At 42.4% G+C, this 144,179-nt stretch overlaps 3 protein-coding genes across 4 annotated transcripts; 2 read left to right on the top strand and 1 right to left on the bottom strand.

Annotated features, from left to right (window-relative positions):
- The first annotated feature begins 40,681 nt into the window (after positions 1-40,681).
- B4GALT6 (beta-1,4-galactosyltransferase 6) lies at positions 40,682-110,451 on the top strand. 2 transcript variants are annotated; one of them, XM_005901044.3, is made up of 9 exons: positions 40,682-41,823; positions 63,116-63,232; positions 73,686-73,799; positions 89,566-89,690; positions 95,153-95,269; positions 102,638-102,825; positions 105,481-105,603; positions 105,845-105,946; positions 106,764-110,451. In XM_005901044.3, exons 1-9 carry the CDS (start codon positions 41,709-41,711, stop codon positions 106,909-106,911), a joined length of 1,149 nt encoding a protein of 382 aa, XP_005901106.1. In that variant the 5' UTR covers positions 40,682-41,708; the 3' UTR covers positions 106,912-110,451. The 2 variants fall into 2 exon arrangements, with proteins under 2 accessions (XP_005901106.1, XP_070218092.1); XM_070361991.1 differs by lacking the exons at positions 40,682-41,823; positions 63,116-63,232; positions 89,566-89,690 and having other exon boundaries at positions 73,720-73,799.
- Positions 110,452-111,430: 979 nt separating this feature from the next.
- LOC102269751 (histone H3.3A) lies at positions 111,431-112,277 on the top strand. The gene has a single exon (XM_005901052.2). The coding sequence runs from the start codon at positions 111,551-111,553 to the stop codon at positions 111,959-111,961; it is 411 nt and encodes a 136-aa protein (XP_005901114.2). The 5' UTR covers positions 111,431-111,550; the 3' UTR covers positions 111,962-112,277.
- A 14,350-nt stretch (positions 112,278-126,627) lies between these two features.
- On the bottom strand, positions 126,628-135,656 carry TTR (transthyretin). The gene is made up of 4 exons (XM_005901043.3): positions 135,451-135,656; positions 134,026-134,156; positions 130,555-130,690; positions 126,628-126,872 (listed from the first exon to the last, which is right to left on the bottom strand). The coding sequence occupies exons 1-4, from the start codon at positions 135,517-135,519 to the stop codon at positions 126,765-126,767; spliced, it is 444 nt and encodes a 147-aa protein (XP_005901105.1). The 5' UTR covers positions 135,520-135,656; the 3' UTR covers positions 126,628-126,764.
- Positions 135,657-144,179: the final 8,523 nt, after the last annotated feature.

Genomic DNA, 144,179 nt, shown 5'->3' on the forward strand with positions numbered 1-144,179 from the left:
TTAGTTGCTAACATTTAATAATTGGATTATTTCCAATGACAATTTGAATTTCTGGCTTCTTTGGAAAATGTCTGGCAACACTAAACCAACAGTCCTCCAAGGTACCCATTACCTTGACTTTATATGCAGTTGTTTTGCTTTTGATTTATTTTACACCCTGCCGGCTTTCCTCATTTATTTTATCTGCCTGGCTGCCATGGGCATTGATTTGGGGATCCCTGTTTAAGGAGCAACATTTTGGTTTCACCTTTATGAAACAAGTGAATTAAAGACTAACTTTGAGGTGCTTTTTATAAATATCAATTAGAAGCTGCCTCTCTCACACTGACTAAAAAAGGGGACCTATGTACAGGAAAGGAGCAGCAGCAAGCTCTGTCAGAGCAGGATAGAAAGCTGGATGACTCATGTCCCATGTGGACAACTTCGGAACAGTCCTTTTGCCTCTCAGAAACTCAGTTTCTCCACCTATAAAATGAAGCCAATAATGGTAGCTACCTCTTGGTGTTGTTACGAAGTTGTTCTACAGTGAGGCATATAAAGAACTTTATAGCCACGCTCAATAATAAGCTCAAAATTTAGAAAGTAACATTTTCATTTGTCATAGTTTTTATATTTCAATAACATCAATTTTGAAAGAAACTGGTGAGAACTAAGTGCCTGGAAAAAACTTTCTTCATTAATAAAGGAAGAAATAAAGTGCTGCAACCACATAGAGGAAATTTTTAGAAAAGGTTGTTTTCATATGTTTCCTGGGTTAAACTCACTGCCATAATCTAATATACCCCACAAAAAGTAACTGCATTTTGAGCCTGTCAAGATGAAATTAGCTCATGAACATACTTTTCCTTGCTTAGTGGCATTGCTAATTTTGGGATTTGAAGGAAACCAAAAGTTGAAAAAGAAATAAAATTCAGATGGAATTCAACATCACCAAAAGCCCTTAAACAGGGGGCAATAAATATAAATGTGAGCACAACAAAGCAAATTACAAAGGAAGGAGTAAAAACATTCTTCCTGAAAGATACTATGTGAGGAAAGCAAAATTAAAGACTATGTATCAATGGAGGAGCAAAAGGCAGTGGCAACCACAAACTGTTGCAGAAACCCAATGGTAAATAAGAAAAGGACTTTATGTTATAGACTTCTCATCACCAGGAGAAGGGATGGCAGGAAAACTTGTCAAGCTTGAAAAATGCCGAGAGTCTAAACTTGAGTGACTATAATCCTTCTAAGATATTTGGTAATGACAGAATATTCAGTAAACAAATATTTGAGCATAAACTAAGTGCAGGGAAATGGGAGCAACCAGTCAGGGCTCTGCTCTCAAAGAATTATCATCAAGCTGAGAGAGGTAGGAGTGAAGAGAGGATAATATGTAAAAGATAGATGATGACTGGTGAATTCAGAGAGGCATTGCCTAATCTTCACTTTTTATTCATCCCATTTCTTTCATTTATAAATGGGGTTTGAAAGATGAATAGGTAAATAAGAGTTGGTGGACAAGGGGAGAAAGTGATTCCAAGCATAGGAACCAGCATGTTCAAAGGCTCAGAGATGTAAAATAGTGAATAAAAGATGGAGAAAATTTTATCCTCCAGAGTATGGTGCACAGAGAAGATTGGTGGGATGGCTTATACTAGGAGCAGAAGTGTGTGTAAGGATTTTGGGCTTTTGAAAAGGAGAGGGTAACATGAGGGGAAAGCTGAGCACGATGTTGAAATTGTACGGCATGTGATTTGTTTTCCTCTATGCTACCCCCACCCAACTGGGTAATTCTAATAGTCTCAAGAGATGCTTGATGTTTGGGAATTATTTGTGGGTACCAGTCTTGGGAAAGAGCTAAGATCATGAGACCAGGGGCAAGAGGACAGACATAAAAACCACCAAGACCACGGCTGATGTTACGTCATTTTTGTACAAATTTTACAAAGAAACCTCTTTGGGACTGGGTGGCGGCTTTGTGCCAAAAAGAGGCATTTGCAGCCGTACAGTAAAGGCACAGCTTTGAGGGTAAAGTACTCTCACCCCACTGGCTGCACACCCTTCTGCAGTGCACAGCCTGAGCAACCCGATGTGGCAAACCCTCAATGGCGAGAAAGTATGTGCGGAGGAGGGTCTGGGACCATGAGAGGTCACGGAAGTGGCGTTTAGGCCAGCATCACTTATCCCTAAAGGACTCAGAGATTATATCTCATGTGCCTGTGTACAGTGTGTTCAGGGAACTCTGAGCAGATCAGTATTTTTGGAAACTATATTTCTAAGGGAGTGTGTTTGTTTCCTAGGGCTGCTGTGACATATTAGTACAGCCTGGATGGTTTAAAATAGCAAAAATGAATTCTGTCGCTGTTATGGAGGCCAGAAATCCAGAAGTCTGAAATCAAGGTTATCAGCAGGGTCGGTTACTCCTGTGGCTCTAGACGGGGTTTTCATCTTACATCTCTCTCCTGGCTCTGGTGGCCGTGGGCAATCCTTGGCTTCTAGACACCACTGAATCTCTGTCTCTGTCTTCACATCATCTCTTCCTCTTTTATGAGCACACTTATCACGGGATTTAGGGTGGCTCAGTGGTAAAGACGGAGAAGGCAATGGCACCCCACTCCAGTACTCTTGCCTGGAAAATCCCATGGGTGGAGGAGCCTGGTAGGCTGCAGCCCATGGGGTCGCTAAGAGTCGGACATGACTGAACAACTTCAGTTTCACTTCTCACTTTCATGCATTGGAGAAGGAAATGGCAACCCACTCCAGTGTTCTTGCCTGGAGAGTCCCAGTGACGGTGGAGCCTAGTGGGCTGCCATCTACGGGGTCGCACAGAGTCGTACACAACTGAAGCGACTTAGCAGTGGTAAAGAATCTGCCTGCAATGCAGGAGAAGTGGGTTTCATCCCTGGGTTGGGAAGATCCCCTGGAGAAGGAAATAGCAACCCACTCTGGTATTCTCACCTGGAAAGTCCCATGGACAGAGGAGCCTGGTGGGCTACATTCCATGGGGTCGCAAAGAGTTGGACACGACTGAATGACTGAGCACAGCACAGCAGCACATATTACATTTGCAAAGACCTTATAGCAAGTTAGTCCACCATAAGTCCTGGGTGGACATATCTTTTGGGGGTCACCATTCAGAAGAGATAAGAAAGCCTTCTTCAGCGATCAGTGCAAAGAAATAGAGAAAAACAAAAGAATGGGAAAGACTAGGGATCTCTTCAAGAAAATCAGAGATACCAAAGGAACATTTCATGCAAAGATGAGCTTGATAAAGGACAGAAATGGTATGGACCTAACAGAAGCAGAAGATATTAAGAAGAGATGGCAAGAATACACAGAAGAACTGTACAAAAAAGATCTTCATGACCCAGATAATCATGATGGTGTGATCACTGACCTAGAGCCAGACATCCTGGAATGTGAAGTCAAGTGGGCCTTGAAAAGCATCACTACGAACAAAGCTAGTGGAGGTGATGGAATTCCAGTTGAGCTATTCGAAATCCTGAAAGATGATGCTGTGAAAGTGCTGCACTCAATATGCAAATTTGGAAAACTCAGCAGTGGTCACAGGACTGGAAAAGGTCAGTTTTCATTCCAATCCCAAAGGAAGGCAATGCCAAAGAATGCTCAAACTACCGCACAACTGCACTCATCTCACACGCTAGTAAAGTAATGCTCAAAATTCTCCAAGCCAGGCTTCAGCAATATGTGAACCGTGAACTTCCTGATGTTCAAGCTGGTTTTAGAAAAGGCAGAGGAACCAGAGATCAAATTGCCAACATCCGCTGGATCATGGAAAAAGCAAGAGAGTTCCAGAAAAACATCTATTTCTGCTTTATTGACTATGTCAAAGTCTTTGACTGTGTGGATCACAATCAACTGTGGAAAATTCTGAAAGAGATGGGAATACCAGACCACCTGATCTGCCTCTTGAGAAATTTGTATGCAGGTCAGGAAGCAACAGTTAGAACTGGACCTGGAACAACAGACTGGTTCCAAATAGGAAAAGGAGTTCGTCAAGGCTGTATATTGTCACCCTGCTTATTTAACTTCTATGCAGAGTACATCATGAGAAACGCTGGACTAGAAGAAACACAAACTAGAATCAAGATTGCCGGGAGAAATATCAATAACCTCAGATATGCAGATGACACCACCCTTAAGGCAGAAAGTGAAGAGGAACTCAAAAGCCTCTTGATGAAAGTGAAAGAGGAGAGTGGAAAAGTTGGTTTAAAGCTCAACATTCAGAAAACGAAGATCATGGCATCTGGTCCCACCACTTCATGGGAAATAGATGGGAAACAGTGGAAACAGTGTCAGACTTTATTTTTCTGGGCTCCAAAATCACTACAGATGGTGACTGCAGCCATGAAATTAAAAGACGCTTACTCCTTGGAAGGAAAGTTATGACCAACCTAGATAGCATATTCAAAAGCAGAGACATCACTTTGCCAACAAAGGTTTGTCTAGTCAAGGCTATGGTTTTTCCTGTGGTCATGTATGGATGTGAGAGTTGGACTGTGAAGAAGGCTGAGTGCCGAAGAATTGATGCTTTTGAACTGTGGTGTTGGAGAAGACTGTTGAGAGTCCCTGGGACTGCAAGGAGATCAAACCAGTCCATTCTGAAGGAGATTGGCACTGGGATTTCTTTGGAGGGAATGATGCTAAAGCTGAAACTCCAGTACTTTGGCCACCTCATGCGAAGAGTTGACTCATTGGATAAGACTCTGATGCTGGGAGGGATTGGGGGCAGGAGGAGAAGGGGACGACAGAGGATGAGATGGCTGGATGGCATCACTGACTCAATGGACATGAGTCTGGGTGAACTCCAGGAGTTGGTGATGGACAGGGAGGCCTGGCGTGCTGTGATTCATGGGGTCGCAAAGAGTCAGACACCACTGAGCGACTGATCTGATCTGATTCAACCCACCACAAGAGGAGTCATGGTATCCATTGGGCCAACAAGCAAGCAGGAACCTCCAGTCTGATACTGTGTGATCAACATATGGTATTGGCTTATGGTTCACTGATGCTGAACTATTTGTCACTTACTTGGTGTTTATTTGAGCCTAAGCACTCTTTCTTCATTTTATACTGTGTAAATTTGGTCTTATCCTGACAAGGCAATTGCTTTAATCAGAAAAGTTCAGTTTTGGACTTCCCTAGTGGCTCAGTGGTAAAGAATCCATTTGGCAATGAAGGAGAAATGGGTTTGATTCCTGATCTGGGAAGATCCCATATGCTGTGGAGCAACTAAGCCCGTGCGCCACAACTATTGAGCTTGTGCTCTGGAGCCCAGGAGCCACAACTGCTGAGCCTGTGTGCCACAACTGCTCAAGCCTGAACACCATAGAGCCCATGCTCTACAACAAGTGAAGCCACCCCAACGAGAAGCCCTTACCCCACAACTAGAGCGTATCCCCAGCCCGCTGCAACTAGAGAAAAGCCCATGCAGCAATGAAGACCCAGCACAGCCCAAAATAATTACTTTTTTAAGAAAAGCACAGTTTTCATTGGTGCATTTCTTATTGCTGAAAGATGAAAAGTCCCAGAGTTGTCACTTGGTAATCTTCGAGTTTGAGCCTAAAGTTTCCATTTGCCTAGAATTTGTTTCAAATTGTTCCTGTCCTAGAGATCTCATTTCGCCACTTGTAACTCTTTGTGGATTGATTTCCACTGAACTATTAAAACCTTGCCACAGTCGAGGAGTTCTCTTTGGGCCTCTGTGTTGCAGAATAACGTACGGTATCTGATGCCTCTTGAATGAGAAAGGTTACAGAAGGATGTACCTTTATGGCTGCAGAATGTTCATAGTCACATACCCCAAGGCCCATGGGTTTTAAAATTAGAATAAAGAAAAGGAAAAGGCTCTTTTTCTTTCTCTTCTTAATTGGAGGGAAAGTGCTTTACAATGTTGTATTGGTTTCTGCCGTACAACAAGGCAAATCCGTCATAATTATACATATGTCACCTCCCTCTTGAGCCTCTCTCCCCTCGCTCCATCTCCATCTCCTGTAGGTCATTGCAGAGGGCCAGGCTGGCCTCCCTGTGCTATACACTAACTTCTCACCTGCTCCCTATTGTATGCATGGTAGTGTATATATGTCAGTGCTGCTTTCTTCATTCATCCCACGGTGTCAAGTCTGTTCTGTATATCTGCATCTCTATTAAGAAAAGGCTATTTTTTTCGGAAATGGGGTTAATTACAAAATAAAATAAATTGCTGTCTCATAGAATTAAAGAATATTGGAGGCAAATGATGCTTGTAGATTAATCTAGCTCACACATTTGACAGAGAAACTGATGCAAGAGAGATGGGCTTGCTGAACATTACACAGCTAGCAAGTGAAAGAGAACTCACTTGCTTTTACTGCTTACATTTGCAACAGTTGTGAAAATTAAATGCATGAGGTGGATGTCCTGATGAAACGAAAACTGGCTTGAAACGAGAATTTCTATTTCACAAGGAAACATCTAAAATAACCCACCTGGTCTCATGTTTCTTCAGTCACTTAATTCCAAAACCTGAGGATAGCCTCTCTCCCTCATTGCATCACCATTTTGCATCTTTCTATTTAAATGCGTCAGTTAAATTAATGAATGCTTTGCCTTTTTGACAACATTATTTTCTTCCCTTCTACCAGTATCTCCCACTATTATCTGTTGAACTCCTTTTTTGGTCCAAGCTTCCTTTAGCACTTTGTTTCTCCTAAATCTATCTAATCTTTCACTGTGGAGAAAGTGGGAAAGTCAGAGACAAGGGGTAGGGCAGAAACAAGGAGGAAAGCTGGAAAGGAATAAAGGGAGGGAGAGAGAAACTAGATTCTTCCTAACTTTCTACTTCCAAGCATATTAAAAAGCAGAGACATTACTTTGCCAACAAAAGTCCATCTAGTCAAAGCTGTGGTTTTTCCAGTAGTCATGTATGGATGTGAGAGTTGCACTGTGAAGAAGGCTAAGCACCAAAAAACTGATGCTTTAGAATTGTGGTGTTGGAGAAGACTCCTGAGAGTCCCTTGGACACCAAGGAGATCAAACCAGTCAATCCTAAAGGAAATCAATCCTGAATATTCACTGGAAGGACTGATGCTGAAACTGAAGCTCCAATATTTTGGCTACCTGATGTAAAGATCTGACTCACTAGAAACGACCCTGATGCTGGGAAAGATTGAGGGAAGGAGAAGGGGGCAACAGAGGATGAGATGGTTGGATGGCATCATTGACTCAATAGACATGCATTTGAGCAAGCTCTGGGAGATGGTAAAGGATAGGGAAGCCTGGTGTGCTGCAATGCTTGGGGTTACAAAGAGGGGTTACTGAAAAACAATTTTCTGCTTCTGTTTTCAGATGTCAATATTCTTACAGTATTGTAAATTTAAAAAAAAATAGAAACTAAATATCCACTAACAAGATAGTTGTTAACCAAGTGGTTCACAAATTTTGGCCTGTATTAGAATCTCTTCTGAACACTCTTAAAAATGTGGATATTTGAGCCAAACACTAGACCTTCTGAATCTAAATATGTGTAAGTTTGGACACTGGCAGCATGATAATCACCAAACCTCATAGGTGATCTAATGTAAATAGCAATTTATTAATTAGTACATTAAATTACTTCATGATACAGTCATACAAAGGAATATTATGCAGCCACCAAAAAGGACAGTGTAGATCCATATGAATTGACACTGATAAATGTCTATAGTGAGTGAAAAGATCAGGTTAAAGAATAATAGATTTAAGATGATTTCATTTATTTTTCGGAGAAGGCAATGGCACCCCACTCCAGTACTCTTGCCTGGAAAATCCCATGGACAGAGGAGCCGGGTAGGCTGCAGTCCATGGGGTCGCTAGAGTCGGACACGACTGAGCGACTTCACTTTCACTTTTCACTTTCACACATTGGAAAAGGAAATGGCAACCCACTCCAGCGTTCTTGCCTGGAGAATCCCAGGGACGGGGGAGCCTGGTGGGCTGCCCTCTATGGGGTCGCATAGAGTTGGACACAACTGAAGTGACTTTGCAGCAGCAGCATTTATTTTTGTAATATATATCATATGTATAATACATGCAATACATAGTATATTAGGTGATATTGTTGTGGCTCAGTGGTAAAGAATCTGCCTGCAATGCAGGAGGTGCGGGTTCAATTGGTGGGCTGGGAAGATCCCCTGGAGAAGGAAATGGCAACCCACTCTAGTATTCTTGCCTGGGAAATCCCGTGGACGGAGAGCCTGGCAGGCTACAGTCCAGGGGGTCACAAAAGAGTCAGTCACGACTTAGTGATTAAAACAACAACAAGAAGCATAATATAAAAAGAAAATACAGATAGATTCTATAGAGGTATTAATACAGTTTTGCTCTTGTTCAATATATCTCTGTTTTCACGTTTTTGTAATGTATAATTGGGGGGAAATATTAAAATCAGTAACTGCCTAGAAGCCATTGTCCTTAAACGACAATGCCAGGGAAGCTTCTTCAGAGGATTAAGTTAGTTAATACCATTTAAATACTTTACTACTGTGAAAAATGTTTTATTCATCTCTTTCCTGACCTTACTCTTTACAAATGTTCTAAATTACAGATAGCGCGTGTTTAACTTATCCTGTAAATTAACCTTTTCAACTAGAACAGGGAAGAATACAAAATTTCCCTCCCACCTTATTCATTGTGGTGAAAGTGAAAACTCTTAATGACGTCAGTTGATCAGCTTCCATGAGTGAAGAAGCAATAACATGATCATCTTTCAAGGCAGATACATTGGGTCACAGGCACTACTGAAATATTTTACCATGTACTAAGTCCATGGGGCTGCAAAGAGTCAGACAGGACTGAGCGACTGAACTGACCTGAACACTACAGAATCTTGGAATATAAGTGACTATTTAAAAATATTTTTTTTTAATTGGAGGATAATTGTTTTACAAGGTTGGGTTGGTTTCTGCCAGGCGACTACTTTATTGACGAGGGAGAAACAGATTCTGTTTTCCTCTTGTTGTTGTTGCTCACTCACCAGGTTGTGTCTAACTCTGCTGCTCCACGGACCCCTCCAGGCTCCCCCGTGCATGGAATCTCCCAGGCAAGAATACTGCGGTGTGTTGCCATATCCTTCTCCAGGGGATCTTCATGACCCAGGGATGGAACCCATGTCTCCTGCCTTGCAGGTGGATTCTTTACCACTGAGCCACCAGGGAAGCTCTCTGTTTCCCTAGGTGAGATTAAATGTCTAACAAATTTTTTAAAATAAATTGATTGTTTCTCATAGTTAGAGGTATAGTTAATCATTTTGGGTCCCTCCCTGAGTAAAAAGTTTTAGGATAAGTCTTCCTTCATGTTTTTATTTGCAAGGCACTGGGTTGGCCGAAATGTTCATTCAGTCCTAAGATGCTATGAGGACCCAAACGAGCTTTTTGGCCAACCCAATAAATAGTTTCCCAGACACTCTGTGGTCACTTTTACCAAGAGAGAAGTACAGACAAGTAGTGCTTATTTATCTTTTTTTGTGCTGTTTCCTCCTGCCTTTTACCCACCACCCCTACACACACCTTGGCCACATGAGTGTCTGTTCAAGATGGATGTTCATAAATGAGTGATTCTTGTGATTTAGGCATGTCACGTGGTTAGCATTTCTCAAGAAGTCTGTAACTGTAAGTCACTTCAGTTGTGTCCGACTCTGTGCGACCCCATAGATGGCAGCCCACTTGGCTCCCCCGTCCCTGGGATTCTCCAGGCAAGAACACTGGAGTGGGTTGCCATTTCCTTCTCCAGTGCATGAAAGTGAAAAGTGAAAGTGAAGTCGCTCAGTCGAGTCCGACTCTTAGCGACCTCATGGACTGCAGCCTACCAGGCTCCTCCGTCAATGGAGTTTTCCAGGCAAGAGTACTGGAGTGGGGTGCCATTGCCTTCTCCACAAGAAGTCTGTAAGTGCCTCTTATTGAATTAGTACAGTTCTCAGAGTTAACTTTATGGTACTGCTATTTTTTCTGCTTTGATCTGTTTAAGCACTTTCAGCTCAGAGATATAAAGCCAAAATCAGACTTGAGTGTATCAGTATGGTTATTAATATTAATATTTTCTATAAAATATTAAAGTCAATTGTAGGAATATGCAAATATGGAGGTTTCTTAGAAATTATCTAAGATTCCTATAGTAAATGTTTTATGTATATGATACCTATAACAGTATAATAGATATAGTATGTATGTATATATACATATTAAACAGTTTTATATACCATATGTTTATATATTTATTCCCTCTGTGAATAGTGTTACATTTTTCTTTTATAGAGCATGAAACTTAATAAAATCTAATATTGATTGAGCATTTACTATGTTCTAGGTATATTATTTTATATAACCATCATAACTACCTGTCTAAATAAAATTTTCAAGAAGCTAAAAACATGATTATCATTTCAAAATTGTATGAACACATGCTAAAATGTTTATTAACTCATTAGTGAGAGAATCAGCAGAATAAAAAAGCTGTTCAAGAAGTAGGTTTTTATAGGCATTGAAGAGGACATGCCTTAGTGACTAAATGTCAACAAGAGAGAAATGTTAATATAAGATTGATCAGTAGAGCAATTTTAAAAATTACTTTTGGGGCTATCTTTTCTACCCAACAGAAATTACTTGTGGTTCCACTGTAGCTACCTTCAAGTTAGCACTTATCTCCAAAGAGTCTAAGATCTTAATTCATGTACTCATACCAAAACTTCTGTACAAATGTCAAACAAAGGAAAGTTACACCAGATAATAAAATAATCCATGAGTGGGCTGATTAAACAGTGTCCCCGTATGACACTGAAAACTCACGCTGGGACTTCCGTAGTGGTAAGGCAGGGGACGTGGGTTTGATCCCTGGTCTGGGAACTAAGATCCCACATGCTGAGGGACAACTAAACCCGTGTTCCTTTGTTGCCTTATAGTCAAGTTTTAGATCATATCTTTTAACACACCCTGTCATGTAAGTGGGGGCCTCCTTGGTGTGACCCAGTGGTAGAGAATCCACCTGCTAATGCAGAAGATGTGGGTTTGATCCCTGAGTCAGGAAGACCACCTGGAGAAGGAAATGGTAACCCACTCCAGTATTCTTCAAAGGAAATCCCATGGACAGAGGAGTCTGGCCAGCTACAGTCTGTGGGGTTGCAAAAGAGCTGGACATGACTTAGCAACTAAAACAACAACAAAATTGTGTAAGTAATTTTATTATCCTCATTAATTTGGTAGAGATAAATCAGATTCAAATAAGCAAATTCACATATATTTTATAAGGTAATGAAATGATCTGAGTTAGAGCAGATCTATTCCACTCTACATTCCCATCTATAAATAGAAAATAGCTATTATTACCATTAGTATCTATAAATAGAGAATAACCAAATCCATAGAGTTTCATATTTATTACCTAGCTTTTGTCTTATTTGAGTGATTTGGCATTGTTGTATCTGTGATTTTTAAATGACAGGCTATGCCAAATTCTTTTGATGGGTAAACAGAATTTTAATATAGAGTTTTATCTATAAAGATTTAACTTTGTATGCCTATTGTAAATTAATTACTAATCACATGACGCTTTCCTCTTTGTCAAAACCCAGAGACACTTAGCCCAGCTGATTATTGTATGTATTGTCAGCAAATGAGGTCAATATGGGTTGCTTGACTCTAATATAAAAAACTCTTCAATAACCATTGTCTGCATTCCTAAACCAATTGGTTAATTCACAAATATGTATAAGTGGTGAGGAGAGAGCAAAAACCTACATATTATGTCCTCTAAAGATGCAATCCATCATCACTCTTAGAAAATTAAGTCCAAATACTTGATTTTATCAGATTTTATATATTTGGGACAAGTCATGTAAAAAACTTCAGTAAGGAAGGATGCAGGCCTTTTTTGATATGAAAAAGTTCTTTTATTCCCCTTTATAAGTTGTCTTGGTTTTGCTCATCCAGTTCTATTTTTTCTATGTATCTTAAAGTCCTCTAAGTTCTACGGATTATTAACTAATTGTAAAATTATTATTAATGTTTTGTATTTGATGTTCTGATTTATCATTTACTGCAAAACTTGTAGGGCTAGTTTTTCACATTCAGTTTTTGTCATTGTCATTAACATCATCATTTTTGTTGAAAATAAAGATAACAAAGAAGGATTAAAGTCCCAGGGCCTGAGTACATGATTTATTATGACAGAAAAGTTTTGGTAGTTCGTTATCTTGAGTCATGAAGCACTGACTCTCAGCCCCCAGAATAATATTTAAATCTCTTAACCCTACTGTTATGCAAAAAAAAAAGTGTATTAGTCTCTCAGTTATGTCTGACTCTTTGTGACCCCATGGACTGTAGCCCAGCAGGCTCCTCTGTCCGTGGATTTCTCTGGGCAAGAACACTGGAGTGGGGTTGCCATTCCCTTCTCCAGGGGAATCTTCCCGACCCAGGGATCAAGCTCAGGTCTCCTGCATTGCAGATGGATTCTTTACAGTCTGAGCCACCAGGGAAGCCCAATATGCAAAAGAGCCAGTGCAAATTAGCTGCTCAGAGCTTTACATATTTCTCCATATGGATTCTTAGACATTTACGAAATACACCCGAGTCAGGTCTGTCCTTGAATACACTTATTTGGCTCTCACCTGATTCTATTTATATCACACAGCTTCCCCAGGTGTTCTCAGAGCTCCAGCTGTATAGGCTCCCTCTTAATACTGGTGTGATCTCTGACCTTAAATGTGGTACTGATGAAGACTTTTTAGGGGCTTATGTTTTTCAAAGTCTCGTCCTGTATCTGGTTTAGGATGAAATTTGTTTTTACTGTCTATCCATATGTAATTCTTTTTCACTCTTATCCTAAAGCAGCCAGAACAGCAAACAGAATTCCCGTTCCTTTAATCTCTCCCACCTACCCTATCCACACAGCATAAACACAGGGTTTTTCTGAAGGATTGGGGTAACACAAAATGGCGTGTACAGACCCCGTTCTTTAATTCTGGTTCGTCCTGGTCTTCTTTCTCCTTGGGCTCAGCCACCCAGCGTTTTCTGGGCCCCTGTATTTCTCTTCGAATTTTTCACTTCTCCGTATTGTCTACCTATTTTTGGATTCCCTTGCCCTCTCCAAATGATTCTTATTTTGTTATGAAAATAATCTTTCTTTTGTTTTTAATTCTTTGTCTTTCTTTTTTGCCTTCCTGATACCCTTTTCTTCAGCCAAGATAACCTACCAACAGTTTTATATATATATACACACACACACATATATATGTATACATATAGTTACCAGAAATTCAACAATAAATAAATATAAAATTATAAATAAAATGAGTTTATAAATAAAAATAATAAATAAAAATAGAATACATGAAAATGAAAATAAAAAGAATGCAGAGAAAGTATGGTTTTCTTTTTTTTTAATTTTTTAATTGAAGGATAATTGCTTTATAGAATTTTGTGGTTTTCTGTCATATACCAATAAGAATTAGCCATCAGATCAGATCAGATCAGTTGCTCAGTTGTGTCCGACTCTTTTTGACCCCATGAATTGCAGGACACCAGGCCTCCCTGTCCATCACCAACTCCCGGAGTTCACTCAGACTCACGTTCATCGAGTCAGTGATGCCACCCAGCCATCTCATCTTCTGTCGTCCCCTTCTCCTCCTGCCCCCAATCCCTCCCAGCATCAGAGTCTTTTCCAATGAGTCAACTCTTCGCATGAGGTGGCCAAAGTACTGGAGTTTCAGCTTTAGCATCATTCCCTCCAAAGAAATCCCAGGGCTGATCTCCTTCAGAATGGACTGGTTGGATCTCCTTGCAGTCCAAGGGACTCTCAAGAGTCTTCTCCAACACCACAGTTCAAAAGCATCAATTCTTCAGTGCTCAGCCTTCTTCACAGTCCAACTCTCACATCCATACATGACCACAGGAAAAACCATAGCCTTGACCAGACGAACCTTTGTTGACAAAGTAATGTCTCTGCTTTTGAATATGCTATCTAGGTTGGTCATAACTTTCCTTCCAAGGAGTAAGCGTCTTTTAATTTCATGGCTGCAGTCACCATCTGTAGTGATTTTGGAGCCCAGAAAAATAAAGTCTGACACTGTTTCCACTGTTTCCCCATCTATTTGCCATGAAGTGATGGGACCAGATGCCATGATCTTCGTTTTCTGAATGTTGAGCTTTAAGCCAACTTTTTCACTCTCCACTTTCACTTTCATCAAGAGGCTTTTGAGTTCCTCTTCACTTTCTGCCATAAGGGTGGTGTCATCTGCATATCTGAGGTTATTGATATTTCTCCCGGCAATCTTGATTCCAGCTTGTGTTTCTCATGATGTACTCTGCATAGAAGTTAAATAAGCAGGGTGACAATATACAGCCTTGACGTACTCCTTTTCCTATTTGGAACCAGTCTGTTGTTCCAGGTCCAGTTCCAACTGTTGCTTCCTGACCTGCATACAAATTTCTCAAGAGGCAGATCAGGTGGTCTGGTATTCCCATCTCTTTCAGAATTTTCCACAGTTGATTGTGATCCACACAGTCAAAGACTTTGGCATAGTCAATAAAGCAGAAATAGATGTTTTTCTGGAACTCTCTTGCTTTTTCCATGATCCAGTGGATGTTGGCAATTTGATCTCTGGTTCCTCTGCTTTTTCTAAAACCCAGCTTGAACATCAGGAAGTTCACAGTTCACATATTGCTGAAGCCTGGCTTGGAGAATTTTGAGCATTACTTTACTAGCGTGTGAGATGAGTGCAATTGCCACGCCCAAGGCCAGTGGGGGCGACAAGAGGAGTTACCCGGAGCCGTGGCTGCGCGGGCGCAGGAGGGCCTAGAGGCGCTATCCCACATTGAAGGTCAGGAAGGGCGGCGGTGAGGAGATACCCCTCGTCCAAGGTAAGGAGCAATGGCTGCGCTTTGCTGGAGCAGCTGTGAAGAAATACCCGACGCCCAAGGTAAGAGAAACCCAAGTAAGATGGTAGGTGTTGCACGAGGGCATCAGAGGGCAGACACACTGAAACCATACTCACAGAAAACTAGTCAATCTAATCACACTAGGACCACAGCCTTGTCTAACTCAGTGAAACTAAGCCATGCCCGTGGGGCAACCCAAGATGGGCGGGTCATTGTGGAGAGATTTGACAGATTGTGGTCCACTGGAGAAGGGAATGGCAAACCACTTCAGTATTCTTGCCTTGAGAACCCCATGAACAGTATGCAAAGGCAAAATGATAGGATACTGAAAAAGAAACTCCCCAGGTCAGTAGGTGCCCAATATGCTACTGGAGATCAGTGGAGAAATAACTCCAGAAAGAATGAAGGGATGGAGCCAAAGCAAAAAGAATACCCAGCTGTGGATGTGACTGGTGATAGAAGCAAGGTCCGATGCTGTAAAGAGCAATATTGCATAGGAAGCTGGAATGTCAGGTCCATGAATCAAGGCAAATTGGCAGTGGTCAAACAAGAGATGGCAAGAGTGAATGTCGACATTCTAGGAATCAGCGAACTCAAATGGACTGGAATGGGTGAATTTAACTCAGATGACCATTATATCTACCACTGCGGGCAGGAATCCCTCAGAAGAAATGAAGTGGCCATCACGGTCAACAAAAGAGTCTGAAATGCAGTACTTGGATGCAATCTCAAAAACGACAGAATGATCTCTGTTCGTTTCCAAGGCAAACCATTCAATATCACAGTAATCCAGGTCTATGCCCCTACCAGTAACGCTGAAGAAGCTGAAGTTGAACGGTTCTATGAAGACCTACAAGACCTTTTAGAACTAACACCAAAAAAGATGTCCTTTTCATTATAGGGAACTGAAATGCCAAAGTAGGAAGTCAAGAAACACCTGGAGTAACAGGCAAATTTGGCCTTGGAATACAGAATGAAGCAGGGCAAAGACTAATAGAGTTTTGCCAAGAATTAGCCATAGGTACACCCATAAATAAAAAATACATAAAAATGAAAATAAGAATGCAGAAAAAGTATGATTTTCTTTTATACTTCAACAGCTCCTATTCTTTTTTAAATTTTTATTTGTTTATTTTTATGTTTGGCTGAGCTGGCACTCCGTAGCTGTTTGTAGGATTTCTCTAGTTGTGGTGCCAGGACTTCTCATTGCAGTGGCTTCTCTTGCTGTGGAGTACAGTCTCTAGGGTGTACAGGCTCAGTCGTTGTGATGAGCAGGCTTAGTTGCTCCTTGGCATGTGGGATCTTCCCAGACCAGGGATCAAACCTGTTCCCCTGTACTGGCAGGTGCCTTCTTAACCGCTCAACCACTAAGGAAGACCAAAGACTCTTATTTTTATATGATTCTCCTTCCCAAAGGCCCCTCATGCCAGATTTTTGGGTGCTTAAGTATGTGTATAACTCTACTTTCCAGAAAACAGAGCTCTGCGTATCTCCCATTTCCCCCTCCAGATCTACTCTGGACTTTTCGTTCACTCATTAGAGCTCTGTAATGGATTCATCCTCAGACTTCCTCACCTCTGGCTTCCGGCTGAAAGATCTAAGTGAGAGAGAGGAGAGAGAGACGGGGCCTTGGCCTGGCTTCCTAAGGTCCCCTGGTGGCTCTCTCCAACCACTTTCTCCTTCCAGTTCACGTAACTGGGCCTTTCCTTCCCCTCTTCAGGCCTATTTTGTGGTCATACTGTGCCTTGTAGTACTACCTCTAGGGGTTTCTAGAGAACCCCCCATCCAGAATGTATAAGCAGTTTCCTTTGAAAACTCCTTAGATATTCAGTTTGAGTGTTGCCTGCTAGAATCCTGAAGATGTAAATGGGAGCACCAAATGCATGAGTTTTAGGAGCTTTGATGTCAGGCTGTATTGACTCATATGAAATTGATCTTAGGCCTTTACAAGCGTAATTTTCAATTGCACTGATATAATTTGTCCACCCAATCCATTATTGTTGGCAGGTTATTTCCAGTCATCCTACGCTTATGACGTTGCTACAAATATATATCCTTGTGTTCATTTCTTTGCACATATGTACAAGTAGGATTGGAGGATACTTTTCAAAATTAGTAATTGCTGTACCAAAAACTATATGCATTTAAGACATTAATATAATGCTGACATTTGCCCTGTAGAGGTTTGCACTAGTTTATATTGCCACTTGCTAATACGGTTGATTCTTTCTCAAACTAGTAATTGGAATATGGTATCTCATTGCCATTTTAATTTGCACTTTTTAAATTTTGAGTAAAAGACAACAACTTTCTGGTTATTTAAAACTTTTTTTTTTCCCGTGAGAACTTCCTTTCCTTATATCGGTTATTGATATGTAAGTGATTTTTTAATACACTAATTAATACTTTATCTCTTTTATGTGTTTCAAATATTTATTTTCAGATTGTCCTTGAGTTTTAAAAATTCTTTATTTCATTTATTTCTCTTTGGCTGTGCCAGGTCTTCATTACTGTGAGCAAGGGGTGCTCTCTAGTTGCGGTGTGCAGGCTCCTCCTTGCAGTGGCTTCTCTTGTTGCAGAGCACAGGCTCTAGGGCTCGTGGGCTTCAGTAGCTGCGGCACATGAGCTCAGCAGTTGCAACTCCAGGGCTCCACAGCCCACAGGCTCAATGGTTGTGGTGCACAGGCTCAGTTGCTCCGAGGCATGTGGAATCATCCCAGATTGGGGATCAAACCTGTGTCTCCTGCACTGGCAGGCGAATTCTTTACCACTGAGCCACCAGGAAAGCCCTGTCCTTGATTTTTATCTTTGCTTAAGGGATATTTGAAATTTTGTTTAGTAGCACTTCTTAATCATCTCTTTTAATGTCTCAGTTACAAAGACCTTGCTCATTCTATAGCAAAGATTCACCTTTCTTTCTTCCAGTATTTTTACCATCTCACTTTTTATATTTTTGTGTTTAAAACTTTAAACTCTCTGGGTATAAAATTAGTGCACGGTATTTTCTTTCCCTGGTGACTTCTGAAAATTATTGAAGAGGTCAGTGTCCCTAAGGAGAAGCCTGGAATCATTCTTTGGACTCTTATTTCTTTCTCTATTTATATTCCAGATGTGTGTATGAACATTCTTTTTAATTAAAAAAAAATCTATACTGTTCTCATTCACAGTATAATCTTTTATGATATAATCTTGCACACTTCTGTTTTTTTTCCCCCCTTCCTGTTTTTCTTGTGTTTTATACTGGCCCATTCTTGATCAATCCTCTTTTGTCTGGAGTTACTCCAAGTCTGTGGAAGGCATGGCAACCCATTCCAGTAGTCTTTCCTGGAGAATCCCATGGACAGAGGAGCCTGGTGGGTTACAGTCCATACGATTGCAGAGAGCAGGACACGACTGAGGGGACTTAGTAGGCACACACTCTCAGCCTAGCAGGGGTGAGGGTCAAGGAGTGCACCTGAGGAGGAGCTACATGACCAGGTGTTCCCTACAAAAACTTTCATGAGGCATTTTGCCCTGTGGCATGATTCTAACCCAGGTTAGGAGATGTTGCATTGCTTTTTCATGAATTTCTGTATAATCTAAGTTCCTAGTATGCTTACGTGTAGCTTAGCGTTTACCAATCTTCAGATTACCTTTGACTTTGACTGTGTGGATCATAACAAACTGTGGAAAACTCTTCAAGAAATGGGAATACCAGACCACCTGACCTGCCTCCTGAGAAATCTGTATGCAGGTCAAGAAGCAACAGTTAGAACTGGATATGGAACAACAGACTGGTTCCAAATTGGGAAAGGAGTACGTCAAGGTTGTATATTGTCACTCTACTTATTTAACTTATATGTGGACTATATCATGTGAAATGCTGGGCTGGATGAAACACAAGCTGAACTCAAGATTGCCAGGAGAAATATCAACAACCTCAGATATGCAGATAACACCACTCTTATGGCAGAAAGTGAAGAAGAGCTAAAGAGCCTCTTGATGAAAGTGAAAGAGGAGAGTGAGAAAGTTGGCTTAAAACTCAGCATTCAGAAAATGAAGATCATGGCATCCAGTCCCATCAATTAATGGCAAATAGATGGGGAAACAATGGAAACAGTGACAGACTTTATTTTGGGGGGCTCCAAAATCACTGCAGATGGTGACTGCAGCCATGAAATTATAAGACACTTGCTCCTTGGAAGAAAAGCTATGACCAACCTAGACAGCATATTAAAAAGCAGAGATATTACAGCCAACAAATGTCCATCTAGTCAAAGCTATGTTTTTTCCAGTAGTCATGTATGGATGTGAAGGTTGGGCTATAAAGAAAGCTGAGCGCTGAAGAATTGATGCTTTTGAACTGTGGTGTTGGAGAAGACTCTTGAGAGTCCCTTGGACTTCAAGGAGATCATACAATTCAATCCTAAAGGAAATCAGAATATTCATTGGAAGGACTGATGCTGAAGCTGAAGCTCCAATAGTTTGGCCACCTGATGTGAAGAGCTGACCCACTGGAAAAGACCCTGATGCTAGGAAAGATTGAAGGCAGGAGGATAAGGGGATGACAGAGGATGAGATGGTTGGATGGCATGACCGACTTGATGGACATGAGTTTGAGTAGGCTCTGGGAGTTGGTGATGGACAGGAAAGCCTGGCGTGCTGCAGTCCATGGGGTTGCAAAGAGTCGGACACGACTGAGTGACTGAACTGAACTGAACTCTTCAGATTATAAAATATTGGCAGCTCAGGATGACAAGTCATCCAAGGTTTTGTCTCCACAGGCCACACCGACAGCCTGCTTCTTAGAGAAATGGTGTGGCTGTACTTTGCTGTTGAACACTTCCCCTGCCATGTTGTGAGAAGAGGTCAGAGAGACTGTGTCTGTGTCCTGGCACCAGCTTGCCTTCCACGGATGCAGTGTTGGTTTTGCCTCTCAGGGCTCCACGCCTCAGACAACTCCGAGCTCTGACACCTCTGTCTCAAACGTTCCAAGCAGGAAGCCTTTGCCAGCATTCTCTCTGATGGGGCATCGTCTTCCCAGACTTTCTTCCTATAGGCTTGTTCAGAGTTTTAGGTGTTTTTCCAGCATCAGTGAAGATTTTTCTTGTACTCCTTGTTATTTTTGGTTGATTTCAGGCTGGAGAGGTGGCAGACTGTTTTCATTTTATTGGTTTACACTGGAAACTTCTTTCTGCCAGCCTGGCCTTTAATAACAAGCTTTCTTTCTGCTACATGTATAATATTTTTATTGCTTCAGCCCCTTTTCTCTGTGGCAGTGGAGAAGGGTTGACCAGAATTTTTTTCTCAAAGATAGGAAAAAAGTCAAGGCCATCTTATTTTAATGAAATTTAAATTTCATGGTATTGATATTCCCTCTCCACATACTGCACGGTTCTTGAGACTTGCCGTACACAATAAAGGCTCCTAGGGGATTTTAATGTTATTTTAAATAGGATTGAGTCAGGAATTCAATGAGAGTGTTTAAAATTAAGTGTCTTTATTAACGGCCATGAAATTCATATTGATAAAATTCTTCTACCATTTACAGTTTAAAGATATGTGAGGTGTGGGGATGCCTGGATGTGAAATGTGGAAAGGTACATTTCAGTTCTTTCATGTCATCCTATCAGTTTCACAGTTCTGCATATTATTGTGGTAATGTGGGATTTGGGGTTAAGCCAAAATAGGGAGTTTTTCTTTCCACTGAAACAAGTTATTCTAAAAAAAAACTTATATCAGGACCAGAACCTAAATCAACAATAACTCAGTAATAATGGCCGGTTGTTGTGAATATCCATGTGAACAAAAACCCTGCAGATGATGACTTCCCTGGAAGTGCAATGGTTAAGACTTTGCCTTCCAATGCAGGGGGTGCAGGTTTGATCCCTGGTCAGGGAACTAAGATCCCACATGCCTCATGGCTAAAAAACCCAAAACATAAAACAGAAGTTATTTGGCAACAAATTCAATAAAGACTTTAAAAATGGGTCCACATCAAAAATATCTTAAAAAACAAAACAAAACGCTATGGATGCTTATTTGCCTAGGGAAGATCTTACAGTAAAGGACTCTGAACTCACGTAGGTACTTTCCTTGGTACTTTGTCTCTTTTAACCCACTGGAAAGTCTGGAGAGACTATGAGCAATCATTCTCTATCCTCTGGCCTCCTGAAAAGGTTGATGTGTTTAAAGATGTCCAGTCTTGCTGGGGATGTATCTGTGCTCTGGATAATGAGCAAAGGGGTATTATGTTTAGTGCAAGCAATAATGCTTCCACCTAGAAAGGCAAAGTGTTGTTTACAAGTGCTGACCTTCTCCATCTCAGACACCTGAGCTGATTAGCTGGGAAATGCTTCCTCTTCACCTTGTTGCTGCTAAGTCGCTTCAGTCGTGTCTGACTCTGTGCGACCCCATAGATGGCAGCCCACCAGGCTCCCCCGTCCCTGGGATTCTCCAGGCAAGAATACTGGAGTGGGTTGCCATTTCCTTTTCCAATGTATGAAAGTGAAAAGTGAAAGGGAAGTCGCTCAGTCGTGTCCAACTCTTAGTGACCCCATGGACTACAGCCTACCAGGCTCTGCTCTCCATGGGATTTTCCAGGCAAGAGTACTGGAGTGGGGTGCCATCGCCTTCTCCATCCTCTTCACCTTACAGCTTCCTGAAGGAGCAACTCCACTTATTTAAAGATAGATCAATCCTCTTTCTCACCCTCACAATAACCATATCATTCCTGTCTTGTCAGATGAATAATACAAGAAACATAATTGGTCGTGATTATGAATATTGTTGGGCTTCCCAGGTGGCGCTAGTGCTAAAGAACCCACCTACCAATGCAGCAGACAGAAGAGATGTGGGTTCAATCCCTGGGTCAGGAAAATCCCACGGAGGAGGGATGGCAACCCACTCCAGTATTCTTGCCTGGAGAATCCCATGGACAGAGGAGCCTGGTGGGCTGCAGTCCATGGGATTGCAAATAGTCGGACATGACTGAAGCAACTTAGCATGCTCGCATGCATGAACGCATGAATATTGTTACATTACATCTTGAGAGTTGTCTATTGATTTGGAGGCCTGCTTATTTCTGTGTGTCCTGTCTTAAAGCATCTATTTTGGGAGAAGTGGCTGTAACTCTCTAACCTGGTCATTCTCTAACATTCATTGTCACATTTAAGGAGATCCATATCTTTATCATATTGAATTTCCCACCCTTTCCATTTTCAAGCCTTATATTTGATCTCCATTTGGGGGGAAGCAAATTAACTTAAAAAAATCTGATTTCAACATGAATTAAACTTATTTTTATTTATTTGGCTGTGCCACTTCTTAGCTGTAGCATGAGGGATCTTTGACCTTCATTGCAGCACGTGGGCTCCAGTTCCCTGATCAGGGATCCCCTGCATTAGAAGTGCAAAGTCTCAGTCATGGGACCACCAGGGAAGTCCCTAAACTGATTTTTAAATTGGCCCCTTATTTTAAGAGATTGGCCTTTTTAAATTGCTTTTCAAGTGCAGTTTCAAGATTGCAGACAAGTTGAGAGGGAGGTACAAAGATTTCTCCATGTACTCTCAGCTTCCACTTATTCATGTCTCCCCAACCTCCTCCATCATCAACATCCTCCACCAGAAGTGGTGCATTTGCTACAATCGATGAACCTCCAATGACACATCATTATCACCCAAAGTCCATCGTTTATATTAGGGTTTACTCTTGGTGTTGTACAGTCTATTGGTTTGAACAAATGTATAATAACATGTGGGCTTCCCAGATGGCCCTAGTGGTAAAGAACCCACTTGCCAATGTAGAGACATAAAGAGACGCGGGTTCAATTTCTGGATTGGGAAGATCCCCTGGAGGAGGGCATGGCAACCCACTCCAGTATCTTGCCTGGAGAATCCCATGGACAGAGGAGCCTGGCATGCTACAGTCCTTAGGGTTGAAAAGAGTGGGACACGACTGAAGGAACTTAGCAGGCATGCATAATGACATATATTCATCATTACTGGAGAAGGAAATAGCAACCAAGTCCAGTATTCTTGCCTGGGAAATCCCATGGACAGAGGATTTGAGTGGGCTACAGTCCACGGGGTTCCAAAGAGTTGGACACGACTGAGCGAGCATGCACACACACACACTCATTCATCACTGCAGTATAATAGAGTATTTTTCACTGCCCTAAAAACCCTCTGTGCTCTGCCTATTCATTCATTCGCCTCTCTTCAACCCTGGCAAGCACTGGGCTTTTCACTGTCTTCAGAGTTTTGGAATCATACAGTATGTAGCCTTTTCAGATTGACTTCTTTCATCTAGTAATATGCACTTAAGTTTCTTCCATGCCTTTTCATGGTTTGATAACTCACTTCCTTTTAGCCTAGAATAATATTCCATTGTCTGGATGGATCACAGCTTATGTATCCATTCACCTACTGAAGGACATCTTGGTTGCCTCTAAGTTTTGACAGTTATAAATAGAAAGCTGCTGTAAGTAGCTGTGTGCTGATTTTTGTGTTGACCTAAGTTTTCAGCTTCTTTGGGTAAATATCAAGGAGTGTGATTGCTGTGTCATATGGTTAAAGTGTGTTTAGTTTTGCAAGAAACTGCCCAACTGCCTTCCAAAGAGGCTGGACCATTTTGCATTCTCACCAACAGTGAATTTGAGTTCCAGTTGCTCCATATCTTCATCAGCATTTGGCATTGTCAGTGTTCTGGATTTTGGACATTCTTATAGGTTTGTAGAGTTATGACCAACCTAGATAGCATATTCAGAAGCAGAGACATTACTTTGCCAACAAAAGTCCGTCTAGTCAAGGCTATGGTTTTTCCTGTGGTCATGAACGGATGTGAGAGTTGAACTGTGAAGAAGGCTGAGTGCCGAAGAATTGATGCTTTTGAACTGTGGTGTTGGAGAAGACTCCTGAGCTTGGACTGCAAGGAGATCCTACCAGTCCATTCTGAAGGAGATCAGTCCTGGGATTACTTTGGAAGGAATGATGCTAAGGCTGAAACTCCAGTACTTTGGCCACCTCATGTGAAGTGTTGACTCATTGGAAAAGACCCTGATGCTGGGAGGGATTGGGGGCAGGAGGAGAAGGGGATGACAGAGGATGAGATGGCTGGATGGCATCACTGACTTGATGGACGTGAGTCTGAGTGAACTCCGGGAGTTGGTGATGGACAGGGAGGCCTGGCGTGCTGCGATTCATGGGGTTGAGAAGAGTCGGACATGACTGAGCGACTGAACTGAACTGACTGATAGGTTTGTACTAGTATCTTGTTGCTTTTTGTTTTTCAATTTGCATTTCCTAATGATACCTGATGTAGAGCATCTTTGCATATCCTTATTTGCTATCTATAATCTTTGGAGAGATGTCCATTAAGGTCTTTGCCCTATTTTTAATTGAGTTGTTTGTTTTCTTAGCATTGAGCTCTAAGAGTCCCTTGTATATTCTGTTTTGTTTTCTTGGCTGCACTGTGTCTTGCTGCAGCTCACGGGCTTAGTTGCCCTGAAGCATGTGGGATCTCAGTTCCCTAACTAGGGATCAAACCCGTGTCCTCTGCATTGGAAATTGGATTCTCAGTCAAGGGACCACCAGGTAAGCACCAAGTGTTCCTTGCGTATTTTGTATAATGGTCATTATACATCTGATAGATGTATTTTTGGCAAATATTTCCTCACAGACTGTGGCTTGTTTTCTCATCCTTTTGACATTGTCTTTTGCAGAGAAGATTTTTTTTTTAAGTCTAGCTTATTATGTCTTTTATGGGTCATACTTTTGGTGTTGTATCTAAAAAGTCATCACCAAATTCAAGGGATTCTAGTTTTTCTCATATGTTTTCTTCTAGGAGTTTCATAGTTTTGCATATTACATTTAGGTCTCTGGTCCATTTTGAGTTAATTTTTGTGAAGAGTATAAGCTTAATTTTTTTTCATGTGGATGTCTAGTTATTCCAGTATCATTTGTTGGAAAGACTGTCTTTGCTTTATTTTATTGCTTTGCTCCTTTTCAAATTTCAGTTGATTAAATTTATGTGAGCCTACTTGTCTGTTCTTTGGCAATTTCAAACTAGCTTGATTATCACAGCTTTATAATAAGTTTTGAAGTAGGGGAGTATCAGTTCTCTAACTTTGTTCTTCTCCTTCCATATTGTGTTGGCAATTCTGGGTCTTTTGCCTTTTCATTTGAGAGTCAGTTTGTTGATATCTACAAAATAACCTGCTGGGATTTTAATTGGTGTTACATTGAGTCTGTATGTCAATTTGGGAATAACTGATATCTTCACGATATTGAGTTTTCCAATCCATGAAGAAGAAATATCTCTCCATTTAGCTTTTATATTTCATTCATCAGTGTTTTGTAGTTTTCCTCATATAGACCTTGTACGTTGTTTGTTAAATTTTATACCTAAGTATTTAAATTTTTGAGATGCTAATGTAAATGGTATTATGTATTTAATTGCAAATCCCACTTGCTCATTGTTGGTATACAGGAAAGTGATTTTAAAAAAGAATTTATTTTTATTTTTGGTTGTGTGAGTCTTTGTTGCTGTGCATGGACTTTCTCTAGTTGTGGTGAGCAAGGGTTATTCTTCACTGTGGTGCATGGGCTTTTCATTGTGGTGGCTTCTCTTGTAGCAGAGCACAAGGGCACACGGGCTTCGTAGTTGTAGCACACAGGTTCAGTAGTTGTGGCTCATGGGTTTTAGTTGCTCCATGGCAAGTGGAATCTTCCTGGAGCAGGGATCTAACCTGTGTCCTTTTCTTTGGCAGGCAGATTTACCGCCAGGAAAGTCCAGTAATTGGCTTTTTTATATGAACCCTGTACCTCATAAACTTGTTATAATTGCTGATTAGTTTCAAATGTTTGTTTGCTTGCTTTTTGTAGATTCTTTTGGATTTTTTTTACATTGATCATGTCATCTGTAAAAGACGGTTATATTTCTTCCTTCCCAATCTGTATATCGTTTATATCATTTTTTTCCACCTTGTTGCATTAGTTAGAACTTTCAGTATGATGCTGAAAATGCGTGGTGAGAAGGAACACCCTTGCCTTGCTTCTGATCTTAGTGGGAAGCTTTGAGTTTCTCAACATTAAATGTGATGCTAGATGTAGGGTTTTTGTTTTTTTTTTGTAGCTAACCTTTATCAAGTTGAGGAAGTTTTCCTCTATTCTTAGTTTACTGAGAGGTGTTTTTTTTTTTTTTTTTATTAATTTTTACCATTAGTGGGTGTTAGTGTTGGATTTTGTCAAATGTTTTTTCTGTATCTATTGATATAATCTGTAATTTTGATTTTTTAGCCCATTGATGTGATGGATTACATTAGTTATAAATATTGAACTAGTTTTGCATACCTGGGATAAATCTATCTTGGTCATAGCACATGATTCATTTTAGACATTGTTGGATTTGATTTGGTAATACTTTGTTGAGGATTTTTGCATCTATGGACATGAAAGATATTGGTCTGTAATTTTCTTGTCTTGTAATGTCTTTGGTTTTGGAGTTAGGATAATGCTGGGCACATTGTATGGATTAAGAAGTATTTCCTATGCTTCTACCTCTTGGACGAAAATGTACAAAATTGGTGCAATTTCTCCCTTGGAAGTTTGGCATAATTCACCAGTGAACCTATCTGGGCCTCATACTTTTTGTTTTGGAAGGTTATTAATTATTGATTTAATTTCTTTAATAGATATAAGCTTATTCAGATGCTCTATTTCTTCTTGTGTGTGTTTTGGTAGCTAGTATCTTTCAAGAACTATATCACTCCACTCTCTTCTTGATTTCTGAGCAGAAATCAAAGATGATTCTTATCTTTGTTCATCTGTAGTTAAGGTACTTTTTCCCTCTGGCTCTTTTAAGATTTTTTTCCTTTGATTTTCTGCAGTTTGAAAATGATATCTCTAGGTTAGTTTCCTTAGGCATTTATCTTGCTTGGTGTTTTCTGAGCTTCCTGGATCTGTGGTTTGATATCTGGCATTAATTTGGGAGAAATTCTCAGACACTATTGTTTCAAATATTTCTTCTTCTTTTCCTGGTTTTCTCATTATGTGTATGTTGTCCCACAGTCCTTGGATATTCTGTTTCGTTTTTTTTTTTTTTTTTCCAGTCTTAGTTTTCTTCACTTTTCAGTTTGGGGGGAAGGGTTTCTATTGATATATTTTCAAGACTATAGATTCTTTCCTCAGCTGTGTCTATTGTAGTAAAAAGACCATGAAAGACTTTCTTCATTTTTCTCAAAGTATTTTTTGTCACTAGCATTTCTGCTTACTTCTTAGGATTTGCATTGCCTATTTGTTCGTGCATGTTGTCTACTTTATTCATTAGAGCCCTTAGCCTATTAATTATAGTTGTTTTAAATTCCCTGTCTGATAATTCCAATATCCCGCCATGTCTGATTCTGATGCTTGCTCTGTCTCTTCAAGTTACATTTTTTAACTTTTAATATGCCTAGTGTTTTTTTCTTGATAGTTGGACATGATGTATTACATAAAAGGAACTACTATAAACAGGTCTGTAGTAATGCAGTGGTGTGGGGGAAGGGAAAGTGTTCTGTAGCCCTATGGTTAGGTCTCAGTCTTTTAGGGAGTCTATGGGAAATAGATGGGGAAACAGTGGAAACAGTGTCAGACTTTATTTTTCTGGGCTCCAAAATCACTACAGATGGTGACTGCAGCCATGAAATTAAAAGACGCTTACTCCTTGGAAGGAAAGTTATGACCAACCTAGATAGCATATTCAAAAGCAGAGACATTACTTCGCCAACAAAGGTTCGTCTAGTCAAGGCTATGGTTTTTCCTGTGGTCATGTATGGATGTGAGAGTTGAACTGTGAAGAAGGCCGAACACCGAAGAATTGATGCTTTTGAACTGTGGTGCTGGAGAAGACTCTTGAGAGTCCCTTGGACTGCAAGGAGATCCAACCAGTCCATTCTGAAGGAGATCAGCCCTGGGATTTCTTTGGAAGGAATGATTCTAAAGCTGAAACTCCAGTACTTTGGCCACCTCATGTGAAGAGTTGACTCATTGGAAAAGACTCTGATGCTGGGAGGGATTGGGGGCAGGAGGAGAAGGGGACGACAGAGGATGAGATGGCTGGATGGCATCACTGACTCGATGGACGTGAGTCTGAGTGAACTCCGGGAGTTGGTGATGGACAGGGAGGCCTGGGGTGCTGCGATTCATGGGGTCGCAAAGAGTTGGACACGACTGAGCAACTGATCTGATCTGATCTGATGCCTCTGGGCTGTGAACTTCACAAGTGTTTCTCAGCTTTTTTCCTCCCCTTTAGGTGGGACCAGATGACTGGAACTGATTGGAGTTGGACAGTTCCCTTTCCCAGGACAGTTAGGCTCTGATAATGCCTCAATCAGTCAGACTTCGGTTAGCTAGTTTCTCCTAGGGGCATGCCTTGTTAAGAACATAATGCCTTCCTGTAATCATGAGGAGATTTTTTGCTGATATTTATTATGGGAACATGTTTGAGCTCCTGGAGACAACAGTCACAAAAGTGTGGAGTCCTCCATGACTGGTCCCCTAGAGGTTTTAACCCTCAGGTTTGTTCATACTGAGCCTGTGTTTGTGTGTGTGTGTGTGTGTGTGAGCTAGTCGCTCAGTCCTGTCTGACTCTTTGTGACCCTCTGGATTGTAGCCCACTGTCAGGCTCCTCTGTCCATGGAATTCTCCAGGCAAGAATCCTGGAGTTGGTAGCCGTTCCCTTCTCCAGAGGATCTTCCTGACCCAGGGATTGAACCCAGGTCTCCTGCACTGCAGGCAGATTTCTTTACCATCTGAGACACCAGGGAAGCCCACAGAGCTGCTAGCAATTTGCTATTAATAGTTACCATCAGGTTTTCCTACACCAGCACTGATTCCCTTGATGGTTTCTGCTTATCACTTTCTGCCTCCGGAAGTCCTAACTCCCTGTATTTGCTTGTTTCTCCAAACTTGGGGATAGTAGCTTGTCGTGTATCCTCATCTCTCTTAAGAATCCAAGAAAAGTTGTTTATTTTTTTCAGTGCGTTCAGTGTTTTGCTCGTTGGTGGGACAGAATAGTGATTTCTAAGCTCTTTAAGTCTAGTCTCCATTTTTTTTCTTCATGTTAGTTTTATGCATTTCCTTTACAGTTTATTCATAAGTATTGTGTGTGTATGTGTGTTAGTTGCTCAGTCATGTTTGACTCTTTGCAACCTCATGGACTGTAGCCCGCCAGGCTCCTCTGTCCATGGATTTCTTCAGGCAAGAATACTGAAGTGGGTTGCCAGTTCCTTTTCCAGGCGATCTTCCTGCCCCAGGGATCAAACCCAGGTATCCTGCATTATAGGTGGATTCTTTACCACCTGAGCCACCAGGGAAGTCCATTTATAAATATTACTTACATGTATTTGCTGCTGTTCTTGAGTTCTTTTTGTTGTTGTGTATTTATTATATAATTTCAAAGGTTGATGTTTGTGCCAGGTAATTTGATTCAATTTTATCTATTTTGGTAATATAATCAGGTACTTTATAGCTTCCATTTGCTATTCATCTTTATATTTTTATTTATTTATTTGGCTGTGCCACATGCCTTGAGAAATCTTTGTTCCTCTACCAGGGATTGAGCCAGGGCCCTGGCAGTGAAAGCACTGAGTCCTAACCACTGGACCACCAGGGAATTAATTCCCTGTCTTTACATTTTAAAAGCATATGTTATACATAGGCTATATATATATACACAATGCATTTGGATATAGAATAATCCATCATATCATCCTGTTACTAAGGCTTTCTCTATGCTCTGAGTGCCGTCATATGTTAGCCCTATGAGGTACCAGCGGAATACACTGCTGCTAAACATAAACAGTGAGGGATGTCCTAGCTGTCTTGAGATGAATAATTCTATTGTATATGTTGTTTTCTCTGCTCTGTCCTCTCCAGGGATTTATTTTGAGTTCTGGTAAATAATTCTGACACGAATTGACTTCCAAATTTATGGGACCATAGTACTCTACGTACTAAAAAGGAAAAGGGTGAAGGACTAGGCATATGATGATTTAAGGAAATGCTTCAGGAAGCAGAGGATAAAGGTAATTAGGAGACTGGTAGAAATCTTTTGACATTTTGAAGGACATCCTAAACAAGCAAAGCTGAGATGACTGGGCAATTGCTTACATATAATGCTTAAAATACTTCTCCATAGGAACTACAGGACTCTGTATAATCAAGCCCAGTTAGAGCTCTAATATTTAGGGATGTATCCCCATGCTGAACTGTGTGTGTATATGTGTGTGTGTGTGTGTGTGTATGTGTGTGTGTGTGTGTGTATATATATATATATGTATATATATATGTATGTGGCTGTTTATTTTTTCAACTGTATTTTTAAAAAAAATTTTTAACGTTTATTTTTAATTGGAGGATATTGTTTTACAATATTGTGTCGGTTTCTGCGGCACAACAATGGGAATCGGCCATAGTTATACATATGTATCCTCTCCCTCTTGAGACTCCCTCTACCCCGCAATGTCAGCCCTCTAAGTCTCCGCAGAGCACCAAGCTGGGCTCTCTGTGCTACACTGTGGCTTTCCTCTAGCTCTCTGTTTTACACATGGTAAGGTATACATGTCAATGCTACTCTCCCCGTTTGTCCCGCCCTCTCCTTCCCCTGCCATGTCCAAAGTCTGTTCTCCAAGTCTGTATTGCTATTCTAGGCCTGCAAATCGGTTTATCAGTACCATTTTTCTAGATTCCATGTATATGCATTAATATATATTTGTTTTTCTCCTTCTGACTTACTTCTTGAGTGGCTCTTTGTTAATCTCTATTAGATCTAATATGTTTTCCAGTTAATGCTTTTTATGGTAATCATTAACCTATCAGATCAGATTAGTCGCTCAGTCATGTCCAACTCTTTTCGACCCCATGAACCGCAGCACGCCAGGCCTCCCTGTCCATCACCAACTCCCGGAGTTCACTCAGACTCATGTCCATCGAGTCAGTGATGCCATCCAGCCATCTCATCCTCTGTCGTCCCCTTCTCCTCCTGCCCCCAATCCCTCCCAGCATCAGAGTCTTTTCCAATGAGTCAACTCTTCGCATGAGGTGGCCAAAGTATTGGAGTTTCGGCTTTAGCATCATTCCTTCCAAAGAAATCCCAGGGCTGATCTCCTTCAGAATGGACTGGTTGGATCTCCTTGCAGTCCAAGGGACTCTCAAGAGTCTTCTCCAACACCACAGTTCAAAAGCATCAATTCTTCAGTGCTCAGCCTTCTTCACAGTCCAACTCTCACATCCATACATGACCACAGGAAAAACCAAAGCCTTGACTAGACGAACCTTTGTTGGCAAAGTAATGTCTCTGCTTTTGAACATGCTATCTAGGTTGGTCATAACTTTCCTTCCAAGGAGTAAGCATCTTTTAATTTCATGGCTGCAGTCACCATCTGTAGTGATTTTGGAGCCCAGAAAAATAAAGTCTGACATTGTTTCCACTGTTTCCCCATCTATTTCCCATGAAGTGGTGGGACTGGATGCCATGATCTTTGTTTTCTGAATGTTGAGCTTTAAGCCAACTTTTTCACTCTCCACTTTCACTTTCATCAAGAGGCTTTTGAGTTCCTCTTCACTTTCTGCCATAAGGGTGGTGTCATCTGCATATCTGAGGTTATTGATATTTCTCCCGGCAATCTTGATTCCAGCTTGTGTTTCTTCCAGTCCAGCGTTTCTCATGATGTACTCTGCATAGAAGTTAAATAAACAGGGTGACAATATACATCCTTGACGAACTCCTTTTCCTATTTGGAACCAGTCTGTTGTTCCAGGTCCAGTTCTAACTGTTGCTTTCTGACCTGCATACAAATTTCTCAAGAGGCAGATCAGGTGGTCTGGTATTCCCATCTCTTTCAGAATTTTCCACAGTTGATTGTGATCCACACAGTCAAAGGCTTTGGCATAGTCAATAAAGCAGAAATAGATGTTTTTCTGGAACTCTCTTGCTTTTTCCATGATCCAGCGGATGTTGGCAATTTGATCTCTGGTTCCTCTGCCTTTTCTAAAACCAGCTTGAACATCAGGAAGTTCACGGTTCATGTATTGCTGAAGCCTGGCTTGGAGAATTTAGAGCATTACTTTACTAGCGTGTGAGATGAGTGCAATTGTGTGGTAGTTTGAGCATTCTTTGGCATTTTCTTTCTTTGGGATTGGAATGAAAACTGACCTTTTCCAGTCCTGTGGCCACTGCTAAGTTTTCCAAATTTGCTGGCATATTGAGTGCAGCACTTTCACAGCATCATCTTTCAGGATTTGGAATAGCTCAACTGGAATGCCATCACCTCCACTAGCTTTGTTCGTAGTGATGCTTTCTAAGGCCCACTTGACTTCACATTCCAGGATGTCTGGCTCTAGGTCAGTGATCACACCATCATGATTATCTGGGTCATGAAGATCTTTTTTGTACAGTTCTTCTGTGTGTTCTTGCCATCTCTTCTTAATATCTTCTGCTTCTGTTAGGTCCATACCATTTCTGTCCTTTATCGAGCTCATCTTTGCATGAAATGTTCCTTTGGTATCTCTGATTTTCTTGAAGAGATCCCTAGTCTTTCCCATTCTGTTTTTTTCCTCTATTTCTTTGCATTGATCGCTGAAGAAGGCTTTCTTATCTCTTCTTGCTATTCTTTGGAACTCTGCATTCAGATGTGAATATCTTTCCTTTTAATTTTTATCACATTCTTTCTATTTTTAGCACTTGATTTTATTATCCAAGTGCACTGGATAATTCTTTCCAATCCAAATCTTTTTGTGACTCGAATGAGTATGATTCTACATTAATCATACTGATGCAATTTGCTTGCAATAGCTCTTTACAAACTAGAACATATCTTCATCCTTATTTTATGAAGAGTTTCAACATCAGAAATTGTTTCATTGTATCCAATGCTTTTCAAGCTTCAGGAGACATTGTACATCAATAAATTTCTGAAAAATTATTCAATCCCACTAGCCCTCAGGAAAAGTGCAAATTAAAACCAAAATGAGACACTCATCACATTCTACCTGAAATGCTAATGTTAATAGGGTTGAATATATTAAGTGTTGGTGAGGTGAGCAACCTGAACTCAAATGCTGCTGATAAGATTGTGAACTGGTGTAATCATCTTGGGAAATTGTCTGCCATTGTCTCTGAAATCTGATCATTCACATATCATAAAATCTAGAATTTTGACTACTAGGTATATAACCAAAATGAAATGCAATAGTATGTGTATATGTTAATATATTTTTATTCATAATTGAGTCAAACTGAAAAGCCATGTCCTTTAACAATTAATAGCCTTCCCTGGTAGTTCAGATGTAAAGAATCTGCCTGCAATGCAGGAAACCCGGGTTTTACCCCTGGGTCAGGAAGATCCCCTGGAGAAGGAAATGGCAACCCACTCCAGTATTCTTGCCTGGAGAATTCCATGGACAGAGGAGCCTGGCAGGCTACAGTCCATGGGGTCACAAAGTGACTAACACACAGGTAGGTAAATAAATTGTGCTATATTTATACATTCACCTATTGAAAAAAGACACTGTGTTTTTTTCTCTAACCTGTCAGTAATTTGTTTAATGTTGCCAGGTTGTTGCATTTCGGAGGCATTCCTTATTGGTCATGGTAAGCTAGTATTATTCATACTTTTTAGGATGAATATATTTTGGTTTCTTTCTTCCTTTTAGTAAGCTCTGATGTATCTCAAGTTCTTCCTTTTTCACGTCTTGTTACAATAACTTACATCAAGCATGTGAATATGAACTCAGGGATTTCAGCGTGCTAGGACCTCAGTATTCCAAAATTCCCTTTCCAGACTCAGAGACACAAATCCTCTGTTGAATTTACCTGAGACCTATTTATCACTTCAACATTTACCCAGTTAAGCTCTGAAACCAGTATTTTTCCCAGAATGATTTAGTCACAGACAGAAAATCCTGTGAGGCATATGTTAAACGTGAAAATAAATGGATAGAAAGTGGTCTATCACTGTCCTTCATTAAAAGCTATTCTATGTCATAATTTCATTTTTTAAAAAGCTTTCGTCTGCCATAGCTATTAAGATTGTTGATATGATAGAACACCTTCATAGCATACATCTTGCACCTATTTATTTTATCCTCTACTTTTCTTGGTCATTCACCTATAAAGATGGCTCTTTTGACAAAAAACCTCTGGAAGAGACAAGGTGAACTAACTTGTACTCCTTGTTATGCTAAACTGAAAAGAATGTACATAACTGTGTAAAAGTTAAGACTGTGTTAATTAATTCATTCACTAATTATCTACTGCCTTGCTTTTGTACTGAGTCCTGGGAAATAACTATAAATCATCAAAATAGAATCGTGTTCAGGAAGTGACTTTTTACAAAAATCAAGTGACTGAGGGTAGGCTCTTTTGACTCTAATGAGCACATTCTTTTAACTGCATCAAGCAATAGGCTTGTTTTTTCCTTCTTTATATTATGAAGTGAAGTGAAAGTCGCTCAGTCATGTCCGACTCTTTGCAACCCCGTGGACTATACAGGCCATGGAATTCTCCAGGCCAGAATACTGGCGTGGGCAGCTGTTCTCTTCTCCAGGGGATCTTCCCAACCCAGGGATCAAACCCAGATCTCCTGCGCTGCAGGCAGATTCTTTACCAGCTGAGCTACCAGGGAAGCCTTTATATTATGGATATGTATATTAACAAGAAAGGTCTTTCTCAGAGTTACCCAGGACTAACTGCTGTTCAGAATTCTAGGCTGTCCTAGGAATGTGTATATTTGTTCTGTCAGGTAGCCAAGTTTATGGGTCTTCTCTCTAGGGATGAGTTGCCCAGCTGGTGTACACAGCACCAGAGGTGCCTGTGTATCTGGGTTACACGTGTGCCAGGACTCTGATTTTCCTCAGCTTTCAGAGGAAGCTGCCGAGGTCCAGCCTCGGCTGATCCAGGAGTTCGAAGCGGGGACGGCGTCGGCGAGGGTCAGGATATGATAGCTTCAATTAGATATTAGTAATAGAATAAGGATAGCTCAGTAGGAAAATTCAGTGGAGAAAAGAGGCTGAGTGGCTTGGTTTACGCGGGGGACCAATAAAACTTCAAGACAAGAAGCTTGCACCACTTACGTAGGCCGCAGGCGTCCTTCCGTTCTCCCGAAGGAGAGGAGACACTGAGGCCTCCCCGGTCGGATCTTAGAAGCCCAGGCAAAATTAGTAAGCATGGTGGGTTCCGCGCTCCAGATGGAGACTCAACCAGAGTGAGAGAGAGAGCGACATGGGGAGACCAGTATTTCGAGAAACTGATCCCAATTCTTTATTTTCCAGAGTCTGTTTTTATACACTAAGATGTTATACAAAAGTCACGTGGGGACAGCAGTCCTGACTTTTATTAAAGTCAGGTGCTTCACACAAATGTATACAGAGGTCTTAGGGGTGTTACATCATCTTCTGGCCAGGGGGGCCTGCTGACAATTTACCCTCTCCTTGTGACAGCGGTCAGTCAATCAGGACACTTATTTCTCCAGGGCTGATTATTCTCAAAACAGACGCCACCAAGTAAAGTTACACTCCTACAGGGTGAGGGTGTAGTGGGTTTTAGTTAAGGAAAGAATTTACTTAGCCTAAGGTCTAACGTGATTAATATCAAAGGTTAATTCTATATATTCATTAATGTGTGTAAGGGCAGGGGATGTGGAGACTTAGCAACAAACATTGGCTCAACAAATGAAAAACCCTTCACCAACACAATTTCTAATCAGCCCATTATACTTATACTAATAGTTTTCTAACTTCTCTAAAGAACCTGTTTTTAGAGGGTTTAAAGCATCTTGTGCCTCTCACGGTTGGGAGGCTGTGAGCAATTACATGTGGCCGGAGAGCCTGTCAGGCAGGCTAGAGAACCTTCAGAGGAGTTTGTAGGTTAAAACACTCTTATCACGCCCAGGAATTATTATTAACTGGAGCTCTAGGTTAACTCCTTCTCCGAAAGAGGTGGTGGGGGACAGCCCCCCGTAAAGTCAGAGGTGTAGGTAAGAGCACAAAGTAGTAAAGTAGGCAGGCTCTGGTTATGGGGGTAGACGCTCGGGGATTTCCAGGGGGACTCCTGAGGCTCGATCCCGCCTTTGCGTATGTCGAGCCTCCTTCCTCATGACCTTTGCCATGGGCGGAGTACCTCACTCTGGCCCCCAACAGGAAGCCTCAAGCAGGTCCAGAGACAGCCTCTGTGTTTACCCTGGAAGAAGCCAGAATAGTGTCCTCTCCACGTAAGGCGCAGGGCACTGCCTGGTATGTGACTTGCCTACTTTTTCAATCTCCTATCTTTGCTTTTTGTTTTCTGTCATCTGTCTCTACCCTCCAAGTTTTCCAAACAGACTCTAATCCCATTGCCGTTGGTAGGCTTCTTTCTCAGGGGGCAAATCAGTGGCTGCTCAGATTCCCTTTAAGGCAAAACTAGCCATCTGTGGCAGAGAAGGCAATGGCACCCCACTCCAGTACTCTTGCCTGGAAAATCCCATGGATGGAGGAGCCTGGTAGGCTGCAGTCCATGCGGTCGCTAAGAGTCGGATACGACTGAGCGACTTCACTTTCACTTTTCATGTTCATGCATTGGAGAAGGAAATGGCACCCCACTCCAGTGTTCTTGCCTGGAGCATCCCAGGGATGGGGGAGCCTGGTGGGCTGCCGTCTGTGGGGTCGCAGAGTCGGATACGACTGAAGCGACTTAGCAGCAGCAGTAGCAGCAGCCATCTGTGGACTAAGCCTAGCATGAAACTGAGAAGAAGAATGGATGGAGCCAACAGGATCAATTCGTTTTCTCATTCTGACTTAACAACTGACGACAGGCAAGCACTAAACGATTGGGCCCTAACTTTATGCACCATCTTGTTATGCTCAGACACTCAGTTGTGTCTGACTCTTTGAGAGCCCATGGGTTGTAGCGTCTCAGACTGCTCTGTCCATGGGATTCTCTTGCCAAGAATACTAGAGTGGGTTCCAATCCAATGAATATAGTTCCTGAAACAGATGTCTGAGACAAAATTGGTAGAGAAAGTTTGAAAAAAATGGATTGCATATATTCATATCTAGAAAAATTGAAAATATGCACCAAATCAAACATTTGCCCAGATAGGCAAAGAAATATGTGTGAAAATGCGAGCCAGTGTAGTTTGTGGAAAGGGCACTGAATGAAGCTGTTAACATTCTGGCTCTCTCCTCAGTTCTGTTACCACTGATCACCACGTGACCCAAGGCCAGATATTGTACCTCACTGAGCTTTAGTTTTCCCATGCCCAAATGACATACTAATAATACTTGCCATGCCCACCCCAAAGGGATGTTATGAAAATGATAGGAGAGTGATTTGAATACTTGAAAATGCTACAGGGCATTCTTATGATGTGGAAAAATGATCTTGGATTCAGGATGAAAAGATTAAGGCAATGTAAGGTGAGTACGAAATTTGGATCAAATGCTGAATTACGGATTGTTGCCACTATGGTGGTTTTCTTTTTCAAATTTAAGTACAATATAATGTAATAATAAAATTATATACACAACTTTTAAAATTTGGCTTTAAGGGGATTATGTTTGATCTCAAATGTAACATAACTTAAAGATAGGGACTAATATTTTTTTCTCAGCAGAACTCTGACTACATTTATAATGGAAATCAGTGGGAAAATGGGCTTTATTTAAGGGAACTTTCTGTAATAATATTTTGGAATATGTACTCCATTTTATAAATCAAGCCAATATCTAACTCATACAATCTACATTCCAATTATGTAAGTAAAAAAATTCAAGTGTCTAAGCACACTTTATCAACCTAACAATTTTCTTGAACTGAATCTTAGATGCTGAGACCATGTACTTAAACATATAAAATTACTATACTTAATCAGTGATTGTAATATGGGGGTCTGAACCCTAAGCAATCAGAAGTGAGATTCTATGTGCTCTTTCATTCTCTTTTTCCCCCAATTCACAAGAAAAAAAAACTTACTGATTTTTACTTAACCAAGGTTATGAGCAAGGCCAAAACACTTAATGGATATTATTTATCCTAGCACAAACCAAGTGAAATGTCACCCATCTCATTAAACAAGTACATTTTCCCTTTTTTCATGGTAATTACAACCTCAGTAACATATTTTTGATTAATATAAATAGAAAACCATTAGTTATAACTTAATTAAGTTGGTTCTCTCCTCAGCTCAGTATCTCAGCTGGTAAAGAATCTGCCTGCAACACAGGAGACCCTGGTTCAATTTCTGGGTCGGGAAGAGCCGCTGCAAAAAGGATAGGCTATCCACTCCAATATTCTTGGGCTTCCCTGGTGGCTCAGCTGGTAAAGAAGCCGCCTGCAATGCAGGAGACCTGGTTTCGATCCCTGGGTTGGGAAGATCTCCTGGAGAAGGGAACAGCTACCCACTCCAGTATTCTGGCCTGGAGAATTCCAAGGACTGTATAGTCCATAGGGTTGCAAAGAGTCAGACACAACTGAGCGACTTTCATTTCACTTCAGCTCAAAACAGCTAACATGAAATTTACTGGGTCTTGCTACTATGTCTTACCACCTTAAGTTTAAGGTCTCTTTGGTATCATAAAATGAAACTGAGTAGCTCACTCTTCTGCTGTGGGCCTTAAGGGGCTCCTGAGAAAGGATCTGGTGATAATCTGGGCTGAAAAGATTTGGTTCTGAGTATTTCATTGCTCTTTGCTTTATAAATAAGCTGAGACCTTGAGGCATACTTCAGACTATTAGAGACTGAGACTTCAAGGCTGACTCAGTAGGTGTTTTTAAACAGGAATAGACCAGCACAACTTGTAACTGTTGGGACAGAGTGATCTAAAGGAAAGACTAAAAAAAATTTTTTTAAACAAATATTCAAATAGTGCTTACTAGGTACCAGGTTCTCTCAAGCTTTTTAAAGCACTGACTCACTCAATTTAATCCTCACGACAATCCTAACAGGTACTATGGTTATTTTCTTTAGCTGATGAGAAAGTGGAAGCACAGGGAGTTTTAAGTAACCTTTGAGGTCACTTGACCAGAATGACTGAGATTCAACCCCAGGCTGCTTGGCAAGAGGCATGGTTACCTCTCTGTGTGGCTGGTGACCAAAGGTGCTAAAGAGCACACCGACTAAACTGGTTTTCTAGTACTTGCTCAAATCCAGGGAAGAGCTAATCAGTTCTAACAAGTACTGCGATGAACCTGGGAGAGATAGCAATGGCAGTAGTCTATGCCAGCCAAGCCCATCTGTACAGAGACTTCAGAGTTCTTAAAATAAGATTAATCATTAATTTCTAAGATGTTAATCTTCTCATTCAGTTTTATAGTAAACTTCCCTTTCAAAAACCCAATCTTCCCTGAGAATTATCCATGGCCAAACCAGCTGGTTTTAGTGGTATTAAGCACTGTAAACAGTAGTTGACCTGGTGAAAATAAAGACAGATAAAAGTCAGCAGAGTGAGAGAGGCAAACAAGACAATTTTGCTTTCTCACTAATCATGGATTTCTTTCTCACTTGTATAGGTAATTTTTTTACAAGAGATTTTAATCTATTTTATATATTGCTCCATTTTGTATTTCAGATGTTACAAAATGTTACAAAACTGTTACAAACGTCATTTACTTTTACATTAAATATCAAATTAGCCAGAGAAGTTGAATAACTTGTAAGTACTCCAAAAAGCAAAATGAAGATGAATTTGCTGATTTATCCAGCCGACCTTCTAAAGAGATGTAAGGAAAGCCCTTAGGTGCCAGAACTCATGTTTAGCTTTTTGCACAGTTATCAGGTTTAATCCCATAACCTGCAAGCTGGTATCACACCCACCATTTGAAGACTGAGAAGAGAGGCTTGGAGAGGGTAGTGGCTTAGCATAAGTTTTACAGTTAATAAAAGGCCTTGGCAGAATTATAAACTCAGGTGTTTTGGGCTCCACAGAGCATAGAGCTATATCAGAGTCGATGGAAGGCATGGGCCTCTTGCTAAGAAGGTACTAAATCTGCTGGCAATCAAGTGGTAATTCAATACCACTGCATCTAGAAATACTGAGCAAGTAATGGCAGCAGGGGGCATCCAGCCACCTCCTACGTGACTAGTCGCAAAAGAAACACCCACAAACACACTTTGGAAAAATCTGATATAGCTAAGGACGAGCTAGTAGGAAAAAAGTAGCTTTTGAACAAAAGGTAGACCACGACCTTGGAGGTGCAGTAAAGCAGTTTGCCCATTGAAGCTGGCTGGTGCTGCAGCATTTAAGGGCATATTGGTTGCACAGAAGTCTTTTCTGTGCCGCCTGTACGGATACAGCTAAAGCAGGGCTACCCAGGGCTCACCTTCAGAGCAGAAGGCAAGTTCTATTATGAGAGATATAAGTAGATCGTTATCACATCCCGACGATAATATTTCTATAGTTAGTGCGGGATGGGAGGTTTCATTAATCCAGGATCAGAAAACACCTTGTTTCCGGAGAGTATATTTCGGGAGGAACGCACATCACTGAAGCCTCCGCGTTGAGATACAAGCACAGCATCGTTCATTATCGATCCCCAGGGTGGAACGTATCCGAGGCTCAACAGCGGTCCCTCAGGCCCCGGGAGCGCGGCGAGCGCCGGGGACCCCGCGCGCGGGCGGGGGCCGCGGTGACGCAGGACGCGGTCTGGGCGCGGGTCCTCGCGCGGGGAGCGGGGGTGGCGGCGTGGGCCAATCAGGAGGCGCGGTGTTTCGGGCGAGGGGAGGGGCAGGGTGGGCGGGGGCCGCCAGGTTTCCTCGCGGCCGGCGCAGCGCCGCCTGCAGTTCCGAGCGAGCGCGCGGAGCCCCCAGGGGTCTCCGGACGGGTCGCCGGGCCCGATTTCCTCCGCGGCTCCCCCCGCCCTCTGGAGTTCGCCTCTTCAGCGACCCGGACGCGGCTCCGACGGCTCCGGCCCCCCAGTCTCTTTGGGCTCCTCGGCCCTGTCTGCAGCGCAAGTCGCCCCGCGGCTCTCCGACTGGTGTCCGCGGGCCGTGCGGGGGCGGCGCCGGCGGGGGCGCTTCACCCCGGGCCGGCGGCGGTAATGCTGCTGCGGTTGCCGCCCTTGCGGCCGGGCGGACAGCGGGCGGAGGCAGGAGCCGGAGTCGGAGCGCGCTCGTCGCTGGCCGGGACGCCGCCCTCGCCTGTGCTCGGCTCCCGCGGCCGCCGGGGGACGCCGGGGCCCCGCGCGGCATGAGGAGGAGGCTGTGCGCCGGCGAGCGCCCAGCTCCTCGGCCCCCAGGGCCCCTGCGGGCCCCCGCGCGTCGCGCGCGCCGGCTGCGGCCCCGGCGCCCACGCTAGCCCCGCGCAGGCACGAGACGCCGCGGCCCCGAGGAGGAGGAGGAGGCGGCGCAGGCCTGCCTGGCGCGGGCGGCCCGGACCCCGAGCGCGGGGGCTTCGCGACCTGGACCCCGGCGGGCGCAGGCAGCCGGAGCCGTGGGGGAGCAGCGCGTGCTGCAGTCGGCCGCCCTCTCCGCAGGGGCGCCGCGGCGCGCAGCCGGCGCCTCTCCCCACCTGCAGCCCCTCCTCCCGCCGCCACCGGGCGCGTAGAACGCCGCTCCTCGCCCTTCCACGGCCTCCTCGGGTCCTTTGGTCCCCGGACCCGGGCCCCGCGTCTGCTCCCTTCCCCCGCCCCGCATCCTCCCGGCCTCTCATTCATTCCGTCCACTCCTTCCTCTCTCCTCCTTTCCGCTTCCCCAGAGCCTCCCCGCGCGGCCCCGCTGCAGTCTCGGGGTGGTGGTGTTTTTTTAGCACATTCATGGAAGTTTAGGGCCTGGACGGTGCCCCCAAGTCCGGCCTGAGAGTGCAGCCCGAGCTGCCGGCCGGTAAGAGGAAGATGCCTGTGCTTAAGCGGATGATGCGGGTCTCCAATCGCTCGCTCCTCGCCTTCATCTTCTTCTTCTCCCTGTCCTCGTCTTGCCTCTACTTCATCTATGTGGCTCCGGGCATCGGTAAGCACCGAGGCACCCTCCCTTCCCACGGTAGCGGTAAAGGAAGTGTAGCATGTTACTTATGGGATTGGGAAGCTGTATGGTAGGACCGGGGCCCGGCAGAAAGCATTTTATTTCAAATGAGACGTGTCACATAACCCGCTTTGGGGCATGGTTTTGGCACGTGAGTTTTGTTAATGAACGTTTAACTAACTTAAAAGACTGCGTTAAATGGACAGAGCAAAATGAGGTATGATGGACCTCATTTTGATGGACCTGAGATACCCCTGGACGCTTTGTTGAGTATTCCTGACACTTTTATCCATTTAATATTGTTTTTAAGCTTAAAATTAGTGCTTAATTGTAATTTTATTCAAATACTCTCAGCTGTGTTAACTGGTTGTAAATACGATGGAGAAACCCACAGTAAGGAATGTGAGTTCAAGAATGTACTGGTGTAGTGTTCCAGGTCACTTTTTTAGAATGGGGTCAATGAACATTTGTGCCTCACTTCAGGAATTTTTAGGCGATGAGCTGTCTATTAAAAACAATGCTCCATTATTTCGTCTGCTTGGGTTGTTTTTCAAGCGTAGGTAGCTTCTGCTACCTGTCAGGATGAATTCTGAAATACATTATTAATTAAAAGAACGATTATGCAAAATAGCTTAAAATGTTAACTATTTAGTTTTTTGTTTGTTTGTTTCTGGTCCAAAACACACTTTTGTATAATCTGCTTGAATTACCTCTTTATTAAATATCCTAGTTTCTCAGCACCTTTGATTGAAAAGGTACCAATGTGGCATTCTCATAAGAAATAGACCATCACCAGACCTCATCAGGACTATTGAATTTCCTAAAAATCACTGTGACATTTCTTGATTAAAATTTCAGGTTCAAGTAAGATGTATAGGCTCAGAATGATACTTGAGAAGGCATAAATTGTTGAAACCTTGATAACCCAAGATAGAAGTTTGAGGTTAAAAGTTTGAAAAAAAAAAAAGTGAATATTTTAACATAGTATTTTCTTTTAATGCAGTTTTTTGTTTTTTTTTTTTTTTTGCTTTAGGCTAAATCAGACACCTCCTGAAGCCTGTAGCAGAAATGACAGTGGTAGCTCAGTGGATTCCAGAGTTGTTAGCCAAAATACTCAGCAGGCTTTTTCTTAAGATCCTCTGCCATTTTGGAAATCTTATCAATTAACTACTCATTCTACAGCAGTTTTTTTTACTTGTAGCTCTTTAAAGATTGGACATCATTGGGGGATGTTATCTGATATTTCAGCTTTGAGAGATTTTGGAGAAAAAAGGTTTTTTTTTGTAGTGAGCTAACAGTTTTGTTACTTTCTTGGTATTTTGAGTAACATTACAATTATGTTACTCAAAAAGCTAACCAAAGGCACTCAGAATTCCATTTTTCACTTCATAATCAGCCAGTTTTGGTTATTGTATTAATGTGTCGTGTATATATTCTTAAAGTTCTGTTGGTGTGAAATACTTAGACGTTTTCCTTATTTGCGTGCTGAATGTTGACCGTAGAACAGCTGCTGGTAAGTCGTGAAAATTTTGGCACTTGTCTTCTAGGCAACTAGATTGAAATTATTCTTGTGGGTCTTCTAATTTATTCTTAAAAAGATTGATTGAAACCAGTAAGAAGAATGAAAACCAAAACTTAATGTTAACGATTTGTTAAACTGACTCTCTTTCTCAAACTAGTATTACTTAGCAGCGGAAAAAAAAAAAAAAAGCCCGCTTATCTTTTAATCATTGAGAAGCAGTTTTCCAAAATTCAAATTTTTGTTTGAAAGCTCGGATTTTGTCATTGGTAACACATACTATCAGTTTTTCTGACAGTGTCAAGCTCATTTTGCTTGCTTTTTGGGAAAATGTAGGTCAAATACAGAAATCTAAATCACCATAGTTTTGCAGTCATACCTTTTTAAAAAAAAACAGCGATGTCACATTAAATTTTTTTTTTAGTTTATTTTTGGCTGTGTTGGATCTTCGTTGCTCTTCTGGCTTTTCTCTAGTTGAGGCGATTGGAGGCTACTTTTCACTGCGGTACACGAGCTTCTCATTGTGGTGGCTTCTCTTGTTTTGGAACATGGGCTCTAGGGTGTGTGGGTTTTGGTAGTTGTGGTTTCTGGGCTCTAGAACACAGGCTCAATAGTTGTGACCCATGGGCTTAGTTGCTCCAAGACGTGGGATCTTATTGAACAAGGGATCAAACCCATGTCTCCTGCGTTGATAAGTGGATTCTTTACCACTGAGCCATCAGGTAGACTCTTCAGTTGTACCTTTGAGTAAAAATGATGTTCCACGAGAAAAATGTGGCTAGTTCAGCTCACAGTGCAATGATCTATTACACGGTTTGATTTTCAAGATAACCACGGTCCTTTGATGTGCTGCTGAAATGCCTTACGTGTGCTTCCCATTTCATCAGAGATTTCTTTTGTTTTTAATTAATTTTTATTAGAGTATAGTTGATTTACAATGTTGTGTTAGTTTCTGCTGTACAGCAAAGTGCATCAGTTACACATACACATATGTCCACTCTTTTTTAGAGTCTTTTCCCATACAGGTCATTACAGAGTATTGAGTCAAGTTCCCTGTGCTTCACAGTAGGTCCTTATTAGTTATCTAGTTGATATTGGGTTGGCCAAAACGGTCGTTGGGGCAAACCTGAAGGAACTTTTTGGCCAACCCAACAGATAGTCGTGTATATATGTCAATCCCCATCTCCCAATTTATCCCTCCTCCTTCCCTCTTGATAACCATAAGTTTGATTTCCTACTTCTGCATCACAGATATCTTATTAATGAGATATACCCCAAACTAAGTAGTTTCTTATAGCTAGTTTACATTAGATGTCCATAGACTCTTTTGGAAATAATTCCCATTGTAGCCTGGGTTAACATCTTGGAGCAGAATTTTCTTATGACTAAAATACATGTTGTATAAGAGAGCATTTTTTAATTGATCTGAAATGTTTCAAATCTCTTTTGTTAAAAAAATCTGTATGAGCTGTATCCACATCAACCTGTTTAGTAGCCATCAGTTGTATTTTCCTCAGTTTTCTGCCCAGAGACTCATTTTTCTTGTGTGCGTTCCCCCAGACAATCCTGTCATTTTACTGACTCTTGTTAGTCTCCATCCCCTGTGTTCCTCCCTCCCTCTCTAGTACCAGATATTAGTGCACGCGTGCTCATTTGCTCAGTTGTGTCCGACCCTTTGCGATTCTGTGGACTGTAGCCCACCAGGCTGTTCTGTCTATAGGATTTCCCAGGCAAGAGTACTGGAGTGGGTTGTCATTTCCTTCTCCAGGGGATCTTCCTGATCCAGGGATCAAACGCGTGTTGCTGCTTTGGCAGCAGATTCTTCACCACTGAGCCACCTGGGAAGCCCCTTTTTCCTTTGTGATTGCAAAATGATGAGCAAAGTTTCCCTCAAAGGTCTTGCCTTGGCTGAATTAAAACTGGAATTCCATTTAGCATGGAAATGTTTCCAATATAACAGAGCATTGTCATTTTCCTGCCATCAGAGGAGTAGGTGAAGTGACTTAGATTCATTCACCTAACATGAATAGAGCACCTTGGATGGGCTAGACTTTGAGGAAGACAGATGACTAAGACAGGCCACCTTCCCTCATGTGATGGGGTGAGTACCCTGCAAGGGCTGCAGCCAGTCCTCAGAAAGCACGCAATGGAGTGTGCAGGCTGGTGAAGGGTTTCCTGAGGAGGTGACAGATGGGATTTATCTGGACTGAGCAGAGGGATTCTAGTCAGAGGGAACAGCAGGAACAAAGGTAGGTTCCAGAAAGTAGGAATATTTCTGTCTGATACCACTTAAGGTGTGGGGTGGTGGATTGGCCAGATCTCCCCTGCTCAGCCTGGTGTTCTGGCTCTTTAGGTCCCTAAACTTCCTGGCTGAGAGTGACTGGCCTCGGTTTGCACAGGTTTATGAAAGCGGTTGAAAGAAAGAAGTTGACGTGCCTTGACTCAGTGGGGCAGTATTGTGGGGAAGATTGTTCAGCTGCCCTGGGAGTGGGGATTTCGCTGTCCATTTGACTCACCAGCCATCCTGACCTTTGCTTGACTTGCTGATAGGCTCTTTCATTCTTTAAGCAGAGGAAGAATCTGGTTGGATCACTTTGGTGTGAATTCCTGTGGGCCCTTCGAGGAATTTCTGGGCTCTGTGCCTCACTTGTGGGGTCTCAAGTGGGTGGATGCCTGGCTGGGACAGGTGGAGTTGTTGATGGGTGGGCGGGCATGGAGGGTGTGTTGTGGGAGGGTGTGGCTTAGTAGGGCCTTGCTCAGAGCCTCCCTGACATTTCTGGCTGGTTTCTGTCACTTTGCTCAGAGAGTAGCTTGTTTGTTGCCCTGTAGGTTTCTCATCACAGCCTTTCACCCTCCTGGGGGTGAGCCTGATTGTGTTTTTTTTTTTTAGCTGTTACACTTTGCTTGGTATTTCACAGTTCCTCTTAGTTATTTTCCTCACCAAGTTCTCTGGTCACTGTGACTCCTTTTGAGGATTCTTTTGGTTGGGCCACATGTTGGGCATTTCTTTTTTGTGGGCCTCTCTTACTGGTCAGGCTTCCCAGGCTAATGTTTTTGTCTTGTGAGTAGCAGGAGACATCAGACATTCTGAAACTGGGAATGCTGGAATCCTTTGTTTAGAGCAGTTCTTCTAGCCTGGAGTACAGTTTATACAGGACAGAAGTACCAGGCGGGAAGTTATTTCAGTGGCTAAGGTGATAGAAGACTTGAACCTAATCAAGGCAGACTTGAAAAATGTGGACAGTGGAATTGAAGGAAAGGGAGATGCTTTAAGACAATGCTTGTATTGCGGCCTAGACACTTGTATTCTAGTGGGGTGAAGGGGCTGTAGAAAGGCAGGTGCTTTGAAGGGGTCATTTTGCTTTTAGAGAAATTGAGTTGGGATGCTTGTAGGATAGCGAGGAAGAACTTGTCAGCAGGTGGGCAGATGGGAAAAAGGGCTTAGAGCCCACGACAGAGGTCTAACAGGAGAGAGATGTCATCAGTGTATAGGTGAATGATATGTACGTTTTCGCCCTACACACCTGAGTTAATAAAACTAACTCATGCAAGTGACTCACTAAGTTAGTTACTCGTAAATATGGAACAATAGGTGTCAAATGGGAATATGATGGAGGCTCGAGTGTAGTTCGAGGGCTTCTCTCGTGGCTCAGCAGTAAAGAATCTGCCTGCAATGCAGGAGTTGCAGGTCATCTGGAGGAGGAAGTGACAACCACTCCTGGAAACTTACATGGACAGAGGAGCCTGGCAGGCTGCAGTCCACAGGGTCTTGAAAGAGTCAGACACCACTGAGTGACTAAACAAGTGTAGTTTGAAGGATTTCCCATGAGGCTCTGTTACCTTTTTCACTCCCTGGCCCCAAAAGGGGGTTGTGTGATTGACACTGTAAAAGTTCCAGTGGCCACCCAAGGAGAGCTTGTGGAGGCTGAAGACAAGGTAGCCAGGGATGAAATCCATCAGCTTAGGGTGAGTGAAGAAATAGAAACAGGAAAATGAAGGGAGAGAGGTACCATGAAAGTGAAGAGAGTTAGAGGCCTTTGCAAAAATGGATCCGTCAATAAGTAAAAATGATGATCAACAAGACAAGCATTGCAGTGGGCTATAATTCAGTAGGGTAAAGTCTGGAAGGAGAATCATGGATTTGGTAAGAAGGAACTCTGTGATGGCCGCTAAGGGACCTGTTTTTGTGCTGTTAGAGGGCATCAGTAAGACTGCCTGAGGTTGGATAGTATTAATAAAGTCAGATGAAATGGCTGATTTCCAGGAAAGTGGGATCAAAGGGATCTTATAAGATGGGAAGACCTGAGCTTATGCGGATGTTCAGGGAGTGAGGACATGCTTTAAAGATTTGAAGAAGGGAACAAATTATGACGTGATCTTGTTCAGTCGCTCAGTTGTGTCTGACTCCTTGCGACCCTGTGGACTGCAGCGCACCAGACTTTCCTGTCTATCAGTATCTCCCGGAGTTTGCTCAAGATAATGTTCAGTAAGTCGGTGATACCATCCAGTCCTCTCATCCTCTGTCGTTGCCTTCTGCCTTCACTCTTTCCCGGCCTTAGAGTCTTTTTTCAGTGAGTTGGCTCTTTGCATCAGGTGGCTGAAGTATTGGAGCTTCAGCTTCAGCATCAGTCCTTGCAGTGAATATTCAGGGTTGATTGCCTTTAGAATTGACTGATTTTATCTTGCCGTCCAAGGGACTCTCAAGCATCTTCTCCAGGACCACAGTTTGAAAGCATCAATTTACTCTTCCATACATGTTTGTCTGGTTCTGCACTGAACAGGATCCACATGGTCCCTGTTTTCATAGAGCTGAAGCATGCATGCTAAGTTGCTTCAGTTGTGTCCGACTCTTTGCGACCCCATGGACTGTAGCCCGCCAGGCTCCTCTGTCCATGGGATTCTCCAGGCAAGAGTACTGGAGTTGGTTGCCATGCCTTTCTCCAGGGGATCTTCCCGATGCAAAAATCGAATCCAAGGCTCTTATGTCTTCTGCATTGGCAGGCAGTTCTTTCCCATTAGTGCCACTTGGAAAGCCCCTCATAGAGCTCATAGCCAGTGGGAAATTCACACAGTTGGCAGAGTAACTATTCTAGGAGATTGTGCGAGTTTGCTGTGGAGGCACTGGCTGGGTGGATGAGTAGGGCACTAAACTAGTCTAGGCATCAGGGAGAACCTAAGGCCAGAAGCTTAGGTTATAGGTAATTAAAGGCTGATTCAGTTCAGTCGCTTAGTCGTGTCCGACTCTTTGCCACCCCATGAATTGTAGCACGCCAGGCCTCCCTGTCCACCAACTCCCAGAGTTCACCCAAACTCTTGTCCATCGAGTCGGTGATGCCATCCAGCCATCTCATCCTCTGTCATCCCCTTCTCCTCCTGCCCCCAATCCCTCCCCCATCAGAGTCTTTTCCAATGAGTCAACTCTTTGCATGAGGTGGCCAAAGTACTGGAGTTTCAGCTTTAGCATCATTCCTTCCAAAGAAATCCCAGGGCTGATCTCCTTTAGAATGGACTGGTTGGATCTCCTTGCAGTCCAAAGGACTCTCAAGAGTCTTCTCCAACACCACAGTTCAAAAGCATCAATTCTTCATTGCTCAGCCTTCTTCATAGTCCAGCTTTCACATCCATATATGACCACTGGAAAAACCATAGCCTTGACTAGATGGACCTTTGTTGGCAAAGTAATGTCTCTGCTTTTGAATATGCTATCTAGGTTGGTCATAACTTTCCTTCCAAGGAATAAAGCATCTTTTAATTTCATGGGTTAGGTAATTAAAGGCCTGGGGAAAAGTGCTTCAGGTAGGAATAGTATAGTTGAAGGTTAAGAAGTGGGAGAGAAGTGGAAAGTTTAAAAAATAACCAAAAAGGTAGAGGCTAAGGCATAAAAATTTTAGGGGAGCGTGGGTCAAAGCCAGAGACATAAATACAGACACCTGTAAGCTCGATTTGAGAACTTGGGCTTTAGCCTGAGAACAATGTCAAACCATTGAGTTTAGATTTTAAATAGAGTGACGTGATCAGCTTCGCATTTTATAGGAATACTTACGCTATGTTGGTGTGGATGGATTAAGACAGCAGTTCTGGAATGAGGGATACCAAGTAGAGGGAGTAGGGTCAAGTGTATAAGGGAATTAAGTTTAGAGGTAGGAGAGTAGATAAAGATGCTCTTGATAGCAAAATTTGGATGCATATAGAGAGGGAGGCCGAGGACATTCATATCTGATAAGGTGGGTGTCTGAGCTGCTTAGAGGGGCTCTGTTCTTGTGAACAAATCTTAGTATAGAGTAACGTGTTTGCTCAACCAGCTTCAGAGATTTGTTTTCTGCCCTGGCACATACTGGAGGCTTAGTGAAGAGCTGTTGAGTGACTGAGTCTTTCCAATTAATCACTTCTCTTGGTGTGGCTGCTCTAGTTCCTTCTCTCCCCAGCCCACCCATCAGTATCATCCTGGTGTTGGATGTTAGACCCCTCGGGAGAATATGGAGGGGCTGGCAGGAGATGAGGAAGAGTGAAGATGCCAGGGTCCGTCAGTGTGTTGTCTGTTGTTTGGTCGCTGTGAGTCGTGTCTGACTCCTCCGTGACTCCGTGGAGGCTCATCTGTCCATGGGATTCTCCAGGAAAGAATACTGGAGTGAGTTTCCATTTCTTTCTCCAGGAGATCTTCCCAACTCAGGGACTGAACCCACGTCTCCTGAATTGGCAGGCGGATTCTTTATCACTGAGCCACCAGGGAATCACTTCCAAATTTAGGGGCTTAAAAAAACAAACGTGTTATCTCCTAGTTTCTGTGGCCAGGAATCTGGGTGTGATTTGGCTGGATGGCTCTGGTTCAGCCTACAGAGCGTAGGTCAGGGCTGTGGTTGGAGGCTCCACTGGGGAAGCATCCACTTCCAGGTTCAGCCGTGTGCATTCGGGCAGGATTCTGCCCCCTGAGGGTGGTTGCACTGAGAACCTCGGCTCTTTGCAGGTAGTTGGCTGGAGACCTCACTCAGTTCCTTGCCCCGGAGCCTCTCCACTGGGTATTTACAACCCCATCACTTTGGCCATATTGTCTTTGTCAGAAAAGAGTCATCTTGGGCCAGTGCACAGTCATCGGCTGGGGAGCCGTCTCAGAAATTGCTTACCTCCATCAGGTTGCCATTCTTTTATTATTTTATTTTTATTTTCTGGCCACCATTCTTGAGCCTATATGTTAACTCAGCTGTATTGTTGCAGCAGAAGTGAACCTCAATTCTATGACCTTGTGAGGAATCAGGTAGTTTTAAAGGGAAAATGAATTTATTGAAGTCTGACAGTGCTTCACACCATTCTCCATGTTAGTGTTTTATGAGTAAGTTTTCTTTTGTAATTGGCAGATAATTGCTTTACAATGTTGTGTTGGTTTCTGCCCTACAGCAGTGTGAGTCAGCCATAAGTGTACATGCGTCCCCTCCCTCTTGAACCTCCCTCCCTCCTCCCGCCCTGTCCCACCCCTCCTGGTTGTCGCAGAGCACCAGGTTGAGCTCCCTGTCACACAGCAACTTTCCACTCCTGTCTGTTTTACGTGTGGTAATGTATTTGTTTCAGTGCTGCTCTTTCAGTTCATCCCACCTTTCCTTCCCCTGCTGTATCCATTTCTGAGAGATTGTTCTAGAACTTGGATTTCCTAGGTCCTGCTTGGGCATTCCTGGCCAGTGGAGAGCCCCGCAGACCTTGTGTATTTCCAGTTTTCTCCCTCTGGCCCATTTCCCTCGCCACTTGAGACCAAACTGAGTGCTCTTGGACTGCCCTTGGCCAGTTCCATCAGAGCAGCCTGCCCCCAGCTCCTTCTCCCTTCTCTCCTTTCTCCTTTTTCTTCTGAATCATTTTTTCTTAATTCCCGAAAGACCCAGTGATTGAGTATATAAAAGATCTTTCTGTTTCTGCCTTTTCTCAGGATAATAACAGAATAATATATGGGTAATATTGTGATTAGTTGAAGAGTTGAAGATTGGGTCAGTTGAAGGTTAAAAGTAGGTTTGCTGAGAATACCTACAAGGCCATTAACATGCCACTGGGAAATCAAGAGTTTTACTCCAGTTATTATTAGGTATTTTTTCCTCATGTCTTAGACCCATCGGAGAATTTCAGGTAGCATTCCAATTTTATTTTTCTGTAGTGTGTATGTCCTACATTGGGCCAACTTGATTTGTTGTGTTTCATGGGCATACTTGTTTTTGGTTGTAGCAGAACTTAATGGTGTTTGGTTTAAGCCACAGCAAAAACCCTCCTCAGTTAAAAGTAGGCAAGAAAGGATGTTTATCCTTGTTTGTTGGTTTGAAAGTATGCTCTGGCTGTGGAAATCTTTGAAATTCATTTTCTATGCTCTGTCCCCTTCTCTCCTTGTTTTAGAGGCATTTTCCTTTCATGAATAAGTAAATTGAAATTATGAAATGTTTTATTTTTGGCTATGTGGCATGGCAAAATGTTGAGGAAAACATAACTTAGTGCTTTTAAATCTAAATTGTAATTAATTTTTTTTCCTCCAGAGGGTTAATAGATATGACTTTTTACTTACATTTTGGTTTTCATGATTAAATAGTCAAGTTAGTAAATGTCTTTGGCTCTCAATGCAGTCTTTATGTTGTATATTCTTTAAGGATGAAACATAGATTTTTCATTGTCTGAATGAATTGCGCATAAATTAGGAAGCTGTGTAAAAGAAGATGTATTTATACAAGTTAAACTGTGAAAGGAGACTTCTATTTTTTTACCTGTTATAAATGTTAGTAATGTTTAGAGAATTACTACAAGCAGTGGTTTTCAAACACGAAGGTGCTCAAGCCTTATTTAAGGCAACCCAGGTCTTATCATTAGAGAATCTAATTGGGATCCTGATTGATTTTTTAAAAAATTATTTATTTGGCTGCATTAGATCTTAGTTGTGTGCTGCTGCTGCTACTGCTAAGTCGCTTCAGTCATGTCTGACTCTGTGCGACCACATTGTTTCTTTATGAACCCACTGTGTGATTGAGCTATAGGTTGATCCTGAATTTGTTACTGTTTTTAATTATTAGATACATTGTAATTCACTTAATAGGATCAATATAAATAGTACATCATGAGAAATGCTGGGCTAGAAGAAGCACAAGCTGGAATCAAGATTGCTGGGAGAAATATCAATAACCTCAAATCTGCAGATGACACCACCCTCATGGCAGAAAGTGAAGAAGAACTAAAGAGCCTCTTGATGAAAGTGAAACAGGAGAGTGAAAAAGTTGGCTTAAAGCTCGACATTCAGAAAATGAAGATCATAGCATCTGGTCCCATCACTTCATGGCAAATAGATGGGGAAACAGTGAGAGACTTTATTTTTTGGGCTCCAAAATCACTGCAGATGGTGACTGCAGCCTTGAAATTAAGACACTTGCTCCTTGGAAGAAAAGTTATGACCAACCTAGACAGCATATTAAAAAGCAGAGACATTACTTTGCCAACAAAGGTCCGTCTAGTCAAGGCTATGGTTTTTCCAGTAGTCATGTATGGATGTGAGAATTGGACTATAAAGAAAGCTGAGCACCAAGAATTGATGCTTTTGAACTCTGGTGTTGGAGAAGACTCTTGAGAGTCCTTTGGACTGCAAGGAGATCCAACCAGTCCATCCTAAAGGAAATCAGTCCTGAATTTTCATTGGAAGGACTAAAACTGAAACTCCAATACTTTGGCCACCTGATGTGAAGAGCTGACTCATTTGAAAAGACCCTGATGCTGGGAAAGATTGAAGGTGGGAGAAGGGGACGACAGAGGATGAGATGGTTGGATTACATCACCGACTCCATGGACATGAGTTTGCGTGAACTCCAGGAGTTGGTGATGGACAGGGAGGCCAGGGGTGCTGCAGTCCATGGGGTCACAAAGAGTCGGACACGACTGAGCAACTGAACTGAACTGATGGCCCTACATGTTAGCCAGTGGAAATAATTTCAAAACAAAAGACTTATAAAAATCTCTTTATAACATGTTCATAGTTAAGCAGCTCTGTGAAGTTTGTCACTGTACATCACACCTTGATTGAAATATTATCTCTTTTTAAGTATTTGAGGCTTGCTAGTGTTAACAATTCTTTACTGAAATCATGTTTTATGTATTGCCTTCTTGGTAATTAAGTCAATGGCTCAGATATTATGACTTCTAATCATAGTGCAATGTCCAGCTTGACTTGGAGGAAGAGAACTCAGACTTCATTTTCATTTGTCTCAAGAGGACCGGTGGTAGAGAATTAAAAGATGCCTTGTTTTTTAATTTGAAAGTATGCTCTGGCTTTGGAAATCATTGAAATTGATTTTCCATGCTGTGTTCCCTTCTCTCCTGCTTGTTTTAGAGTCATTCTCCTTTCATGAATAAGTAAGTTGAGATTATGAACGGTATTTTAATTTTGAAAACACAGGGAAATTGTGGATAATTATAAAGCATATAGTTCACATAGGTCTCCCTTTTATGTCCTCTTCATTACAATAGCATTCTCAAGTTGGTAGTGGTTCATTTCATTCACTTTAAATGCATTCTGAAATCATTTATTTTCAGCAGATTTACAATGTTTCCTGGGTGTGTTTATTTATGGGTTCGTCCTTTAGTCTGTAATTTCATTAGGTAAGTTTCCTTACTGATTAGATTAAAAATGTAATTGCCTGCATTTTTCCTTTCCTGGTTCCCTCATTTCTGCCTGATTCTACTTTTCTCCCATGTGGTTTATGACTCTTGACTCTTTAGGCTTCAGTCACGCTTTAAAGAAGCCATATGTTTAAGTGAGTAACAATGAATTAACAAAGGACAGTGCTGAAAGCTGTCATGTGTTAGGTCATGTGTTCAGAGTCTAGTTTTTGAATTTTCAGCTAAGTTTAAACCAGGCTGAGCTGGTCATCTGGTTGTTGTAGAAGTAATTCCAATGTTTTAGGCAGTTTGCCCTTTCTTAGGATTTTGGTTTTTACAGAGGGGTCCCATGGCTCCTTAGCTGCTGATACTGCTTGGCAGTTGGTGGCTATTCAACACATATTTATTGTAAATAAACACATGTCTCCACCTTGAACATCTTTAATAAGACTGTTAGAAAAAGTCATCCTCAAATAACTCAAAGCTGTTAAACTGCAGAGTGGAAGTGGTAAAAAAACACCTGTTGGAAAGAATTTTCTTGTTACTTTTTGGTGCCTACATCAGCAAAGCTTGAGCTGTTGGCTAAGATCTGAAATAGATCTGGGCTGTATGTGATCAGTGTATTCATGATTGCTTGATAAAATGGGATTCTGAGCACAGAATTCTTTCATTCTACTTATTAGTCTGTGATTTACTGGAAGGATGGGGAGGAGGATATTATAGGCTAGTAATTACTTGCTCTGCAGATTTTCTTGAGCCCATACTTGACTTTGAATTATTATCACCATGGTAGAAGAGTCTGTTTAAATAGTGCTTTGACATAAAGGGAATCATTTGTTTTGCAGCCTGGCAAAGCCTAGAAGTCTGTTATGTTTTGTTTTTAACTTAAGCAATGCTTTGGTTCTAGGCAAAGAATGAACTCTTTTTCATATGTCATCATCCTGGAGTTTATGGCATTATTATTAGAGATAATATATTTAGCTCTTACAGACTCAGACGAGTAATTTCTGGGAACTTGTTGAACAAGGGGCTAGATGTGGAAGGAAGAAAACTTACAGGCATGTGAAATAGATGTTTGAAAGGTTATTGTGAGTTCTTAGAAGTTCATAGAATACATGATTCAAGTGTCTGTGGTTACTGTCAAGGGATGTATATATGTAGCTGGGCTCTAAAGGCTGAACGCCAGAGAACTGATGCTTTCAAATTGTGGTGCTGGAGAAGACTCTTGAGAGTCTCTTGGACAGCAAGGAGATCAAACCAATCAATCCTAAGGGAAATCAACCCTGAATATTCATTGGAAGAACTGATGAAGTTCCAATGCTTTGGCTACTTGGTGTGAAGAGTCGACTCACGGAAGAAACCCTGATACTGGGAAAGATTGAAGGCAAAAGGAGAAGAGGGTAGCAGAGGTTGAGATGCTTAGACAGCATCTTTGACTAAACAGACATGAATTTGAGCAAACGGGGAGATAGTGAAGGATGGGGAGTGTGGTGGGCTGCAGTCCATGGGGTCACCAAGAGTTGGACATGACTTAGCGACTGAACAACAACAAAAATATGAAGTGGTTTGCTTTTTTCCATGTTGTTTATTTCATTATGTTGTTCTGTAGATTATATGGGAAACCATTTTCTCTCCTGTGACTTTGAAGTATTGCTACTGATATCCTCCTTGCATTGGTTGCAGTCTGTTAACCCCCTCTGTTGTCACTTCCCTCATAACTTTTTGCATTGAAGAGTTTTCTTTTTCTTAGTCTCTCTCTCTCCTGTAGGACTTCCAATCATTGCTTCTACCAGATTGCTGCCTCAGAGTCACTTAGAGCAGTCCTTGAATCTTGAGTTTTTAAAATTCTACCTGTGTAACTTCTGTTGTTTTTTGATCTCTTTTTAAAAATATTTATCTGCCTGCGTCAGGTCTTGGTTGCAGCATGTGGGGTCTTTGCATCATGTGAGATCTTTCATTGCAGTGCAATGTGGTGACAGTGAAAGATAAGTCGCTTAGTCATCTCCAACTCTTAGCGACCCCATGGACTGTAGCCCACCAGGCCCCTCCTTCCATGGCATTTTCCAGGCAAGAGTATTTGAGTGGGTTGCCATTTCCTTCTCCAGGGATCTTCCCGGCCCAGGGATCGAACCTGGGTCTCCTGCATTGCAGGCAGATGCTTTACCATCTGAGCCAGTTGTGGCTTGTAGTGCAATTCAGTAGCTGCTGCACGTGGGCTCAGTGGTTATGGTGCACGGGCTTAGTTACTCTGAGGCATGTGGGATCTTCCCAGACCAGGGATTGAACCCATGTCCCTGCATTGGAGGGTGAATTCTTAACCACTTGACCACCAGGGAAGTCAGTTTTCTGGTCTTACAATGCGGAAAGTTGTGCCTGTATCCTGAGATGGTATATTTGTTTCCTAGGGCTGAGATACAAATTACTGCAGTCTGAGTGGCTTAAAGCAGGAATGCATTCCCTCAGGTTCGTTGGCCAGAAGTTCAAAATCAAGGAGTCGGCAGAGCTGTGCAGCCTCTGAAAGCTCTGAAAGACCCTCCGCTGTCTCTAGCTTTGGGTACCTGTTGGCAGTCCTTGGCTTCCTAGGCTGCTTTCTGGCCACTCTAATCTGCCTTCGTCCTCACTTTCTCGTGTGTGTGTGTGTGTGTGTGTGTGTATAGAAGTCTCACTCTGCCTTTCTCTTGTGTGTGCACTTTCATTGGATTTAGGCCCAACCCAGATAATCCAGGATGATCTCCTCATCTCGAGATCCTTAACTTAATCACATCTACAAAGACTCCTTTTCCAAATAAGATAACCTTTGCAGGTTCTGGGAATTAGGATGTGCACACATCTTTTGGGGGGTCTCTGTTCAACCTGCTACAGAAGAATTAAATGAAGTGTAATACATAGCATTTAGCTCAGTGCCTGATGAATGGAGGTACTCAATTCATGTTAATTCATTTCCCTTCTCTTTAGAAACCCACGCCCTCCAACATTCCACACCCTGGGATGATTTCTGAGTTACTACTACTTCTTTTTTTAATGTTGAGAATGATGTAGTTAACTGGTCATAGGGAAGTACTTAAAAAAATTATTTATTTTAGTTGTTGCATGTGAACTCTCGGTTGTGGCATGTGGGAACTAGTTCCCTGACCAGGGATCAAACCCAGGTCCCCTGCATTGGAAACACAGAGTCTTAGCCACTGGCCCACCAGAGAAGTCCCCGTTAATGTTACTTCTCATCTGTCCTCTCCTCGCCTTTCTGTTTCTTCACACCGTTTTCCTACTGGGACCGTTACAACGTACTGTCCATTGCTGCCGGCGCCCTCAAGTTGGATGGCTTATCCCGAGTGTCCTCTGCAGCTGTGCCTCCCAGAGCCTCTGCTTGTGCCGTCCCATCGGTGGAGACGTTCTTCTCCCTCTTTCCTCTTACTCACTTAGAGCCTTCACTTTAAAGTCCTTCTTTCCTTGCTCTACTCAGGTCATGCTGAGGTCCCTCCTGCCCAAGGAAACGCCCCTTGACCTGCTCTCACTTCCCTGTTCTGACACCAGACTGCTTTCACTCTGTCCACTCAACTCTCTACTAATTTCTTTTTTTCCCCATTATTTGGGTGAAACTGCTCTCTTGAAAGTTGACCAGGATCTAATAGCACTTTTGTTTATTTGTTTTAAAAAACATTTGTTTATTTGGCTGCATCGGGTCTTAGTTGTGGCATCTGGGATCTTCAATCTTTGTTGCAGCGTGTAGGAACTAGTTCCTTGACCAGGGATTGAACCCAGGCGCCCCTGCATTGGGAGAGCAGAATCTTAGTACTGGACCACCAGGGAAGTCCCTCTAATATTATTTTAAAGGGCTGACTGGGATGGTGATGAAGAGTTGGGTTGCTGGAGCTATCTGCTGGGGGTGAATCCGACTTCCACCACTTGCTAATAAATTACTGTATGACCTTGAGCAAATCACTTAACTCCATTTTCCTTATCTGTAAAATGGGAATATTACTACCTACCTTACAGGGTTGTCAATTAGTTTATATAAAGAACTTCTAGAAAATCCCATGGATGGAGGAGCCTGGTGGGCTGCAGTCCATGGGGTCGAGAAGAGTCAGACGTGACTGAGCGACTTCACTTTCACTTTTCACTTTCATGCATTGGAGAAGGAAATGGCCACCCACTCCAGTGTTCTTGCCTGGAGAATCCTGGGGATGGGGGAGCCTGGTGGGCTGCCGTCTATGGGGTCGTACAGAGTCGGACATGACTGAAGTGACTTAGCAGCAGCAGCAGCAAAGCTACCCATTAGAGTAAGTGCTAGGTATTAGCTTTTCATTTTTAAGCTTTTTTCTTTTTTCCTTATTGTCTGTCTTCTTCTCCTCTGTATTGACATTTGTCATGGTTGACCATTCCCTTTTTCGTTTGTCCAGTGGCTTCTTCACCATGTTTCAGCTCAGATTCATTCATCTTGAGGTCTTTTAGTTTTATATCTTCTATTTGCGGTCTGAACTCCACCTTCTTATCTCCTTTCTAGATAATTTTTCCTGTGGTAATTCATCGCCATGGTTCCCACTTTTACTTTTGTATGAACGTTTCTCCCAATTGTATTTGTACCCCACTCTTCTTAGCTCTGCTGCTGCTTCTGCTAAGTCGCTTCAGTCGTGTCCGACTCTGTGTGACCCCATAGACGGCAGCCCACCAGGCTCCTCTGTCCCTGGGATTCTCCAGGCAAAAACACTGGAGTGGGTTGCCATTTCCTTCTCCAATGCATGAAAGTGAAAAGTGAAAGTGAAGTCGCTCAGTCATGTCTGACTCTTCGTGACCCCATGGACTGCAGTCTACCAGGCTCCTCCGTCCATGGGGTTTTCCAGGCAAGAGTACTGGAGTGGGGTGCCATTGCCTTCTCCGCTTCTTAGCTCTAGCACTGTGTGTGAGAATGTCTAACAACACAGTCTCCCTCTCAGAATCAGCTGTGCAGTTGACTTCTGGTTTGTTAAAGGACCTGGAGATTGTGGCAGTCAGGAACAAGGATGTTGAGATCAGAGGGATGTTGTATTTGAGTCCTTCAAAGCCTAGGAAGCCTTTGCCAGATTACTGCAGACTACAGAGCTCCTGGACTTGAATCTATTCTGTGCTTTGAAGGAGCGAAGCTGCATGTGGAAAAGGGTGTGGAGACACAACTTTATAGCAGATACATTCCCTAGTTTTCTCAAGTTGAGAATGAGGCATGTTCATAAATCTCTTTCCTCATAAACCCAGGGTAAGATGCCTACAAGCTATTGTAAACTGTTGATTTTTGAAGTTTTTTTCCCCTTAGGGTATAGCTTCCTCTCCAACCCCTGGAAGACAGACTAGGTAAATAAGTGAAATTTATGTCTCACAATGCAGAGGCAAATAGCAAATGAACTAAATTAGAGAACGTAACATCATTTTAATGAAGCAGTACTGGTTTTTAGTGTTCTTTGGAGTTGTCTTGAGACCAAAGGGCAAGCATGGGAAAAAATTCCCTATTTTCTGAAATGTAGTTGCTTGTAAGATGGAATAGAAAAATCTCTTTTTTTTATAAAAAATCTATTTTTTGCAGCATTTGGGCTTCTTTATTCCCCTACCAGGGTTTGAACCCATAGCCCCCTGGAGTGGAAGCACAGAGTCTTCACTACCTGACCACCAGGGTAGTCCCTGGAATAGAAATTTTAGACAAGTATTTCCTGGCTTGCCAATAAGACATTCTATTTTACAATAATGATTATTAGCAGGCATGTAGAATTACCTGAGTGTGGGTTACTATAGTTTTATGATGTTTGGTAGTCAGTCTGGATTATTCCATGCTGGTTTCTTATGCCTTGAAACACTTTGACACATGGCCTTCCTCCTGTTAACAATGCCTCTATTTAAATACAGCTTCATTCCTTAATGGGTTTTGATCTTTAGGGATTAAACCCATGAGGACCATTAACCTAAGGAATGTAACTCAATTAGCTGTGAATGATTGAAAATAAACTAATATGTTTTCCGTTTGGAGAGCTTGGTGTCTCACCTTTATTTTTTCTCCATCTGTCTAACGCAGAGTAAATACATGATGTTGGTAAATCACCCTTGTCGCAGGTGCCATCAGTAATCTTTTTTTTTTTTTTTAACAGTTTGGTTACCTGATATTTTGAAAGTTTTTAGGAAAAGTTGACTTTGATTGTCCTTTTCTATGCTGGTTATTGTCCTTGTTTCTTAAATTTGACTTGGTTTCAGGATTCGGATTTGATTCCTGGGTGGGGAAGATCCCCTGGAGGAAGGCATGGCAACGCACTCCAGTATTCTTGCCTGGAGAATCCCATGGACAGAGGAGCCTGGCGGGCAGTAGTCCATGGGGTTGCAAAGAGTTGGACACGACTGAGCGACTAAGCACACAAGATTCAAGCAGTTTTCTCTGTTAGAGTAGGTTTGTTAATTAAAAGAAAAAACTGTAGTTTGTGGAAATTCTGTTTCCAGGACACACATGTATTCTTACTTTGTGTATCCTTGTTTGGGGCAGTATTGTTTCTCCCAGTACTGGTCTTGGCCTAATTACTCTTGACTCAGTCCTCCTTCTCCAGGTCTCCCCTCCGCCAAGTTTGGTGCATAACAAATAGTATAGGCTATTTACACCACTGATAACAAATTTCATATATAATTTTAGGATTAAATGATCCAAGATAATTGTACAGTAGGTACTCATAATCCATTTCATTTTTTTTCTCTGTGTCGTTTCAGTTGAAATCTTGGTTTAGGTAGAATTGCTAATGTTACTTTGGCTTTTCTTGAACATTTTCCCACATTTTTGGTTGGCTGTTCTCTTTAGTTTCATTTTTCACTTTGTCTCATCTGTCTTTGAAAGTCCACTAAAAAAACAAAAATTAATAGAAACTTGTGGGGTTTATAAGCCTGGTTTAATAAACTCAAGCCTAAACAAGTTAGATCTAATTATAGGACTGATCTCCAGAGAGGGTGTGGTGCGTGTGTGCTAAGTGGCTCAGTTATGTCTGACTCTTGGCAACCCCGTGGACTGTGTCCATGGGATTCTCCAGGCAAGAATACTGGAGTGGGTTGCCATGCCCTTCTCCATGGGATCTTCCTGACGCAAGGATCGAACCCATGTCTTACATGTCCTGCATTGGCAGGCAGGTTCTGGACAGGCGCCTAAAAACGATTGAGCTGGAGCTTATGTGAAACCTGCATTTCTCTCTTATGGATTAAAGGTGAAAAAAAAAGTGTGATTTTACTCCACTTCTCTGTTCTATTTATTCTCTGCTCATTTGTACTTCGAGCAAGTTCAAATTTCAATAAAAGGAGAAAGGAGGTAGCAAACATTTTGCTCATCTCCCTGTGCCATCACAAAGAAGCAGAACTGGGCCCAGAAAATGAGTTGGCATTTTTTATCTTTTCACTCAGCATTCATTTTTTGAGAGTGCCATTAGTGTGTTGAGAGACAGCTTATCTTAAAATTGAAAGAGTCATTAACCAAGCCTTGCAGTTTCTTGGTTTTGCTGTGAAAATGAGCCGCCTCCTGTTGTCTGAATGGAGCTTATGATTTTTAGCTTTATGCCTGGAGCATTTAGTGTAGAAGGGGCTTCCGAGAAACCTGGTGTGTACTGCCATTTTTAGGTGAGGGAACTGAGACCTGGTGTGCTGTCCAGAGTTACGCCCAGCACTAGCAGAACCAGGACCAAGGAAGAAAGGGTCCTGCGACTTCCGTGCTTTTCTGAGGAGGCCTGGCATCTCAAAAGGCAATGACTCTTGTAATCTTTGTCCAATTACCAGTTTCTCCCAGAGGTTAAAGCACTTACCTTGGAGATTGAAATTAACAACTTGAAAATGCCACATTGATTTTTTTTTTAATTAAAATGAGACCACTAATGATGTACTTAAAATTTTTTTTTCTATTGAAGGACAATTGCTTTACAGCATTGTGGAGGTCTCTGCTATACATGAATGTGAATCAGTTGTGATTATGTATGTACCATCCCGCCCTTCTCGGTCGTCATCGAGCGCCAGGCTAGTTGTCTTTTCCACGTGGTGATGTGCACGTGTCAGTGCTGCTCTCTCCATTTGTCCCACCTCTTCTCCCGCTGTGTCCACAGTCCACTCTCTACATCTGTGTCTCCATTTCTTCTCTGTAAATAGGTTCATCTGTACTGTTTCTAGATTGCATGCTGATGTGCTAGTCGTGGCCAACTCTTTGCAACCCCATGGATTGTAGCCCGCCAGGTTCCTCTGTCCATGGAATTTTCCAGGCAAGAATACTGGAGTGGGTTTCCATTTCCTTCTCCATTAGATTCCATATGAATGCTTTAATAGATGATATTATAGATGATAATAGATGACTTGTTTTTGTGACTGCCTTCACTCTGTGTAACAGGTTCTAGGTTCATCCACCTCACTACAGCCGACTCACATGTGTTCCTTTTGATGGTTGAGTTATATTCCATTGTGTATAGGTACCATATCTTCTTTAGCTGTACCTCTATCATTGGACATCTAGGTTGCTTCCATGTTCTGGCTATTGTAAATAGCGCTGCCACGTTGATTTTGATTCTGTCTGCTTTTACAATCCTGGTAGGTAGGTTTTTGATTGAGAGTGTAAAATTTCAAGTAATCAAGAGAAATTGCCAAAAGAGATTGTGATTCTAGATCATCCTGCGTGTGCCCCCAACACTGAGAATTTGAAAGATCTGTATCCAGACTAGACATAGTGATTTGTGACATATGTTTATGATTCATGAGGGAATTCTTATCTCTGTGGAGTCCTTGGTTCGAGGGTATTAATATAGAATTAGAGAAAATGAATTTTAGGATTATGTGGTTGAATGTGGTAAAGAATGCCTTTCTGAAATTCCTGAGTATATTTTGTAGTAGAAAATCATATGTGGATAAAGGAATTATGATATTTTGGATTGTTCCATTTAGTCTCATTCTAGTTGACGGATGGATATTACTACTTTTAATTTTTCATTTTATTGTTTTTTAAAAGGAGTTTGTTTTTGTGAGTTTTCGATAATGGGAAATAGTAATTTTATATTTGTTTGCCCATTTGATGTACTAATTGAATCAGTTCGGGTCTATTGAGCAGTTCCTCAATTCTGAATATTATTTTTTTAATTTAAAAAAGCTAATTGAGTCATGTCATCTTTTTTTTTTTTTTTTTTTCATCTTTTATAGCCAACACATATCTCTTTATGGTACAAGCTCGAGGAATAATGTTAAGAGAAAATGTGAAGACAATAGGACATATGATCAGGCTGTACACAAATAAAAACACCACGCTCAACGGCACAGGTAAGGCTGCTTCCGGTTTTAATTTTGCTTCACTTCTGCTTCTTAGCCTTGTCATCATAAACTAGTAAACCTAATCTCTTCATCTTTGTCCTGCCTCCAAGTAACTTCCTGTTAATGAGGAAGGTCTCCAGAGTGCTCCAGGAGGCTCCTTCACTATCAGGACTGTCAAGTATTCTAGGACATCAGAGGTGTGATCGCCAAGGTGATGGGGTTTTGTATAAAGACACTTAGGTTAATTCTTGAAAGCATAAGCAAAATATGAAAGATAACTTGTATTTTTCAATTCACCTTCCATAGTAAAGACAAATTAATCACAAAGAGAGTCATTTATGCATCTTAGCCATGCTGCCATCTTTTTTCATGCCCATTTTAATTCCTAAGATGATCTGCCAACTTTGTGTAGAAAATACTTGTTTCAGTTACAGAAGAGTGTTGATCATTGTGTGGCCTTTTTAGGAGCGAAAGGAAGAAATCATATAACATTGGAAATCAGTAGCTGCTCTTGCCTTTTTAAAATATAACTTAGAAGAAGGGTCTCCATCAGAATCACAGGAAGTTAAAGCCTAAGTAATAGGCGCAACTCATGATTTAATGATGGTAGAGCTAATGTGAGTAGGTTCAACTGTTGTGGAAGAATGCGTGTGCTCCTTGTAGCAGTGTTTTCCACATTGTCTCTGGAAGCTGTATTAGATGCGGCTGATTGTCAGTTGTTGCATCCACTGTATTCTTATTTTAAGCAGTTAAAATTCAAGATTCAACTTATGTCATCAGTTCTTCATTCATTGTGTCACTATAAATCACACACACACACCTAACTTGCTAATAGGAAGTCCCTGTCCCTCCCAGTCATAGGTACATTTTCTTAAAATGTATGTTAAGGTGGGTAATAGATTTAGACCCGTCTCAGATCTCAAGCGGAGAAGGCAATGGCACCCCACTCCAGTACTCTTGCCTGGAAAATCCCATGGATGGAGGAGCCTGGTAGGCTGTAGTCCATGGGGTCGCTAAGAGTCGGACACGACTGAGCGACTTCACTTTCACTTTTTCACTTTCATGCATTGGAGAAGGAAATGGCAATCCACTCCAGTGTTCTTGCCTGGAGAATCCCAGGGGCAGGAGAGCCTGGTGGGTTGACGTCTATGGGGTCACACAGAGTCGAATACGACTGAAGTGACTTAGCAGCGGCAGATCTCAAGACTGTTGCATATTGATTCTTAATTTCAGTGTCACACATGCTTCTACAAAATCTATTCTAGTTATTTGCCTAATTTGTGTTATGATGCCACCAATCAATGTTTTTTAATCACTCTTAATTTTCTTCTTTTAACTTTAAAGAAATTTCCTTCAGAAGGATGGTCTCATCTGAGTTGGTATTTTAATAGTACAGCGAAAGTCTCATGAACTGGTCTTCTGCCTGAATTAGTCTTCTGAATAATAGGTCAATTTTAGAGAAGTTGAAACATTTTAAAAGCTTCACTGGGATTTGTCCTGGTTGAATAAGTTGGTTGTTAAAGTGTTCATTAGAAGTTCGTTCAACTGAACAGAAGTATTAAGCATCTTTAGGTTACTGTATTTGTGTAAGTGAGTGCTTATAAAATCTGTGTATAATCAGGTTCTTTTCCCAGGGTGTGAATAAGTTACATGTGTGAATATTGTGCTTCATTAGGAGAATTAGTTATTTCAGCAAGATGAACCCCACCTCCAACCCCAACTGCAATACGTCACAACTGAAAAGAAATTCCCTCCTCCCCTCACTGAATCAGAGTTTCAGTGAAGACCAAACAACCAATGTGTCCTTTGGTTAAAGTTTGCTTTTTATGAACCTTTGGAAGCCTTTCAGTTGGTTCCTTTACTGATGGTGCAGCTCTTCTCGGGAGACTGTCATTGTCAGTTAGGAATTGGGTTTGGTTGTAAAAGAAAGCTGACTGCAGTGGTTTAAACACGAGGCTTATGTTCTTGTGTAAATCAGATCTGGAGGTTGGATAACTTCCTCTTGTTGAGAAACTCTTCACACACTTTCCCCCTTCTGCTCTGTCATGTTTCACAGGCTAAGGCGCTGGGGGTCTCCGGGCTTCATGTTTGCTCTTGGGTCATTAGAAGGAGCAGTGGAAGAAAGGGAAAAGAAACAGAGTCCCCCCTTGGTAAAGGTCCTTCCCAGAAGTCCCACATGGTAATCCACTCATGTCTCATTGTTCAGTTGCTTAGTCGTGTCTGACTCTGCGACCCCATGGACTGCAGCATGCCAGGCTTCCCTGTCCTTTACTATCTCCTGGAATTTTCTGATTCATGTCCACTGAGTCAGTGGTGCTATCTAACTGTCTCATCCTCTGCCTCCCTCTTCTCCTCTTGCCTTCAGTCTTTCCCAGCATTAGAGTCTTTCCCAATGAATTGGCTCTTTGCATCAGGTAGCCTAAGTATTGGAGCTTCAGCATCCATCAGCTTCAGTCCTTTCAGTGAATATTCAGGGTTGATTTCCTTTAGGATTGACTTGTCTGATCTTGTTGCAGTCCAAGCAAGAAACTCTAAGGAGTCTTCTCCAACACCACAGTTCAAAAGCATCGAGTCTTCAGTGCCCAGCCTTCTTTATGGTCCAACTCTCACATCTGTACATGACCACTGGAAAAACCATAGTTTTTACTATATAGACCTTTGTCAGCAAAGTGACACACTTAATTGTGAGGGCGACTGGGGATGATAGTCTTTGAGCTGGGCTTCTGGTGCTCTGAATGAAATTGGGATTCTGTCCCTGGTGGCTCAGACAGTAAAGAATCTACCTGCAATGCAGGAGATGCGGGTTGGGAAGATCCCTTGGAGAAGGGAATGGCAACCCAGTCTAGTATTTTTGCCTGGAAAATTCCATGGACAGAGGAGCCTGGCAGTCTACAGTCCATGGGATTACAAAGATTCAGACACGACTGAGTAACTAACACTTTCATTTTACCTACTAATAAAGGGAAAGTGGAGTTTGAATAGGTAACTATGAAGCACTGCCGTGTTCATTTATATTGAGCAGCTAGTATAGTTAATACTCAGCTAGATATTGGAGATACAACATGAAGAAAAACATCCTTTCAAAACTGTGCTTTCCAACAGCATGGTCTTTCTCCCACATTGCCACATTACTTTTTCTAGGGGAAATAATCTTGAAACTTTAGATCTAGAAGGACCATTAGAGATCACTTGCTTCAACCCCATTATTATACATCTGAGACAACAGAGCCCAGATGAAGTGACCAACCCAAGGCTGCACAGCTTGTAACTGGTCAACCAGGGCGAGAGCTTGTCTTCCCGACTGCTGATATTCTCTGGTTTAAGGATCAAAGGATTCTGGATCTAGTACTTGTTCTTATACCAACTAACCTGTGAATATTTAAAAGATTCTGCAAGTTCTTTATGCCCAGCTTTTTCATTTACCTTGTTTCATAGAATTATAAGACTAAAATGAAAATCTGGCATGTAGCATTCACTGTAAAAGGCAGATATTATTGTAAGTCATGTCCAACTCTTTTGCGACCCTATGGACTATAGCCTGCTAGGTTCCTCTGTCCTTGGGATCCTGGGCAAGAATCATGGAGTGGGATGCCGTTTCCTTCTCCTGGGGATCTTCCTGACTCAGAGATTGAATCCAAATCTCCTGAATTGGCATGGGGATTCTTTACCACTGAGTCACCAGGAAAGCCCAAAAGGCAGATAGTACAATTCAAAAATAAAGCATTCCTACCTCCCCCACCTCCCACCCCCCAAAAAAAGAATAAAAGATCTTCATTTTATGGAAGATCTCTAGGCTTCTGGGAGAGATGGAACTGTAAATAGCTACTTATAATTCAGTGATTTATTTCTGTGCAGGTACAGATAAAATCTGCCCCAAAGGAGACAGTGGTCAGTAAGGTGTACAAAGGACTGATTGGGCTCCAGGGAAGAGTTGAGAAATATGTATTGACTCATTGAAAATTTATCACTTAGATTAGATCTTTAAAATTCTCATCACAAGAAAAAAATGTGTAACCATGTGATGGATGTTAATTAATTAGCCTGGTAGTAATCATTTCACAATATATCCAAGTATCAAATCCTTATGTGGTACACCTTAAACTAATACAGTGTTATATGCCAATAAAACTAGTTAGCAAAAAGCATAATATTTAACACGTAGTGGCAAATTGTGATATTTCTAAGTACTTTTGATTCCAAATAGGACTTTTTAACCATGTGCCTGACATTCTGAAGCATCAAGTGTAAAGAGATTTATATAAAATTTTTGTAAAGAAATCATGTACTTTTATAATCAAATGGTACCTTGCCTTGTAGCTCATGGAGTCAGTCAAATTAAGAAAACAAAATGTATTATTCAGTGAGCAGTTATCAGAACAGATGACAAAGGTCACGTGCTGTTAGAGCCAGTAGGCTTGTTAGAAATAAGCCGGCACACTTCCTCATTCGGCGGGTGCGTGGATGGAGGCCCTCGGACTTGGCCAGCCTGACCCGGCAAGCAGTAAACAGGCCAGAACGCTGACTGGGTTTCTGTTACCTGCTTTCAGCCGCAGGGGAAACAAAGCCCTAGAGAGGGCTCATTTGGCCTGTTCTCTTAAGATCCAGTGAGAGCCACGGAGGGGTTTGTCTAACAGTTTTCATTCTGGGTTCCTTTTTTTTCCGGTGTAGCTCTGAAAGGGAGGAAGAAGGCAGGGGCCCAAGTCTCACTGTGTTTTCATCCGTTCATTAGATGAAATAATGTCTGCATTTTACAGCGGTTGTGGTAGATCGGCCTCTGGAGCATCTGTCATGCGTCATCTTTTAAAGCTCCTGGGTTTTGAGCTGGGGGTGTGCTACATGGGCCTCAGCACTTTGGTAGGAATAACAGTTTTGTGGGTTTATTACATCATAGTCTCCCAGAGTTTAAATCATTGTTGGCCTCATTATCAGTTGTGAAGTATTCTTTTGTAGTGAGTATCTTCTGTTTTGTAGATGCTGTGTTAGATGCTAGAAATCAAAGGCAATTTGATTTCAATTAAAAGAGATTTATAGACATATGGCAAGGGGGTGCATAGTTCTTATATTCACAACACACTGGGATGACGTAACTACCGCTGGATGCGTTACTGAAGGGTACAGACATTTTTATTAGCCTGACAATGAGTTGAGGTCTTGTGATCATTTATAAGGACGTTGCCAAGAGTCACATGTTTTAGCTAAAAAACTTTGTATTTAAAGGATAAAATATAATGATACTGCATGTCTCTGAGGGTTTTTTAAAATTGATTCTTTATAAACTGATAAAAGTGATCCATGGTTTCTTTCGTGACAAATTCAGTCATTTTAGCCTGAAAATAAACAGTGAAAACAATCCTCCAGCCCTCCCGTTGACACGAGACTCCCCAAAGGGAGCCGTGTTAACAGTCTGTTTTGCAGAGAGGTCTGGAGAGCTTTAAACCTTTGTGACTTGGATGTGGGTTTAGAATCAGAGTCTGTGGCTAAGAGAGGGGGCCCAGGCTTTAATGACAAGAATTAATAAATTATGTATAGTAAGAAAATGCTCTTATTTAAATTTATACGACATTAAGAAATTACTTTAGGACTGTGTGTTAATACTTGTCTTCTTCGGGATTATAAGAAAATGGGCCTTTGGACCACAGAAAGGCAGTGGACTCCCAGGGACAAGCTTATTTATCTTCTATTTTCAGCTCCTACAAATGCACAGTACAGAGTAGATGCGTGGCTGGCATAGTTTATAGTTTGAGTCCCCAGTAAAAGGAGAAGAGTTTGTTTGTTTGTTTTTACTAGAAATCTGATACATATATCTATAGTTTTTAAAGGATTTTGAGAAAAGAATCAGAACTTTATTGGACTTCCTGACACTTATTTTGAAGCTTCCCAGGTGATGCTAGTGGTAAAGAACCTGCCTGCCATTGCAGGAGGTGAGAGTTTGTTCCCTGTATGTTGGGAAGATCTCCTGGAGAAGGAAATGGCAACCCATTCTAAAATTGTTCCCTGGAGAATCCCATGGACAGAGGAGCCTGGCAGGCTACAATCCATGGGTCTTAGAAAGACAGACATGATTGAAGTGACTTGGCACTCACACTTATGTCATGCTTCAGTTCAGTTCAGTCGCTCAGTCGTGTCCGACTCTTTGTGACCCCATGAATTGCAGCACACCAGGCCTCCCTGTCCATCACCAACTCCCAGAGTTCACCCAGACTCCTGTCCATTGAGTCAGTGATGCCATCCAGCCATCTCATCCTCTGTCGTCCCCTTCTCCTCCTGCCCCCAATCCCTCCCAGCATCACAGTCTTTTCCAGTGAGTCAACTCTTCGCATGAGGTGGCCAAAGTACTGGAGTTTCAGCTTTAGCATCAGTCCTTCCAAAGAACACTTAGGACTGATCTCCTTCAGAATGGACTGGTTGGATCTCCTTGCAGTCCAAGGGACTCTCAAGAGTCTTCTCCAACACCACAGTTCAAAAGCATCAATTCTTTGGCGCTCAGCTTTCTTCACAGTCCAACTCTCACATCCATATGTGACCACTGGAAAAACCATAGCTTTGACTAGACAGACCTTTGTTGGCAAAGTAATGTCTCTGCTTTTGAATATGCTGTCTAGGTTGGTCATAACTTCCCTTCCAAGGAGTAAGCGTCTTTTAATTTCATGGCTGCAATCACCATCTGTATGTAGTGATTTTGGAGCCCCCAAAAATAAAGTCTGACACTGTTTCTGCTGTTTCCCCGTCTATTTCCCATGAAGTGATGGGACCAGATGCCATGATCTTCATTTTCTGAATGTTGAGCTTTAACCCAACTTTTTCACTCTCCTGTTTCACTTTCATCAAGAGGCTTTTGAGTTCCTCTTCACTTTCTGCCATAAGGGTGGTGTCATCTGCATATCTGAGGTTATTGATATTTCTCCCGGCAATCTTGATTCCAGCTTGTGCTTCTTCTAGCCCAACATTTCTCATGATGTACTCTGCATAGAAGTTAAATAAGCAGGGTAACAATATACAGCCGTGACGTACTCCTTTTCCTATTTGGAACCAGTCTGTTGTTCCATGTCCAGTTCTAACTGTTGCTTCCTGACCTGCATACAGGTTTCTCAAGAGGCAGGTCAGGTGGTCTGGTATTCCCATCTCTTTCAGAATTTTCCACAGTTGATTGTGATCCACACAGTCAAAGGCTTTGGCATAGTCAATAAAGCAGAAATAGATGTTTTTCTGGAACTCTCTTGCTTTTTCGATGATCCAGCGGATATTGGCAATTTGATCTCTGGTTCCTCTGCCTTTTTTAAAATCAGCTTGAACATCTGGAACTTCATATCTTTAAATCTTTCAGGTATCTATGGATGAGACACAGATGTGGTCTCCTAGAGGGGTTTGTTTCTGTGGTTTTTGTCTGTCCCTGCATGTATTGGCATAAAAACTGGTAATGTCCACTGAACCCCTCTGCCCTCTGTCTTAGAGGGCTTTCCTTACCAAACGCTCTGCAGGCTTCCTTGGAGAAAGGCATGAGTGGGGGAGGACTTTGTTACTGAGGCTTTCTCACTTTCTGGTGGAATAGGTCTTAGCCACTGTACTGTCACTGGGCCCTATTTGTCACGTTGAGGTTTTCTGGTAATACACTTACCTTCAAACCTGACTGACAAGTTGCAAATTCATGAGGAATTGCCACTTATTTATAAGGGGCTCTGGTCTGCAGGGCCCCTTCCAGCAGGTAGGCCTGAAGGGTGTGTGTCTTTGCTCCAAAGTGTCTTCCTGGCTCCCAGGCTGCATCTCCATCTACTGTATTTTTTTTTAAAGAATGTCTTCAGTTTGCTTTGTTATTTATTTATTGGTCACACCTGTGGCTTGCAGGATCTTTGTTCCCTGACCAGGGATTGAACCTGGGCCCTTGGCAGTGAAAGCAAGAAATCTTAACCACTGGACCACCAGGGAATTCCCTTCATCTATTGTATTTTGATGATGCATGAATGTTTGTTAGGTCATGACATGGACCAGAGGTATTTAAGTTTCTTTGATTCTTCTCATGTGCTTCACATTCAATTTCCAGGAGTCTGCGGTGAGGTTTAACTTTTGCAGTTCAATAAGCCTGTGAAGAGGAACTAAAAAGCCTCTTGATGAAAGTGAAAGTGGAGAGTGAAAAAGTTGGCTTAAAGCTCAACATTCAGAAAACGAAGATCATGGCATCCAGTCCCACCACTTCATGGGAAATAGATGGGGAAACAGTGGAAACAGTCAGACTTTATTTTTGGGGGCTGCAAAATCACTACAGATGGTGACTGCAGCCATGAAATTAAAAGATGCTTACTCCTTGGAAGGAAAGTTATGACCAACCTAGATAGCATATTCAAAAGCAGAGACATTACTTTGCCAACAAAGATTCGTCTAGTCAAGGCTATGGTTTTTCCTGTGGTCATATATGGATGTGAGAGTTGGACTGTGAAGAAGGCTGAGTGCCGAAGAATTGATGCTTTTGAACTGTGGTGTTGGAGAAGACTCTTGAGAGTCCCTTGGACTGCAAGGAGATCCAACCAGTCCATTCTGAAGGAGATCAGCCCTGGGATTTCTTTGGAAGGAATGATGCTAAAGCTGAAACTCCAGTACTTTGGCCACCTCATGCGAAGAGTTGACTCATTGGAAAAGACTCTGATGCTGGGAGGGATTGGGGGCAGGAGGAGAAGGGGACGACAGAGGATGAGATGGCTGGATGGCATCACTGACTCGATGGACGTGAGTCTGAGTGAACTCCGGGAGTTGGTGATGGACAGGGAGGCCTGGTGTGCTGCGATTCATGGGGTCGCAAAGAGTCGGACATGACTGAGCGACTGATCTCATCTGATCTGAAGCCTGTGATTTTGACCCTCAGTCTTGTGCTTGCTGGTCGCTGGTAGGCAGACTGCCCTTTTAAGTCATACGTCCGTTTTCCCTTTTCCTAACTCTTCTTGCTGGCCACTTCTTATAGGAATGCGTTTTTCATTAGAGCAGATTACTGAGGTCTGAAGTAAAGTCTTCATCTTCTCCAAAGTGGCTGCTGGAACTTCATTTCCTGTGGGTACAAAGTTTGTGATCCAGAAGACAGACTGGTGTAATCAGCCGTTTCCATTTCTCGTCTCTTATTGACTGGGTGCTGGTCTCATTTTCTTACACCAGCTTCCTCTTACATAGCAGGAAGCTATCAGGTCATGGTTCCCAGATTTGCATCTCAGAATTTCTCAGAACTTTGTTCCAGAAAGGGACTGAGATGTGATCTCCTCGGTTCCAAGTTAAAAAATTCCTAAGGCTCTTGATTGTTGCAGGTTGAGGGGCTCATTTCTAAAGCAGTCACTCCTAGCTGAAGTTCCTGAATATGCATATGGACTTGGGGTTGTTCTGAGCACTTTGTACACTTATCTTTCTGAAATCTGACACGAGGCAGGTGCAGAAGAGAAACTTTTCTTCCCTTGCTTTGTGCCACCAAGCTAGTGCATGTTGGTGCAGGATTTGAACTCAGTACTTGATCTTGGCACTCTAAACCAGTACCTCTGTGTTCCATAATTTGCTGACTCTAAAAATAATAGACCTAATGTAATAATAGCTCCAGGGTGCTCCAGAAACTGCAGCCCACGCGTTGGGTATGACTAATTTAAGACTTTTAATTGGGCTGTATTGCAGAAGTCAGTTGAGTGGGTAAATCTCAGTTTCTTAAGTGTGAGGCAGTGAGAAAACATTACTCCTACCGTCTGCTCTCTGTGGCTGCAAATGCAGCGTGCTGTGGCCATGTGGGTGTCCAGAGCACCCTGGGCTGCCTGATAGTGGAGATGATCCCCCTGGAGCACTTTCTTTATATATATGTTAATACACATATATACAGTTGTATTTTATTTTTGGCCGTGCTGGGTCTTCACTGCTGCACGTGGGCTTTCTCTAGTTGTGGCAGGCAGGGGCTACTCTCTCTTGTGGTGCACAGGCTTCTCATTGTGGTGGCTTCTTTGGCCAGGGGGTTGAGAATCTCCCTGCCAGTGCAGGGGACACCGTTCGATCCCTGGTCGGGGAAGGTCCCATATGCCACAGGGCAACTAAGCCCGTGCACCACACTGCTGAGCCCACGCTCTCGCACCCCTGGTACACTTTCACTCCCCTTTTGCATCTGCCTCAGCTCGGAGAGGGATGGGAGCAGGTGTTCTCTGCTGGTGGCAAATGAGTCTGCTGTGTGTGCACACGCGCGGATCTGGCCGCTCCGCTCCAGCCTCGTCCCAGTGTCCCCTGGGAAATCATGCTGAGAGGTCCCTTCTGGCAGCCGTGAAGGGTGAACGGGAGAGCAGTCCCGGCGGGTGTAGTTTGCTTTTCCCTAGTTCTTTCTAGATAATTGGCTTTTAAGTGCTGCTGTGGATCGCAGAGTGTAGTGTTTACACAGTGACAGCGACATATTTCATACTAGGAGCAAAGCAAAAGGCAATTTTTTGGTCGTAACTTTTTTTTTCTCTCTCTCTCTAAGATTATCCTGAAGGCAATAATTCAAGTGATTATCTTGTTCAAACAACAACATATCTTCCGGAAAACTTCACATATTCACCATACCTCCCCTGCCCAGAAAAACTGCCTTACATGCGTAAGTTTCATCTCGTTTTCACTTCAGCTATGTGCTTGTATTATAATAACATAATAAAATTCACATGGTTTGAGGACACCACCCTCAGGTCATTATCAGGGTGCTCATGTTCATATCGTGTAGCATGTAATTATATTTGACTTTTGAGGGGTGCAGAGCAATTTTTTGTAGGGGGGAGCAGGATTGAAAAACTGAAGAAAAGCTTTTCACTTACCCAGAAATAACCTCTGTTGTGAGTTTCATGTATATTCTTAAAATTACTCTTAGAGTGATTTTAATATCTTTTATATGGATAGAAAATTAAAATATTTCAAAGGCTTTAAGAATTTATATAAGTGGTTTTAAAATTGCATTTTTTTCTGTAACTTGCTTTCTTAGTTATTTTTTGAGAACTGTCCATGTTGATACATAGAGATCTATTTATTGTCATTAACTATGGTGCAGTATAAAAAAGTGAACTGTGTAGGGATGTGCTCATTTGTGGCCGATCCCATGGACTGTAGCCCTTCAGATTCCTCTGTCTGTGGGATTTCCCAGGCAAGAACACTGGAGTGGGTTGCCATGTCCTTCTCCAGTGGATCTTCCCGACCCCGGGATCAAACTTGCATCTCCTGTGTCTCCTGCCTTGCAGATGGATTGTTTACCACCGAGCCACTGGGGAAGCCCACTGTATAGTATATTTTTGAATAAATGTATGATATTTCACTTACCTTTCTCTCTGCTGATGAAAATTTAGTTTGTTTCTAATATTTTGGTATCACAAAGCAGCACTATAAGGACAGCATCAGGCATTTCCATGTGCCTAGAAGTACAATTGCTGGGCTGGCTGGCAAGGTTGCACTCCCCAGCAGCTATCCCCATTGATATCCCCAGGAGCAAAGCACGAATGCATTACTCTGATACTGATGGACTTTTAAGATTTTTGCCTTTCTTATGGATAAAACACTTTTTGCTATTATGATAAATTTAAAAGGGTATCTTGTCTAAGTGTTTACTTTCTTCAATACTAGCAGCCTTGGGTGACTTTTCCTGTGTTTGTGAGTAGTTTTGAGTTTTCTCTCCTGTGACTCAGTAACTGCTTTATTGGTTCCGTATTGGTTGGTTAGATTTTTGTGTGGATCCGTGGGAGTTCTTTATATATTCTAGCGGTGTCCTACTCTCTGCTATTTGTGTTGTAATTGGCTTGTCTTTTCATTTTGTTTATGGAGTTATTTATTTTAAAATTATGTTTCTAAGTGTATCAATCACATTAAGGCTTTCACTTTTTTTGGTCTCAAGAAAGCTTTCCTTGTTACCCAAAAGCCATACAAATACACTCTTATTTACTTCTAATAATTTTGTTTTATATTTTTGTGTATAATATAAGGTCAAGATACTGTATTTTAAATATGTCTTTTTTTCAAAATTACAAAGATAATACATTATCATTAAAAAAAAAAAAAAGCTCTATAATCAGTCAGAAGCCATGGAGCTATTATTTGCAGTTTTTCATTGTTTGTGTCTGCACCTCCCCCCGCCCCGATTTTAAGCATACTTCATACATATAAGTTAGTATCTTGATCTTTATATAGTTAAAATTTAAGTAAACATTATTTTGAATTGCTTATTTTTAATGTCCTAAGTAAGTGTGTTTTTTATGTCTTTCTATAACTTTTCTTTATTGAGGAAGTTAGCCTGGCGTATTTGTAGGATTTTTCAGTATATTTTTGATAGATATTATATAACTATAATTAAAAGTAAGAGTCACCTTTTATTGTCATCTAAGGCCATGGTTCTCACACTTTAGGGTGCATCAGAATCTCTGGACAGTCTTGTAAAGTGCACATTTCTGTGCCCAACCTTCAGAGTTTTGGTCAGTAGATGTGGAGTGGGGTCTGAGAAGTCTCATTTCTAACAAGCTGCCAGGTCACGTTGATGTTGGTGATCCTTGGGCCACAGACCCACTAATCTGGAATCAATCTTGGCTGTGCTATAGCTTGGGGAGCTTTCGTAATTCTTGGGCCCAACCCCTAAGTTTCTGATTTTTATTAATTGGATGTGAGGCCTCAGTGTTTTTTTGTTTTTTTTTTTAATTATTTTTGGCTGTGCTGGGTTTTTGTTGCTGTGAGGGCTTTTCTCAAGTTGCGGTGAGCGGGGGCTACTGTAGCTGCAGAGCTTGGGCTTCTCGTTGCGGTGGGTTTCCGACTCTGTGCAACCCCATAGACGGCAGCCCACCAGACTCCCCTGTCCCTGGGATTCTTCAGGCAAGAATACTGGAGTGGGTTGCCATTTCCTTCTCCAGTGCATGAAAGAGAAAAGTGAAAGTGAAGTCGCTCAGTCGTGTCCGACTCTTAGTGACCCCATGGATTGCAGCCTACTAGGCTCCTCCATCCATGGGATTTTCCAGGCAAGAGAACTGGAGTAGGGTGCTGTTGCCTTCTCCAGTAACCTCCTTTACTGCCCCATAGTAGGGACTGAAGGTGTGGTTTTTGTGCCTGTATGTTTGTCAACTTTGTCATTGCAGTTTAGGCCTTCTAAAAATGAATGTTTCTGTCTGTGCAGTACTGAAACTACTGGGTGATGCTCTGTTGAAATATTGATTACAATAATTTCATTTTCATAATTTGCATATTCAGGGGTTGAGAGTTTTAGGAAGTCTTTCTGTTCTTGGTTTAGCTGCCACTTTCTTAATTAGTGCTTTGTGGGTGCTAATTGAAGTCTTGTTCAGAGCATCTTCCGGCCAGGCCGTCCTGTCCCCTGTCCTCTCCCCGCCCTGTCCCCCAGCGCCATAACTCGTGAATGCTCCTGTCACGGGCTTGAAGGATGGTGTCACAGCTGCCCTCCCTGCCTTTCGCAGAATGTCTTGGTTCTCCTGCTCATTCCCTCTGCTTCCATCAGTCTTACATTCTTTTGAAGAAGAGGATCACATCAATTTGTCCAACCACCTTTTCACAGAAGGACTCCTCAGGGCTCTGCCGGCTTTGGGTCCAGCTCCAATCCCTTGTCCGTTAGCTGTGGCCAGCATGATGGGATGTTTAATAGAAACATGGTCACATGCAGAAACTCCTGAGGAGGGGGCCATGGGCGCAGCCACCACATTGAGGCTTCTGCCAAGAGGGCTGGTGTGAGCCACTGCAGAGACCCCCTCACTAGCTGTGTGACCGCTGCACAGTCGAGCCTGTTTGCTTGTCTGTAAAATCTGGAATCATATGTCAACTTCGTGAGGATAAAGAGAAGCACAGCACCTGAAGCTTGGTGGTTGTTAATTTGCTATTCCCTCTCCTTTTCCTCATTTCCTTGAATGATGGAGCCAGATTTTACAATAATCAGGGGAGTAAGAAACCTAGGAGAAATGTATAGAGTGAAGGCATTTATTTTTACATATCTATGCATCCTTAAATTTTTTTTAAATTAGCAGATTTTTTTCCCATCAATGACAGAGAAAAGAAAATACCTAATTAGAAAAATCTTGTCATAATGTCACACAAAGTGATTGAATTCCATACCTCCCCCAAATAATAGTAAAGGAGAAGTGAAGTGAAGTGAAGTTGCTCAGTCGTGTCCAACTCTTTGCGACCCCATAGACTGTAGCCTACTAGGCTCCTCTGTCCATGGGATTTTCCAGGCAATAGTACTGGAGTGGGGTGCCATTTCCTTCTCCAGAGGATCTTCCCAATCCAGGGATCAAACCCGGGTCTCCTGCATTATAGGCAGACGCTTTACCGTCTGAGCCATCAGGGAAGCCTTGTTAAGGAGAGGCTGTGTCAAAAGATGATCTACTTAGATGAAAACCATTCACGTAAGAATGATACTGAATTTCCCTGTAATGACTGAAAATAAGGTTAGGGCTTAAAATTGGTGTTTGATTATCTGGCTGTAACGTTTTTGATTTTTCTGGCACTGATTACCATAAAGGTAAAGAGTGAACTTCTCCAGTTCACGTACAGTTGACTGCATGGGTTTCAGCATTTATTTCACATTCAGTCAATTACATTATGAAATCTATTTTAGATATTATTTATACAATGTGAATGAATCCTTCTTTATTGTTAGGGTTTATAGATTCTCTAGAGGGCAAATCCACTTTCAGCTTTATTAAATTTGCGGGAGACTCTCTGTACTCACCTGAAGAGGGAAATGGCTACACACTCCAGTGCTCTTGCTTGGAAAATCCCATGGACAGAGGGGAGCCTGGCGGGCTACAGTCCTTGCGGTCACAGAGTCAGACACGACTGAGCACCTGAGCAAGGACTCCGTATTAATAATATTCACTTTATCTGGAGCTGAAAAATAATGCTTAGTATGGATGCTTTGATTTTTCTGTGTGAGGTTAGTGATGGAAGATGTCAGCTGTGCACTCTGCATTAAAATGAAGACAGACTTACCTGTGGATTTCCTGTCATTCAATTCCTATTCAAAGACAGTGCCTCTATAGTGACCCCTTAATGCATTTCGTCCTAGTGTTTTTGGAATAGTTGCCTTTGTGGTTTAACGTTGATAGTTTCTATGGTTGCTAGCCTTAGGACCACAACAAAAGCCACAAGGACTTTTTGAGATGAGTTTAAATAGTTCAAATGAAAAATCAGCAGAGAGGGAAAAGATAAGCAAATGAACTTCAGACAAGCTCGAGTAATGCTTATGGTAACAAACCGTCATGCCTGTGTTTATCGAAGACAAAAGCCATGGGAGCCATTGCAGAGTCATGAGCCGCCTGCAGCAGGGCCTCTATTGTTCAGGGGGGCTGGTGGGGAGAAGCACGGCTGAGTACGTGCCTGCCAGCTGAGCAGGCGACACACCCAGAGAACGGGTTGTGACAAAAGGGAGACAGCAGTTGCTTCTGTAAGGAAAGAGAGACTTCAGAGAGAGGGGGCACGCTGAAAGTGGGTCTTGCAGGATGGTTTAGCAGATAGCTGAAGGGGCAGTTTGCAGGCACAGGAGGCTCTGTATCCTGAGAGTGGGGAGTGGTCGGCTATGACCGGGGTGGGTGTGTTGTGGGACGTGTAGGAGGTAAGGCCGCACAGCAAGGTGAAATAGTCCTAGTGTCGGTCACTCAGTCGTGTCTGACCCTTCACGACACCATGGACTGTAGCCCGCCTGGCTCCTCTGTCCATGGAATTCTCCAGGCAAGAATACTGGAGTGGATAGCCATTCCCTTCCCCAGGGGATCTTCCCAACCCAGGGTCTTCTGCATTGCAGGCAGATTCTTTACCATCTGAGCCACTGTGTTAAGGACTCACCAGTCTGAGGGCTGCCTGGGTCCCATGAATCACTGGGCATCCATGAGGTGGGCGTTGGGGGAGCAGAGCCCTGAGTGTGTGTGCAGAGGGTTGACTTCCAGCCAGGGGTGCATCTCTAAAGGTGCATGGTTTTCCAAGAATCCAGGGACAGAAAAGGGTAAAACAAAGCGGGAAACACCACTTTGGGAAATGTAACCTTTACCTGCTTTCAGTAGATACATGGTGGGGCTAGGACAGGACTTCAGAAAGAGTGGGGAAGTACCAGGGTCTGGAAGAGCCACATGGAGCTACCTGCACGGCCTGGAGGCTGCGGTACGTGCCGGGCAGTGGTGCTGAAGAGGAGATGCTTTTGGTCCGATGTGGTGACCAACTGAGGGATCAGGGTTGATTTCTAGGTTTTGGCTCAGTGGTGGTTAACTGAAAGGCGGATTGCAGGATAAACCTCACACTTGGGAGAACGGGGAAGTGAATGAGTTTGGTGTTGGGCTTGTTCTGTTGAAAGCTCAGGAGACTTTGGGGCCTGAATTTTTTCAGGGAGATCTGGGCTGGAGGTGGTAGCAAGTGAGCCTGGAAGAAGGCTGCATATGAGTGGGCCCTTGGAGAGCATCAGAGCCTGAGGGGTCAGCAAAGAGGGGAAAGAAGCCAGGGACTGGGGGGTCAGTGGATGTGTCCCGAAGGACAAGGAGAGGGCTCTGCCTTGTCCCATATCTCAGAGCAGTAAAGGGAGTGTCTGTGAGAGGCTGTTGAACTGGGCACGTCTTACACTCATGGGACCACAGTCAGCATGATTTCAGTGGGGTGGTGACATGAGAAGCCAGGTATCCTGTCCTTAGAAGGCCAGATATCCTGACCCAGAAGCGTGTAAAAACGAGTTGGTTTAAAACAAAGAAGTTCAGGACTTCCCTGGCTGTCCATTGGTTAGAACTCAGCGCTTCCATGCAGCGGGGTTCAAGTTCAACCCCTGGTCAGGGAACTAAGATCCTTACACGCCTCAGGTCACGACCAAAAAGAAGTTTTGTGGGAAAGGGAAGGAGACTGGGGAGAAGGAGTCTGTGGATGAGGTGGTGTCAGGGGAAGAACGATTTAGGAAGAGATGGACTTAAGTGAGTTTTAAGCGCTGCGGGGGAGGACGCTGTGGACACACTGAGATGCGAGTGAAGGGAGGAGAAGGGAGGTGTCCAGGGAGCCCGGATCCTGGAGAAAGTGACAGGCAGAATGTGCTCCTGTGGAAGGGCTGGTAGGGACTAGTAGGAGCACCGCCTCCTCCAAGCAGGAGTGAGACCCATTTGGAGATGAGGGGGAGAAAAGTCCAGGGGGCTCAGCCCTGTTGCGTCTATGTTCCCAATAGAGTAGAGACCACGTGCATATGAGGGGGCGGCCACGAAGGACCGGGCAGCTTGAACTGTGAGAAGTAAATATTTAAAAAGTAGTTGTAGGGAATGCAAAGTGGAGTCAATAAATCATGCATTAAAAGGTGCTGACTTACCTGTTAGCCAAGAGAGCCCTCCCCCCACAGGGGTGGTCAGAAGCTACAGATAATGTGACTGGTTTCTGTTGGAAGCTTATTCTGTTTAAGGCAATCAATTGGGTACTGTTACCTCAATAATGAGTTTAATCTGTGTGCTTACTTGATTTTCTAGGGGGAAGAATTTGAGTGGTGTTTTTCAGGTGATGAATTTGAGCATGGGAAATTGTTGATCAGATGTGGCCGGTCAGGAAGGGAGGGGAAATAACAGTGTCTGTGAGTGTCTGGGTGTGTCTTGGTCTGTTTGGGCTGCTAAAGCAAAAATACCATAGACTGGGTGACTTAAACAGCAGGTGTTTATTTCTCGCAGTTTCGATGGTTGGACATCTGAGTTCAGGGTGTCAGCAGGTTTGATATCTGATGAGAGCCTGATTGCTGGTTCATCGATGGCTGTCTTCTTGCTTGTCGTCATGTGGTGGAAGGGGTGAGGGGTCTCTCTGGGGTCTCTTCTATAAGGGCACTAATCCCATTCACGAGGGCATCATCCTCATGATGTAATCACTCCCCAAAGGCCCCGCCTCCTAACACCGTCACATTTGGGGTTAGGATTTTGCCATGTGAATTTGGAGGCTAGGACCACAAATATTCAGCCCGTTTCTCCACGGGTGTGCTGTGATTGGGTGAAACTCATGGAGCTGTGTTGCTCCAGGTGTGGTCCAGAGATGGTCAATGTGTGCCAGAAGCAGTGAGGAGGAGGGTTAAAAATGCAGGCCTCTAAGCCAGCAGTCCCCAACCTTTTGGGCACCAGAGGCCGGTTTTGTGGAAGACAGTTTTTCCATGGAATGGTGGGGGGGTGGTTTCAGGATGATTCAAGTGCACTACATTTATTGTGCACTTATTTCCATTATTACATCAGCTCCACCTCAGATCATCAGGCATTAGATCCCAGAGGTTGGGGGGACCCCTGCTCTAAGCCAAAGCTCAGAGCCATAAAGAAAGGTTTCTGGGTTGCCAACCACAGGACGTAACTTGATTTGGTTAAAGAGGAAGGGGAATCCATAAAGAGATATCAGGCAGCTGCAGAAAACCTGAGTGGCTGCAGAGTTCGGTTCAGAGGCTGAACAGCCAGAGCAAGGCCCAGACCACTTTGGGAAGCATCTCCCGCCACCACTTGGCTGGGATCGCAGCTCCTGCTACGCCTGCGTAGGTCTGGGGACCAGAAGTGCCGCTCCTGGGGCCCCCGACACCAGAAGCTTCTGCCGTCACTGTCACATCTGCTCCAGCGTCACCATCAGGTGCATCTCATCACTTGACTGCTGCTCTCTGCTGAGAGGTTGGGAGAGACGTTCTAGATTCTTCCTCTGGGAGGCAGGACTCAACAGTGGGCAGTGGTGCAAGCCCTGAAATGTGTTGACGTGTAAAGCTGGCTGCCCACAAATGTGACCCACTTACTGACACAGGAACTGAGAATGGGCCCAAGACCTTCTTTCTCAACAGGCAGGCCTGGTGATCCTTAGCCACTCCACCAAAATTAGCTACTGCTTTTTTAGGAGACTGGGGAGACAGAAAAAATGGGGAGACAGCAGAGAGAACTTAGAGCCAGGACTGGCTGGCTGTCACCACTGACGCTGCCAGGCATTCTAGCTGACGGTGGGGCTCAGGGTGTGAATTCAGAGTTGGGTGTTGCCAGGAGGATGTCCAGGGAAGGAGGTGAATGTCGGTGAACGTGGCTGCATTTTGGAAGGTAGTTTGGCTAAAAGCCAGAAACTTCAAAGGAGGTCAATTTATGAAAAAAGAAAGTAGTGATTTTTTATGAAGTGTAGGTATCAATCTGCAGTGTACTTTCTTATTTGCCTCACCCCAACCTTGTGGATCTCAGAGAGTAAGCAGTGAGCACGGTTTGAGAAGAATAGTGTTTCACTTAAAATGAAGAGTTGGGGTGATAGTCTAGAAGAGACATTGAAGAACAGTATATGGGAAACTTCTCAGCCAGTGTAGGAGATGTGGCTTTGATCCCTAGGTTGGGAAGATCCCCTGGAGGAAGAAATGGCTACCCACTCCAGTGTTCTTGTCTGGGAAAGCCCAAGGTTAGAGGAGCCTGGTAGGCTACCGTCCAGGGGGTCTCAGAGAGTCGGACACGACTGAGGGACTAACACTTTTACTCTGCGGTTCTCTGTGGTAATTATACCAGTTGACATTCCCACCAATAGTGTTGCAGGGTGGAACACTTTGTTGAGTGAAACCTGGAGGGGCACCCAGTATGTAAGGAGATGAGAGTAGCCTCGGTGGGTACCGTGAGAGGAGGGACTTGGGGTCCCACCACAGGCTCACCTGTGAGGTTCTTTCCACCAGGGGTAGTTTGGAAACTGTGTCACCACGCACTCACCTGCGCTGTGCCTCTTCCTGGCCACTTTCTATAACATGTCCCTTTTCCTTCACTTTCTGTGCACAGGAATAAGTTTTTGTTTTTTTTTCTGATACCACGTGTTGAGTAGCTGGGGCTGGTGTATGAAGTTAATAATAGGTAGATTATGACCTGTTTGAATAAAGGGGCAGAAGCCCCTGACAAGTGGTTGGTGGGGAGCTCCCTCAGCATCTGAGCTTCTGCTCTGGGGAAGTGGGACCCACAGGATTGTTTTGATTCAAGGTGCCGTTTCAATACACTTCACACAGGAAGCAGTCACAAGGTTTATTACTCACAGATCCCAGAAACTGGCAGGGGCACAGAGAGCTGGTGGAAGGGCGGTCTGCCATCCCCGGAGGTTGAGAGCAGGTACCAGGGATCTGTTGCTGATAAGGTGGTTGGGGCAGAGGTCAATGAGTTTTCTTGTCCTTAGTTCTAAGTGGTTGTTATTAAAGGGGTCTCTGGAAAAGCAAAGTGGGAGTTTTTTGGCAGGAATCCCAAACTCAACCCCTTATCTGAACGTCCAGACTCAGGATGTGAGCAGGGTTATCATACCATGAAATGCCGAGGCAGCAGCTCAGGAAAACAAAGGTTGTTTTTCTCATCACAGTTGATCCCGTGATGCCTCAGCATTATTAATCTTCAGGGCAGATCACGGACACTGTGTGAATGGTGGAGATATTAAAGGCCATTGGCAAGGGTGTTGGTCACCCAGCACACAAAGCAGAAATGCCATTGGCAGTATCAGTAGACAAAGGCCAGTTTGCAGTCCCGTCTGTAGCCACCCACTCCATTATTTGGAGTCCAGCCAAAAAAATAAAGCCCATGGATAACGTTAGGGTAGGTATTTGATTTTAAAAACTCAGGCGAGATTGTGGAATACTAGTACCTGTTGGGCCATCTTTTGAACGTTTGTCTAAAGTTTGTGTGGAATAACTGACATACACACAGAGGGGGTGCCCCTTACATGCACACACCTTCTTCCCGGGCCAGTGAGTGCGCCATTTGTGCTGGAGAATCTCACTGCCGCCTGAAGGCTGGGCTCTGTGCGGTGTGCTCGGCCGAGGCAGCTCACAGGTTGGGGTTTGCTGTAATGATGTGTTGTTTTGTGCCCAGAGCGGTGGCACCTTGAGTCACCTCAGTCCCATTGAGGGAGGTAGCTGACCTACTCCCAGTATAATGGCATGAATGTCTCAGGCTTTGACGTGAGGGGGCAGAAAAAGAATTGGGAGGTTCTGTTCAGTGATGCGGGTGTTCCCAGGGAGACTGAAGGGCCCTGGTATGAAAACTGGGTGCAGGGAAGTGGAGGGAAGGAGGAGAATTCAGGGGTCCTCCCCAGATGGCTGCACTGCAAGACCCAGGATGTCTGTGCCGTGAGACCCAAGATGGCGGGGATTATACTCCTTGGGACCAGGTCTGGGACCTAGGACTCCATGAGTGTGGTCAGAGCAGCCATACCTGTGCCAGGAAAGGGTCGGGGTAGATGGCCACCACCAGGAGGTTGTTAAGAAAGACGGTGTCAGTAGTGACATCTGTTGTCCTACTTGTTATGCCTCATAACAGGGTACCCTTCACTTCAGTTCCAGGGAAGCAATGCAGTTTGGCCTCCAGTGTCAATGAGAACATCCCACTGGATAATTAGAGAACAGGTGGTCATCCCCCAGAGGAAGGGACAAGTTCAGGGACCTGCAGGGTCCCTAGGGCAGGGGTCTTGGTGGCTGTCACTCTCAGAGCTCAGCTGTGGGATCCTGGGCTCTGCTTCTGGGGGTAGCGCGGCAAGCCATGACAGCAGCGTCCTCCGGGATGGGACCACCGTCTCCTGAAGAGCACCTGGACACAGGCGTCTAACCTGTGTCCAGCTGTCCCGAGGTGAGGTCACCAGGGACCTGGATCTCTGGAGCTCCAGTACGGAGCCTGTCACTCATCTCATGAGGGAGGCCGAGCTGCTTACTTCTGTCTCTATAGGCTTGGAAGGGTCACTTTCTCCATAAACAGAGCCCAGAACCAGTTCCAAAGACTTCAAAGAGCCAATTGGTGACCTTCTCCCTCTCGCTTTGAATGAATTTTCCTAAAAAAGAAAACAAAAACAAACCCTTGCGTTTCTATCATGGGACAGCTAGGTGTCTCCGCGCCTCACTCACACTGGCCATCGCTGGACGTTTTGGTATATGCTGCATAGTAACAAGGAACGCCTGGGGCAGAGGTCACCTCTTCCCCAACTCCTGTGCTGCCACCTCCCATTCCAGGGGGTCCCAGTTGACCACCGAGGGGTCGGGACCCACCTCGACCAGTACAGCATTAACAGACACATTTGGGAAAGCTCCACGCAGCGAGTACGTAGCCTTCATAACTTGCTATGTGCATATGCCACCAGTAATGCCCAGACCATGAGGCTCTTACAAGTTTCCAGTAGTTTTTTTTTAGTATTTATTTATTTGACTGTGCCGGGTGTTAGTTGCGGCATGTGGGATCTAGTTCCCTGACCAGGGATTGAACCCAGATCCTCTATACAATGGGAGTGTGGAGTCTTAGCCACCCAACCACCAGGGAAGTCCCTCTAGTAGTTTTTTCACCTCCTCTGGGGACTTGGGAGGAGCTGGTGCCCAGGGCGTGGGACCCCTCTTTCAACAACGAATGATGCACTTGCCTCCTGGGTGCCGTGAAGGCCCTGGTAGAGCTGCCCACCTCAAGGGTTAGAGCAGCTCTCCAAGCTCAGCATCCAGTCCTGACCCAACACGCGGGGCCCCGTAGCTGGTCCCAACACAGAGCTCCCCGCTCTGGCTCCAGGGAGCTCTCCTTGGCTCCTACAGCCTCAGAGCCCATGCCTCCACCCCTGCCCAGAGACAGAGGCAGAGCCCTACCATCCAGCACCCAGACTTCCACAGGTGGTTGTAGCCGATCACCTCCACAGCCAACGCCAGGTGGGGTCTCATTCAGAGAATAAAGGGAAGCAGGTGCTTCAGCCTGGGGGCTGCTGGCCGGGCTCTGCTGGGGAAGCTGACCCGGCACAGCACCAGCAGTTCAGCACGGGTAGGGGGTTTCTCTGCCAGGGGGTTTCTCTGCCATCGGCGACACACAGCAACTCAGAGCTCCGGAGCCGACCTCCAGCCAGCAGTGGTTCCTTCCCCAAGAGACTGAACAATCTGGAGGAGGAAGTTACAGAGCTGTTTGCAGCTCCTAGGCATCTGGGAGTATGGGGCCCCAACCGTACCCACCATCCGATCGTCCTTCTCAAGTGTATTGAGCAGCTGGAGCTGGTGTATTAATAACATGCAGATGATGACCTGCTGAATGAGGGGGCACCCGCTACCCATACTGGTTGGCAGGTGGCTCCCTTAGCATCCGAGCTCCCACTTGGGGGACGTAGAGCCTGGGGGTCATTTGATGGAAGGTGCAGTTTCAGTACACCACAAGAAGGAAGTAGAGTCTCAAGATTTACTCACAGATTCCAGGGGGGGCCAGGGCCCAGGGAGCTGGGGGGTGGGGGTGCCCTCCCCCCAGGTCACCAGCCAGCGGATGGGTAGCGGGACAACACACACCTGTCACTTACAAGGTGATTGGGGTGGAGGCTTAACTCTTGAGTGTTTATCTGAGAAGCTTCCCCAGGAAAAGCGGAGTAGGCGCTTGAGTGATGGGCATCCTGCACTCAAGTTCTTATCTAAATGTCCAGACTCCGGGTGTGAGCAGGGTTATCACACTGTGAAACGCACAGGCAGCGACTCGGAAAGAAATGGCTGTGTTTTCAGAGAAACAGAAGTTGGTTTTTCTCATCAACCCACCCCACCCCACCTCCACTAATCAGTGTTTATTTTTCCTTCTCTCTTTCTGATCACACTCTTGCTGTTCTCAGTGGTGGTGGTATCTGTCCTGGAGCCTGTCCCCCACCCCTTCATCCCCACCCCCGAGTAGTGAGGTTGCTTTTACTCCTGGCATGACAGCCTCATGCCACTGGGTCATGTTTGGCCTTCAGCCCGTAAGATATTAAGATTTCAGAGCAAAGAGCAATAAGCACATAGAAAAGATGCTGAGGGTCTCTGAAGAATGTGAATGGGGGGCTACTGGGGGGAAGAAGGTGAACTTCGGGTGCCTCAGACATCAGAGATTGCTAAGTGATGGGCACTGGAGCCCCCTCCCCCACTGAGGATAAAGATATAAGGCCCACCTCTTAATTTGCTGGCAGACGTGTGTTCAAAATGAAAATCAAACTACAAATGGTGCTGGAGCAAACTGCTAACCATAATGGTGATTGCAGCTGTTGAAGCTAGAAAGCTGGGCAAAAGGCAAAAAAATTGGCTTAGCAGTGCGTAAAGAATACCAACTTCGGTTCCTTATATGAATGCTTATTTAGTCTAATTACTCTCATTTGGGGAATCATGCATACCAAGAAATGCATCAGATTTACTTGTGTGAATTTTATCTGATTACAGTTAATAGATTCTGTTTCTGTCAGCTGAGTCATAAGAGTCTATGCTCATGTCGACTGATGGATCTTATGTTTGATCTGTCCTTTCTCTGCAAATTCATAGATTAGGTAAATCTGACCTTTCTAAGATTAGCTACTTTGCATATCTTGTCACAGGAAAGGGTGGGTAGTTGGTTATAAAAGACAGCACAGGTTAGAGGAACAGACGAGAAGATTTCAGATTTTTTCCTGGCTTACTCTATGTAGCAAAGCCATTTGCATTTTGAAATACTTCTCTCTAGTATGCCTGCCAATGCAGGAGATGCAAGAGATGCTGGTTCAGTCCCTGGGTGGGGAAGATCCCCTGGAGTAGGAAATAGCAATTCACTCCAGTATCTTGCCTGGAAAATCCCGTGGACAGAGGAGCCTGGTGGACTGTAGTCCATGGGGTTGCATAGAATCAGACATGACTGAGAATGCACACAACAAAATGAAACAAGTAATGCCTAAGTGCTTAATGGTAGTGACTATGTTCCTGCCTAGTTAGGATGAGGAGGGAGATGGGAAGATGGGCGGCTGTGAAATCTTACAGAATAGAAAGTAGCAGGAGGAAAGGAAAGGGGGTCTCTTGAAGAGCGACCGCGTGTTTTTCAGTTGTCCCTCGGTGTCTGAGGGGCATTGGATCAAGGGCCAAAGTATGAGGATGCTCAAGTCCTTCCCTTACTCTGTCGGCCCTCCACATTAGGTTCTGCATTCACAGATTTCAGCCAGCCTCATGGATACAGAGGGCTGGTGGACTGCATGTGTGGAATCATGGCCACTGAGCTCAGATACCTTGAAATAGGAAGCCTCAATATTTGTTGGTTTGCGTTTTATGAGACAAGGAGGTGAAAGAACGTAGTCGTTAGTCCTTAGTTATTGTTTGTTTTTTTAAGTTTATTTTTTGTAACTTTTTATTTTGTATTGGGGGTATAGCTGATTAACAGTGTTGTGATAATTTCAGGTGGACAGCAAAGGGACTCAACCATCCATGCATGGTTGCCAGGGGGGAGGATGGAGAGAAAGAACAGTTAGGGAGTTTGGGATGGACATGTACACACTGCTGTATTTAAAATGGATAACCAACAAGGACCTACCATATAGCACAGGGAACTCTGTTCAGTATTATGTGCAGTTTGGATGGGAGGGAAATTTGGGGAAGAATAGATACATGTATACATCCGTAGTTCTTGGTTGGTATTGATTGAGTTAATGGAAATGGTTTCCCATGCAAGAGTCATTCCTTTTCCATGATATATGTTAGAAAAACTATTAGTAAAACAGCTCCAGGAATATCATTTATTTGTTATCTCGAAGAGAGAGTGCCTAGCAGACCAGGAACATCTTAGAAGTTTATAGTTTTCATTTTGCATGTCAAGGTAATGCATGGTAGGTGCTCAAAATAAATTTGTTGAATTGTGTTTGCAGATTCTCTCTTAAGGAATGTCAGTAATCTGGATGACAGTAGTAACAGCTAAATTTCCTGCCTGTGTACCTTTGTGCCCAGCATCTAATGGGATATGACCACAGTGGGAAGCAGATCTTTTTTTACAAATAAGAAAACTGAGGCGCAAAGAAGTTAGGTAATTTCCCTAAGACATAGAAGCTAGGATTCAGCTCCCAAACTAACTGCTTAATTAACTCTTATATACTGGGCGTTCATGTCTTCTATGCTGATTATGTTGAAATTAAAAATGGTTTTTAAATAGTTGAATAAATTGAAATGATAAGCTATACTGTCATGACTGCAAACACTTACTAAAGAATACTATAATATTCATCATATTCAATTCAATTCAATTCAGTCACTCAGTCGTGTCCGACTCTTTGCGACCCCATGAATCGCAGCACGCCAGGCCTCCCAGTCCATCACCAACTCCCGGAGTTCACTCAAACTCATGTCCATCAAGTCGGCAATGCCATCCAGCCATCTTGTCCTCTGTCGTCCCCTTCTCCTCCTGCCCCCAATCCCTCCCAGCATCAGAGTCTTTTCCAATGAGTCAACTCTTCAAAAGTAAAAAGCTTAAGTGCTTTGGTTTTCTTTGGCTGATTTGCCAAAGATAGTAGGGTAACCGTATGATTTATCATCCACAGTAACACTGAAAGGTGGTATTAACAATTAAATGGTGAAAACAGGACTAAAGGGTACTATGCCAGCAAGTACGCTGTGCCAGCACACTGCTGATTGTTGTTTGTCTGACTTCATATTTAAGTGGTTCTTCACCTTTTTGACCTTCTAGGGGGATTCCTCAATGTCAATGTAAGTGAAGTCAGTTTTGATGAAATTCATCAGCTCTTCTCCAAGGATTTAGATATTGAGCCGGGAGGTCACTGGAGGCCTAAAGACTGTAAAGCCAGGTGGAAGGTGAGGTCCATTTTTTCATAAATTATGTGACTATTACTGTGCATTCGAGAAAAGTGTTTTCAATTCAGAATATGTAGTGAAATCCCTTTGGCTTGATAAATCAAGACAATTTTGTGTTTAGTGTTTAAGTATTGACAGTTCAAATGTGGGTTAGTTTGTGTTACCTGTGAAGATGAGCTACATTTGTGCTTATGCAAATACCAGGCTCCTGTGTTCAGTCTCTCAGAGATCCTGCTGATAAGTTCCTCACTTGAGACGGGCTTGGGAAACAAATGTTTGCTCTGTTCTGTTTGGAAGAGAGGCAATGATTTCTTTGCCTCCCACTGTTGCACCTGATGGTTACTGACACCTGCAGACATATCCCCACTGAGGCCTGGAGCCAGTGGTTTCCAGTTGGGTCTAGCATTGGGGTTCCTGAGTCCCAGGATTCTAAAGAGGCTGCTTGGCGGTCACTGCAGGACACACAAAACAACTTTGGGCCCTTTTCTGCCTCTATTTCAGAAAGCAGAGTGTAAGCTTTTCATCTTTTTGATATGTCAAAATCCTACTTTTAATGTTGTGTTTGAAAAACTGTGAGGGAGTCAGCCTGCCCCTGCTGCTTAAAAAAAAAAAAGAAAACCGTGGTTTAAGTCAGAATTGCTCTCAACACTGTGAAACTGGTTAATAAGTGCATGCCCATGTAATGTTGTTATGTTTGAATAGAACGTAGCATTTATGCAATTCAAGTGAAAACTGCATATGATTAAATCAGATGTATGATTAAATTGGATGTTATATCCTGAAGGGCTGTGATGTAGCCTTAATCTGGGAACATTTTTCAGTTCTTCTTTTAAATATTAGTATTTTGTTAAAATATTTCTCCTTTGGTACCAAAAAGCGATAATCACTCCTGGGAAGGAGAGTTGTATGCTGTTAGGCTTTTGATGAAAGCTGTCTGACTTAACTGGCCTTGAATCCTTTGTGTTTGGGGGTGTTGGGGATCTGTGTAATTCATGTTGGCTTCCCTAATGTAGATACCAGTCTCTTGTGTAAGGTAAGCACTAAACCCAGCTTTGCTGAGTTGAGTTTATGAGACAGATAAATGCCTTGTTATAAATTATTAAATAATTTTTTTTCCCTCAAAAAAGTTGTAAAACTGCTGAAATGGATTCCAGTACAAATGTTGGCAATACATTCTGTTTTACAGTTGCCTTATGCTGTTTTCCAGAGCAGATTCAGATAATAAATGAATTTCATGATTGATTTTATCATGTTTGTATATAAAATATGGCCCAATTTACATAATAACTACTTTTTAAAATGTCCTGGGCAAAATAAATTATTTTTCTTATTTGGGTGATGAGTATGCATGTTGAATGCTAATGGAAAAAGTGTCCTCAGTCACAGAGGCTGTGGGAAAGCGTGGAGGTTGGTCCTCAGATGTGTTAATACAGGTGTGCATTGTGTGGTATCATAGGATGACTTGGGGTCAGAAGAATTGAGTATTTTGTCCTATCTCTAGTGGTCTATATCAGATGTTGCATTTTAAAGTGTTTTAGGGTTTGTTTTTTTCTCATTTTCTGGGAGAGAGGTATGTATCACACATAGGTAGCTCCTACTTACAGATTTTAGTAAACTCCAGTGGATGGGTAGGTAACACTATTGAAAGTGGAGTTTCAGGAGCCAGCTAATTCAGGGTTCTAAAAATTAGCTTATTTTTGTTCAAGAACTATATGGTACTGTTGGTCTTATTAGAGTTATGTCTAGTCTCAGCTTCTGAGCTATGCAGCTCAAGGTATGGGAGGAAATTTGGAGATAGCTCAGAGATGACTTGTACTTGCCATTTTTAATCAAATAACCTTCCCCCCGACCCCACCCCCTGTTTACATTCTGATAATGTCCCAGTTTAATCTTGGAACTGAGGTGAGAGAGAAGACGCCACTAGATTTATGTGAAACATCTGCTGCCAAGTTGATTCTTAATACTTGAGGATCTTTTATTTTTTTTTTTTTTTTTTTTAAAGAAAACAACTAAGTTGTCTTTAAGGAAAAAAAAAAAAAACTCAGTTTGTTGATGGCCAGTTAATTGGAACTGAGATCTGCTAAAACTAGTGATTTCAGCACTTCCTAGGTATTCTGAACACCACAGGTCCCCACTGAAGGTTTAGCATAGGACAGATGCCTTATGGAGGCAAGGTGGTTTCTAAAAGGGAGGTTGAAAGAGGGGGAAGGTAATGCTTTTCAGATCATTAAAGTGTTTACCTATGACGTTACCTGTGTTCTATTCAGGGTCCAGGTGGAGGCCCGAACCACTCGGGTCTAAAACCTGAAGGCTTTAAAGAACCAGGCAGCTGCTTGTTGGGCTTATCTGGTCGGAGGCCTAGAATTGTGTTTCTAGTCTGAGGTTCCTCAAAAATGGGTCTTGACCCTGCTCCAGAGCTCCCTGGGGTGTTTGGTAAAAATGAAGATTGTTGAGCTCCTTCCTCAGACATTCTGAGTGAAGGCTTGCCAGCTTCTGCTCTGTTCCGTCTCAGTTGGTCGCAGACAGCTAGTGCTCCCTTAAGGTAGGCAAATCGGAAGCCAAGTCATTTAGGGACCCTGTAGCGGGAGGTGTGCTTAAAGTCTGAAAGTAGAACAAAATCTTGGTGGGGACAATGTATGTAGTCAACATTTTTCTTGATGATCTCTTCATGGTGAGTGTAGGAGAAAATGAGCAGGGAAGAAAAATGGGTGCATAAATTCAGTAAGTTTAGCGGTTTTAAAGAGATGTGGAGAGATTCACGAAGATGACTTGTTTTTCTGAAGATGATAATCAGATGTTCTCCATCTCCAGTGGAGATGCATCAACAGGAAAGTGGCTCCAGCAGCAAATTAGGGCACATGTAAGGAAGAATCTCCTGAAACAAAGGCTATCAAACTTCGAAATAAATTACCGCTGCATACCGAGAGCTTCTTTTTCTAGAAAGTGAGCTATAAACTATTGAGAGTCATTCCAAGCCACAGGAAGGGACATACCAAATGAATCTTTAGATGCTGTTTAGCTTTGTTTTAATAAAAATTTCAGGCATACTCAAAATCTTTAATATCTGCCTCATTAAAATACAGGCATGTATTTGTTATAAAAATGTCAGTTTAACTTTGAATTTGCCATGACAATGGGGCATTTATTCCTCTTATAAACTCTCAGTTTCCACATAAGATTAAGAAAGAAAAAAACTCAGTATTTTAAATGTTCTGTTGGAGAAATTACTGTGTTAGGGGCCATGACTACCTTTGTCTATTCTTACGTTCAATTGATTACTCAGCCTAATTGTACTTAATTAATACGAGCTGTCTTTAATTTGACTCTACATTTTTAAAATAGCTTCTTTCCTTAAATATAGGACTTCCCTGTATCTCAGATGGTGAAGAATTTGCCTGCAACACAGGAGACCCGGGTTTGATCCCTGGGTTTGAAAGGTCCTCTGGAGAAGGGAATGGCAACCCACTCCAGTATTCTTGTCTGGAGAATTCATCCTCCTGGACAGAGGAGCCTGGCAGGCTACAGTTCGTGGGGTCGCAGAGTCGGACACGACTGAGCGACTAACACCACTACTCCTTCCTTAAATATCTGTTCAGTTCAGTCGCTCAGTTGTGTCCGACTCTGCGACTTCATGGACTGCAGCCATATCTGTAATTTACCTTAACTGCTTTTATAGCCCATTTATATCATAGGCTGCCAACCTGTGGCCAAATTCAAAACCAAAAAGGGCAAGCTCAAGCCTAATTTGCTAGAAATCGGGTCTCCTGCATTACATGCAGATTCTTTACCATCTGAGCCACCAGGAAATCCCAAAGAAGTTACTGCACTGATACATATCAGATAAGGTCAGTGGTAGAGGTCGGTACTCAACCATCCACCTCCTTTTTCTCCTTTTACCTTTCATAACAGTTTCCTGTCCTGGGAGTAAACCTAGGGGCTCCTAAACTGCTCTGTGAGTTGTGCAGATTTGGGAATTCTGTAAATATGTTAGCAGTCGATCCTGAGGCCCATCAGCAAGTCCTGGGTCAGTAGGGAGCACCCAGTACGAGCAGTGACCATTGTGTGTGGAACTGAAGGGACCCCCTAGCTCTGGGTTCCGAGTTGCTCTGGCAGCCTCGTGGTCCTTAGGCTGATAAGCCAAGAGATTCCTTATGGAGCAAACCAAAGGAGAATGGGGCCCAACGTGCAGCTGGCAGATAGGCCAGAACCTCTTTAGTTCCTGCCACATACCAAGCCTGGCACAGTGTGGACATGAAAATGTTAGCTTCCAGCAGACATAGGTCTCTTTCTTTTTCCACTGTCTTTGTCATCATTAAGGAAAAATTAGTGGTGTAGTGTTTAGTTCAGATGTCTTCAATTTTCTGAAACCATCTTTTGTTCTCTTTTAAAATAAAACTATTTTAATAATCTGAAATTTTATCTCATGTATGATCCTGGTAATGTAAAATGCACAGGTAAACATTACTATTTTCTATGACTCTAATGTTATGTCATGATTCTGCAAGTAGGATTAGATCTTAAACCTATGTACTGTCAATTATTTGCATCTGTTCATTCATTAGTAAAATGTATTTGGTATAGTTGAAGTTTTAATAAATCCCCGATTTTCTCTTTAACCAGTTTATTAGGCTTTATTAAAAAACTCAGAATATAGAATGACACATAAGCATTGTTATTAGACATATTTTGACTCATACTCTTTGAAAATCTCATGATTTTGGAATTTATTATTTGTTTAGCATCCTTTTATTGAACTATAATTGATTTACAATATCTTGTGCCTTTTTATTAAATGAAAAATATTAATATAATTATCAAACTTCATTTATTTCCATGCTATGTCTGTTAATAATATCTCTAGGCCAGATAAGCCATATTAGATACTAGATATTCAAGTGGAATTTCTTCTAAATTCAGTTTCAAATCCATAAAGTTATTATTTATGATCTAATTAAAAACCTAGAATTAGTCTTGACACATCCCTCTCACTCACTGCTTATATATCCAATCCATGAACAAATCCTGGTACTTTGCCTCTTAAATGTTTCAAAAATCCATGGGCTACTACCCTTCTAGTCCTTCTCAAGCTCCCATTACCTTTTGTCTTGACTTTGCATTTATTTTCTAACCAGCTCCCTGAGTCTGTTTTTGGTTTTCTCCAGTCTGCTCTCTCCAGTAGTGTTTGCTGTCACCAAAGGTGGTCGTATCTCTGCTTTCAAATCTTCCCATGACTTCTGTGGTTTTCATGGGAGAAAGACCGCTATCCTTAGATGGCCCATCTATACCACCAGAGGTTCACAGGAGCATAAATGGTGCACAAGCAGGGGCCATGTTTGTTTTTGTTCACTGTTGAATCTCTGGTGAGGAAATTCATAAGAGGATTTCAAGAGTCAGTTTTTAATCTTTTACCTCTGGGGCTTATTGCTGTATTTATTTATGTATGTGACTATTTTGTTTTAAAGGTGGCAGTCCTCATTCCTTTCCGCAATCGCCACGAACATCTTCCAATTTTTTTCTTGCATCTGATCCCGATGCTCCAAAAACAGCGGCTGGAATTTGCCTTTTATGTCATTGAACAGGTGAGAATAATTTTAAAAATGGTAACTAGGTCTACTAGAACTTAATAAACTCTTAGATATTGTGTGATTAGAGATGCTTAGTACCTTGGTTTTATATTTGGATACGATTCCATTTTGGATTATGTATACCACATTTGGTTAATCCATTTATCAGTTGATATGCTTCTATCATTTTTAATAATCTAAAGTCTTACCTATTAAAGTGAAATATACACGTAACTGTTCTTCATACTATCAGCTCGTTTTTTTCTCTGTAAATGTTTTTGTCTGGGGATTCAAATGTTTACAGTTTCTTTTGGTCCTAAACCTTTTGGAAATATTCTCTGTACGTCTGTGTCTTTCTCCTTCTGTCATCACCTAGTTTTGTGCTTAAGGTGTCATCTTGGATTTCTTCCTTGTTCTTTCCCTCATCTCACTTCCCAAACACTAGAGTCCTTGCTGAATTTTATCACTGATTTCTATATACTGTTTCTAAAATGGTGCACTTTGTTCATGTTTTGAATACATTGTAATTTGGATACTTTTGGTTTTAACATTGTTGACCTGGCTTTATCCTGATTGTTCCTTCTTTTCACTAAATCTGACTAAAAGCATATTTCCTTATTTATCAGTAGACAGAAAGTGACCTAGTTTATATTAGATGCTTCTGATTTTTTGTTTTTGAAATATTAGTAAATATTCAAATTCTCTTCCTAAGATGGTTCCATTTAGTGTGTTTTCCCAGCTTCTTTATGGGTGATTCTCCATCTTTTTTTGTTTTATATTTTTCACTCTTAGCTTTTCTGCCTACATTTCCCACCCTGGAAATACTTGGTATTTAATATAACTTAAACTTGGTCTGTATGTAAGTCACCCTTTTAAGGTCTGTTTCCTGCTCATATGATGATGTATTAATATATTGTGCATATGTGCTTTTTAATGCAACTACCTATGTTACCAAAATTAACTTTTTTCACCTGATAGTAAATTAAAAATTTTAGCCACTTTCTTGGTAGATGTGGGACTTCCCAGGTGGTGTGATGGTAAAGAATCCGCCTACCAATGCAGAACACATAAGAGACACAGGTTCAGTCCTGGGCTCAGAAAGATCCCCTGGAGAAAGAAAGGGCAACCTACTCTAGTATTCTTGCCTGGAAGATCCCACGGACAGAGGAGCCTGGTGGGGTACAGTCCACAGGGTCGCAAAGAGTTTGACACAACTGAGCACACAACTGAGCCAAGCTTCTAGGCCTGTTTTACCAACTTCTGGTTTCCTTTTTTGAATCAGTCTTCATAATGTGGACGATGAGTTACCTATACCTACCTGTGTCTTAAAGGCTTTTCGTCTGGGAGTCTGACACAATTGAATCACTTTGTGTATGTGATGAAAAAATCTGCAAAGCAGCTAAGATCCTTATTTTCTAAACCTCTTAAGTCTGAATCTCAGCCTTGATCAATATTAATTCAGGCTTGTATATTTGATAGTGTGGGGCTTTGAGCTAGTAACATCTTTACCATGTAGGAAATGTGAAGAATTATTTTCCTGCTGGACTGGTGCCTAGAAGAGCCAATCCTTTGGGGAGCAGCTCAGAGCCCCCAGTTATATATGAAGGATAGTACACATATTTCTGTCCCTTCCTTCTTTTGCTGTTGAATCAGATGTGCATTTTGAGTGATGGAGAATGGTCAACCAGGATGCAACATTTTTGTCTTGAACAAGGGTGTTGCCATTTTCTGAGCTTTGGGCACACAGAATACTAGTGAGGAGAAGTGGGGCTTCTGTTTTTGTTTCAGTTTGGTTTAGGGATTTGCTCAAGCATATGCATGTGTGTGCGTGTGTGTGTGAGTGTGAGTGCTGTGCCACAATCTCATGTACCTCTGTGGAGGTTCCCCTTAGCTTTTTAGTGCCTTACTCTCAACCATGATGGATAGCCAAGAGTTCCCACAAGAGGAGACAAAGCCAATCTAACAAAAAGGATTATAGAAAATGGACACAGTGGAAGGAAGAGAGAACATTTTTGAAAAAAAGAAATTAATAGAAATACAAATTCATAATCACTATCCACAGAGAGTAAAGGAAAGACAATGAGCCCATGAAATGAAAACAGGACTTCATTAAAAAAAGAGAGAGAGAGAATCAGAAAAAGTTAGAAAAGAAAATGGGATAAGTGAAACAAAGCTTTCAGTAGACAAACGTAAGAAGATAACTCTTAAACTAGAATCAGACAGGAGAAGTTAAGAAAGAAGGTACCAGTACAGCACAGAGGCGACCATCTCCAAGGTGGTCCCTGACTAGCCCCGCCTCCTCGTGTGGCCTCCTGCCCCAGTGACTGTGGGAAGCACACTGAGGAGTGACAGTGTGTGACTCTCGAAGCTGGGTCATAAAGGACATCGCTGCTTCTGCTGTGGTCTCTTGGATCTCTTGCGCTTGAGGAAGCCAACTGCCATGTCATGAAGATACTCAGGCAACCCCATGGAGAAAATTGACTTGCTAGCGTTACCTTAACTGGCCATGTGACTTAGCTATTTTGGAAGTGGATCTGCCAGCTGAAGTCCAGACATCACGGAGCAGTGATCAGGGATCTTTGTCAGAGTTTCCTATCACAGTGCTTTGAGCATCGTAAGTGCTGTGGTGTGATGAACCACCGGTTTTGCTGCGATTTGTTCCACATCAGTTGATGAGAATGTATTTCCTAATCAGAGTTCTGGAAAAATACAGCAAAAAAAAATGGGGATGGGAGGGGTAAAACAACAAAGACGTAATGTAAGAATATCCCAGAAGCAAAGACATGAGTCTTCAGATTAAAAGGGTCCACATGTACCCATGAATAAAATACAGATCTATAAAACATATTACTTTAAAATTTGTTTAATACAACTTAGAAGATAACAAAAACATTCTATAGGAACAATTGCTCGTGATTATGTGTCAGAATCATATGAACCTTCTCAGCAGTGCTGATACCTAGATGATTGTGGAGCCACATGCCTTTAAAACTCTAGGGGAAAGTAATTTTTACCTAGAAGTTTTTTACCCAGTCAGTATATCAATCAAGTGTGCAAGTAGACTGATGGCATTTTCATTCATTCATTAGCTAAATACACACACACACACACACACACGTATACATATATACATACATACATATATATGTGTGTGTGTGCTCAGTCACTTAGTCCTGTCTGACTCTCTGCAACCCAGTGGAATGTAGCCTGCCCATGGCTCCTCTGTCCATGGGAATTCCCAGGCAAGAACACCAGAGTGGGTTGCATTTTCTTCTCCAGGGTATCTTCCTAACCCAGGGATGGAATCTCCATCTCCTGCATTGGCAGGTGGATTCCTTACCACTGAGCCACCTGGGAAACCCTCTCTCTCTTTCTCTCTGTCTCTGTCTATATATATCTATATATATGTGCTGCTAAGTTACTTCAGTCATGTCCGACTCCGTGTGACCCCATAGACAGCAGCCCTCAGGCTTCTCTGTCCATGGGATTCTCCAGGCAAGAATACTGGAGTGGGTTGTCCACACACACACACACACACACACACACACACACACACACCATATATATATACATTGCTATATTTACATAGCATATATATATATATTTAATTTTCCCCTGTGGATCCGGACATAGGAAGTTGCTGAAGGAAGTTCCTCAACAAACTGACAGAGCCAAGTGAAGGACACAGCTGATGTAGGTGCAGGAAGAGGCCCAGGATGATGGCCACAGCTGCTCAGACCAGGCCAGACTGGAGCAAGATGTGAGGGCAGTTGGGAGCTAGAGCTGAGCTTGGAGGGTGGAGGAGGAAGTGATAGATGGTTTCATGTATGTGAATGATTGCATCAGTTATTAATAAACACGGCATGCCTATTGGGGCTTTTGTGCAAAATAATAACAGTTATATATTAAGTTAAGAAAAGTGAAGATAGTAATTAATCCCAGTTTGAGGAAGAAAACAGAATCGTAATTTATTCTACACAAATATTTACATAGTTGTAGTAATGCAAACACAAATTTGTGACATAACTCTGTTGGGAGAGTGGAGGGAGGGGCAGTGAGTGTGGAGGTAAAAATCCTCAGTGACCATGATAAGAAATCAATAGTGTCTAAAAAGTGAATGAGGCAAGAGGATATCAGAACTTGCATTACCTTGAAATATAGAGGTGAGTCTAGAATAAACTTCTAGATGTATATAAATGTATTGCTTTTGAAAGATGAAGGGGGGTTAGATACAGAACTTATTTTTATTATAAGCCATTAAGTATTAGGTCTACATTTAATAAAAACAATTTTTTAAAATCTTAAAGGAAAGTCATTTGTTCAAACCGAGGATGTACCAGTAATAACATTGTAATTTAACTGCCTTTTGTTTTTATCCTCTCCATCTTACTGGTGAGGAAAAGCTTTAAAAAATAAAGTGATTTCTGTTATCTCAAGTTAATGCAGGACTCAGGACTAAAACTTAGTACTTTTGCACTCTTGAGGGAGCACTCTGGTGATGACTGCATTGTGTATCTCATTTGCTTCCATCATAATTCTTTTTTTGTTTTAAGTTTTGGAAATGATTGCTAACAAATATAGCTAAGGCATAGGTAATTTCGCTCTAATTTTCTTTAGCTGTAGAATGAAAGTTTTTATTGTCAATGTACCTTTATATAATTTCCCTCGTAAGTAAAGGGAAGTGGTTATAATATAGGAAGTTGGATTCTGTGTGGTAAGTTCCCACTTTGTTTGTCTCTTATAATGTTCTTGGTCTGTATCATAAACAAGAATAATAAAAATAGAAACTCTTGCCTGGGTACTATATAGTGGAAGTGACAAATAAATTCAAGGGATTAGATCTGATAGAATGCCTGAAGAACTATGGACAGAGGATTGTGACATTGTAAAGGAGGCAGTGATCAAAACCGACTCAAGGAAAAAAAATGCAAAAAGGCAAAATGGTTTTCTGAGGAGGCCTTACAAATAGCTGAGAAAAGAAGAGAAGCAAAAGGCAAAGGAGAAAAGGAAAGATATATCCATCTGAATGCAGAGTTCCAAAGAATAGCAAGGAGAGAAAAGAAGGCCTGCCTAAGTGATCAATGCAAAGAAATAGAGGAAAACAACAGAATGGGAAAGACTAGAGATCTCTTCAAGAAAATTACAGATACCAAGGGAACATTTCATGCAAACATGGGCTCAATAAAGGACAAAAACGGTGAGGACCTAACAGAAGTAGAAGATATTAAGAAGAGGTGGCAGGAATACCCAGAAGAATTGTACAAAAAAGATCTTCATGACCCAGATAACCACAATATGATCACTCACCTAGAGCCAGACATCCTGGAATGCAAAGTTAAGTGGGCCCTAGGAAGCATTACTACCAACAAAGCTAGTGGAGGTGATAGAATTTCAGTTGAGCTATTTCAGATCCTAGAAGATGATGCTGTGAAAGTGCTGTATTCAGTATGCCAGCAAATTTGGAAAACCCAACAATGGCCACAGGACTGGAAAAGGTCCTTTTTCATTCCAATCCCAAGGAAAGGCAATACCAAAGAATGCTCAAAGTACCGCACAGTTGCATTTATCTCATATGCTAGCAAAGTAATGCTCAAAATTTTCCAAGCCAAGCTTCAACAGTACGTGAACCGTGAACTTCCAGATAGATGTTCAAGCTGGATTTAGAAAAGGCAGAGGAACCAGATCAAATTGCCAACATCCATTGGATCATCGAAAAAGCATGAAAGTTCCAGAACAACATCAACAACTTCTTTTTGACCACGCTAAAGCCTTTTACTATGTGGATCATGACAAACTGTGGAAGATTCTTAAAGAGATGGGAATACCAGACCACCTTCACTGCCTCCTGAGAAATCTGTATGCAGATCAAGCAGCAACAATTAGAACTGAGCATCGAACAACAGACTGGCTCCAAATTGGGAAAGGAGTACGTCAAGGCTATATATTGTCATCCTGCTTATTTAACTTCTATTCAGAGTACATCATGTGAAATGGGCTGGATGAAGCTCAAGCTGGAATGAAGATTGCCAGGAGAAATATCAATAACCTCAGATATGCAGATGACACCACTGTTATGGTAGAAAGTGAAGAGAAACTAAAGAGCCTCTTGATTAAAGTGAAAGAGGAGAGTGAAAAGGCTGGCTTAAAACTCAACATTCAAAAAACTAAGATCATGGTATCCAGTCCCATCACTTCATGGCAAATAGATGGGGAAACAATGGAGACAATGCCAGACTTTATTTTCTGGGGCTCCAAAATCACTGCAGATGGTAACTGCAGCCATAAAATTAAAAGATACTTCTTGAAAGAAAAGCTGTGACCAACCTAGACAGCATATTAAAAAGCAGAAAGCAGAGACATTACTCTGCCCACAGAGGTCCATATAGTCAAAGCTGTGGTTTTTCTAATAGTCATGTATGGATGTGAGAGTTGGACCGTAAGGAGAGCTGAGCACTGAAGAATTGATGCCTTTGAACTGTGGTGTTGGAGAAGACTCTTGAGAGTCCCTTGGACTGCAAGGAGATCCAACCAGTCCATCCTAAAGGAAATGAATCCTGAATATTCATATGAAGGACTGATGTTGAAGCTGAAGCTCCAGTAAATACTTTGGCCACCTGATGTGAAGAACTGACTCATTAGAAAAGACCCTGATGCTGGGAAAGATTGAAGGTAGGAGGAGAAGGGAACGATGGAGGATGAGATGGTTGAACGGCATCACCCATTTGAAAGATATGAGTTTGAGCAAGCTCTGGAAGTTGGTGATGGACAAGGAGGCCTGGCATGCTCCAGTTTATGGGGTTGCAAAGAGTTGGACACAACTGAGCAACTTAACTGAAAGGAAAATAGTTTTAAGAAAGGTAGTTGGGTTTTGTATAGTAAGTTCCAGTTGTTTTTGTCTCTACAAATGCCTTTGTGTCTATTATAAGCAATACAGAGTTAGCCCCCCTCCCCCGGCCTTATTATGTAAGAGAAGGGTCCCTGCTTCTTGATTAACTTTGTTTCCCACTTCTTTTAGTCTTGACACCATATGGAAAGCTTCACTAAAAAATGCAACCTGTATTATTTTCAGTGGCTTTTTTTTTTTCCTGGTCATAAATAACTTGTATCCTGATGTATTTGAAGTAAAACAGAAACATGAATTACATCATTATATAAATGTGATGATCTCCCAGTGGACTTGATAATAACAGTGTTTTCTCGTGTGTTACCAAAGTATAAAATAAAGTAATAATTCAAACATTATGTTTGATAATCCTAAAGCATTTATCTATTTGATGTGGATGTGTTTATTTTTGCTATTTGACCATGATTCAACAAGTTAGAAAGCTACAGAAAAAAGTCATGGCAGAGCCTGAGTACATTTCTGTTTTTCTCTCCATGTAGACTGGCACACAGCCTTTTAACCGAGCAATGCTCTTCAACGTGGGCTTCAAAGAGGCCATGAAAGACAGCGTCTGGGACTGTGTCATCTTCCACGATGTGGATCATCTACCTGAAAATGACCGAAACTATTATGGATGTGGAGAAATGCCACGTCACTTTGCAGCCAAGCTGGATAAATACATGTATATGTGAGTAACGGCAGTGTTCCTGATACGGTACAACATGTTCGCGCTCAGTCATGTCCAACTCTGTGCAATCCCATGGGCTGTAGCCCGCCAGGTTCTTCTGTCCATGAAATTCTCCAGGCAAGAATACTGGAGTGTGTTGCCAGGCCCTCCTCCAGGAGATCTTGCCGACCCAGGGACTGAGCCTGCCATCTCCTGCCTTCACAGGCAGGTTCTTTACCATCTGAGCCACCTGGGAAGCCAGATGCGGTGCAACATACCTGCAAAATTATATCATTAAAGTGGAAGCAGCGTTATGTGCCTGGATCTAAGGGGGCCCAGGAGCCTAGAGAATACCTGTCACTCCAGCCCACCTTCACAGGGAGCTGGTACATAGAGTCGCTTGTTATCCCGGTGCTTCCTCACACACAGGTTTCAGTGTGGGGTGGTAGGAAAGAAAGCCTGGTTTCTATGGTCAAGGAAGTGTGGATCCAGTTTCTGGCTTTTACATTTGGCAGTTAGAGGGCTTGGTTGTCCCAGGACATGCATTTCTGAACGCTGGTATCCTTGTTCAGGAAGCAGGAGAACCCACCCATGGGTTCTGCAAGTTCCCAGGCTCTGAGCTGCGCAGGCAGGAGCAGGGCACAGGCTGGCTCCCCTGTGTTCCCCTCCTCCAGGGATGTTCCAGTGCAGGGAAAGCCCTCTCTTCTGCAGCCCATTTTCTCTTCTTTTGAAGCTGTGTTTTCTTGACCTGCCTTTAATATTAAGAGACATTTTTTTGTTCTGTGATGGGAAATATATTGAAATGATATCATCATTGGAGCTGTGACAGTAAACTTAAATTGACATTAAGCAAGCAGGCCTGATCTGTGAAAGAGATCACAGATTTTATTGACTAACGGAAGTGGAGAGGAGAGAAAATAGCTTGGAGCAGGGAGATATCGGCTCCATCACCATTTCACCTGCTGCCTGACCTGCAGAGCTCGAGAAGCAGGAAGTCTCTGTGATAAGGACCTGGCAAATCAGCTCAGAAATGAGAAGAGTGCTTTTTGTTTTTAAAACTGGTCATTGTCATTATTAGAAAATCTCCTTTTTACCATGGTATCAGAAATCCAAGTCTGGCATTACCTTGGGAAGATCACCCTGGTTCAGGATCTGATTCTTTGCACTTCTAGAAACTCAATTTTGGTCAATCTGCTAGAGTCACATTAAAATCAGGGGAATTGATTTTTGCTAAGACTTTCCTGATAGCTCAGTTGGTAAAGAATCTGCCTGCAATGCAGGAGACCTCAGTTCAATTCCTGGGTCGGGAAGATCCGCTGGAGATGGGATAGGCTACCCACTACAGTATTCTTGGGCTTCCTTTGTGACTCAGCTGGTAAAAAATCTGTTTTTTTTTTTTTACTAAATTTTACTAAAGATTTTTATTTAATCTTATAAATTAAAATTTAATAAATTTTAGTAAAGATTTTTGATAAAAGATAATGAGTGTCATAGAAATGAAGAATTCTCAATTTTTGTTTGAAAATATTAATTTCTAATGAATAAAGTCATCTTATCTACCTAGACTAATCCTAGGACTTCCCAGGTGGCGTTAATGGATGGTAACGATGACCCTATATGCAAGACAGCAAAAGAGAAACAAAGAACAGACTTTTGGACTCTGTGGGAGAAGCTGAGGGTGGGATGATTTGAGAGAATAGCATTGAAACATGTATATTACCATATGTGAAATAGATCACCAGTGCAAGTTCAGTTCATGAAACAGGGCACTCAAAGCTGGTGCACTGGGATGACCCTGAGGGACGGGATGGGGAGGGAGGGAGCTGGGAGGGGGTTCAGGGTGTGGGACTCATGTACACCCGTGGCTGATTCATGTCAGCGTATGGCAGAAACCACTACAGTAGTGTAATGTAATTAGCCTCCAATTAAAATAAATAATTAAAAAAAAAAAAAAACAAAACCACCAGCCAGTGCAGGAGACAGAAGATACATGGCTTCAATCCCTGGATGGGGAAGATCCCCTGGAGGAGGGCATGGCAACCCACTCTAGTATTCTTGACTGGAGGATCCCATGTACAGAGGAGCCTGGTGGGCTGCAGTCCATAGGGTTTCACAGGGTCGGACGCAACTGAAGCGACTTAGCATACAGACTAATCCCAGGGTTCATAGGGTATCTTGGAAGAGCATTGCAGGAATAGGCAGCTAGTTTTTTCAAAATTAAATGCTAGACTTGCTTTTACTAGTTTATATTTATCCTCATCTATCTAATAATATATTTAATAAAGATCAATTAATTTAGGAAATTAGCTTGGTAACATCTAACATTGCATTAGCAGCTATTGATGTATTTGATCAAGTTTACTTTTGGTGTGAAAATAGACCATTTTTTGAACCCTAGGTTTTGAGTCTTACAAAGTAACAATACTAAATAGTGAATTTCAGTTACCACAAGTGTTTTATGTAACACAGTTAGGTGTACCTATTTCACTAGAATATGAAGATGCTTTGTTTCTTGGTGTGCTTTATATTTCCAAAAATATGATTTAATCAGCATGATTGTTTATATGGAAATAGAGGTATATTTTGCAAAGCACGTAGAAGATCTAAAAGTCAACTTCATATGGCACACTGTCTTGATTTCATTTTTAGAATGCTGTTTTCTGCTTTCTTTTGTAGTCTTCCTTATAAAGAGTTTTTTGGTGGTGTAAGTGGACTGACAGTGGAACAGTTCAGAAAGATCAATGGTTTTCCTAACGCCTTCTGGGGCTGGGGAGGGGAAGACGATGACCTTTGGAATAGGTATGTTGAGGTACAAATTACTTAAAATTGGAATTTCTAATAATTTCCTTTCTATCCCAGGAAAGGATTCTTTTGGAAAATCTTTGTGGTTCCTAAATCCTGTGTTGTGTTTTTCTCTTGTTTCATAAATTACTGACAGCACGTACACTCGAGCATTCTGTTGTATTTTAAATAGAACTCAAGTAATTATTTTTATATTTTATTTCTTAATGTATTTTCCTTTCCGTACATTGTATCTTAGGGTTCACTATGCTGGATATAATGTAACAAGACCAGAGGGGGACCTGGGAAAATACAAGTCTATTCCTCATCACCATCGAGGTGAAGTCCAGTTCTTAGGACGGTAAGTTTAGTATCTTTAGATAGCGAGGTTTCAAAGTTATTTAACATATGAAAGATCTTTTTGAAAATGCATCACATTCCCCACAAAAAAAAAAAAATACTTTTGAAGGGAATTGTCTGTTGATATCATTTTTCTTTATAAAAGTAAAGCATTCTTGTGCTGCTTTTTTTAAAATAGTTTTATTTATTTATTTATTATTTTTGGCTGTGCTGAGTCTCCGGTGCTGTGTGGGCTTTTTCCTAGTCGTGGCGAGTGGGGGCTGCTCTGCAGTTGCAGTGGCTTCTGTTGTGGAGCGCGGGCTCTGAGGCATGCCGGGTCAGCACGTGTGGCACATGGACTCAGTTGCTCTGCGATACATGGGATCTTCCCAGACCAGGGGTCAAACCCGTGTCTCCTGCATTGGCAGGTGGATTCTCCACCACTGAGCTACCAGGGAAGTCCTTGTGCTTGTTTTGAAAAGATACATACACATGTATGTATACTTACACACACACACACACACACACCTATATATTAAAGAGCCTGGTTAATTGTTTATGTAAAAAGTTTTTCCTTAGCATAAAGCCTAACGCATTTTATTTCTTAAGGATATCTAAGTTGTACAAGTACAAAATAATTATTTTTCAGATAGCATTTTAAGACTAGTAAAAATGCTAATTTAGAATGTGGTGTAGAAGGATTTTTAATTATGTGTAAGAACCCAAAATTGTAAAGAGCTTTAAATGCTTTACTGGTAAGAATGACCTTGAGCATATTCTCATGTTTTTCTTTTGAAACATGTTTCTGTTACTTTTAATTTTTTTCTTTAATGCTGTAGGTATAAATTACTCAGATACTCAAAAGAGCGCCAGTACATCGATGGGTTGAACAATTTAGTATACACGCCAAAAGTACTGGTTGATAGGTTGTATACAAATATATCTGTAAACCTCATGCCAGAGTTAGCTCCAATCGAAGACTATTAAAGGAAGTAGCTTTCATGGCAAGACCGCAATGCTGGATCGGAAACTGGGAGTGCGCCCCTAGCGGAGGTCAGTGAATGGATGCGTCACAGTGCTCTGGGTGGTGAGAAGAGCCTGCGTTCTCAGTGTTTATTTGTGGGATTGTATACAGTCAGCCTTCTTCCACCCACCCATCTTTTACCGAGACACACCCCCTGGCGAGCACTGCAGAGACCAGATGCAGTTAAGTCTGGCAGTTACAGGAGCTCCCTACGAAGAGAAAATTTTTATACTAAAATCTATAATTTAATTCAAGAGAATGCTTTATTTCCATTTAAACATATTTTGTACATATGTGGTGTAAATTAATGTGTTCAAATTGTTGAAAAATAAGATGTGTTGCAGTTTTGCATGTAACGGGTGATGCCTTTATGGGACTTTTATAAACCTTTTTTATTTGCATGGAATAAAACCCTGTAAATTTATGTCACTAAACAAAGGTTAACCTTGTGTGAAATGAAGGAACTGTCAATAATTGACAACCAACTAATAAATACACTGTTATACTAGTTTTGAGCTTTAGACCTTCAGCTTTTTGTGGAAGAAGTCACAGCTTCTGTAGGGTTTTTAAGGGTAAGAAGAGAGGACTTAAATAGCTTTTCTTCCTACCAGAATTACCTTTTTTTTCCTTGCTTGCAATCTCATCAGGTTTTGCTAAATCACAACCATATTATTTATGCATATTGCATGAGTATTACTAAGAAAATCTTAAAAGTTGTGATGTGACGCGATATAAAGGAGCTCTTTGTTAACCGTCTCTCATGTACCTCTGGTGTAAGTGTCAGGGATTTTGTGCCTCAAAAAATGTTCCCAAGGTCGCGTGTGGTTGTACACTGTACTTTTTTAATTCACAGTGAATAGCACTTTTATTATTTCCAGTTCAGAAGAGCCAAAAAAAACTTTCATTTAAGAAAAAAGCAAAACAATTTTTTAAAAGATTGAGTTATGGAAAACCCAGTAGTACTTAAAACATACAAATGAATTATACTATTAGATAAAAAATTAAATGTTCTATTTTTATGAAGATAAATGCTTAGTAGATAAAAGCAGATTTTAAGTTTAATTATCAGACTCATAGAACTTCAAGTTTGGAAGGGACCCTTTTTAATGTTGGCTGGTTTCATTCAAACTGCGTGTATTTTTTTCACTTATAAGTTATTACATCTCTGGTGTTAAAATTTCCTCACTAAAACATAAATTAATAGAATTATATTAAGATACATTACCAATTATTTAAATACATTGGCTTTATTAAGACACCTCTCTAAAAACAGGTCTCTCTACCTGACATCAATTACTTAATCTTGAATTTGGATGGCATTTTCATAACAAAACCAAACAGTATCCTTACTTTGAAAATTATCAATTATGATTGACCAAAGATTCTTTAAAATGTCTTAAGATATTTTCACAAATTAAAACAAAAAATTATATATCTATGAAACAAACCTTCAATATCGAGGAACAAAATGGATTATTCACCTGACACAGATATAGTTATTTATCTCTCAGGTTGTAAGTTTAATTTTTAAATTGTCATTTTCTGTGGCAAATATTGATAACACAAATGACTGCAAACAAAACCATAAAATAATTGAAATTCTTACACTTTGAGAAAACTGATAGTTCTCTGTTAAACAAATTTTCTACATTTATTTCTTAGAAATATTTCCAAAATATTTGTTTTTCATTTTTTGATGAAAAGTCAAACCTTCTGGAAAGCAAGATATTTGTTCTTAAATTGTGTATCTATCTCTCAAAGCCCATGTAGTTTTTTAATTTGATGAAAGGAAAGAAAGTAGATTGAAAAAGTTAACATTTGTTGATCACTAACAAGATTGTAGGGGCATAGGAGCATAATTAACCCAATAATACTTAAATATTTTAGTCATGGGGGAAATTGGGGCTGTTTCTGAGTCTTATTAGGAAAACATATTTTTCTCTTTAATATGGAGCTGCCCACATTTTGGAATCTTCTCATTTTGATACACATTTTTATAGTTTCAAGAGAATTCCCTTCAACTAGATTTGCCTTATTTTCTTGGATTAAGTCTACTAGTAATTTTGTTTTAAGTGAGGGCCATGACTATTTTGCTTTTTTTAGTTTTGGATACAGTGTGGCATCCTGTGAAAACCATCTCATTAGTTTGCTTTTTATCCTTTGTTTTGCTTTTTAAGTGCAGACCTCAAATTGATTTTTGCATATAAATAGTAACTTTTATGTTTGCATATATGTGATTGAGCTTTGCCAATTACCTGTATAAAAAGAACTCTGTCCCCTGGTGGTGGTGGTGGTTTAGGACCTAAGTTGTGTCCAACTGTTTGCAACCCCATGAACTGTAGCCCTTCAGGCTCCTCTGTCCATGGGATTTCCAGGCAGGAATACTGGAATAGGTTGCCATTTTCTTCCCCAGGGGATCTTCCCAACCCAGGGATTGAACCCTGGTCTCTTGCATCTCCTGCCTTGCAGACGGTGTCTTTACCAACCGAGCCACCAGTTACAGCCGCCAGCCTGTAACTCTGTCCCATAAAAATTAACAAATACATTACAAATGCAGACTGTCTTTATAGCTCGGTGGCTTTGTTAGCGCGCATGTGTTGATTACCTACTCGATTAGGTGCAGTGCCAGGTATGTCAAAGAAAACATTTCCGTTCTAAACAAATCAAGTCAAGCAGATTAAAACCTTTCTAAAATTATGAAAACGTCTTCTGTTAACTTATGCATTGTATTTTTTAGTCTCAAAGGCAAGAAATGTATATAGATAGACATAATTCCGAGCTCCCTATAGCACTGCTGGGAAAGTTATACAGTGCCTTTCGACTAGAGAAAGTAGGAATGATTAATGGGCCTGTTTGTAGAAAAGAAAATGAAAAAGTGTACACATTTGCTGTAACATTATGTCTCAATTCTCATTCAGATTGTCATTTAAGTCTTTGCCAAAACTGGGGTTTAATGAATATTTTTTCAGTCTAAATATAAATTTCTGTTTGTAATTTGTGAAAAGGTGTTCCATAAAAATAAACCCTTATTTGCAATATTATGTAAATACAAAATTATGTGTTAAAACTTGCTTATTCTCCTTTCCTAGCCAAGGTATTGATACCCATTTTAAAACAAAATGGAAAAATACCAGTTCAATATTCTCCTTCATTTTGGAGGTTCTGTACAAGTCAAAGCAGATTGTGTGTCATTTGATTTGGCCTTTGTTTGTCTCGGTTATATTTCTTTGTGTACTTTTCAGACAAATACTGGTACTCTAGATGTATTATCTTGTATTTGCAAATATGCCAATGAGAGAACTGAAATGGTCATAGTGTTTATCAGAAAAAGGAAGTGTACTTAAGATTATTTTATTTATTAAGATCTAAAAGGCTTCTATATAAATGCACTGAAATAAATGCTAGTAATTTCTTGTACTCTCATTTTTTTTTTTTTTTTGCTTCTCATGGAAATGTTTGTACTTTTTTATCATTGTCTTTTATGAAATATAATGTTCTAAAGACCTTGTGTGATGATGTGATTATTTTCTCAGGACCTGTTTTTGGGGTTGTCTGGGGTTTTGTTGTGTTTGTGTTCCTGATTTTCAGGTGGACTATTGCTGAATGCTGTGGTTGTACTAGAATTTACACTGTAAGCATGAGGTGATCACATCTACCTTTGCAGCAGGGTCACTTAAATACATTTAGACACGACCTCATAGCTTGGACCTCAGAGGACACACAGTGATATTTAAATAGTGTTCATCAATACAATTAGTAATCTACTGTATCAATATGAATAGTTAAGAAGTCATTTTTGGCATAACTTTCTTCTCCCTGCACAACTTCAGTAAGCTGGTGTGTTGTAGGCAGAAATCTGAAGATCTTTAAGGCAGTCAAATCTCAGAAATACCTTGAGACTGGATTTGCATTTGGGACTAGATCATGAGATCATGACTTCTGTCAATTGGAATTATTTGTGTAATGAATTCTCAGTGTTATTAATTTTTATGCATAGTGTGACTTACTGGGATATTGTCACTAAACATCACACAGCCAGTCATTAAATCATAATCATTTAGGTATTCAAATCCTGCTAAGCCAGAAAATGGAGTTTGCTTAGTCTGCCCCAGGTTCCTACCTATAGTATTAGTGTGTCCTCTGATGATTTAATGGTTTTATTTTTTTGTTGTCTTTATTTTTTCCCCAATTTTATTGAGATACAATTGACATACAGCACTGTCTGAATAATGCTGTACAGCATAATGAAATAATGACCACGGTAAATTTAGTTGAACACCCATCATCTCATATAGATGCAAAAGAAAAGGAAAAAAGAAAGGGTTTTCCTTGTATCGATTTAAGGTTGTGGAGATATTCTGGACCAAAGTTATTTTTTTAGAAAAGGTGCTTCTTAAGGTGCACTTGATTTAAGTGACTTCAGAAAAGATAGTCCTGTATCACCCACAAATTAATACAAGAAAAATATATGGGTTGAAAAGTAAAACTTGTGGTGTTCGCAGCCGCCGCCGCGCCGCCGTCGCTCTCCAACGCCAGCGCCGCCTCTAGCTCGCCGAGCTCCAGCCGAAGGAGAAGGGGGGTAAGTAAGGAAGTCTCTATACCATGGCTCGTACAAAGCAGACTGCCCGCAAATCGACCGGTGGTAAAGCACCGAGGAAGCAACTCGCTACAAAAGCCGCTCGCAAGAGTGCGCCCTCTACTGGAGGGGTGAAGAAACCTCATCGTTACAGGCCTGGTACTGTGGCACTCCGTGAAATTAGACGTTATCAGAAGTCCACTGAACTTCTGATTCGCAAACTTCCCTTCCAGCGTCTGGTGCGGGAAATTGCTCAGGACTTCAAAACAGATCTGCGCTTCCAGAGTGCAGCTATTGGTGCTTTGCAGGAGGCAAGTGAGGCCTATCTGGTTGGCCTTTTTGAAGACACCAACCTGTGTGCTATCCATGCCAAACGTGTAACAATTATGCCAAAAGACATCCAGCTAGCACGCCGCATACGTGGAGAACGTGCTTAAGAATCCACTATGATGGGAAACATTTCATTCTTTAAAAAAAAAAAAAAAAATTCTCTTCTTCCTGTTATTGGTAGTTCTGAACGTTAGATATTTTTTTTCCATGGGGTCAAAAGGTACCTAAGTATATGATTGCAAGTGGAAAATAGGGGACAGAAATCAGGTATTGGCAGTTTTTCCATTTTCATTTGTGTGTGAATTTTTAATATAAATGCGGGGACATGAAGCATTAATGAAAGTCAAAATGTTTCAGTGAACAAGTTTCAGCAGTTCAACTTTATAACAATTATAAATAAACCTGTTAAATTTTTCTGGACAATGCCAGCATTTGGATTTTTTTAAAACAAGTAAATTTCTTATTGACTGCAAAAAAAAAAAAAAAAAAAAGTAAAACTTGTGTCTTTCTCAGCGCATTCCTAAGATACATTTTGGTGGACCTGAATTCCATAGCTAATTTAATCTTCCCAACTCCTACAGCTGAAGTCTGTGCTCTGGAAGATCTCCAAGAAGCATCAGACATTAACTACTTTCAAGGAGTTTACTGTCCTCTGTAAAACTGACAGAGTGGGACACTTGAAAATCTATGTGTCACTGAGTCACGTCTGACTCTCTGCAACCCCATGGACTGTAGCCCGCCAGGCTCCTCTGTCCGTGGGATTCTCCAGGCAAGAATACTGGAGTGGGTTGCTGTGCCCTTCTCCAGGGGATCTTCCTGTCAAGTGAAGTGCTCGATTGTGCCCTCTGCAGACATCAGTTGTATAGTTCACTCATGCAATATTAGAGAGCCAACGGAGTGTCTTGAAGGAGCAACTTTTTTCCAGGTACAGAATATTTCTTAGCCAATGAATAACTAACACGGATGTACTGTAGAGCACAGGGAACTCTGCTCAATGTTATGTGGCAGCCTGGATAGGAAGGGGGTTTGGGGGAGAATGGATACATGTTATATATACGGCTGAGTCTCTACCTTGCACCTGAAACTCCCAGCCTTGTTAATTGGCTATACTAAAATATAAAATAAGTTTTTAAAAAAGTCAAAAATAGAGCATTTCTCTGCTGGAAACAGTACATGTTAGAAGGATAGTTGAAATAATTGCTTTTCTGCAACTGTGGACCTTGATTTGCAGTTACCTCTTAGCAGAACTTTGTTGAAAGGTGGTAGTTATAAGTGAAGACTCTGGAATCAGACTGAATTGAGTTTGAATTCACAGATTCACTGTTATTAGCTGTGTGTGCTCAGTTGCTGAGTTGTGTCTTGACTCTTGTGACCCCATGGACTGTAGCCTGCCAGGCACCTCTGTCCATGGGATTTCCCAGGCAAGAATACTGGAGGGGGTTGTCATTTCCTTCTCCAGGGGATCTTTCCAGCCCAGGGATCCAACTCATGTCTCCTGTGTGTCCTGCATTAGCAGGCAGACTCTTTACCACTGAGCCACCTGGGAAATTTTAGCAAAATTTTAAACCACTGTGGCCCTCGATTTCTTGGTCTCTATGGAGGATGAGGGAACTACCCAAGGGTCATTCAAATGATTAAAGTAACTAATTATTTTCTATACATCAGTGTCTCTTTTGCTGTCTCATATACAGGGTTATTGTTACCATCATATCAGTCGCCAGTCCAGGTTCGATGCACGATACTGGATGCTTGGGGCTGGTGCACTGGGATGACCCAGAGGGATGGTACAGGGAGGGAGGAGGGAGGAGGGTCCAGGATGAGGAACACGTGTATACATGTGGCGGATTCATGTTGATATATGGCAAAACCAATACAATATTGTAAAGTTAAAAAATAAAAGTAAACGTGAAAGAAAATTAAAAAAAAAAAAGTAACTAATTCTAATACAGAACGTAACACGGTGCTGGACTCCGAGCACAAACTTGGCTTATATTAAGACAGTTTCCAGTTTCAGAGTGAAATTCTTTTCATACAAATTGTCTTGGATCATATTGTAAGAATGAGACCATGCTCCTTAATTCTGCTAGGAAATGAAGTCAGTGACTACCCTGTGCATGAGAATGTATGTAAACAATTAGTAGACTGACGAAAGTACACAATTATAACTTGGCGATAATAGTCATGAGGAGAAATGTATGGCAAGTGAGAATCAGGCTTTGTTGTTGATCTTAAGTAGATGACATGGCAAGCACCTGTTACAATACTGAACTCGTGGAAAGGATTCTGTAGTTTTCTCTCTTACAGCTGAAGGATTTCAGCCTCCACCTGGGCCTGAACTCCTCCTATTTCTCTCCTACCCTTTGGGTGTGGCTTCTTCACTTATTCTCTTCTCAGTTTCTTGGAAGAGCCTTCTTTTTCTGCCTTCCTTTCTGCCTCCCGTCTCTTTGCTCTGATCAGTAATTCACTTTCTAGGACACTTTCCAGCACTGCCCAGCAGAATATCCTGTGATGTGGAAGTGTTCTGTGATATTGCTGTATGACAGTCACTAGCCACGCATGGCGGTTCAGCACTTGAAACGTGGCAGGTATGAGTAAGGAACTGGATTTTTCATTTTGTTCAGTTGTAAATAAATAGCCACATACACCAGATGATCTCTTGTATTTGCAAAGCTGAGCACATGGTCCCCCAGGTGTGTGCAGAGACTCCCAGGTGTCTGTGTCAGTTCATCTCTGTGCTCCCAGCGTCTAGGTCCATGCTCAGTGAATGAGTGATTCTGTCAGGGGAGACTGTTTACCATCTAACAGAGCAGAACCCACGGCAGCGTTACCAGTGATTGCTTCATTAATGCACACCCGTCACCCTCTTACTGAACTGTGTTAAGTAGGATCGGTACCTTATTAGTAAAAGTCATTGTCAGAATGTGTTTTGTTCCACCTACAGATTTACCTGAATAGAGAAGCTCATCTTTTCATCCAATGTATTTATAAATTAAAAAAAAAATTTACTAAGTTTTAAAAAATTAAAATGGATTAGTTTATAAAACCAAAAAAAACAGCAAAGAATTTACTGCCAAGATAATTTTTGCTAAATTAAAAAATCTAACAAGGAAAGTGACAGTCATCCCCACTGTAAAATAAATGTCTCAAGGCACAGATATGGTGATGAAAGAGTTTGAGGGCAGATGCTGAAAACACCTGCTTGATTTATCAAAGAGAAGGTGTTAATATATGTCTGGAACATTATTCCCAGTTTACTTAGTTCGTTTCCAAGGATTTGCTTCATTTACAGTCTTTCCTCCCCTTCTTCCCTTCCTTTACCTGCTCTTCTCTCTTCTTCCACCATCACCATCGTTGTTAGAATCAGGAAACATCATGGCGGATGGCGGCTGTTAGTTTCTCTGAAGTCTTAACGAAATCCCCCGAGTACTTTTGTTCAGGCAGAACAGGGTTGCTATGGTAACCAGACCGCCCCTTTATTCCTGTATCCCTTGACCTTGTATAAATGTCATTTGGCATAGGGTAACTGCAGTCTTTCAGTCTGTGTAGCAGCTTCTGGCAGCCTAGTCTCTAGTCTCTCTGATCCCAATATTTTAGGCCATTTATTAAGCACCTGCTCTGTCCCAGGCACCGGGCTGTGCTGGTGGCGTGAGAGTGAATAAGACCAGGTTCCTTCCCCTGAGGGGACTATAGCCAAGTAGGGGAGATGCTTGCCAAGGGCTTCTCATAGTGGCCAACCCCTTATCCCTTTATTTTTTATATAATTGTATTTATTTTTGGCTGTGCTGGGTCTTTGTTGCTGTGCAGGCTTTTCCTCTAGTTGCAGCGAGTGGAGGCTACTCTCTCATTGTGGTGCATGGGCTTCTCATTGCGATGGCTTCTGTTTTTGCAGAGCATGGGTTCTAGGGTGCGTGGCCTTCAGTAGCTTCCATGCAAGGGCTGTCGTCGTGGCTCCCAGGCTCTGGAGCTCAGGCTCAATAGTTATGGGCACACAGGCTTAGTTGTTCTTCCCATGTGGCATCTTCCTTGGACCAGGGATTGAACCCGTGTCTCCTGCATTGGCAGGCGGATTCCTTACCACTGAGCCACCAGGGAAGCCCTGTGTATTTTATAACCTACCTGGAAACCCAGTAGAAAAGGGGGCAGAAGTCTTAGGCTACATACAGGAGGGGAGTCCCCAGAGTTCCCCCCACAGGCTCCTCACCACAGAGGGCATGGGGGTGGGTGCTGGTGGGGAACAGGTTTGGCCACCACTGCTCCCCAGTGGGGGTGGGGAGCGTCCTGGCTGTTCTTGGGGTGCTGTTCTGAAGAATAGACAGTATGGTTGAATGGTGCCTGCTGGTCTGCGCCCTTCTAGATTCTCAGGCTGAGGACAGCAAGCTTTTCCTGTGGGGCTTTTTATACATGGGTCAGTTATGTTGCTGACCTTTTTAGCACCCAGGCTGGGATATCTAATGAAGAGGCAAGTAAAGAACGCCCAGGATTCATGGCTGAGTTACTTGATTCTCTGGATCCCCGGGGAGTTGGTCTTCCTTACCGCACCTTTCAGAATCTTTCGATAGGCTTTCATTGTTGTTGTTTGGTCATTGGTGGGAGAAGTGAATGGGATGTATTTACCTCAATTTGTCCAACTCACAAAAAAACGTCATGTAAAAAGGAAGATCAGAAACTCTTCTGTACTTGATGGTGTGGATGTCAGTTTGGTGGCTGTGACGTTGCACTATAATTTTGCACCATGTGAGCGCAGGGAGGAGAGCTGGGTAACGGGTCCAGGGATCTCTCTGTATTATTTCTTAGAACTGCATGAGCGTCTACAATGACTTCAGAATTTAAAAATTATCATGTTTTTTGGTAGAAACCGACAAAATATTGTAAAGCAATTATCCTTCAATTCAAAAATAAACTTAATTAAAAAAAATTTTTTTAAGGCAACCCACTCCAGTATTCTTGCCTGGAGAATTCCACGGACAGAGGAGCCTGGCAGGCTACAGTCCATGGTGTCGCAAAAAGTCGAACACGACTGAGCGACTAACACTACCTATATGAAAGATAATCAACTCCACTCACAATAAGAGAGATGCAGATTCAGGTCACATCAAGGTATCAATTCTAACCTATCAGATTGGCAAAAATCCAGAAGTTTCACCAACACTGTTGGTGAGACTGTGGAGAATCAAGGACTCTCATACATAATATACAAAATTTCACAACCCCTGGAGGGGAATTTAGCCATAACCAGCAAAATAACAAAAGAATTTATTCTTTGTCCCAGAAATACTTCTTTAGGCATCTTTGCTAAAGACATACCTCTACAGATACGAAACAACATACATACAAGTTTATTCATGGAGGCATGAGAATAGCAAAGGTTTGGGAGCACCTGAATGTCTGCAGGGGGACAGCCGGATGAATGGCACCGGTCACCCACTCCGTGGGCTCCTCTCCAGCCATACGAGAGAGGAGGCACAAATTCTTCATTCTGATACGTACTGATTTCCAGACTAGTAGTGTCCTGTGGGAAAAAATAAAGCTCACACACTATCTAAAATGCTACTTTTTATGTATAAAAGAAGGGGAAATAAAAATATATGCATTCTTGTTTGTGTTGTTTTTTTCCTACAAAACCTAGCAGAAAAAACCAGAAACTAATAAAAATGGCCTGTGGGGAGAGAGTGGCAGGGGGCGGAGGGCACAGGACCGGCAGTGAGACTGAGCCTTAAGTTTTTAATGTGTTTTGAAAAAAAAAAAAAAATACATTTTTAAATAGTTAGGAACTGGAACTGTGTCAGTGTTTTTCATATAATCAAAAAAATCCAGTTTAAAAAGCAAACCCTAAAATAGATCTTCAACAGAAACAAATTTTAAAAATTATTAGAACAAAGCAGAACAAATGTTTAAGGAGTTTGTCTTTCGGTGGCTGGTGATCAGCCTTAACAAGTAGAAAGATGATGATTCCTGTTCGATCACTGTTCTTGCTGCATTATATAAATGTCCCCAATGCATTTTGCAGGGTCTTATTTTCTTCCTATGTTTTACTGAGTGTTTTTCTTTTTTTGTACAATTTACTTTGCATTGTTAAGATCGTATAAAAACCTTTCTAGAAATGAATGCCTGACGCTATAGACTTTAACTTCAAAGTCCAATAATTTATTAAAGTTAAAAAAAAAAGAAAAGCTTAACAGCAAGCATTGCTTGTTCTTCTAAGTCTGCAGTCTGAGGAGTTTTGCTGCTTCTAGGTTACAAAAAAGTATGGCATTGCTTTTATAGTCTGCTTTTGTAAGGGAAAACACTAGGTTTATTAGTATATGTTGGAGGAAATAGTAATAAAAATTTTAGTAGCTGTTTATCTAAATACTTCTTTTATGAGTCATTTACTGTAAGTAAGTGTTAGTTGCTCAGTCGTGTCCAACTCTCTGCTATCCCGTGGACTGTAGCCCGCCCAGCTCCTCTGCCCATGAAATTCTCCAGGCAAGAATACTGGAGAAGGTTACCATTTCCTTCTCTGGGACTCCTGTAGGGGAAATTAGAATTTAGTCATTTACTGGGAGTACAGCAAATACAATTTTTTATTCTAGGCCTAGTAGCTAAAGTATAATTCCCAATCCCATTGGGAGAACAAATGGAATCATGAAACCACAGAGCTTTAGATCAGGAAGGTAACTTTGAAATCAACTAGTTTATTTCTTTCGTTTCCATTTCTTTTATTACATATCAATTTAAAATATGTATAAATGGAATTTACTACCCTCCCCTGGACAGTTGTGACAGCCTTCAGGCATCCCCCAGTCAGTCCACCCTAGACTCAAGACTGGGATCTCGAAAACCTGGGTCAAATCAGCTCATTTATTTACCTTCACTAACTTCCCCATTTCCCACAGGACTCTTGATGAAAGTGAAAGAGGAGAGTGAAAAAGTTGGTTTAAAGCTCAACATTCAGAAAACTAAGATCATGGCATCTGGTCCCATGTCTTCATAGCAAATAGATAGGGAAACAGTGGAAACAGTGTCAGATTCTATTTTTTTGGGCTCCAAAATCACTGCAGATGATGACTGCAGCCATGAAATTAAAAAGACACTTACTCCTTGGAAGGAAAGTTATGACCAACCTAGATAGCATATTGAAAAGCAGAGACATTACTTCACCAACAAAGGTCCGTCTAGTCAAGCTATGGGCTTTCCAGTGGTCATATGTGGATGTGAGAGTTGGACTGTGAAGAAAGCTGAGCACCGAAGAATTGATGCTTTTGAACTGTGGTGTTGGGGAAGACTCTTGAGAGTCCCTTGGACTGCAAGGAGATCCAACCAGTCCATTCTAAAGGAGATCAGCCCTGGCTGTTCTTTGGAAGGACTGATGCTAAAGCTGAAGCTCCAGTCCTTTGGCCACCTCATGCGAAGAGTTGACTCATTGGAAAAGACTCTGATTCTGGGAGGGATTGGGGGCAGGAAGAGAAGGGGACGACAGAGGATGAGATGGCTGGATGGCATCACTGACTCGATGGATGTGAGTCTGGGTGAACTCTGGGAGTTGGTGATGGACAGGGAGGCCTGGTGTGCTGCAATTCATGGGGTCGCAAAGAGTCGGACACTACTGAGTGACTGAACTGAACTGAACTTCCCCGTTTCCCACAGGACTTCAACCTGGTAGCACAGCCCTTCATTCTTCTTGCTGCTTTGATCTACAATCTCCTGGCTTCTAACTAACTAAACCAAATTGCTTGCCTTTCTCTGCATATTTAATGTACTCTCAAATCTTTGGCCCTCTGCAATTCAGTCTCCTCTCCAGAAATGGCTTTTTCCTACTTATGTGCCTGCCTCCTACTTAGCTTGGGAGGACAAGCTTAGTTGTCCTTTCCTCTCTTGAGGCCTCCAGAATCCCAGGAATGAAAACAAGTTTTTCTGTTCTGTTACTGTAGCATTTTACTCTTTTGTGGCAGTGCTGACTTCCCTTCCTGGTTTCCTTTCCTGCCTTTTCTCCTCCCTCCCTCCCTCTCTCCCTCTGTCTTTCCCTTTCATGTCTGTCTCCATTGCTAAGAACAGACATGAATTCCTTGCAGGCAAACCCTCTGTCTTAACGCATCCTTACAGCTCCAGCCCCAGGTCTCAATCAGTGTGTGTTGGATAAATCAATACCTGTACGATGTCATAGACGGAATAATGGCCACTCACATGCTAATTCCCAGAACCTGTGCCAGGAACTTCGCAGGTGCAATGCTTTATTTATTTGGCTGCACAGGTCTTAGTTGCAACACGCAGGATCGTCCACGCAGGATCGTCCATCTTTGTGTGGCATGCAGGATCTTTAGTTACAGCATGTGGGATCTAGTTCCCCCACCAGGGATTGAACCTGGGCCCCCTGCATTGGGAGCTCGGTGTCTTAGCCACTGGACCACCAGCGAAGTCCCTTGCAGGTGTGTTTAAATTAGGCTCTTGAGAGGGATAAATTTTCTGGATTATTTGAGAGGTCCAATGTAATTGCAAGTGTCCTTATAAGGAGGGGTGATGAGTCAAGGAGGCAAGTGGCCTCCGGAAATTTAAAAAGGCCAGGAGAACTATTTTGTGAGGCCAAGTATCCAGAGGGAACACACCTCTGCCAACACCTTGATTTTGGACTTCTGGCCTCTAGAAGTGTAAGAGAATAAATTGGGGTTGTTTTAACCCACTGAATTTGTGGTGTTTGTTACATCATCAGGAGGAAACTGATGTACATGCCCTGTGAATTAATAAGTCACATACATTTTAGACTGTTAGACATACTTGAAAAACATGTCTAGTAAAGAGAATAAACAATACAGGGAAAATAAATACAGGAGAAATGTTTAGTAATCAAGTAAAAAGTGAAGCAATTGTGAGATATAATGATATATGTATTAAAGTGGCAAAAAACTTTAATAAGAACTTGTAAGTCTTCAGTGTCATAGAATTTATGACATAAATGTGTTCATATTCTAATAGTATTCCAAATAATAATACTTGTAGTTACAGTCCCTGATAATGTATATGGTGCATGTTTTGGGCTTTCTGGGTGGTGCCGGTGGTAAAGAACCTGCCTACCAATGCAGAAGATGTAAAGAGACTCAGGTTTGACCCCTGGGTCAGGTAGATGCCCTGGAAGAGGGCATGGCAACCCACTCCAGTATTCTTGCCTGGAGAATCCCATGAACAGAGGAACCTGGTGGGCTGTAGTCCATGGGGTCGAAAAGAGTGGGACACGATTGAATCGACTTAGCACACACGTTCATTGCTTTAAACCCCTTTATGTGTCTTACGACAATTGGTCTTAAATAACTCTCGAGGTGGTGCTATGATTATTCCCATTTTACAAATGAAACCAAGGCAAGTAAGTTTATGTAATCTGACCAAAATCAAAGAGCTTGTAATGGTGGAGACAAGACTCATTTCCAGGCAGCTTGATGTCCAAGGCATCAGCCTGAGTTCTAGAAATGTTAGGTCATTCATTTAATTCAACAGAAGCAAAAATCTATATGCTCCCTAAAAATGTTCATTACAGTACTAGCTACAAGTGCAAAAAGTTGAGACTAATTATATCACATTATGAGCAGGGTGTAATTAAACTGTAATATATAAGATACATTTTTCAGAAATTAAAAGTTGTAATTGTAAAGATCACAGAAATATCAGAAATTGTTCATGGGAAATTAGAACATGAAAATTTACATTATGGTTTCAACTTTAAATATGTTTATCATTCTATTAATAACATTCTATGGTGCTACATTTTATGGTGGTTATTCTATTAATAACATTCTATGGTGGTATAACTAGGGTTTACTATAATTTTAGTTTATTGGACATTATTATAGTATCTTTGGGAAAACTGCCAATTTTATTCTTAACAAAGGATAAATTCTTTCAATTTAATAATATACATGTGAAAGCCAATTTTCAAACCCTTCCTGATTTTTTTGTACTTGTTTTTTATCAAGAGAAGGTGAATATCAACTGAGATGTTTCAGTCACAAGTGACAAAATAACTAAATTAGTAAATCTGAAAGCTGAGTGCCAAAAAATTGATGCTTTTGAACTATGGTGTTGGAGAAGACTCTTGAGAGTCCCTTGGACTGCAAGGAGATCCAACCAGTCCATTCTGAAGGAGATCAGCCCTGGGTGTTCTTTGGAAGGAATGATGCTAAAGCTGAAACCCCAGTACTTTGGCCACTTCATGCGAAGAGTTGACTCATTGGAAAAGATTCTGATACTGGGAGAGATTGGGACCAGGAGGAAAAGGGGACGACAGAGAATGAGATGGCTGGATGGCATCACTGACTCGATGGACATGAGTGAACTCTGGGAGATGGTGATGGACAGGGAGGCCTGGTGTGCTGTGATTCATGGGGTCGAAAAGAGTCGGACACGACTGAGCGACTGAACTGAACTGAAAGCTGTTCTAAATTACCTTAAAAACTTTTTTAAGAGCATAAAACATTTTAAAAAGTCATGTTTTTGAATAAAGTTGATTTACAGAAACTGAATCAAATGCTCTTGAAAAATAAGGATATTATTGGTTAATGCCACTGAAAATTTGAGAAATATTCAATGCTTCAGCTGCTCTGCCTTGTCATCAAGACTGACTTGCCACCCTTTGGAACTGGCTCTCTCCTGAGGATCGCTCACTCTGTGATCATAAGGTGGTTGCCAGTACCTCCCAGAGCTGTGTTCTTCCAGGAAACATCCCGTTTGATCTCATCAGGAAAGAGAAGCCCTGAATTTCCTTCTGATGGGGCCGTTTTAGACCTCAAGTGCCCCTAAGCTAAACACCAGGGCAAAGATGGTGAGATTTCACTGGTTGACTTAGACGGAGAAGCTTCCATTCCCCTCCTCTGGGAGCTAAGAGCATTTTCATTGTTACTCAGTGGAAAAGAGATGGATGGAACGGATGCTGGTGATAGAGCTGTAATGTTCGTTATAGAATTGAATTGATGCTTTCAAACTGTGGTGCTGGAGAAGACTCTTGAGAGTCCCTTGAACTGCAAGGAGATCAAACCAGTCAAAGGAAATCAACCCTGAATATTCGTTGGACTTAATGTTGAAGCTGAAGCTCCAATACTTTGGCCACTTGATGGGAAGAGCCTAACTTATTGGAAAAGACCCTGTTGCTGGGAAAGATTGAAGACAGGAGGAGAAGGGGATGACAGGATGAGATGGTTGGATGGCATCATCGACTCAATGGACATAAGTTTGAGCAAACTCCAGGAAACGGTGAAGGACAAGGAAGCCTGGCAGGCTGCAGTCCATGGGATCGCAAAGTCAGACATGACAGAGCGACTGAACAACAACAAATTCATTATAGAGCATTTGCAAAATTTGCTGGGTATTTGCCTCCACACAGAGGATGCCCAGACAAACAGGGTCTTGCCTATGGCAAAGCCCCATCTTCCTTACAGGGCTCAGACCCTCTGCAGTGCCCCCAGGCAGGCCCCCCATCCCATCCTGCTTCTCTTTGGGGAGACCTGGAATGGCAGAGGGTCTCTGCCTTTCAAGACAATGAGGCAAAACCCACCCAGTGGGCTTTAGTTGTGGTTTTGATTGAAGGTCCTTTTTCTTTAGGTCCTGGGCCTAGGCAGTGGAACATTTTAAGAGTCTCATGCTCTGTTGACTGAGCTAGCCAGGCACCCAATGGGACATTTTAAATCAACTGATTTTACAGTAGACATTCTCAGTGACTTACGTTCTTGAAGTCAATCCAAGGATACGGAACTTGGCTCTGAATATTTGAGATTACTCCCAGGAGCTGATAGCCTTTTAGTGTTTCCCAACAAACCGGTCCATTTCATGGTGCCGTTTCTCACATGTCTATGTGAGAGGGGAACATGCCCTGGTAAAACCCAAGGGACTTGTAAAGGCTCAGAGGAGAACTATTTGCCTACCTGGAGCTAATTTTCTGTTCATTCCTTCAGCAAATAATTATCGAGCCCTGACTATGTACTAGGAACTGTCTTCCATGTGCTTGGAAATACACTCCCGTGTATTCTCCAAATACACTTTCCTGAGGAAGGCAGTTGAGTCGTGTGCTTTCAGCTCAGTGCAAGTCTTCATCTGGGCAGCTGCCAGGACTTACACAACAATCCAGTGCCCTCTCCCAAGCCCACCACTGCATTCCTGCCTTAGACCCAGTCTCCCAACCTTCAGCCTCCCCAGGAGCGACATTAATGGCAGCAGCAGAAAGTGGGTGACTGCCGAGCCCCGGAAGCAGCTCCACATCTCAGGGCTTATTTAAGCAGCTACATATAACCCCGCTCTCCCTGATGACAACAGTGGTTCCGGAACAGACCTCAGCGTTTGCCTTGATTGCCAGAGATGAATTACCATCTGCCTCGGCTTTAAATTAACTGGGGCAGTTCTAACCCACAGAGAATGGAGCGTGAGGAAAATGGAATTGATTCTGAGCTCATTTCCATTTTGAAAGGCAGGAAGTAGTAGTCATGGGGCTAAGGGGGGTGGGGTGTTCTGTGAACCAAGACGTAAAAGAAAGGAATGGTTATAATACTGAGGGTTTGGGTGAGAAATAGAAGTTCTTAGAAGGGTCACCTTTGTGAACAAAATATGGGTTATAAAGCATAAGTATCCTAAATTTCCTTGTTCAGCAGGTGCTATCCAAATGTTTCAGGAGGTATTTTAATATTAGTTTTGTTTTCTGGCTGTATGTGTATACTCACTGCTGATTTCCAAGGTGTGAGATTGAAAACTGGCTTGATCACTTCAAGCTCGGTGTGACTAAAATTGAGCTCACCATTGCTGACTACAAATCTGCCCTTTGCCCCTATTTCCAAGCTCACTTACTGACTGGTCCATTCAAGCCACTGGCCAGCACTGATGCCTAAGTTTTCATGTGTGCATGCATGCTCAGTCACTTCAGTCGTGTCCAACTCTTTACAGCCTCGTTGACTGTAGCCCACCAGGCTCCTCTATCCAGGGGATTCTCCAGGCAAGAAACTAGAGTGGGTTGCCATGCTCTCCTCCAGGGCATCTTCCCATCCCAGGGATCAAACCTGCATTTCTTAGGTCTTCTGCATTGGCAGGTGGGTTCTTTACCACTAGCACCAAGACTTCATGGATTTCTCTTTCTTTCCCCCTTTCACAACAAAGCTATCTCAGCTATTTGCTGATATTTTGCGGATCAGCAGCTCTATAGACATTGAGGGAGAGGGTGGGGAGGCAGCTCCTGACCTCTGGGAACTGGCCTCAAAGTTATTACAAGCTGGTTGGGGCCATTGTTGCTCTGTTGGGTGTGACAATCTCACGGAACATCAGACAGTGTCGGTCTAAGACCATGATAAAGCCAGAAAAAAAATCACTGTGGAACTCACAAGATCTCAAACCTCCCTTCTCACTAAAAGGACTAACTATGTCTGCTTTTCCAAGTACAGCTTTGTGTCTGCACTGGTCTGTCTGCCCTACAGATAAACAGAGACCGTCATAGAATTGCCCCACTTTCTGATGACATCCAATCTAGAGTGAAGTTCCACTTTCTTAGACTTCCCCAAGTCACCCAGCCAATGCATAAAATCCTTCTGTAGGATCTAATACTTTCGTAGTGAGAGTATTGTATGTTCTTTCTTGCTGAGATGAGTAGTAAGTCCAGCGGGTTCAACCACACAGATCTGTTCCTCTTGGTGGATTTGGGCTGGAGAGAATCGACACACTGTCTTCTCTCCATTTGTTGAATCGTGTTATCATCCTGCATGTGTGCTAAGTCGATTCAGTTGTGTCCAACTCTTTGAGACACTGTGGACTGTATAGCCTGCCAAACTCCTCTGTCCATGGGATTCTCCAGGCAAGAATACTGGAGTGGGCTGCCGTTTCCTTCTCTGTGGGAATCTTCTGACCCAAGGATTGAACACACGTCTGCTGCACTGGCAGGTGGATTCTTTACCACTGAGCTATCGGGGAAGCCTGCCTTGGACCATACCATAGCCCTTGTCAAGTCATGATGACACAGTTATCTTCTTAAAAGGCTGTGAGCTCTTCATTTGCAGGCACTCTATCTATCCTTAGGTTCACAGCATCTAAAGTAATGCTTGGCATACAGCAGTCTCTCAGTACCTGAAGTTTGGGTTAGTCTAGGTGAATTAGCAATGGCATCACACTCCAGTACTCTTGCCTGGAAAATCCCATGGATGGAGGAGCCTGGTAGGCTGCAGTCCATGGGGTTGCTAAGAGTCGGACACGACTGAGCGACTTCACTTTCACTTTTCACTTTCATGCATTGGAGAAGGAAATGGCAACCCACTCCAGTGTTCTTGCCTGGAAAATCCCAGGGACGGGGGGAGACTGGTGGCCTGCTGTCTATGGGGTCGCACAGAGTCGGACACGACTGAAGTGACTTAGCAGCAGCAGCAGGTGAATTAGGGGTGCGAGGGTCCACTGATTACATCTCCTAGTCTGAGTCGGATTACAGGGCTCGAGTCACTCTTAGTCTGTCCCAGTGGAGCTGGGCTACTCTTGAAATCAGTAAAGCACTTAAATGCACAGAATAAAGAAGAGGACTTTAGGATTTGCCTTTTGCTATTCACCGAAGGTGAGAGGCAAAGATAGCTTTCTCATTTTCAGAATGTGTGTTTTTAATAGCCGCTGACCAGAACGAATATGTGCTTAGCTTGGAAAACTATGGAAATTTGGAGTTCCCCAGAGTGCCTCTAGAGATGTTTCTTTTAGTTCTTTGCATTTCTGTCAAATTTAGATTCTTTTTTTTTTTTTTTTGAGAGAGGATGACAAGGGAATCAAAAAAAGCAAGGACAAATGAAATGGGAAGTGCTTTAATAGGCATGTTTTATTGTTTCTGCCTATTTTCTAACATAGCTTATAAAGTGAAAACACTGCTTTAATAAAAATGGAATACTCTCGGTTACACCAAATCCTGTCCTTCATCCTTCAGGTCCGCCGAGGCAGGCATCCTCACGCCTTGGGACTGCTGACCAGGGCGGTGGTAGAGTAGGAGTAGGGGCTGAGCAGGGCGGCGATGGTGTAGTGGCGGGGGCCAGAGTCGTTGGCTGTGAACACCACCTGCAGGGAACACAGACAGTATTGCTTTCCAGCACAGCCCCCAACCGGAAATCATTCAGAGACTAAGGGAAGTCCAGTGCCAAAGAAATTGTTTTTATTTTCTTGTTTTCTGAAACGGTGCAAAAGGCAAAATTCCGAATATACTGGCCAACTAAGCTGTCGGAACCTTGCACAGCCCTTTCAATAAGATTCTTCACTCCCCACCCCCACCCATATAATTAGATCTCTCTTTAGGGGGGCAAATTCACACTGATAATCAAGGTGGCTCTAACCTGACTGAGAGAAATCACAGAACTCCTTATTGCTTGTGTCTCATGTTCTTGGTTTTGGAAAAAGGAAGAGAGAATGTAAAAACTGCCATTAGTGACCCAAAAGCCTAAGAATGATGGTTGCAAGCTCACCGCAGACTTAGAGACCCTAGAATTTTGAAGCCGGAAGGTAGCATTCTTCCCATTTCACAGATGAGTGAACCAGACCTCCGAGTTAGGGTGTTTGGCCCACGTTCATGAAGTGACAGAGCCAGGCTAGATGTTAAGCCACCTGTCTCCAAACCCGAGACATTTTTTTCCCCTACTATTCCTTTGCATCTCCTAACATGCAAAAGAATAAGTGTATTTTGTGTATATAACATGCAATGAAATACGGAGTCAAAGCATCGGAGGGTTCTATTTACAGTGCAAGCAGAGTATGGAAGATCATGTTGGAATTCTGCAATGCACACATGTTGGGGCTCTTTTAAGCTTTGGAACTGGGCAAATTGTCTATGAGAGCATGGTTCCCATTAGTTACATACTTCAGGCAAATTTCATAGAGCTGAGACTCCAAGTGCTGGGATAGTCTAGGTGCCCAGAGTGAGGCAAGTTGAGACAACTTGGTTCAGGAGGGAGATGGAGGGCAGCAAGCAGATATTTAGTTTTACTTATTTTATACAGAGGTCATGGATTGAACTTTGAATACACGATATATGCTGCTGCTGCTGCTAAGTCGCTTCAGTCGTGTCAGACTCTGTGCGACCCCGTAGACGGCAGCCCAGCAGGCTCCCCCGTCCCTGGGATTCTCCAGGCAAGAACACTGGAGTGAGTTGCCATTTCCTTCTCCAATGCATGAAAGTGAAAAGTGAAAGTGAAGTCTCTCAGTCGTGTCCAACTCTTAGCGACCCCATGGACTGCAGCCTACCAGGCTCCTCCATCCATGGGATTTTCCAGGCAAGAGTACTGGAGTGGGGTGCCATTGCCTTCTCCAACACCCTATATAAGCACCTTTTATTTTAAATATGGACAAAGGAAACCTTGATGACTTGGGGATGGGAGAAAAAAAGATCCAATTAAACTGTACTGAAAACAAAAATATCAGAGCAGGAGGAGGTGAGAATCACTTAAGAGTCTCTGTGCAAGAAGGAGAAATATAGTATGACATCCCTTAAATGTGGAATCTAAAAAGAAACGATACAAGTGAACTAAGGTACAAAACAGACCCACAGAATTAGAAAACTTGCGGGGAGGGATAGTTAGGGAGTTTGGGAAGGTCGTGTACACACTACTGTATTGAAAATGGGTAACCAACAAGGACCTACTGTGTAGCACATGGAACTCTATTCAATGTCACGTGCCAGCCTGGGTGGGAAAAGGGTTGAGGGAGAGTGGATACATGTATATGTGTGGCTGAGTCCCTTCGCTATTATCTGAAACTATCACAACATTGTTAATTGGCTGTACCCCAATACAAAATAGAAAGTTTAAAGTCTGAAACCAAAAAAAGAATCTCTCTGCAGGAGAAAGGGCATTCCTTAAGGGCCACGTTTCTGGGAGCAGGTTAGGAGAATTTCTGATCTCTTGTAATGACATTGGCTTCCAGACTCATTTAATTCTTCCTAAAAATTGTAAATGGCATGATCTGCATTCAGAAATCCATGAGGTCAAGAGGACTAATAGTTCCAATGGAAATGTCTTGTCTTGTTAAATGTAATATGGCTGCCTGGGTCGTTGGCCAAGGCAGAGGTGACTAGTGCTGAAGGATGGCAGTGTTTTGGAAGGTCCTCAGAAGAAGCTGACAGAAAAGGAACTTATAGTTGAACCCACCACGCACCCACCGGTCACCCAAGTGAGGCACTGGGACTTAGGTATGACTCCTCACGCTCTCTCTCCTTCCCTGTTATCCATTCAGGCTCCAAGTTGGGCTCATGGTCCTGCCTGCAATGTCTTACATCAGTCACTTTCCCTCCATCCCAAGGGCAGGGATGTGTTTTCACTTCTGAATCTCTAGTTTCTAGCAGCCTTCTTAGCAATAGCAGGTTTTCATTTTTCAAATGTTTGTTTAATGAATACTGAAAGAGTGAAGAGCAGGCTGGGAAGCTAACATCTGATGGGCAGGAATAGCAGATCATGGGCAGGACAGTGCTGCGTCTTCTCAGATGGTCTCATCAGGCTGAGATCAGGGGGCATAAGGATTACAGGGGGTTGGTCTAGTGCTCCAGGGTGGGGCCTAGGACTCTAGGGGCAAAAGTCTTGTTCTGGGCAACATCTAAAGCCTGAAACCACCCAAGACAGGAGCTCCGCATCTTGTTGCCTGGCTGAGAAGTAGCCAGAGACATGCGTCTGGGTAGATAGGGCTTCCTCGGTGACCTGTGGGCCCCAGAAATCAAACAGGCCTAAGGTTTCCCTGGCAACACTGTCTACTAAAAGAAACGTTTTATGTCAATGAAAAGTCTCATCCATGACTAAGCCAGAGAGAATGGTTCCCTTTCATGCTGAGCTATTTTTGATGCAATTAGTTGATCTTTAACTCTGACCAGCATGTCTGGATTCTATTTCCATGGCAGCCATCTGTTTTACATGACTTGAGGAATTACAGACAAGGAAGACATAGGGATAACTTTGAGGTTCCCACTGCCTCATCAGCAGAGGAACAGAGTGTGAACCAGGGGCTACAATTGTGTCTTTATTATTATTATTAGCTTTTCTCACAGGAAGAAAGCTGAAGCACACTAAGGCTAAACCCAGCCTTGGCCCTGGTGGCAAATACTACTGTTTCTTCTGTTACTGGCCCCATGACCTTGACAAGTTACTTAACTTCCCTGTGCCTCACTTTCTTCACCCGTAAAATGGGGATAATAGGAATGACTGCAAGGCGTTGTTTACAAAGATCAAGTAGGTTAAATATAGAAAATGGGAGTAGTCTATGCTTGATAAGTTTCATCTGTTGTGTGGCTATAATTATTTTGAATTTACTGTTTCTGTATGTACTGTCCGAATTCAATTATCCAAACCTCTGGAAGCCAGATGAGTTCTAGAATGAAAAAGTTGTCAGATTTTAGAGAAGTAAAATGATGCATCTAATTTTTGTTGTGGGACACCCTAAGTTGGGGTCTGGAGCATTGCCTAATAATCCAATCTATTAGTATTTTTTCAGCAGACAAATAATCACATTCAGGGGAAGGAAATGAAATCTCTCAGGAGCATTTCATAAGTTCAGGTCCTGTTACTGAATGAATTATCGTCAAACAGAGGAAAAGTTTGCTTTTCAGAGTTTTGTGGATTTCTGGAGAAATGGGAAAGCCACTGTACTAGACTGACATTTTCTTTCTGACTTTTCTGTGGTGTGCAAAGTGCAAGCAGCGCATTTCCTGGGATTGCAAACAAACAGACAAAAAATAAAAAAACAATGCTGGCCTCCTTACACTCACCTCTGCAAATTCATGGAACGGGGAGATGCCAAGTGACTTCCAGTAGGATTTGGTGTCTAATTCCACTTTGTATAGTCCCTCTACAAATTTGTCCTCTGTGGTGAGCCCATGGAGCTCTCCAGATTCACTGGTTTTCCTAAAAGGTGCAAAAGCCCAGGTTAAGTTAGGCATTGAGGGAATAAATGCCATGGCAAGGTGACACCACACACAGACACACAAATGTGCACACACACTCCTATATACAGTTTGTGTATGGGAGTGTGTGTATTAGTCACTTAGTCTTGTCTGAGTCTTTGTGACCCCATGAATTGTAGCCCGCTAGGCTCCTCTGTTCATGGAATTCTCCAGGCCAGAATACTGGAGTGTGTAACCATTCCCTTCTCCAGGGGATCTTCCTGACCCAGGGATTGATCCTGAGTCTCCTGCATTGCAGGCAAATTCTTGACCATCTGAGCCACCAGGGAAGCCCAAGAATACTGCAGAAGGTAACCATTCCCTTCTCCAGGGGATCTTCCTGACCCAGGGATTGATCCTGAGTCTCCTGCATTGCAGGCAAATTCTTGACCATCTGAGCCACCAGGGAAGCCCAAGAATACTGCAGAAGGTAACCATTCCCTTCTCCAGGGGATCTTACCAACCCATGTGAAGATATATGTATATATATTTTTCCTCAATTAGGTCAGGATAGGGAAAATTTTAGTGACTGTCTAAAATTAACTAACAGAAAACTTGTCAGGAATGTTTCCAAAAGCTCATTGTAGATTTTTTTTCTCTTATGAGGTTTCACTTCAAAAGAGACTTTGCAACTAACCGTTGGTGTCTGGGTGAAGTTTCATAACTACCCTGGAAGTGGCCGCAAGCAGCTCTGACTGTGGTTCCTTTGACCCCAGGGCCTCACTCCTCTCCCCTGTGGTGTGAGAGTGTCTTCCAGAGGTGGTATCATCTGTACACATGGTGGGGACTCCCAATGCAAGGAGAAACCTGTATCTGACTCTTTCATTGTTTATATAATTAAGCTCCTTGGCAGCTCTGTGCCATCAAAAAATACTAGGCAATTCATTTTTCTTTTTAAACTAAGCAACTTCTATTTCCATGTAAGTGCCCACTTGATAGGCTTCCTTGATGGCTCAGTGGTGAAGAATCTACCTGCCAACGCAGGAGGCATGGGTTCTACCCCTGGGTTGGAAAGAACCCCTAGAAAAGAAAATACTCACTCCAGTATTCTTTCCTTGGAAGTCCCATGGACAGAAGAGCCTGGTGGGCTACACAGTCCAGGGGGTGGCAAAGAGTCAGACCTGACTTAGCAACTAAAATGACAACCTGCTTGATGGCTGGTGTTAGAAATCGTTCTCAATTAGACAGCAAAAACTAGGACAGACTAAAACAGAATGGCTCTGTTCATTACTCTCCCACCTTTCTTCTTTGCTAGGAAGAAAACATTGATTTTTCCATTTTTTGTCATCAGAAAAAAAAAATTCCCACAAACATATGAATGCTTATGGCATCCATTTTATCTCATGCTTAAAATATTCTCTTAACTACTTTCCATGGTGTGCTTGGCATTTTATAGAAACATAAATGAATTAACAAATAGAAACTCAGTTGAAACCACACCAAAGGAAATGGTCTTTCCAGTGATGGATGAAGAGTCATCATGTGATTCTTGGGGTTCAACTAAAACCCACAGAAAATCTCTTCCTGAGAAACATAAACACTTAGAAGTATTGCTTGGTACTGAGGATTTCTTGGTTGTTCATTCTTCAGCCTGCCAATACAGAAGACATAAGAGACATGGGTTTGATCCCTGGGTTGGGAAGATCCCCTGGAGGAGGGCATGGCAACCCACTCCAGTATTCTTGCCTGGAGAATCCCATGGACTGAGCAGCCTGGTGGGCTATGGCCCACAGGGTCATGAAGAGTCAGACACTTAGCATGCAATGATGGATGAAGCGTCATTGTGTGATTCTTGGGATTCAGTTAGAACCCACAGACACTCTCTTGCTGGGAGACATAAACACTTAGCAGTGTTGCTTGCTACTGAGGGTTTCTTAATTGTTCATTCTTTTAGTTGGTTGGTTTAGATTTACTAATATGGATTTTCTTTGGAATGGTTACTAGTAGAGGTGGAGAAACTCTATGAAAGTTCTAAGGCAGCCAGTGAAGGGGAGAAATCATTTGGGCTCCTGGTCGGGGGGAATGCAAGGCTGGTCTGGGTCTGTGCTTGATGTCGTGTATCTTTCTCTTCTGTGTCCTTTCTTATGGAGCTTGACAACCCAGCCTCACAGAGCAGATGCTCCACTAGGCTTTGCTGGACAACAGCCCTGGACTCGGGATGATCCAGATAAACTACGGACAGCTGCCTAGTCCGTGCTATCCCTCAATTCCTTTTCTTTCATTAATATATTAACATAAATTCTACATCTTTCCTAATAGCACAAATCAAGGACTGTCAGCTTGAGTAATATGTGAAGGCATCTAGGAACCTAGAGCTCCTGAAATTTAATACACATTTTTGTAGGCGTGTATATGTGCATTTTCTTGGCATGGAATTCACAGTTTTCATCACCCTTTTTGAGTGGTTTGTGACTTCAGAAGGTGGTGAACTGGAGTGGGGGAATGGGAAGCTGTTCATGGTTCTGGTCACTCCCAGCTGGGCCGGGCAAGAGGGCATCCTTCTCAGGGCCCTCGTTCCCTCTGCCCACATTTTCAATCTACTTGCTGGTCTCCTTAGTGAATGATGTTATGAGGGACACTTTGGCTGAACCCACCTGCATTGGCCAGGGCACAATAATAACTTCTTGCCTGAGCCATCTCACAATAGGAGGTCCTGATAAGTAACCTGGAGTTGCTGCCAAAAACTAACCAGGGGAATTCAGGAGGGGTCAAAAGGAGGGAGGAGATGCCAGACCATGTGTCCTGCCAACCTCCCAGAAACCCTTGGGCTGGAATCCATCTTGGCTGAGAGGTGTGCTTGCCACCAGCTGGGACCCTGAGTCAGACCATCTATGGGCACAAGCGAAATGATTGGCCAGAGACAACCGAGAAAGCCAAGCCCACCTCTGTAAACCCTGAGACTGCGAGCCAGGAGTAAGAGTGGTCCTCCTGGGCTCTCTCCCCCTGCTGCTCTCCACTCGGGTGTCCCTTCCCAATAAAGTCTTTTGCTTTGTCAGCACATGTGTCTCCTCTGACAATTCATTTCCAAGGGTTAGACAAGAGCCCACTCTCGGGCCCTAGACGGGGTCCCCCTTTAGGTAACAGTGTGATCCAGATAAACTATGGTCATCTGCCTAGTCCATGCTGTCCCTCAATTCCTTTCCTTCCATTAATATATTAACACAAATTCTTCATGTTTGCTAAGATCGCAAGACAAGGACTCTCAACTTGAGTGGTTATGTGAAGGCATACCAACCAGTGATGGGGGAACGAAAAGATATAACCAAGCCCCACATCTGGGAGCCCCAGGCAGCTCACCCCGAGGCAAATGGCTCCCAGGTCTCGTCAGCAGCCTTCTTGAACACTTTCACACCCACGTTCGCAGCAGGACTGCCCCGGACAGCATCCAGGACCTTGACCATCAGAGGACACTTGGGTTCACCAGCGCCCTGGGTGGAGAGAAGACAAGTGACAAGTCAATAAAGTTGGTCAGAGCCACAGGCTGCATCCTTTGTGGTGTGAGACCAGGAACACGGCAGCAGGGACGCAAGAATCCCATTTTCAGCGACAGATGGGTTGATGGTTAATGACCTTCCCTTACTCAGTGTAACACAGACACAATTGTCTCCAAAGAAAGAATAGTTTCTGCCTCTGGACATGCTGTGCTCTACTGGGGTTGTGTATTATGAACTTGAAGGGAGATAATGGTCCCTCTGAAAAGAATGGTTTTGTTAAGCCTCCTCATCTGAGTGGAGTTACTGCAAGATATAATATGCCACAGGACCAAATAGGAGCTTCCCTGGTAGCTCAACTGGTAAAGAAGCCACCTGCAGCACAGGAGACCTGGGTTCGATCCCTGAGTCGGGAAGATCCCCTGGAGGAGGGCATGGCAACCCACTCCAATATTCTTGCTAGGAGAATCCCATGGACAGAGGAGTCTGGTGGGCTATGGTCCACGGGGTCCCAAAGAGTCGGACACAACTGAGTGACTAAGTATAGCACAGGACCAAATAGCTTTTCCTGAGAACATTTTACTCAGCTGTTGCTGTAGCAGTTCCTTCTTGCTAGTTGCTGTAAAATAAAGCCAGATGATTTCATGATCCTTTTCACAGTTTTATTCTTCTAAGCCAAGCATCCCCAACTTCTGGGATCTAATGCCTGATGATCTGAGGTGGAGCTGATGTTATAATGATAGAAATAAAGTGCACGATAAATATAATACTCTTAAATCATCCCCCAACCATCCCCCAACCCCCACCTTCCAGTCTGTGGAAAAATTGTCTTCCATGAAACCAGTTCTTGGTGCCAAAAAGGTTGGGGTCCACTGTCCTAGGGGATTTAAGAATTAGATATTGGACTAGAAGGTTGTGCACCAAGCCTTTGAAGAATTAATCAGTACATACTTTTTGATTAGCTAAAGGGAAATTAGCTTTATCAAAGGTCAAGCTTCTGAAAATTCAGTAGTCACAGCTTCCAGAATATCAGATCTTTATTTCTACCATTCATCTGAGGGAACCGAGGCACCACTGCAAAGTCATAGAGGAGGGCGCCCAGGATCCGAGCCCCAGTTTAGTAAGCTCTGCAGAACTTCATTCTTTTTGAAGTTTGGATCAATGACATTTAAAAATAGATGCCGGCTGCCCTGGCCCCAGTAACAAAAGTGGGTTGGCAAAGCAGGAAGAAGTCACTTGTACTTCATCCATAGGAGACAGATGAAAGAACATCAGAGAGTCAGACACTCACCACAGAGCCAGCCTCAGACACAAACACCAGTCCAGCGAGACAAAGGAGGAACAGACGGAAGGAAGCCATCCTGCCAAGAACTGCTGGGTCCCTGAGCAGACTGCCCCCAGCTCCAGGCTTTTATACTCACTTCACCCCAGCCAAGCTGCTGATCCCTGCCAACCGGACTCCAAACCTGCTGATTCTGATTATTGACTTAGTCAACAAAGGGAGAATAAGTAACCCACACAAATATGAACCTTGCCTAGAGAGATTAGAGCATCAGAACATTAGCTCTATGAAATATTCCTTTAAAAAAAAAAGCCTTTATGGACATATTCTTAACGGGTCATTTGACCAGCTAAATCACCAAAACAAAACCACCAAAACAAAACAAAAATACTCTTCTCTGTGCTCGGCTGGATGCAGTAACATTCTTGGAATGTTTTTTTTATCCCATAACATTTCTATGCATGTTTTTCCACTTTCTGCACATTTTATCATTTATTTTAAATGATCGATTCAAGTTGTGATTTATTTCACATGGAATGACATTTGGCTGTGCTCAGTTGTGTCTGACTCCTTGTGACCCCATGGACTGTAGCCCACCAGCCTCCTCTGTCCATGGAATTTTCCAGGCAAGAATACTGGAGTAGGTTGCCATTTCCTCCTCCAGGGGATCTTCCCCACCTAGGGATCGAACCCGTACCTCCTCTTTGGCAGGTGGATTCTTTACCACTGAGCCACCTGGGAAGCCCAATGACATTTGGCTGCACAGACTTAAGTACAGTGCACCAGAAAACATCATTACACTTGAGCTATGTCTATGAGTCGACAAGGGAAAAACCTTTGGCAGTGCTTACATTTTAAAAACCCATGTTTCAGCCAAACTGAAAGTCATTTGGAAGTTTGGCTTAGTCAGCAATTTCTCCACAGTTGTTGTATTCTTTTGAGAAAAGATTCTCGACCCAAGGAATAATGACACATTTAAAACTGTCATCCATGAGCCTGAAATACAGAGAGCCAGAGATTTTTTTATGGCCTCTCCTCCACTGTATGTGCAGAAACAAGTTTCCCCAGCTGACTTTTGTCAGAATCAAAATTTCTGGATGGCAATAGAAATGACCATGAGAGCTAGAAGCCATCGCTGACAACAGATTCTCTTTCTCTTGACCAACTTCCAAGTCCAGCATTTATATTCATTTGATGATTCATTGATCAAGTACCGGCTCTTGTGTGCATGTGTGTGCATCTATATGGATGTGGCTTTGTTCATGGATTAAGACAGGTTTTGTCCTGATAGAGACATATATGGAGAAGATGCAGAGAAGATGGACAACCATTTTGGACAACCACATGTCAAGGGCTAGTTCAGTTTCAAGCTTGAGAGCTGGGGGAGGATTCCCCTAGTTGACAGCTTGGAAGAAACTACACAAAAGATCATGAAGAGCTTTTTAGAAAGTGGTAGAAGGGACAGGAAGGCATTCCAGGAATATGGAAATGTGCAGGGGAGTTGGTTGACCTCAGGAAAACACCAACAAGCAAATCCAGTTTAGAGCATAGCTAGAAATGGAATCTCACAGGCTTAGAATCTGACTCTGAAGTAGCAAAGGAAAGAGTGTTGAATTTGAAGTTCGATGACCTGAGTCCTAAATCTCAGTCCAGTTCCCAGGATTACCTTCTTTGAATTATTTAATATCTCAGATACTAAGCTTACACATTTGTAAAACAGAAATACCTACTTATTTTTGGCCGCTTCTCACAGCTTGTGGAATCTTAGTTCCCTGATCAGGGACTGAACCCGGGTCTTGGCAGTGAAAGTGCTAAGCCCTAACCACTGGGCAGCCAGGGGATTCCCTGAAACACCCACTTTTCCACTTCAAAGAACTATTCTAGTAACTTTTTACATGAGATAATACAAAAGCTCCTAGTAAACTGTTAGCCTCATTCTGTTATAAAGTATAGTTTACAAAAAGAGTTCAACATCTCTGCTAAGGAGAAAATCCTTTCTCATATCTTTCATATATTGTCACCTAATATTCTCTGGACTATTTCTCAGTGCTCATAACTTGGATGGGGAGTCTGTTTTTTGACTATGGATCTTAAACATTTGAATATGCTCTCATATCCCAAGTCAATCTTCCTTCAATGCATCTTAGTGCTGCTTCTGTTAAAGCCTAGAAATATCTCCTAGAAATGTCTAAATTAAAACCTAGACATTGTGAACTGGCAACCCTGGGCTGCCTGCAGCCCATTGACACATTATATTTGGCCTGAGGAATGTGTCTTTAAAAAATTTTGAAACAGTTGTTAAAATTGAGACATTGCCTAAAAATGTGGATTTCTGGCTTCTCTTGGGAAATCAGAAAAGAATGTAGCATTAGGTCTGTTCGCACATGTGATGATAATCACCTGGCTTTCATTCTACAATGCCCAGGCCTCTCCTTCCACCCCAAGCCTAGGTAACATCTCTAGTGGCACTCTCACACTTGAGCAGTTTTCTCTCGTTACACATGTTCTGTTTCTCTCATCTATGTTTCCCGCCTGGCCTCTTGAAAATTTGAGTTTGAAACTGCTGGTCTTCTAACAGCCACTTGAGAGCCGAGTGACAGCTTGTTTTCAATTTGCCAAATAGTCCCACTTCTCTGAACAATTCCTTTTCAGACATACTTCCCAGAATCCTCACCACCCAGAACTTCCTCGTCTGATACATTCCAATTGGTGGCCAGGGCTTCTTTTCAAATGGGGCCCTCTGAACTGGATACATGCTTCAGCTGGAATCAGGACACTGTGCAGGACTTTGAGACTGTAACCTTCTTTTGGTCAGTCCCATGGTTTTTCCAGTTAGTCATGTATGGATGTGAGAGTTGGACCATAAAGCAGGCTGAGCACCAAAGAATTGATGCTTTTGAGTTACGGTACTGAAGAAGACTCCTGAGACTCCCTTGTACTGCAAGGAGATCAAACCAGTCAACGCTAAAGAAAACCAACTCTGAATATTCATTGGAAGGGCTGAAGCTGAAGCTGAAGGTCCAGTACTTTGGCCACCTGATGTGAAGAGCCAACTCATTGGAAAAGACCCTGATGCTGGGAAAGATTGAAGGCAGGAGAAGTGGGTAACAGAGGATGAGATGGTTGGATGGCATCACTGACTCAATGGACATGAGTTTGAGCAAACTCCAGGAGATACTGAGGGACAAGGAAGCCTGGTGTGCTGCAGTCCATGGGGTCACAGAGAGTCGGATAGGACTTCCACAACAACTACTACGAATGATGCCTCCTGAGCGCATCCTTAACTGTGGCAGCTGTGACCACATCTCCCCATCCTAACACTACCCATTTGACTGCTTGGTCACAATGGTCTAAAATCACCATGTATCATCCATCATCTGTGCTTTTGTCGTTTATGAATCTTATTTGGTTTTTACCTTTATTGAGGTGTATTGGACAAATGAAGTTGTAAGACATTCAACGTGCATATTGTGGTGGTTTTGTACATGTATACATTGTGAAAGGATTCCCACCATCTAATTAATGAACATCCATCTCCTCATGTATTTATGTATTTTTTTCTTTTTAGTGAGAGCATTTATGTTCTACTCTCTTAGCAAATTTTAATTATATAATACAATGTTACCAACTTGGCCCTGTGTGCTCAGTACTCAGTCGTCTGACTTTGTGACCCCATGGACTGTACCCAGCCAAGCTCCTCTGTCTATGGAATTTTCCAGGCAAGAATACTGGAGCGGTTTGCCATTTCCTACTCCAGGGGATCTTCCCAGCCCCAGGGATTGCACCCAGGTCTGCTGCATCTCTTGAATTGGTGGGCAGATTCTTTACGGCTAGTGCCACCTGGGAAGCTCATTATAAACTTCAGTCACCATGTTTTACATTAGGTCTTCAGACTATTTATCTTATGGCTGGAAGCTTGTACCCTTTAACCAAACCCTTTCTATTTCTTCCACCCCTCCAGCTCCTGGCAGCCACTTTTCTACTCTCTGTTTCTAAGTTCAACTTTTTTATACTCTACACATGGGTGAGATCATACGTTTGTCTTTCTCTGTCTGGCTTATCTTCCTTAACATAATGCCCGCAAGGTTTATCCATGTTGTTATAAATGGCATTTTTTCTCTTCTTTTTCATGGCTGGATTATATTTCATTGTATGTATACATACCACACCGTATTTATCCATCCATTCATAGACAGATATTGAGTTGTTTCCATATCTTGGCTGTTGTGAATAATGCTGCAATGAACATGGGAGTATACTTATCTCTTCAAGATCCTTTTTCTGTGTCCTTTGGATATATACTGAGAAGTGAGGTTGCTGGACTTTATGCTAGTTCTATTTTTAATTTTTTGAGGAACCTCCATACTGTTTTCAATAGTTGCTGTACCAATTTACATTCCATCAGCAGCACACAAAGTGTGCTTTTGAATTATGGTACTGAGTTATGGTGCTTTCCTTTTCTTTACATCCTGGCCAGCACTAATTATCTCCTGTCTTCCTTATGGGGCTTCTCGGGTGGCTCAGTGGTAAAGAATCCACCTGCCAAGGCAAGAGATGCAGGAGACATGGGTTTGATCCCTGGGAAGATCCCCTGGAGAAGGAAATGACAACACACTCCAGTATTCTCACCTGAAAATTCCATGGACAGAAGAGCCTGACAGGCTACAGTCCACGGGGTCTCAAAGAGTCAAACATCACTGAATGACTGAGCACGCACCCACATCTTCTTTATGATAGCCATTCTGTCAGGCATGAGGCAATATCTTGCTGTGGTTACCATTTATGAACTGTAACCTAAATATGGGGACCTATGTTCATGTCTGATCTATCTCCTCGTGTTAGTTCATCACCTGCTAATTGATTCCATCATTTGTTGTAGCAGCACACCCTCCAAGTCTCATGCTCTTGGCTGCTTTGGCTTGCTTGCCTTCTGAACCACCACTGACCTGGAAATCATTAATAAGTTTTGAGTTTGAACAACACAAGGAGATAGAGGGAAACTGAAACCACAGGGAGCATCTTGCATCTGATTGTGGAATCACCCATAAACTTGCAGAGATGGAGATGATTTTTAACATAAAAAGAGGGGAAAATTCTGGCAGATACCTAAAGAGCAAATGTAAATAATGTGAATTAAAAGAAAGAGAGTCCCAGGAGAAGATGCTAACAGCGTTTCTGGTGAGAGAAGAGCAAGGCCGAGTAGGAAGGAGGAAATGAAGCGAGTGGAGGTACATTCTTGCTCAAGTTTGTACAGAGCAAATGGCAATGCCAAATAAAAGAACTCCAGTGTTTCTTGCCTAAGAGGCAACTTGTGATGAAAGAGAGTTATAAGGATAAACACAAACTCCCAAAGATAAGAGGGCCTGCCTTTCCGTGTTTATTTGAGTTTGTGAAAGCTCTTTTAGAAAGATGGTTACATGGGGTCCAACAGGAGAGAAGAATTAAGGTCAAGGGTCACCATGTTCCTGGAGTCCTAAGTGGTTGCTGTAGCAACTGTGCTTTCTAGAGGGAGTATTAGCAGCCATAGGAGCCAGTGCCAGAAAACAAAGGTGCATTAGTGAAACATTTCCACCATAAATGTATGTCTTGTCTTAGCCATGTACTGTTTTTCTTCACATTCTGAGCATGGGGCTGATGCCTAGATGTTTGTTGTTCAGTCACTAAATCATGCCCGACCCTTCGCGACCTCATGGACTGCAGCATACCCGGCTTCCCTGTCCTTCCCTATCTCCTGGAGTTTGCTCATACTCATGTCCATTGAGTCAGTGATGCCATCCAATCATCTCGTCTTCTGTCGCTTCCTTCTCCTCTTGCCCCCAACTTTCCCAGCATCGGGCCTTTTCCAATGAGTCAGCTCTTCACCTAGATGTTTAGTTGAGGTAGAAAAGACCAATTTGATGACCCTATTCCTCCTTTTACTACAGACATATGTGATAGTTAATGAACAAGTCGGGACTGCTCTCTGTTTACGATTCTTCTACCCTCTCTACCCTTCTTCTACCTCTCTATTCACCTCTATTCACCCATGTTGTTACCTCTCTACCCTTCTACCCTTCTACCTCTCTACCCTCTTCTACCCTTCTAATGGACAAGCTTATTTATTAATTTTTTAAAAATCACAAATTCTTTCTTCATTTGTTTTCTGAGGGTGCCTGGCAACTGCATTTCAGTGATCTGTTGACCTGAAATGCCCACTAATATTCTTGTGAGAAAGCTGATTAGCTAGAGAGTTGGTTGGCCAGGTATTTGGACTGGATCTCACAGGGGAAGGGAGCTGGAAGGGAATGACATGAGGCCCTGGATCGCGCAGGCTAAAGAATTCAATTTTGTCAGCTCCCCTTGAGGTGACTAAACCCTGAGGATTTCATTAATGGTAAGAAAATTATAAAAGACTCATTTTAAAACCATAATACCAATTTAATTAATAGTCAGATGGTTGCTGAGTAAACAAGGAATTAGAACAAAGGGACTTGACTAACTTTTTTAAGCCTAGAAAATTGCCTTACTTCAGGGCAGAGGACACTTTTCTTGTGCTTGGAATGCTTCTGTCTTGTCTACTCTGTCTTTCCTCTGGAAATTTCTGAATAAACACAGAAAAAGTCTTTTCCTTTGTCTTTCCTTTTTTTCATTGCCCATAAAGGCAGCCATATCAATGGGATCATACAGTATGTAGCCTTTTGATTCTGGCTTATTTCTATTAATAAATGCTTTGGATATTCACCCATGTTGTTACATGTTTCATTAATTTCCCTGTTAATTTATAAGTAGTGGCCATTTGAATGGATATACTACAGTGTATTTGTCCACTCAGCACTTATTGGATACTTCAGTTTCCAGTTTTTGATGATGATCTTGTACTTTTTACATGTAAAAAGCAATGTTCTTAAACAGATGGAGAACACATCTGAGAACTGTGGGTAGTATATGTAGGCTGAAATGGATCACCTGAAAGACTCAGAACTTGTGATGTGAGAAATGCATGATAAAATCAGCCTGTAATGGAAAAAAGCAGAGCCATTCCAAGTCATCTTAATAGAGATTCTTAACCTGGGGTCTGCAAACTGTTAGTGTCTGTGGGTAAAATTCAGAAAACTTGTGATGTGTGCGTGCAATGTCATTTCAATCGTGTCCAACGCTTTGGGACCCTATGGACTGTAGACCACCAGGCTACTCTGTCCATGGGATTCTCCAGGCAAGACTACTGGAGTGGGTTGCCATTTCCTTCTCCAGGGGATCTTCCCAACCCAGGGATTGAACCCAGGTTTCTTACATTGCAGGCAGATTCTTTACCATCTGAGCCGCCAGGGAAGCCTAATAAATGTAGACAATAAACCAAAATAGTTATTAGCAGTATCTGTGAATTTGCCACAAATAGAAACCACGGATATTTTCATAATCATCTAGTTGGTGGATATATTTTAAAATGGTATTTATTCTCATTACTTTGCCAACAAAGGTCCGTCTAGTCAAGGCTATGGTTTTTCCAGTAGTCATGTATGGTTGTAAGAGTTGGACCATAAGGAAAGCTGAGTGCTGAAGAACTGATGCTTTTGAACTGTGGTGTTGGAGAAGGACTGCAAGGAGATCCAACCAGTCCATCCTAAAAGAAATCAGTCCTGAATATTCATTGGAAGGACTGATGTTACAGCTGAAACTCCAATACTTTGGCCACCTGATGTGAAGAACTGACTCATTTGAAAAGATCCTGATGCTGAGAAAGATTGAAGGCAGGAGGAGAAGGGGATGACAGAGGATGAGATGGTTGGATGGCATCACCAACTCAATGGACATGAGTTTGAGTAAGCTCCAGGAGATGGTGATGGACAGGGAGGCCTGGTGTGCTGCAGTTCATGGGGTCTCAAAGAGTCAGACACGACTGAGTGACGGAACTGACTGATACTCATCACTACTTTGAAGTTATGGTAGTTATTAGATCCAATGCTAGATTTTGTAGTTAATAACAATACATATATATCACAATTTAAAAAATATTTTAAAGTGTCATTTTAATGTCATTGATTTCCTTTGTAATCCTCTATATTTAATTTTATGAACAATGAGATTAAAAATCTGGGGAAAGAGATAGGATGGACCTGAGGCCAGCATGGCATGGCTGTACTCTAATGGAATCTACTAGCATATGTAAAGTAAGAAAATGGGAGTTATCCTTAAGATTGGTTAGCAGTGGAAGGAAATAAAGAGGAAATTGGATGTTGGTTGTTGGACTGAAGATTTATAGTTTTATGAACAGGATTTCCCCTGGATTAGGAAAGGGTGTCATAAAGAATTCCCTGAAATGTAGAGAAATTATCTGTCGTTCTGGCCTGTGTGGCACTGTTTCTCATGGGATGACACTACATCAAATTCTTATTGATACTTCAGTATTTGTGAGCTTGGTTGTAAGAGTACATCTCTGAGATTTCAGATGAAACAGTGGTTCTGAGACTGCACAGTTGACTTTGAACGTTGATCAGCCCATGTGATTTGGCAAATTCACCCAGCAAATGGCTCCTAGGGAAAGGCCAGCTGGGCTCCATCAGGAGACACTCCCTGATCTCAGCAAAAGCCCCTCTTACAAGGTCAATACCAGTAGGTGAGCTGGTGTGGTTTCACTGGTTTTGAAGAAAGGAGTGGATGCAACAGATAGTGCTGAGCAGATGGAGGCCAGAGAGACAGGTTGTCAAGAGCGGAGTGGTAGATGATTCTCCACTATTTAGACCCAAGCAGAGGAAAGAGGG

The sequence above is a fragment of the Bos mutus genome, chromosome 24 (genome assembly GCF_027580195.1).
Source record: "Bos mutus isolate GX-2022 chromosome 24, NWIPB_WYAK_1.1, whole genome shotgun sequence".
Lineage (NCBI taxonomy): Eukaryota > Metazoa > Chordata > Mammalia > Artiodactyla > Bovidae > Bos > Bos mutus.

What these genes read in the sequence shown, in the direction of transcription:
- B4GALT6 (XM_005901044.3), top strand. Translation starts at nt 41,709, where the DNA reads ATGCCTGTGCTTAAGCGGATGATGCGGGTCTCCAATCGCTCGCTCCTC. An exon ending in AGAAAAACTGCCTTACATGC is followed by an intron (nt 73,800 to 89,565) that starts GTAAGTTTCATC and finishes TTGACCTTCTAG; the next exon opens with GGGGATTCCTCAATGTCAAT. An exon ending in GACGATGACCTTTGGAATAG is followed by an intron (nt 105,604 to 105,844) that starts GTATGTTGAGGT and finishes ATTGTATCTTAG; the next exon opens with GGTTCACTATGCTGGATATA.
- TTR (XM_005901043.3), bottom strand. Translation starts at nt 135,519, where the DNA reads ATGGCTTCCTTCCGTCTGTTCCTCCTTTGTCTCGCTGGACTGGTGTTT. An exon ending in TGTCTGAGGCTGGCTCTGTG is followed by an intron (nt 134,157 to 135,450) that starts GTGAGTGTCTGA and finishes CTCTCCACCCAG; the next exon opens with GGCGCTGGTGAACCCAAGTG. An exon ending in TGGGAGCCATTTGCCTCGGG is followed by an intron (nt 130,691 to 134,025) that starts GTGAGCTGCCTG and finishes TGCACCTTTTAG; the next exon opens with GAAAACCAGTGAATCTGGAG.
- LOC102269751 (XM_005901052.2), top strand. Translation starts at nt 111,551, where the DNA reads ATGGCTCGTACAAAGCAGACTGCCCGCAAATCGACCGGTGGTAAAGCA.